The sequence below is a fragment of the Humulus lupulus genome, chromosome 6 (genome assembly GCF_963169125.1).
Source record: "Humulus lupulus chromosome 6, drHumLupu1.1, whole genome shotgun sequence".
In the NCBI taxonomy this organism is placed as follows: Eukaryota; Viridiplantae; Streptophyta; class Magnoliopsida; order Rosales; family Cannabaceae; genus Humulus; species Humulus lupulus.
In genome coordinates, this window is record NC_084798.1 from 126,057,656 (window position 1) to 126,201,834 (window position 144,179).

The 144,179-nt window shown below is 40.9% G+C and overlaps 1 pseudogene; it reads left to right on the plus strand.

Annotated features, from left to right (window-relative positions):
• The first annotated feature begins 91,730 nt into the window (after positions 1-91,730).
• LOC133785443 (multiple organellar RNA editing factor 1, mitochondrial-like) lies at positions 91,731-94,363 on the plus strand (annotated as a pseudogene).
• Positions 94,364-144,179: the final 49,816 nt, after the last annotated feature.

Consider the following 144,179-nt stretch of genomic DNA (forward strand, 5'->3'; position numbering starts at 1 on the left):
TAAATAGAATTTGTGGAGGCATATTTTAATAAAATAGAATTTTGTTTCCAAAATAATATTTTTTTTCAATAATAAAATTTTGACAAATATATTAAGTGATAAATTTAACAATAGTACATAGTATTATATACATTTATTATTTAATATATATTTTAAATATAGTTAATCAATCATGCCTATTCTAAAGTTGCATTTTAAAAATTGATAATAGTACTAATAATATTTATTATTTTTAAAATATAAGAAGTGATTGGTTAAAATTTTGTAGAAATTACTATTAGAATTTTTAAATTAATAATTATTCTTTTGATTCCAAAAGTTGTGTATTTTAAATATAAAGTATAAAAAATAAAATAGATTATTTTATAAATTTAATTATATTGAATAGAATTTGTGGAGACATACTTTAATAAAATAGAATTTTGTTTCCAAAATAATATATTTTTTCAATAATATAACTAAGTGAATTTCCAAAATTTTGTATTTTAAATATAAAATATAAAATATAAAAAATAAAATAAACTATTTTATAAATGTAATTATAATAAATAGAATTTGTGGAGGCAGGCATACTTTAATAAAATAATTTTTTTTGCCAAAATAATGTTTTTTTTCCAATAATAGAACTTTGACAAATATATTATGTTGACACGGCTTTTCGCCAACAGTGAATTATGTAAATAGTTGGGATGGATTAGTGCTTAATGGTAAACCATAATATGAAAATGATATTTAAAAACACTAGAAACGAAATATCAAGAACACTCGTCCCTTTTTACGTGGTTCGGATGTTAAAATCCCCCTAGTCCACGAGTCTGTATTATTACTGTTTATCTCTCTCTCAATTTTGACAGAGTTTTTGCATCACAGAGAAAAACCACTACCCTCCCCCTATCCATGGTCTTAGTATTTATAGAGAAAATCTCTGGATAGGCATTGGGGTCATCACGTGAATCCAAAATCTCTCGTGTGACCTGTCTCACACTAATGATAAATATTACAATTTATATTAAGGTATGGTCTAATCATTAAGTAAAACGGATCATGGGTCATCAGGGATAACCGGACATGTGATGCCTCATCATGCACGATTATATTACGTGTCCGGGATTTCATGGATTTGTGGACATGTAATGTCTGTCAACGCACGTCTATATAACATATCCAGGTTTATAAAGATCCAGGGAAATGACAGATCTTTAGCATACCCCGAGCTGAGTGTAGCGTCAGCTCGTGTCTTGGATGCTATGCTTCATAAGTGTTTCCAACTCGTGCCTATTGCTTTGTATTCATCATCTCGTGCCATTTACCTGGGGAATCGCGTTGACTTTACAAAGGAAATATGAACATGTGGATCATCTATTACAGTTCTTGGCCAGCCAGCTATATCCGAGCTGTCTAAAAGACTCGTGCTGAATTCTAGGACGTACATTTTCCCCCCAAGTCCCTGCTCGTGTTCTATGACGTCATTTTCTGACTTACACGGCGGGGACTTTTAAACTTCTGTCGCGATTATCCAGGTTTGGCAATTACTTGAGTACTGGACACGTGGAACGCCACGATTGGCGTCTGTTCGGGTTTCGAGGATTGCATTAATGGCCTGGCCAACTTTTTGTCATCGTTTCGTCTTTCGAAACACTATCCTCAGATCTTGCACTAGTTTGATCGGACGGTCCACGTCGTTTTATGCCTTTTACATATAAATAAGGTTGGCAATTTCCAGGATTCACCACCTTTCATTTGAAATCTTCCTACATCTTCTCTCTTCTGCATTTCCAAACCCTTCTTCCTTCTCAGAAAAATCCAAAAACCATATGTTGCAAAAACCCTCAGAAATTCAGTTACTTAGTTATCCAGGAGTCTTCCAGGAACTCTCCCCTGCAAAGTCTACTTCTTTTATTGAAGAACATACTGTAAGTCTTTTGGATTTGAAGAAACTTTCCTTTACTGGTTTCAGTGTTTTTTTTTATATCATGCTCATCCGCACTTCACCGTAGTCAATATTAGGTTGTTCTCCAAATTTTTTGGCACATAGGCATCGACTTAGGTTTACTAAGTAGGTCTTAAAATAGCTCTAGAACTGTTATATTCATAAAACTGGGTAATTTCTAGGTAAACCTGGGCAATTTATGGAGAATTTTAGGAAATACCCATTCAGGTGATAGAAGATGAAAAGTTTTTAGGGTTCGAAACCAGGTTGCTTAGGGGTTACGCTTCTTGGGTGGTTTTGCTCTAAACCGCCCCCCAAGGAGAACAGTGGCTTGATTTTCTGACACACGGATCCCTAAACATCAGGGGTCTGTTGGGAAACCTAGGCGTGTAGCGTAGGTAGCGTGTGGCATCACACCGCGAGCTGAGATTACCTCAACTCGTGTATCAAAATCCTCAGCCTTCCTTCGTGCTTTATTGCCTTTATAAAAATTCTAGGTCGTTTATTAAGTGGTCCATCGTTCTTGTTCGCCAGGCGATCTAATGGCGCCCAAGAAGAGTGTACCCAAGAAGAGCGCAGCCGGCTCATTGTCTCAATGAGCCAACAAGGGAAAATAGGTCTCCTCCAAATCCCCCATCCCTCAGTTTGGCCCCGTGGTGGAGGAGGAGGTCATGGTCGGGCCTGACGCATTCTTCGAGGTAGAGAGAATAGTCTCCAAGATCACGACCCAAGGAAGGCTCAACAAGATAATGTTGTCCCACAACATTGAGGTCGGGACTGGCGTCCTCATTGCTCGACCTCCATTTGAAGGGGAACGGAGTTGCGCACCACTCCAGGATGACTTTGTGGCCTAGAGTGATGAGCACCTAAAGGTAGGGGCCTTCCTTCCCCTTGATCAATACTTTGCTAACTTCCTCAATTACGTGAAGTTGGCACCGTTTTAGCTCCCCCCGAACTTGTACCGACTGCTGGCAATGTTGAAGTACCTTTTCCCGAAGCTCGAGTGGGAGGTCCCCACCCCTACTGATATTCTCTACTTTTTCTGCCTCAAGGCCAGCCTGGATCAACGAGGGCGAGGTGATGGGTTTTATTACTTGAACCGATTCCCGAACTCGCTCGCAGTCATCGAGCTGCCCAGCCATCCCAACGACTATAAAGGTCAATTCTTTATGTCGAATGGGTTTCGCAACTACGAACATCGATACTTCAACCGTCCTCGTAAGTCTTCTTTCCTTTCTTAGCTCGTGAAATTATTCTCTTTGTATCTAGAGTCTTCTCGCATGTATACTAACTAAGTAGTATCTTCGTGCAGCCATTTTTGTGAGTACGACCAAATCTGTGACCCTCGGTGGTCAATATGATACTCTATTGAGGCTTCCGCCTAGCGAGAAGGATTACCTCCAGCTCGTGTCCAACGACACGATGTTGGCATGTAAGTTAATTACTGAAGGCTAGACTCTGGCCTTGAGAAGAACACGAGCTAACATCCCGACAGTTTGTGAGCTCCCGCCTATCCCCGAAAGGGGTGCTGAGGCCGATGAAGGCAAGGAGCAAGACGAGGACGAGGTACCCCTAGTGCGGAAGAGGCGAGCTCCCGAGGCTGCTCAGGACCTTGATGTAGAGTGAGCTTCATCGGGGGTATCAGTTGGCCCCTCCGGCCAAGGTAACCCACACCCCTATAGGGACTTAGATAGGGATGTCGCCGACCTTAGGTTAGTTAGGTTTAATCCAAACCAGCTCGTCCATCATCACCCTAATGACCCTGACCGTAACATAACCATGCTTCATTGCGTGGATCATTTAGTGTTACGTCACGACATGGGCCATCCCAGGGACACTATAGTTGTAGACAACACCCTATCCTTTAGGTCAGTCTTTTTTGAAGAGTATGGAACCAACCTTAGGTCGTGGCCCTCCCTGCGCCAGAGTATCCTTGCCCCTGGACTTAGGCGATATGTAGAGGAGTCCAGCCTCGAGATAGAACCTAAGCCTGAACCTCCCCTAATCCAAGAAGTTGTAGACTTAGGCTCCCCTTCTCCTATAGCGGTTCTAAGGCCGGAGGTCGTGGCAATAGACTCCTCCTCTAGCTCGGAGGGTATGACTTTTTGTTATATTGTATACACATACACATTTTATGTAAGCTGATGAATTTGTATGTATATTAACATCCCTCCCATTCTTTTTCAGGCAAGGAGATGGCACAACAAGGGGTTCCTGATATCCGCACGATATTCCAGGAGGGAAAATCCAGCTTGGGGCCACTTGTGAAGAAGCTTCGGCTTACAACAAAGAAGGTGCCTTCAATGGCAGGAACGACCTCCAGATCCCTGACTAAAGGGAAAGGCCAGAGCTCGACAACTCCAGCTGCTCAGGAGAAAAGGGGTCAGCCTCCACCTCCTCCTTGATTTCCACCCGCCTCTGCTCGGGATCAGGCAGCACAAGCTGATCCCCCAGCGCCTATCGTCCCCGCCGCCTCCGTACGTATTTCGGTTAATGCCCAGGACCTGGAGAATATCTTAGAAACCTTTCGGGGGACTCTCTATGAGACGGCTAACCATACGATGGAGCATTTTTACAAGGCCAATCGAGGATAGGAGCCCAGAGAACGTCATGGAGTTCGCGCTGGGGATGAACCTTACAGTAAGCCAACTTTCCTTAGCCAAACATACTCTTTTGATTTTATCCCAATGCATGTCTAACTTGCTTCCTTATTTTTTGCAGGCAGTCTTGCCTCAGCACCGCAGCATAGCTCGGGCCAGGGCCAGGAATGACGAGCTTCGGGCCGAGCTCCAGGCTGCTCAGACGGCCTTGACTGCCGCCCAGATTGCCCTTACAACTGCTCAACAAGGCGAGCTGGATGCCAAGGCTGCTCTTGCAGCATCTCAAGAGGGCGAGCAGGCTGCAAAGGCTGCCTTGGCTGCTCTGGAAAACGAGCTCACAGAGGCCAAAGCCAAGCAATTGGAGGCCGAGACTGCTCCTAAGGAGGAGAAGACGGCCTCGCTAACCTCCATGGAAAGCATGTTGTACCACTGCCGGGCCTTCAACCAGGATGGAAACTTCTCCTTCTGGGCCTCTGAGGTGTGGGATCCCTACCTCGAGAAGTTCAAGGCTCGGATTCAACAAGAGTAGTCCGAGACTGAGGAGGCCTCTACTGCTGGCGAGCAGGAGATCGAGGAGGTGACGTCCTCAGAGCGCCCTGGAGGATCTTAATTTTCTTTTGTCTTTATTCACCTTAGATATTTATATATATATATATATATTGTAAACATTTTCCATTTTGGCCCGGTGCAAGGTTATTTTCCTCGAGACATTTTATTTATAATCGGAATACCTACATTTTTATCCACCTGTCTTTTCCTTGATTTTTCTTATGTTTATGACTTGTGTTGACGGTGAGAACTCGTCAACTAAGTTGAGTTGGAAAAATTATCAAATCAAGATCACTAATCGGAAAGCTGTAAAAATTTGAACAATAACTCAAGAACAATGATAGAACAATAATGGAGAATTCAGTCTTTCATTCACACTTAAGCCTCTGCTACAGTAAAATTCCCAACCCCCTTTCAGGTGGTCTTAGAGTTCATTTTATAGTAGGCTCTAATGGCCTTAGGTACATAGTGGTCCAGGGGACCAAGTGGTACATATGTACTGTGTCAGGGGAGTGGCTTCAGAGGTTGTGGTCGTACATCCCGTACAGGAGCAGGTGTCAGGAGGATGTCTCCAGTACTTGTCTGTACCCATGTCTGATGCGTGGTGGCAGGCGTAGTGGTGCAGGTGGTAGTGGTGTCGACTCTGACTCCTGGCGTTCCCACTACTTGTCTGGTAGGGGTACCATATCCGTACTCTGACTTCTTTAGGTTTGTAGGTACATTCCATATTATATTCATGCGTGTACCTTGCCCCTTATGAGTGTTCTCACCTCCAAGGCCATGGGCATGGGACCATGGGGCCTAGGCCATGGGTGCAAGGCCATGGGGCGCGAGGCCATGGGTGCAAGGCCATGGGGCGCGAGGCCATGGGGCCTAGGCCATGGGTGCAAGGCCATGGGGCGCGAGGCCATGGGGCCGAGGGCATGGGCGAGGCCATGGGTGCAAGGCCATGGGGCGCGAGGCCATGGGGCCGAGGGCATGGGCGAGGCCATGGGGCGAGGGCATGGGGCGAGGCCATGGGGCCGAGGGCATGGGCGAGGCCCTGGGGCGAGGCCATGGGGCGAGGGCATGGGCGAGGCCATGGGGCGAGGCCATGGGGCCGAGGCCATGGGCGAGGCCATGGGGCGAGGCCATGGGGCAAGGCCATGGGGCGGAGGCCATGGGGCGAGGCCGTGGGCGAGGCCATGGGGCGAGGCCGTGGGCGAGGCCATGGGGCGAGGCCGTGGGCGAGGCCATGGGGCGAGGCCGTGGGCGAGGCCATGGGGCGAGGCCATGGGGCCGAGGGCATGGGCGAGGCCCTGGGGCAAGGCCATGGGGCGAGGCCATGGGGCGAGGCCATGGGGCGAGGCCGTGGGCGAGGCCATGGGGCGAGGCCGTGGGCGAGGCCATGGGGCGAGGCCCTGGGGCGAGGCCGTGGGCGAGGCCATGGGGCGAGGCCCTGGGGCGAGGCCATGGGGCCGAGGCCGTGGGCGAGGCCATGGGGCGAGGCCCTGGGGCAAGGCCATGGGGCGAGGCCCTGGGGCAAGGCCATGGGGCCGAGGCCATGGGGCGAGGCCATGGGGCGAGGCCGTGGGCGAGGCCATGGGGCGAGGCCATGGGGCCGAGGCCGTGGGCGAGGCCATGGGCCGAGGCCGTGGGCGAGGCCATGGGGCGAGGCCATGGGGCGAGGCCGTGGGCGAGGCCATGGGGCGAGGCCGTGGGCGAGGCCATGGGGCGAGGCCATGGGGCCGAGGCCATGGGCGAGGCCATGGGGCGAGGCCGTGGGCGAGGCCATGGGGCGAGGCCATGGGGCGAGGCCGTGGGCGAGGCCATGGGGCGAGGCCGTGGGCGAGGCCATGGGGCCGAGGCCGTGGGCGAGGCCATGGGGCGAGGCCGTGGGCGAGGCCATGGGGCGAGGCCGTGGGCGAGGCCATGGGGCGAGGCCGTGGGCGAGGCCATGGGGCGAGGCTGTGGGCGAGGCCATGGGGCGAGGCCATGGGGCCGAGGCCATGGGCGAGGCCGTGGGCGAGGCCGTGGGCGAGGCCATGGGGCGAGGCCATGGGCGAGGCCGTGGGGCGAGGCCGTGGGCCAGGCCATGGGGCGAGGCCGTGGGCCAGGCCATGGGGCGAGGCCGTGGGCGAGGCCATGGGTCGAGGCCGTGGGCGAGGCCATGGGGCCGAGGGCATGGGCGAGGCCATGGAGCGAGGCCATGGGGCGAGGCCATGGGCGAGGGCCATGGGGCCGAGGCCATGGGCGAGGGCGTGGGGCCGAGTGCATGGGCGAGGCCATGGGGCGAGGCCATGGGGCGAGGCCATGGGGCCGAGGCCATGGGCGAGGCCATGGGGCGAGGTCATGGGCGAGGCCATGGGGCGAGGCCGTGGGGCCGAGTGCATGGGCGAGGCCATGGGGCGAGGCCGTGGGGCCGAGTGCATGGGCAAGGCCATGGGGCGAGGCCGTGGGGCCGAGTGCATGGTCGAGATGGGTCTCGCGAGGCTACTGAGCCTTGGCACCTATGCCTTGCCAATGTGGGCCACTTGGCATCGACTCCACGAGAAACGAACCCAGACTCGTGTTGTGATGGCGCGATGGCTTCCCGAGACGACAGTGGCCTAAGGGCCTTGCCTCGGCCTCATACTTTCTCTTGATGAGATTATGAGCATCAACAACTTGTACATTCAAAATCTTAGGAAATGACTTTTAGATCAGGATAGAATTTTTAATTTCGGTCACAACCAAAATTAATGTCTGATTTATATCCTACCTGTTAAGTATCAGGCCTTGGACCCGGTTATATCCGGGATTTTGAATATTTCAAACTTAGTTCTTGTTAGGTTTTATTGTTATCCCAGGCTTCTAAGGAAGCCATTGGATCTTCAATTTTGCTAACTTCTAAGTCGTGGGCCTGGTCATGTCCAGTATTTTTAATTAAAACTTAGTTCGTGCTAGATTTATTGACACCTCGTGTTTTTTAGAAAAAACATTGGTTAATCAATTTTACTAACTTCCAAGTTTTGGACCTTGTTATATCCAGGATTTTTAATGATTTAGAACTTAGTTCATGCTAGATTTATTGACACCTCGTGTTATCCCGAAAGAAAACATCGGTTAATCAATTTCGCTAGCTTCCAAGCTTTAATCCTTTGTCAGGTTGTATGCCCCCCAAGTAATCAGAAAGCGAACTTCTATCACACGAACTAATACATAAATGAAACTATATGAAAGACAAGAAATACACAATGATTCCTTTATTTCTTAAATTAAATGACTTTTATAACTAAGCCTTACATAGACGGGTGGTATCATCATTGATAATACTTCTTTAGGTGCATAGCATTCCAGGTCCGTGGGACTATTTCTCCATTAAGTTGAGCTAATTTGAAGGTTTCCTCATGTACGACCTCCACTATTTGATAGGGCCCTTCCCAGCTCGGACCTAAAGCACCGTCTTTGGGGTCCTTGTTTTCCAAAAAGACCCTTTGGAGTACAAGGTCACCCAAACCAAGGATACGCCTCCTGACCCTGGAGTTAAAATAACGAGTGATTTTTTGCTGGTAATGTGTGAGTTGTAGCTGCGAATCCTCTCTTTTTTCATCTATTAGGTCGAGAGATGCACTGAGCAACTCATCATTCCGCTCCTGGTTGAATGTCTGGAGCCTGTTCGTGGTTCTCTTTGTTTCGATGGGAAGGAAGGTCTCACTTCTAAAAGTCAGGGAGAAAGGGGTGTGCCCCGTATAAGTTCGGTGGGAGGTCCGGTACGCCCACAGTACCTGTGGGAGCTGCTCAGGCCAGACTCCTTTGGCTTCGTCTAACCTTTTCTTAAGGCTTGCTTTTAAGGTCTTATTCAGGGCCTCGGCCTGTCCATTGGCTTGTGGGTACGCAACCGAAGAGAAAATTTTAATTATGTCGTGCCTCTCACAGAACTCGATGAAGAAATCACTATCGAACTAAGTTCCATTATCCGATACAATCTTCTTGGGCAGTCGGAATCGACACACAATACTTTTGACTACAAAGTCGAGGATTCTTTTTGAGGTGATTGTTGCCAGGGGCTTGGCTTCTACCCATTTCGTGAAATAATCAATGGCTACCACCGCATAGCGAACTCCTCCTTTTCCCGTGGGTAAAGCTCCTATTAAATAAATTCCCCATACCACGAATGGCCATGGGGATGAGATCATTTTTAGCTCAACTGGTGGAGCTTAGGCAACTGTGGCGAACCGCTGGCATTTGTCGCACTTTCGGACATAGGAGATGGAATCCTTTGATAAAGTGGGCCAATAATATCCCTGCCTTAATATTTTTAAGGCCAAGTTTTGCCCCCCAGCATGATCTCCACAGAAGCCTTCATGCACCTCCTACAAAATAGTTTTGGCCTCCTCTGGCAGAACACATTGTAGAAGCGGCAAGGAATGGCCACATCAGTACAACGCCCCATCCACGATTGTATACCTTGGAGCTTGATAAAGTATCCTCCTCGCGTCTTTTTGTTCATCAGGAAACTTCCCTATTGTAAGATACTCAACTATGGGGGTCATCCAGGTCAGCCTGGTGTCAATCATCTCGACCTCCATCGTGTTTCCTGCCACGCTTGGGGCTTTCTAAGAATTCCACCGCTACTATGCTCAGAGTCTCGGCCTCTTTGGAGGTAGTGAGTCTTTCCAAAGCATCAGCGTTGGCGTTCTGCTCGCGAGGGATTTGCTCGACGAGGCCATATTCAAATTTTGATAGCTCTTTCTTCACTTTGGCTAGGTAAGCTGCCATCTTGGCGCCCCGCACTTGGTATTCCCCTGACACTTGGTTTAACACGAGCTGAGAATTACTATAGAACTGGACGGCCCTGGCCTTCAATTCCTTTGCCACTCTAAGCCCGACCAATAAAGCTTTGTATTCGGCTTCGTTGTTGGATGCCTCGAACCCGAACCGTAGCACAGAGTGGAATCGATGCCCTTCTAGAGAGATCAAAATGATCCCAGCTCCAGACCCGTTCTCATTAGATGAACCATCCACGAAGATTCTCCATAACACATGTACTGGTTCTCTCAACAACTCCTCCTGAAACCCAGTGCACTCATCCATGAAATCAGCCAAGGCTTGACTTTTGATCGTAGTCCGTGGTATGTACAGTATTTCGAACTGGCTGAGTACGATTGCCCATTTTAAGAGACGTCCCGATGCTTCAGGTTTCTGCAACACCTTCCTTAAAGGTTGGTCGGTCATGACATGGATTGAATGGGATTGGAAGTACGGTCTAAGTTTCCTGGAGGCTAGAATAAGGCAGAATGCCATCTTTTCCATTAAGGGATACCGCAATTCAGCTCTAAGAAGTCTTTTGCTTATATAATATACCAGTTTTTTAACCAGGTCCTCTTCCCGGACCAGCACGGCACTGGCTGCATTTTCCATAACAGCCAAGTAAAGGAGAAGAGGCTCCCCCGCCGCTGGTTTAGACAATACTGGTGGTTCAGCCAAATGTGTTTTTAGATCGAGAAATGCCTGTTTGCACTCCTCAGTCCATTCAAACTTCTTATTTTATTAGAGCAGGTTATAGAATGGCAGGCACTTGTCAGTGGACTTAGAAATGAACCGATTAAGGGCTGCCACTCTTCCTGTTAGACTCTGGACATCTTTACACAACCTGGGCGAAGGAATTTCTAATAACATTCTGATTTTGTCGGGGTTCGCCTCTATCCCTTAGTATTGACTATGAATCCCAGAAATTTCCCTGATGCCACTCCGAAAGTACACTTCTGAGGATTCAACCTCATATTATATCTCCTTAAGATCTCAAAACATTCCTTCAGATCGGGAACATGGTCATCGACAGTCTTAGATTTGACCAGCATATCATCGACATACACTTCCATGTTTTCCCGATCTGGTCAACGAACATTCTGTTGACCAATCACTAGTAGGTGGTCCCAGCGTTCTTCAGCCAGAATGGCATAACTTTATAATAATAAACATTCATTGGAGTCATAAAGCTAGTATGCTCCTGGTCCGCGGGGTTCATCGTGATCTGGTTATATCCAGAATATGCATCCATGAAGGACATGAGCTCGTGCCTCGCAGTGGCATCCACCAACTGATCAATCCTTGGCAATGGGAAGCAATCCATGGGACAAGCTTTGTTTAGGTCGGAGAAATCGATGCAGGTCCGCCACTTTCCATGTAACGACCCAAATTTACTAATAAGTCTTAAGGGCCTTGATTAGTGTGCCGGGAGGGAATAATTGGAATATATGTGATTTAATGATTAAAAGTATGCTATATGACTATTTGAATATTTGAGAAGCATGACCATGTGTATTAGTATGCATGTAGGCCCTGATTAGGTTAGAAAGGGCATAATTGTAATTTTGGCCCATTGAGGGCATAACTGTATATATATGTGATAATTGTTGAGACCACATTATTATGTGAATATATTTGTGATCTGTGATTCGAGACGATCCTAGTGAGCAGGTTAGCGAAAAAGTCACGACGGGATTTATACCCGGCTCGGAGCGAGCCTGGGGGTGTAAATGGGAATTTAGAGGATATATTGGGGTTAATTTTGATATTGAGGAATATAATTGGTGATTAATTAGGTATCGGGAAGTAAGCGGAAAATATTAGAGACACTTGAGTAATTAGCAGAAATTGGGTAAAATGACCAAAATGCCCTTAGGTGGATTAAAGGATTTAGAATTAAAGGGGAGGGTATTGTCGTCATTTGGCATATAAAGATAGGCATAACTGAGGCATTATGCTTAGTGGAGTTTGTAGAATGAAGTAGAAGTCTGAAGAAAGAAAGGCAAGGAAAGAAAGAAAATAAGGGAAAGAAGAGTAGGCCATTTTGTCAAGGTCGGTCTAGGTTTTTCTTCATCAGTTCTTGAGGTATTTTGGAGCAGAAACCCAGGGGAAGCCAGAGTAAGCTTGAGGCAAGAGTTCTTGGTCTGGCTTGAAGATTTGGCAAGGGTTTAGCAAGAATAAGCCATTCAGTTGAGGTAAGACTTTGAAGTTTCTTCAGTTTCTGGTTTGGTATTGAACTAAGGTGTCTAATCTGAATTTGGTGGGAACTCTAGGGAATTCAAGCCAGGGGTTTGAGGAGGAGTAAGCCAAGGAGGTGTAGAAGCTGACTTAAGTTCGAATCCCCATTGAAGGTATGAAACTCTAAGCTTTATATTCTGAGGTTTTGACTGTTGTGCTGAAGTTTCTGAGTTTAAGGTTCAACCATGGTGAATTTTGAGATTAGGGGTGCATGTGATTGGGTTTTGTGTATTTGGTATGCTTGGGATGAATAGAGTGTGTTCATAAGCTTTTTTTTAAGTTTGGTTGAAGATTGGAAAAGTTTTGATAAGGGTTGGCTCGGGGAAATCGCAGGGAGGAAAAATGCAGGGGTGCTGGTTCTGTGACTAGCTACAGCGCTAGCCTTTGGGCGCTGTAGTGCTAGGCTTGGTTGTCTGGGGGATTTTGGTTCTGCTTGTAGCGCTGTAGCGCCCTCCAAAGAGCTATGTGGCGCTACCCTGCTTCCAGAAGAGGTTTTTTGAGTTATTTTCAAGGGTTTTTGCCCGGGGGTTCGGGGTTCGATTCCACCACCCCGTTTGGTGGAATTAGAGCTTCCCGAGGGCTCGGGATTGGTCCTGAGGTTAGGTTTTGTACTTGAGGTTTGGTGATGGTTCTGACCTGTGGTTGTGACTAGGTGCGCGCTAGGGTTCAAGAGGGATCGTGCTCAAGGATCAAAGTGAACGAAGCTAGTAAATTTAAAGGTAAGAAAACTGCACCCGGTTATATGTTTGTGATGGGACTAAGTGCTCCCGATATCTGTATAATGTCAATGATGGTATTATGTCATGGGACATGTGATAAACTGCCTAAGGGTTCCGTATACAATATTTGCGCACAGGGCGCAACTTGGCCACTGGTAGCCAAGGACAGCTTAATATTCACTGAGCTCGGTTTAAGTGGGCCGGAGTCAGTGGGATAAGTAGAGGGTGCGGCCTAAGGGCGCTAACCCTAGTTATCATTTGTGAATTGATTGTTGATATGAGATGATATGTTTGGTATGCTGAATACTTGGTTATCGTGAATGCTTAAACTGTTGAGAACATGTTTATGTGATATGAGATATTGGATTGTCTGTTGATTGTTTATGATCTATTATTGTGTTTTCTTGCTGGGCCTTGGCTCACGGGTGCTACGTGGTGCAGGTAAAGGCAAAGGCAAGCTGAACCAATCCTGAGATGGAGAGCTGCGGGGCTGAATGTACATAGTCAGCTGTTCAGCCGCCATGGCCGAGGAGTGGATCAGGACAAGGGAATGCCTATCAGTTTGTTTTGCCTTAGAGTGGCTAATTACTGTATTTAAATCTTGGATCTTTGTCAATGGTTTTAATCTTATTATTTTTGGGATCCCGTGTAAACAGAAAATGTTTATTTATAAGAAATGCGGCTTTTGAGACCAAAATCTTTTAACCCTAGTTCCATTATAGTTTCGGTAACACGATTTTATTTAAATGACTTGGTTAGCAAGTCTGACACTTTTATAAACACACAGTGTAACGGTCTTGGCTATCCAGGGCGTTACATTCCATTTGGCTTTGGGACCAGGACAGGGTTTGCGACCCAAATTGGATATTTAGCCTCGCGAATAAACCCGCATTTTAATAGCCGAGCTACTTCTTCTTCTAGGGCCTCAGCTCGGGTTGTACCCAGACGCCTCTGTTTCTGGGATTTCGCAGGCACGCTTTTATCCAAGTTCAAGGTATGCATGATCACACTCGGGCTTATCCCTACCATGTCTTCATGAGACCAGGCAAAAACATCTAGATTCCCTTGTAAAACATTTATCAGCTCTGCCTTCCTCTCATCGCCAAGATTTTTCCCGAGTTTAACGACTCTCAAAGCATCTTTGGGATCAATGTTTACTTCTTCGAGCTCTTCAATAGCTCAGAGCTCAGATCTATCTTCGCCTACTCGCAGATCAATATCATCACTCAGGGTAGGATCCTTGCCACTGGCTTGTTGAGGTTCTTCCATTCCAGGAGCAGTCCTTACCCCCTGGGATTCCTCGCCTTCGTCCTGTATGGCCATCGTTTGCTGCCCGGGTTGTGATTTTCCCTTCATGGAAATGTTGTAGCATTCCCTGACAGCATGTTGATCGCCTCGGACAGTACATATTCCTGTAGATGAGGGGAACTTGATCACAAGGTGGCAGACATATGTTATGGCTTCGAATGCCATCAACGTAGGTCGACCCAAGATTTTATTGTACGCGGTCGGACAATCGACGACCACAAACTCGAGAAGCTTGGAAATAGTTCATGGTCCTTCACCCAAGGTTATCACTAACTCGATTGTCCCGATAGTTGTCGATCCCTCACCGGAGAACCCATACAGCGTCATGGAGGTTGCTTTCAGCTCGGTTACGGACAACCCCATTTTTTCTAATGTGGACCTGAATAGTAGGTTCACAGAACTTCCATTATCCACTAGATTCCTCCTAACCCTTCGGTTGGCGAGCTGGATGGTTATGACCAGAGGATTGTTATGCGGGAATTGGACATGGCTAGCATCTTCTTCAGTAAAACTGATTGGTTGTTTCTCCAATCGATGTTGCTTGGATAAACGTTGCTCCGAGACAAACTCAACTCCGTTGTGAGATCTCAGCTCATTGATATACCTCTTCTGGGCACCTCCGCTCGTGCCTGCCAGATGAGGGCCTCCGGAGATGGTTGTTATTTCTCCCCTGCTATAGGAGGAGGGGTATCCTGATTCACCTGAGCTCCGGTCTGATTCGTTGGAGCCTCTGGAGCTGATGGAATATTTTGTCCAGTGAACTGACCGGGAGTTACTCGATTCCGGGCATACTGAGCCAATGGTCCAGACCTGATGAGCGTCTCGATCTCATCCTTCAAGTGCCTATAATCATCAGTGTAGTGACCGATGTCATTGTGGAATCAACAAAATTTTGAGGGATCTCTCTTTGCCCTTTGATTCTTTAACGACTCTGGCTTTTTCCATGAAAGGCGGGCAAAATTCGCCAAGAAGATACGCTCTCTAGTATTCGTGAGGTCGGCATAATTCGTACAGACCGGCTTAAACTTCTCCACGACCTTGTATTTCTTTAAACCGCTCTGGCCGCCCCCACCATTTCCCTTCCTCTTGTTATTTCCCCCTTGGTTATTCTGGGTAACGGTTTGAGCCGTAGCTACAACATCTGTTACCACTCCAACGTGCTGGGTAGGAACTTGGCTGGTTCCTGCGACTGAAGCTCATGCTTCTTCCAAGTTGATCCACCTTTGAGCCTTGTTCAGGAACTCATCCACGATGCTCACCCCCTTTCTTTGGATTTCTTGCCATAGGTCGCCCCCAACAAGAATTCCTGTTCTCATCGCCATGAGCCTAGAACTTTCATCCGCATCTATAGCTCGCGCAGCAACATTGGCAAACCTACTCAGATATGCTTTTAGAGGCTCTCTAGGCTGTTGCTTTACATTTGCGAGGGAGTCCGCCTTAATGCGAGCCGCTTGAGAAGCCCGAAATACCCTCTTGAAATCAGCAGAGAAACTTTTCTACGAGCTAATAGAATGTTTCTTGTATTGTTTGAATCATTGTTTAGCCGGCCCGGCCAGAGTCGAGGGGAATACTAGGCATCTCAGCTCGGGTCCAATATTGTGGGCCATCATCAGGGTGTTGAACATTCCCAAGTGGTCAGATGGATCTCCATTTTCATCGAATTTTGATAGATGGGGCATTCTGAAACTCAGCGGGTATGTTGTTGCTGCGATGTTTGGGGCGAAAAGTTCGAGCTCATCTCCTGAGTCATATTCATCCTTTTCCTTCTTCAATAGGAGTCTTTTCATCAGATCCTCCATCTGGGCCAACCTTTCGAGGGTTTGGTCCTTGGTTCCCTGGTTGTTATGGGGCTGTTCAACAATTTCCTTTTCACAGGATTCGAACCGATACTTTTGAGGGGGCAAAATGTTACACCCAAATTTCGAGCATGGGGAATTATTATCCCGAAATCTAGGCTCGTTAGGTGTAAGCTCGAAACATGCACAGTCCTCATATGATCCTCCAGTCAGACAGTTTCACTGTAAATGACGATCTCATGAGCTCGAACAGTATGTAGCTTCGAAGATGCTTCGAGCTTATGAGGTAAGCTCGCAACAGCAAGGGGTTCAACACTTGTATATATTTCCTGGTGTATCTCTTGCCCTCAGACAAGATGATCCGAGCTCGAGAAGCATAAGCTCGAATATGATGACTCCATCAATGACTTGTTGGGAGCAAAGGCGAAGCAAGAATGACAAGCTCGTGATCGACAAATAATCTCGAAGGCATAATAAGCCCAATATCTAAGCTAGTCGGTTACGTGTGAATGTATTTATTGTTGTAAAATCCCTATGTTTAAGGGATATGATGTAATTAGTTATCAAATCCCACATTCTATGGGATATTATCATACACGTAGAAAATAATGCATTAAGTGACATTATATCATTTGATTCACATGATATCTTCTCGAAATATGTGGGAATGAATTCTGAAACCTTCTCTATAAATAGATAATGAAACTCCCTTTGTAAATGACCGAAATCTTGAGATCTTGAGAGAAAACTCTAAGCAACTATTCTCTGAAAAGTTTCCAGAAGACTCCCAAGCACTTATAACACAGACTCGTGGACTAGTCAGATTTAACTACTGAACCACGTAAAAAGATCCTGTTTTCATCTTCTTATTTCATTTCCTCTGATATATTCTTGCTTAATTGCTCTCCTTTTTAAGTTGACGAAAAATAAAGTCAAGATATCTCTTCTATATAATAAGTGTGTAGATAACATAAATTCTTGGTTTTAACAATTTCTTTTGTTAAATTTAACGAAATATTCTAAATATTTAATAGAATATACCTTTAAAACTAACCAAAATAGATATTTACTCATTATTTTAATATAAATTTAAATATTATAAAATATCATTATAATAATATTTAATATAAAACTACATTTATAATAATTATATTAATATAAATTCAAATTTAAATTCAATTGTTATAAAATATTATTATTATAATAATATATAACACAAGAATAGATATTTAATAAATATATAAATTTAAATTTAAATGTTATAATATATTATTATAATAATATTATATAATCCTAAATTTTTACTAATTATATTAATATGAATTCAAATATTATAAAATATTATTTTTATAATAATATTTAATACAAAATTAGACATTTAATATTTATATTAATATAAATTTAAATATTATAAAATATCATTATAATAATATATAATACCTTAATTTTTATTAAAAAAATTATCATTCATGTTTAAAAAAATTATTATATTATTTATATATTTAAAAAAATCATAAACAACGTTTTTGTTTAATTTTTCATTTAATAGATTTATGTCATTTTTATACATAATATTATTTATTTATTTATAATTTATATAGCAATGATACTGTTATCCAAAAAATAGGCATGGATGACATAGCAAACATTTAATACACGTGGCTGACATCTGCCAGAATTCGTGCTCGACTATCGATCAGAAAGACATCTATTGTCACAACGTTCGATCTCCATATACGACTAGACTGGCCGTACACATGCTATACACGGAGAAAATCTTATGCAGTTATGATAAAATCCGAAATTATCTCCCATGATTTCCTGAGTATCCGATTATTTAGGAAATAATATCTGTAACAAATTAATGTAAATCTTCCTTGAGCCTATAAATAGAGAAAGATAGCTCAAGGGAGGGTGGAATTTTCGCTTTCTGATTATCTGAGATTAGAGTTATTCTATTTGATATATTGTCCTGTTCTTCAAAGGTTGATGAAACTCATTGAACCCTAGTTCTTTGTTTACTCTTTTGAATCCTATATCAATAATAATTCAAGTGGACGTAGGTTGTTACTAGATTTTGGGGCCAAACCACTATAAATTCTTGTGTTCTTTATTATTTCTGTCATCACATTCCTTTCAACGTATTTGTCCACATCAAGCATATTTGACTCCGTGTCAGTTGGCCAAAATCAGGGTCAACAGATACAAATTAAATAAAAATAATTAATGAATTCTATAAATAAAACTAAACAAACGTGTATTGCACGTTGTTTGTATCTAATAAATAAACATATCTTTATAAAGTGTATATTTAACGAATTTTTAATTTAATAATTTCTTTTATATAGACAAGTACTTAGAAATTTGATTATTTTGTAAAATTTTCATTCTAACTAAATTAAGTTATTAGCAAATATTAATAGATAAAATGAAGTATGCAAAATACTAGCATTTCACTGTCATTGATATTGAGTCAACACAAGACGAGTAGCATGATGCATTGTCATCCTAGTTTTTTTTGTTTTAAAAAAAGTGAATCAATTTTTCTTAAAACTATAGATAATATATTGGTTTAATTTTATTTTTTTATATAAACATCTTTTCATTTTATTTTTAAAACTATAGGTAATGTTTTTGTTTAACTTTTTTAATATGTTTATGTCATATATTATATTAAACATATTTTTTTTTATAATATATGACATAAATTATTTACTTAAAATTTATATGATGATTAAAAAATATAATAAAAATAAATTAAAATATTTTCTAAATAAAATAGCACGTTATTGATTTCACCTAATATTAGTAAAAATATATTAAAAAAATCAGTAAAAATAAGGCATCAATTAGGTTGCCGGTGACAACACATATATCATCTTAGAAATGAATTAAAATAACATAATAATATGGTTTTTTTCTTTCTTTTGTCTGTTCTATTATTCCCCTCGTATTAATAATTTGTTACAAATTATATAAAAATGAACGGATTACGGTAAAAATTAATGCCTTACGACTACTATACACTTTATGAATTGTGAAACATCCAAATCCATACTAGTATTCTATACACGAAACATCCTTATCCTTACAATTTAAGTACATCCGGACCATTTCCATTCTAGTGGTGAATTACAAACCATAAATAATTCATTTTAATAATAATAATAAAAAAGTATTTTACGTATCTACTCTACTTAGATTGAATTTTTTTACCGCACTCACAAAAAATAAAGACGTTTTTATAGGGGATTAAAATTATTAGAAAAGTAAATTATTTGTAATGTAATATTGCGACAAATAATATTTTATTATTTGATAAGAGTAATGATACATGCTCACATGTAAATTCTAAAATTTACATATTTTATAGAAATATATTTTTATTAAAAGATCAATTGTTTGTTTCCCTTTATTGTATTTTTTGGAATTAAACTTTTCCTTTCTTGTGATTTGTGGAATATTTACATTCCTCGTTTAACTTTATTTGATTATAAATGGAAGTAATATGTTGCAAATATTCAGTACTTACTCAAAATCATTACTGGAATATTTGACATTATATTGTTAATAATATAAGTTTTATTATTATGTAAGGGTAGTTTAGTCTTTTAACATCTCATTATTTTGGCTATATATTTTGTTGCTCTTGTACTCTTGTTTTAATCTTTTTTGACATAATGAAAACCTAGCCTCCATTTTGATTCTCTCTCAAATCTCCTTTGCCTATTTTGCAAAATTATCATATATTTTCGTGCAGCTCAATAATTGAAATTCAGGAAACTGAATCTTTAATGTCATTAATTGTTCTTTCTATTCTGAGCATGTTTTCAATCCGACACAGGTCTGAGTTGTCCCCACCAAAATTGTATCTGTCGGATCAGCATCTTCTAAAAAAGACAATTCTTCATCAATCAAGAATATCTTCAATTATTCTTGCCTTTATTAGGAGATTCTTTCTCAGCTTTTATGAGCACGAAAATGGACTTTATAAATAGGTGTCTAAGGCTTTGAGAAAAAGTGAACTCTTAGATGCATAATTTGTGAGTGTATTATAATATTTGTGAGAGTTTCTTCTTTGTATTCAAGATCATAGTATTCATGTGATCTTGTAGAAATATGAGAGTTTAGTTTTTGTGGTGAGTTTATACCACGTTCATGAGTGATTACACATTGTAATTTGAACACAACTTTTATAGTGTTCGGGAGAAGATTTTTACAAGCCTTGCGTCGGGAGGAAGCAAGCACTCGCTAGCCATTGAAGGGAGTTCAATTGGTTGAGCGTTTCAATCAAGATCAGATTAGTGAAGAGAAGTACAACAAGTTGTGGAAAATCTCAAGAGGGAGTCTTGTTTTGTTTAAGTCAATATTTTGTACTTGTGATTCCTTATTAATTGGTTGTATTCTCTGGGCGTGGCCCGAAGGAGTAGGTTATCCGAAAGGGTTTCTGAACCTTGTAAAAATTCGTTGTGTTCTTTATTGTTTTGCACTATCCTTTTATTGTGTTCAGTTTCTGTCGTGACAAGTTCGGATTCTGTCCCGACAGAACTGCAATCTGTTTAAACAGTTAATTATCATTCTGCACTTTAATTAATTCACATGGTTTAATTAATCTGGTAATTACTAAAAACAAAATTTCAATTGGTATCAGAGCAGGTCACTCATTTCTGAGTGTGATCTTGGTTTATTCCGTTTGTTGTTCTTGTTCTTGCAATGTCTTTTTTCACAGAAGGAGGCTCCATAACTCGCCCTTCTTTACTCAATGATTCGAACTATCCATAATGGAAAGTTAGAATGAGAGCCTTCATCAAATCTCAAGATGAAAAGGCTTGGAGAGCTGTTTTAAGTTGTTGGACTCCTCCAGCAGAAAGCGATGATGTAACTAAGGTAAAATCTGAACTTGATTGGACTGATGCTGAAGATAAACTGTCAAGTTACAATAATAAAGCATTACATGCTATTTTTAATGGTGTTGGTGAAGGTTACATTAAATTGATTTCTTCATGTGTTTCGGCCAAAGATGCTTGGCAAATCCTTCAAACTCAATTTGAAGGAACTGTTGATGTCAAGCGTTCTAGGCTTGTTATGCTCACAACAAAATTTGAAAATGAATAAAAATGAAACCCTCACTGAATTTTATGAGAAATTGTCAGATATTGCTAACGAATATTTTACTCTTGGTGAAAAACTTAAAGACAATGTTTTCGTTCGAAAAATTGTTAGAGTTCTCCCTGACAGGTTTCAGAAGAAGCTAACTGCAATTGAAGAAGCAAAAGATCTGGACAAAATAAAAGTAGAAGAATTGATGGGTTCACTCCGAACTTTTGAACTAAACCAACAAATTAGACAAAAAGGTAAGACGGAAGAAATCAAGGAGAAATCTATTGCCTTGAAATCTTCTAAAGAAAAGAAGGAAAGTTCGGATGATGTGATGACTCTGTTGACAAAAAAATTTCAAAAATACATAAAGAAATTGGGAAAAAAAATGCCATATCCAAAAACCCAAAAGGTAATTTTTCTAAACCCTTTGAGACTAATAAAAAGGATATTCAGTGCAGGGAATGTGAATGATTTGGACACATTCAATTTGAGTGTGCAAATACCTTAAAGAAAAAGAAAGTCATGACAACCACGTGGAGTGATTAAGACTCTGAACAGAGTGATGAGGAGGAAAATAGTGTTGCCTTAACCTCTGTTCACAAAGGTATGGTTTTCTCTTCAGTTGATTACAAGGATGTGTTATGCCTTAATAATTCTGTTCAGAATAATGAGAATTCTGACATTGATTCTGATGATTCTGACTTAGATGAGGAGTCATTAAAATAGTCTTATAAAATAATATATGATCAATGGCTGAAAGTTTGCTCTAAGAATCGTCTAATGGCTAGCAATAATAAAAAATTTGTTGAAAAAATTGACGAACTTGGGATGATTATTGCTTCCAAAAATGATGAAATTAATTCTTTGAGTAAATAAATTGATCTTTTGCAAAAAGGTGTCAAAATGCTTAATCCTAGATCTGGAATATTGGATGATATTCTCTCTGCAGGAAAAAAGGCTGGTGATTACAGTGGATTAGGATATAATGGATTTGAATCCTCAAGAAAAACAGTTTTTGTAAAATCTATGAATTATTCGACTGTTGTGCCAACTAACCGTTTTGTAGGAACAAGTAAGTCTGCAGAGACCACGAAGTTGTCATCTGTTCCAATAGATCTACAACTAAAGAAAAATTCTCCAAAAAGAAACATTGGACAATTTGTACCATTTTGTCATTGTTGTGGGATGAAAGGACACATAAGACCTAAGTGCTTTTCTCTATTAAATTTGTTTAAAAAGAATTATGTTAAACACTTTGGTAGTATGAATCAATTCTTGACCAAAAGAAATTCAAAATAAAAAACAATATGGGTCAAGAAAGTTAACTCTGTTTGCTTGGCTACCTTTACCTGTCATAAAATGCATGCATCTAGTTCATGGTACTTTGATAGCGGTTGTTCAAGACATATGGCAGGTAATGCCAACATACTTACCAACTTCAAATCCTTGAAGTGTGGAGTAGTAATATTTTGGGATGGAATGACAGGAAATATTTTAGGTAAAGGTACTCTAAACATTGAAGGGTTACCGAAACTGAAAAATATGCTTCTTGTTGATGGGCTGAAAGCCAACTTAATTAGCATAAGTCAAATTTGTGACCAATGTTTTCTTGTTAATTTTTCGCATGATGAGTGTAATGTTATAAATTAAAGTGGTGACATTGTTCTCAAAGGTTCTCGTTCTTTGGATAATTGTTACACACTCACACAAAAATTCACATGTCATGCGTCTTCATCAAGTTTTAATAATACTGACTTGTGGCATGAAAAACTTGGACATATAAATTTCAAAAACTTGAAAAAGATTGCTAATGCAGGTCTCATCCGTGGTATACCCAAACTGGGTAAAGAATTGCTTAGTAAGTGTGAATCATATCAATTGGGAAAACAGTTGAAAATTTCTCATAAAGCATTATCTGATATTATTACTTCAAATGTGTTAGAATTATTGCATATGGATCTCATGGGTCCTATACAAGTTGAAAGTATTAATGGTAAGAGATACATTTTTGTATGTGTGGATGATTTTTCTAGATTTACTTGGGTAGATTTCTTAAGAGAAAAATCAGATACATTTGAAGCTTTTCAAACACTATGTACAAGACTTAGAGTTGAAAAAAATTGTAACATTGGAAAGATTGTAAGAATACGAAGTGATAATGGTAAGGAGTTTGAAAATTCTGTTTATGATGAATATTGTAAACCTTTGGAATTTTGCATGAATTTTCTGCTCCCAAAACCCCTGAACACAATGGGGTAATGGAACGAAAAAATCGTACTTTGCAGGAAATGGCCAGAGTTATGCTAAATAGCAAAAAACTCACAAAGAAATTGTGGGCTGAAGCAATTAATACAGCTCGTTACACAATTAATCATGTTTTACTGCGTCCAGGTACAAATAAAACTCCTTATGAAATCTGGAAAGGTAGAAAATCCAATGTCAATTATTTTCATGTATTTGGCTGTCTGTGTTTTATTCTTAGAGATCGTGAGAATTTGGACAAATTTGATGCCAAAAGCGATGTGGGAGTTTTTCTTGGATATTCCACCAATAGTAGGGCTTATCGCGTTTATAACATGAGAACCCAAACTATTATGGAATAAGCTAATGTGGTTGTAGATGATTTAAAAGATTTTTCTGAGTACTCCCATGAGGAGGAAATTGACAGGCTCATTGATGTTCAACATCATAAAGAAATGGCAGATCTGATAGCACAACCTTCGGAGGCGACAACAACCACTGTTGATGTATCAAATGATGATTATGTTGAAACAACAACTGGACAAACAGAGAAGGAAAATTCAGTTATTTCCTCTGACTCCGTTCAAAAAGAACCATCAACCAGAGTAAAAAAGAATCACCCTTCTGATCTTATTTTGGGAAATCTTGAAGAGAGTGTGGTCACTCGAAAGAGGTATGTAAACTTGGTTCAATTTGTTTGTTTTACTTCTACTTTGGAACCAAAAAATGTGAAGGAAGCCTTAAATGATGAATCATGGATCAATGCTATGCAAGAAAAGCTAGATTAATTCACAAGGAATGAGGTATGGATCCTTGTCCCTAGACCGAGTCATACTAATGTTATAGGTACAAAGTGGATATTTAAAACTAAAACTGATGAATTTGGGACCATAATAAGAAATAAAGCTAGACTAGTTGCACAGGGGTACACTCTAGTTGAAGGAATTGATTTTGATGAGACATTTGCCCATGTTGCAAGACTTGAATCCATAAGATTATTACTAGCTATTTCATGTGTTCTTGGTTTTAAATTGTTCCAAATGGATGTAAAATCCACCTTTTTAAATGGATTTTTGAATGAAGAAGCTTATGTGGAACAACCCAAAGGGTTTGAGGATCCTTACAATTCTAATCATGTTTTTAAATTGCAAAAAGCTTTGTATGGGATGAAACAAGCCCCACGGGCTTGGTATGAGAGACTAACTCATTTTTTGGTCTCAAAGGGGTACAAGAGAGGGGGAGTAGACAAAACACTTTTGATCAAAAATGTTGTTGAAAATATTATGATAGCACAAATCTATGTTAATGATATAGTGTTTGGTTCTATTAATGATTCTCTAGTGCAGGAATTTGTGAAACAAATGCAGGAAGAGTTTGAGATGAGCATGGTAGGAGAACTCAATTTTTTTCTTAGGACTTCAAGTGAAGCAGTCAGATGAGGGAGTTTTCATTTCACAAAGCAAGTATGCAAGAAGTCTAGTGAAAATATTTGGACTCAATGCATCTAAACCTGCTAAAAATCCAATGGGTACTACGGTCAAGTTATCTAAAGATGAGAATAGGAAGAAAGTTGATCCAACTCTTTACAGGAGTATGATTGGGAGTCTCCTATACTTAACTGCCAGTCGCCCTGACATCGGTTACAGTGTTGGAGTGTGCACTCGTTTCCAAGGGAACCCCATGTAGTCTCATGAGACTTCTGTAAAAAGAATTATTTGTTACATCAATAATACTCTTGATTTAGGCATTTGGTAATCCAAAGAAACCAATTCTAACCTTGTGTGTTATAGTGATGCAGATTGGCCAGGAAACACTGATGATCGCAAAAGTACAAGTGGTGGTTGTTTTTACTTAGGAAACAATTTGGTCTCCTGGCATAGTAAAAAACAAAACTCCATCTCCTTGTCAACAACCGAAGTTGAGTACATTGCTACTGGAAGTTGTTGTACTCAACTTTTGTGGATGAAACAAATGTTGGCAGACTATGGGTTTGATATTAAAACTTTAACAATTTTTTGTGATAATACAAGTGCTATTAATATCTCCAAAAATCCTATTCAGCACTCTCACACCAAACATATTGACATTCGTCATCATTTTATTAGGGAACTTGTTGAAAACAAAACATTGATTTTAGAATATGTTGAGACTAACAAACAAATTGCAGATATTTTTACTAAAGCTTTAGACACGGTCAAATTCGATTCCCTCAGGAAATCCTTGGGGGTTTGTTTTATTTGAAATTGTCAATAAATTGATTATCTTACCTTGCATATGTGTTTCTGTAAATCTCTTGTCCTGTTTGGAAAAAATTTGATGAGCATATTTTTTGTATTTTAGAAAATGATCGTTATAAGTCTTATACTTTGTTTGGAATAAAAAACCATATTTGAAAAATTATAGACCATCCAATTTATATTTGATCAAATCATTATGTTTGTATGAGCATTCCTTAATCTAGTTTCTTTTTCAGGCTCCATTTTGGAAAAGAGCTACCTATACTGATGTGTGAAAGCCGACACTGAGTAAGTTGGTACTAGGTAATTAGCAATTATATTGGAGGATACTCTACCAGTGTAAAGGGCTACCATCAGTATAAGAGTTATAGCCTTCATTATGGTTACAATTTGAAAAAGGCTACAATTGCCAAATATGGGCAATGACCCTAGCTTTAAAAGGTAAAAAAGAAACGCCAAATTGATTATACATGCACACACATGCTTGTTGACTAGACTGTGTAAGATGGTTGTAAGACTCATACATATAATGAATTGATTAAAATATGTTTTGTGATTGGTATATTTTTCGAATTATGGTCACTTAGTATTTGAATTATAACTCATTTATCTAATTTGTGAAAAATATGGTTATCTTGTTTCTTTTGAATAGGACTTGACATTTACATGGACACATATGGTATGGCAATTTACATTCTATTTTCTGCAAAATTTTTTAAAAAAAATAATGATAAATTAAAATCTGTTTTGGACCGTGTACATATATAAAAAAAGGTTGAAAAATTATTTGATGCAATTTATTTGTTTTATCTCAATATATTCTAAAATATTAAAAAATGTTCCAATTTTGAGGTGTGAAAGAATTTGTTTTAAAAAGGGAGATATTTTGGCATTTATCACATAAAATCCGGTTACCCATTTTTGAACTTGCCTCATTTGTGCACCGAATACTCTATATATTCGGATTCACTTTGGTTGTTTCATACTCAGTGTTTTCTTGTTTGGCTCTCTCACTTATAACCAAAGTGTTTAGGGTTTTTTCTTTTGTGTGTTTCACTTGTTTCATTCTTAGCAGCCATGAAGACTCGAGGCCGTGGTTCATCTTCTAAATCTGTGAAGTCTCAGGAGGAGACAGTTCCTGAGTCAGTTCCCACTGCCTCTCCTCCCGTCCCAACATCAATCCCTGCTGTCTCGCCTCCTACAGATCGTCGACCTAAAACCATAGCAGGAAAGAAGGTTCTTGCTCTTCTGGGTCCTATAGGATCCACTGTACTAGGAGCTTCAAGTAAAGGAGTTACTTTTCCCAACCTCGATGCTCAGCCAAACCAAGCCTCGGCGGTTCCACTCGCCTCTTCCAAAGGTCAAATAAAAGCCAAACCTGCCTTGACTACAAGTCATTCCCAATCCTTCTCCACTAAAGTTGTGTCTGAGCTGTCTGATCATTACTTTGAATCGTCGTTATCTCCTGATGTTTTGACCCCCAAGGCAAAGGGCAAACGCAAGACCAAAGCTGCTGGAACAAAGAAAGGCAAGAAGACCAAAGTGGCTCCAACAAAAGGTACCAGCTCCATTCATCTCCTTTATCCCGATTCAAATTGATGGCAAAAATCAACCCACCTCCTTGCACCTCATCGGAGGATGTTTCTCCTGAAACGAAAGACTCACTGCCTGAGTTGGACCCTTCGTTGACCGATCCAAATCATAACGTTCCTCTTGACGATTTGGCGGAGGAGACTGAATCTGAAGAAGACCCATCAGAAGCCTCTCCTGTTGCATCTGACCCAAAGGGCACCACACCATTGGAATTTCCCGAATTGTCTTCCAAACTCCCTAAACAAAAAGGTGCTCCTGTCCATACCTCAGGTTCTTTCAAAGCTCATTCTCTTACTTTCTGCTTGAATGATAATGAGAAAAACATGCTATTTTATGAGCATCGTCACTTTATTAGTGAACGTAATTTCCTTTTTGCTCCTCATTGTGTTTTTGGGGTCTAACTTACTTTAGAGGAAAGGGGCTGGTTGCGATCTTTGTTTGGGTTTGATGGGTTTGTGCCTCGGGTTGTTAAAGAATTTTATGCTAATTTGAATGATGAATTGTTAGAGCAGTCTTCTTTTATGTTTCATAAAGTGTATGTTAGTGGACATTGGTATAAGTTTAGTCCTACTGAAATTGCTAAGGCCCTCAATCTCGTTCCTGTTGAGATTGATGATTCTATTGAGTTTGCAAAGGATCAAGTCTTGTCTGAGTTGGTTGGTCAAGCTATGGTGTGGGAACCAAACACCTCTCTACGAGTCTCGGATCTCACTCACTATTATGGTGCTCTTTTCAAATTTGGAATGTTTAATTGGATGCCTACCACTCATTCCTCGACCATCACTCAAGATATGACTTTTCTATTGTTCAAAATTGGGACTGGTGTCACCATCGATCCTGCTGCTGTTATTTTTGATCAAATCATGTCCTTGAGTGGTGCCAAACGCAAGGGCCAACACTTGATGTTTCCGCAAGTCATTTATAAACTTTTGGACTCTCAGCGTCCTTTGAAGAAGTCCCACGAGACCTTGACTTCTCCTTTGGGTGGTCCTACCTACACTATCAAAGATGACCATGCTCCGTCCACAGCTTGAAAGGTCAAAGGCATTAATCTGGCTGGTTCTGGTTCTGGTAATGTTGTGATTGACACTCCTGCTGTCCCGACTGATCTCGCTTCTGTCCAGACATGAATTACAAGTCTCTCTGACCGGTTTGCTCTCATGGAGGATACTCAGCGCCAAATTCTTACTTCGTTGGCCATTATCAATGCATCCATCTCTCCTGCTCCATGACGGTTACCGTTCCTTTTGTTTTCCTTTTATTTGCTTTTGCTAAATGTAAAAGAACACTAGATGTGTCTTTCTTTTGGTTTCGTTTCCTTTGTTCTTTGGCATTTTCTTAGACAATGAGGGGAAGAGAGAGTAACTCTATTTTTGGTACTTCGATTATGTTGTTTGACCTGTTGTTTCTCATTGGTTTTTGTTAACTGTTTTATCTTGTGATTTGTTTATTTTTGGCAGGGGGAGTCATTTTGTGACTCTTGTGATTTTAAGCACTTGTGTTTTGCAGGGATCTTTTAAAAATAGATATGCTTTGTCTATAAAATTGCCAAAGGGGGAGATTGTAAATCCTAAAATTGGCATATTTTATAGAAATATCTTTTTATTAAAAGATCGATTGTTTGTTTCCCTTTATTGTGTTTTCCGGAATTAAACTTTCCCTTTCTTGTGATTTGTGGAATATTTACATTCCTTATTTAACTTTAGTTGATTATAAAGGGAAGTAATATCTTGCAAATATTCCATACTTACTCAAAATAATTACTGGAATATTTGACATTATATTTTCATGCAGCTCAAGAATTGAAATTCAAGAAACTAAATCTTTAATGTCATTAATTGTTCTTTCTATTTTGAGCATGTTTTCGATCCGACACAGGTCTGAGCTGTCCCCACCAAAATCATATCTGTCGGATCAGCATCTTCTAAAAAAGACAATTCTTTATCAATCAAGAATATCTTCAATTATTCTTGCCTTTATTAGGAGATTCTTTCTTAGCCTTTATGAGCACGAAAATGGACTCTATAAATAGGTGTCTAAGGCTTTGAGAAAAAGTGAACTCTTAGATGCATAATTTGTGAGTGTATTATAATATTTGTGAGAGTTTCTTCTTTGTATTCAAGATCATAGTATTCATGTGATCTTGTAGAAATATGAGAGTTTAGTTTTTGTGGTGAGTTTATACCACGTTCATGAGTGATTGCACATTGTAATTTGAACACAACTTTTATAGTCTTCGGGAGAAGATTTTTACAAGCCTTGCGTCGGGAGGATGCAAGCACTCGCTAGCCATTGAAGGGAGTTCAAGTGGTTAAGAGTTTCAATCAAGATCAGATTAGTGAAGAAAAGTACAACAAGTTGCGGCAAATCTCAAGAGGGAGTCTTGTTTTGTTTAAGTTAATATTTTGTACTTGTGATTCTTTATTAATTGATTTTATTCTCTGGGAGTAGCCCGAAGGAGTAGGTTATTCGAAAGGGTTTCTGAACCTTGTAAAAATTCGTTGTGTTATTTATTGTTTTGCACTGTCTTTTTATTGTGTTCAGTTTCTGTCGTGACAAGTTCGGATTTTGTCATGACAAAACTGCAATTTGTTTAAACAGTTAATTACCATTCTGCACTTTAATTAATTCACATGGTTTAATTAATTTGGTAATTACTAAAAACGGAATTTCATCACACAAATTACATACAAAAACTATACACAGTAAATCATTTCAACCAATCATATTTATTTAAGATGAACCCCACTAGTTAAAAGAGATTTGTCACATAAGTATGTATAGTATTTGTGTGTGCGATTAAATAAGTAATGATACATGCACACACAAAAACCACACACACTTAGACCATCTTCAATGCAAGATGTAAATTTTGTACCAAATTTGGCACAAAAATGAGTCAATACTATATTTGGCTCAATATTTGTAATTGTGCTCTAATATATAAAATACAAATTAACAAAAAAAAAAGTCAACAATTCATTTAATATTTATTGATAATATACAAAAATTATTTTATTTATTTTTATTGTAAAGAAGTGAATAAAAAAATTAACATGGTTAATCATTAATTGTTAACTAATAAATGAGTGATAATATAGTAAATAAAAAAATTAATATTTATTGTTGAAAAAAATTTACACTTTTTAAAATACTATTAGAGTGATACTTTTATTAAAATATACTAAATATAACAATGCACCACTTATTTGACACTCTATTAAAAATACTCTTATAATCATATTTTTTTAAGATAATCTCAATAGTTAAAGATAATTTATCATGTATAGTATATGAGTGTAATTTGCGTGTGTCCTTGTCATTACTCATTTATGTACAAAAGACATTAATGTGGTATAGCTAAGCTGTGATTTTCATCCAGGGAAAAGAGAGTAGTACTTTCAGTTTCAGAAATTTGTAAGGAAGGTAAATAATAGTAACTTGAGATTCCAAGACCAGGGTACGTTGGAATTATGACCAATATTATGTTTACACGTGTAATTATAAATACATATAGATATTTTTAATTGGAAATAAACGTAATAATATACAAATTTATATAAAAACATTAATGACTCACGGGATACACAGGAATTTTCACGAGTCTTTTCATGGTTTTAAATTTAATGAGGCAGGGGATACTGATTTTATTTGTTTTTGTCTTGGTAAAAAAATAATAAAAAAAATCAACATTTACTTTTTGTTTTTGTTTTTCTCAAAAAAGCCTAATCTAAGAAAAAAAATAAACAAACCATTTTCCACGTTGAAACAAAACAACAAACTTTTGAAGTTTTTATCTAATCGATTAAAAAATGCGAGTTTCTTTTCTTTTTCTAATTCTTTATTCTTTGTCCTGTTACTTGATTGGAATGAGCTTCGAAAGAAAAATAGATTTAAAAAGACAATCTTTATTCTCATAAAATCACAATTTTTCATCATCTTCTAAAGAATAAGCGTCGCACTCATTATTTAATAACTTAGTCCTCTATCAATCTTATATAAAATGCATACCCTGTGGAGAAATATTTAAAAGACCACTAATCAATTAATTAATATAAGTATTGTTGACTCGCTTTTTCATCAATTTGTAGAAAGTAATAAATGAAGAGTTATTTTGTGTGTAAAATCTCAAAGCGAAACTTATGATGAACAATGAGCCAAAAAAAGAGAGAAATAAATACAGTAATAAATGAATGAGACAAATATTTATAGTGGTTCAATCCAAGAAAGATGATCTATGTTCACTTTAGTGAGTATTATTTATGATGAACTTAGAACCCTCAAGAACAAGTACACTGAGTTTGATTTTGTTCTTGTGGCAGTTATAGTAATGGAGAGTAGGAGCTCTCTCCGAAAAATAAGTGGTTACTAAGTTGTTTTTCGACTCTTGTTACATTTCGATTTGCACTATTTATAGCCTAGGAGATGGGAAGAGCTGATGGTGGCAACTTGTTTCCCGATCAGACTAAATTTCGGTATACTTGGATGGAAGCAAGTTTCTGTCTCACCAAAAATGGTAACTCGACGTGTCCTGTTCAATTAGAGGTTCTAGGCCCACTCTGGTGCGGAAGAAGGCTCGGATAGCGGGGGCCATTGGTGAGCGGCAAGTGCCATCGACGACCACGACTGGCGACCGGCGAGGGTCTTGGGCGACCAGCTATGGCTCCTAGCGACTTAGCCGGGGCTTGTGGTGTGTATTAGTTTGGCTTGTGTGACAGGCGAAGGTGAATGGCTAGGGCCCTTTTCTTCTTACCATTGGTGTCAACGTAGTCATTTGGGGATCATTTTGCTTCACGCGATGGGAGAAGTAGGCCGGCTCTGGCGAGTCATGTCTCTTCCTAAGTGTTGGGAGAGTGGTGAGGGCCACTCCTCACAGAAGCTGGTGGCAAATGTTGTCCCTTGCCACTTTGTCTTGACACGTCATCATCTCGTGGGTCGCCACATGGCAGTGTCGAATTTTGGATATAACATTTGCTCCCCAAGTCAGGCTCCATGAATGTGTGGGGTGACTTTTGTAGGCGAGGGGCGGTCCGCTTGCTGTAGTCCATCACTTTCATTGTCTCTGAGCTCGTTCTGGCTTTGACTCCTTCAATCGGGGAGGTCGCCGAGTGGGACGTGGTGGAATTGGAACTCTGCCCTGAGTTACCAACCTCGCCTGTAGCCGTTAGGAAGCCCTCTTGGCGCGTCCTCTGACTTAGGCTCCTTGTGCTGAGCGAGCCAGCAGGCAGAAAGGTTGAAGTCGGGACTCATGGGGCGGCCAGCAACTTCATCTATTGTTGGGAGGAGATCTTCCAGCCATAGCGAAGTGGTGCTTTTCCTTTCAAGTGACTTGGCTTCAGGTGGGGTGCGACCTTCATCCATGGCTCGTATACGACTGGGCAGTATGGCGAGTTCCTGGGGCAACAGGGACTTCCTACTCTTGCCATTCCCTCATCATGGTGACTCCATTGAGGTTGCGTTGGGGCGGCGCCCTAGTTATGAAGCCACTCAGGGAACAACTTCTTCTAGCCGCATGCTTATACCTGATTAGTCTTCGCCCCAGCCAGCATGTCATTCTCTCGGATTTACTGGGCACGATTGCTCCTCATGGAGGGAGTTGGTTTCTCCTCCACCTTCGCTTTCTAACTCGTACCTGGATTCTGATCATTTTCTTTGAGAAAGATTTGTATTGTAAGTGTAGTGGTGAACATAGAGCGGATATGCTTGATTTCTCGAGCGGATGGTTTTTTCTGGTGATGCATGGGTACCCCAGATTTAAAGGCAACAGATTCCTGATTACTGTGGATTTGTATCGCTGTTACTGTAGAGAGTTTAGAGGTTGACAAGTGATTTAATGTCTAGGACTGGTGATGGGACGACTGCTTAGCCCGTACCCGTGTGGTCTGACCTGGAGTTAGGGAATCTGTTTCCCCACGTCTTTTCACTGTAGCTGAGCGCGGTCGCCATTGGTGAGGTTCCCAACTACGACCGGTGATGGGGGCTCACGTGTCTATTATGGAAGCCCGTGCATTGCCTCTTTTTGGTGCCACTCGCCATTTTCCCATTTTTAGGAGTCGTCTTGAACAATGAGCATTTCCTTTTCTGTCGCGTGCTAGTGGGTCCTGCCTTTGGAATCCATCCACTGGCAGTGGCAAGGAGCCACCTAGGCGCTCCCTTTTTTATAAGGTGGCAACAGGGCCTTGGGTCCTTACTCATTTTATTCCTTGGCTCAAGAGAAGCAAGACAATCCTCTCCTCTTCCTTCTTCGCGTGGAGCACCTTGGTCACCTGAGTATTTGGATTACTCTCCAAGCACAAGCCGAAAAAGTATATAAAGTTGGCCATTCGACCACCACATTGGGGATTTCCTCAAGCTTTCGCCTCTCTCCCTCTTCCCACAAGCTCGTCGCCCCATTGGGATCACATCCCTTGTCGAGCTTGTGCCTTTCGCTCTTGGGTCCACTCCCACAAGCTTCTCCTTCGTCTTGGTAAGCTTTCTTGCCCATTAATTTCGCACATTGTTGAGAATTTTGCTTGAATCTTGTTGAATGCTTGTGCTCTTGGATGTTCTTGGACAATTTATTTATTGTTTGCTTGATCCATGAAATTAGTGCTATAAATTGATTGGGGTAGGTAAATTTAGGATAGATTTTGGCAAGCATCACGCGACATGTGGCTAGTGAGAGGGGCAGTGGCGAATGGGGCGCACTCGCTGGTGATGGGGTAGGCCCGGAGAAAGGGGCGCGCCTGGTGCCGAGGGGCATGCCTAGCCTCGAGGGTTGCACTCGACCAGCAAGTGTTGCACTCAGGCTCTTGGGGCTTAGTTGCTTGACTTGCCACTTCCTCGCGCGGTGTTGTGTGCTCCCAAAATTCGCACTTCGTCAAAAGATGTAGTTTCACCATCCAAAGGCGCCATCGCTTGGTCAAGCCACCGAGGTTCCGAGCCTCCCCGCCAACTTCCATGGATGATGGGCAAGGTACTTTGCATATTTTTGTGAATTTGCTTTTGCAGGTTGTCGCACTTTTCGAAAATGGTGAACGGACCCGTCGTGTGAATTATTTTTTGAGTTGTTGGCATCACTCTTTGCGTGTTGCTTGTTTCAAGTACCCTTTTGAGACAGTAGTCCCTCGGGTAGGCACTGTAGCGCTCCAAATTACCTAATAAGGTTTAAGACCTTGATTAGGGGCCAGATGGCAAATTATGGAAAATTCTTTGTGTTACACCCAAATTTCGAAATCGTCATAAATGAGCCTCGAAATGTAGGCTTGTAAAGTGTAAGCTCAAAAATGTTGAGTAAGGGTTCAACACTTGTATAAATTAACATGTTTCCTGATTTGTTCCCAATCGGCAACCAAGCACCAATTAAGGAGGTTCGAGCTTAGGCATCAGACTCAAAAGGAAGGATCTTCTTCGAAGTCTGAGTGCAATTTGAACCTTCATTGCAAGCTCGAAGAGGTTGATCTCTGATGGTTAGGCTTGATGGAATCACTGGTTAAGGATGAGGCTAACTAGAATGACGAGCTTGTGATGTTGATCGATCTCGAAAGTGTGTAAATTGTATGTTCGAGGTCGATATCCAGTTTGAACGTGGTTGCTGTTAGAGAATCCCTATTCCATGGGGATTTGTTGTAATATGATAATAGATCCTGATAATCATGGGATATTACGTGATTAATATATTTAATTATATGTATTTCAAATTTGAATTATAACTTCTTGAAATAAAATGGAAGAAATTTTGTTAACTAGTCTATAAATAGACTGGAGAATTTCATTAGAGGGGAGAAATTGGATACGAAGAATACTTTGAAAAATTGCTTTATAAAAGCTTTGAGATAATACGACCACTCAATAATATTGACTCATGGACTAGGCAAATTTTAATTGCTGAACCACATAAAATCCCGATTGTTCTGATTTATTTTCTTAATTCTGTGTTTAGTGCTCTTCAGATTTAAGTTGACGAAAAACATCGTCAATAGTTTGGTGCTTTCATTGAGAGCATTAAGAAAGTAGTTAGATTGGTTAATCAGAAACCTCTTGAATAGCCAATGGTCGCCACAAACAACCCCAGTATTGGTGGGCGATCATTGCCCCAAATATCGGAGGAGCAAACTCCTCGCACTGAAGATTACCCACGCCGACCTGGGAAGCAGCCCATGAATGACCATGGCCCAGAGGATGGGAGTGCATCCTCTGATTCCCAAGGATCGCCTGCTCCCAAGCTTGACGAGGACCTATACTATATTCCAGAAAGGTACATTCCTATTGTTGAATTGGAGAATTTCCAACTGCGCCAACAATTGGTAGAAGCTACAAGGCGCAACGAAGAGTTGGCCAGACAGGTTGCTGAGGTCCAAGCACCACCTCGGAGGCCAAGAGGACATCTCCGAGGGAGCACTACTTCCAGGAGAGCTGAGCAAGGGGCTCGACAGGCTCAGTTGAGGCCCAAAAAAAATCATGGCGATGAACGCCCTAGGAGAAATACTCGAGCTGAAGCCATTGATAATCAGACTGCATAAGTGTCTACAGGAACATGGAATAACCGAGCTCCTCCAGTAGCTCGGAGCTCTAACCCTGAAACTGCCAGAAATAACCTAGAACTTGTTTGGGCCAATTTTGGACATCCACCCTATACGACATCCACCCTCTCCAATAAGACGCCCCTCATGAGTCTGAGAGGAACCATGACCAACTCCTTAAAGAATCAGGCAGGAGAGCTTGTACCACAAAGGCCCTCTCGTAGTGGCAATCGAGAAGGGAACTGTTGGGCCAGACCTGGACATGAGGGCGAGAGGGCGAGAGGGAGACGACTCAAGAACACAGGGCTCCCCAACCGATGGGAAGTCATGTGTCGAGATCATAAACGATTGGGGCGAGGAGACCACTGGAAGATCCACCTCGTAACCATCGAGCCTCTCAGCCCAAGAGAGACGTTAGATTTAGAAGTGGGAGCTCAGACTACACTCGGTCCATAAGTATATATAATACCAAGCCCAGGAATACTGGGAATCGAGGCAATCATCCTGACCTTCGAGATCACCTAAACCATAACCGGGGGCAAGCCAATCCCTCAAACCCTGATTTGCGCAACCATTTGAACTGTAAAAAACAACCGACATATGGAAACCAGTATAACCCTATACATGGACAAGGAGGTAGAGTTCTTATAAGCAATAACTAGCTCCCCCAAGTACAAGTTCAGCCTCCAGTAGAATTGGTCCAAGAGAGGATTGACCAGCTTGAAAGAGCATTCAGGCTCCTTCTGGATGAAAGGAACAAAGATAAGGCCGAAGACTTTGATGAGGAGCTCGAGCCTTTTGCCCCACATATCTCCAACACTCCATTTCCACAGGGGTTTAGGATACCCCATGTAGCACCATTTGATGGAAACTCAGAACCATACAGTCATCTGAGCACATTCAATACCATCATTCGAGCTAGCAATGTTGGTTATGAGCTCTAATGTATGTTATTCCCAGCTACTCTGATAGGACCAGCAAAAAAATGGTTCAAAAAGTTTAGAAGACATTTGATCTCATCCAGGGATCAGTTAGCAAGGGAGTTTAAGAAGCAGTTCAAATCCATGGTAGGCGTCAGGCCCGAAGCCTCGGCTTTGACCAATGTCAGACAACAACAAGGAGAGTCATTGAAGAGTTACCTTACAAGGTTTAATATAGAAGTGGCTTGAGCCAGCATTGTCGGCGTCGGTGACCACCTTATGGCTGTGAGAGATGGTATATTACCAGAGAGTCCCCTTTGGGATGATATGCAAAGAAAACCCATAAGGTCATTAAACGAGTTCAACAGGAGGGCCCAAAGATTTTTCAATGTAGAAGAGGCGAGGTCAGCCTTCAATCTGACCTCTTAACCCGTAACTACAGTGACAAATGTTAACTCAGCCTCGACCTCGGCTGCACCATCGATGCCAAGACCCTCTAGGGATAACCCTTCAAAAAGAAAGAAAAATGAAGGGAATAACCTCGAGGTGGACGGAGGGAAAAAGAAGAAGGGAGACAAGTATTTCTCCATTTACATCGTATATACAGAGCTCAATGAAACTCAAGAAAATATCTTCCTTTCCAATGAGAATCAGGTCCCGTTTAGACGACCTGACCCAATGTGGAATCAAAAGGCAAAGAGGGACTTCAATAAGTATTGCAAATTCCACAGGGACGTCGGACATACCACTGATAAGTGCCAAAAACTGAAGGATGAAATCGAAGGCTTGATCTCGAGGGGATATTTAAGATAATATGTGAGAAACTAGAATCCCAATCAAGCCTCGATAGGACAGAGGGCAACATCTGCGTAACTTGCCCAAAAGAACAACTCCCGAGCACACGAGGATGATCGACCTCCCCCTATATATGGGGAGGATGTGGTAACCATCTCTGGGGGACCGCATCTTCTAGGATCGGGCAGAAATGCCCAGAAAAGATACGTAAACGAGCTCAAAACTGGGGATGGTTCTCCCTATGAGCCTGAAACACAAGATCCAAATCAGCCAAGGGTTAAAACTCAACCCATCACTTTTACAGAAGAGGATGCGTCACACGTCCAGTTCCCTTACAACGACCCCTTGGTCATCACACTTCAGCTCGCGAACAGGAGGGTACGCAGGGTCCTGATTGATAACGGGAGCTCTGTTAATATCCTTTACAAAGCAACTCTAGAAAAGATGGGACTCACACTTCGAGATTTGAAAGCCTGTGCAACCATGTTGTATGGATTTTCAAGAGAAAATATTGATTCTTCAGGATCCATTGAACTCCCCGTAACCTTGGGAGATTATCCAGTCTCGGTAACCAAGATGATGGAGTTCGTGGTAGTGGATTCTCCGTTGGCCTACAACGTACTGCTCGGGAGACCAGCCCTGATTGGGTTAGGGGCCGTATCGTCTGTTAGGCACTTCGCCATTAAGTTCCCGACGTTTAGTAGCATCGGGACGCTGAAGGGAGACCAGCTCGTAGGAAGTGAATGCTACAACATTTTCGTGAGAGGGAAAAACTGAACAAGTGCACAGACACTTGTGGTCATTCAGGAGATGGACGGATCCATCTTCAAGATAGAAGAAGAAATGAAGAGAAGGCCTATCTCAAACCATTGGAGGGGATTGAAGAAATAGAGCTCGACGAGAAAGATACCACGAGGGTGGTAAAAGTAGGAAAAATCTTTCTGAAAATACAAGATAACAATTAACTTACTTTTTGAAAGAAAACCAGGATGTATTTGCATGGTCACACTCGGATATGGTAGGGATTAGTCCGAATATTATAAGCCATGCACTCAATATTTATAAAAGCTTCCCCCTGAAGCAACAAAAATGGAGGCTCCTGGACGACGACAGAAAGAAAGCCTTAAAGGAGGAGGTTGAGAGATTAAAAGAAAATCGGTTCATTCGAGATGCTTTTTATCCCGATTGGATAGCCAATCCTGTGTTGGTCCCGAAACCCAATGGAATATGGTGACCCTACATAGACTATTCAGACCTCAACAAGGCATGCCCCAAGGACTGCTTCCCCTTGCCTCGAATAGACTAGCTCGTAGATGCCACTGTAGGTCACGCCATCATGTCATTCATGGATGCTTATACTGGATATAACTAGATTGCCATGCATGCACCTGACCAAGAACATACGAGCTTTGTAACAGACAAAGGATTGTACTGCTACAACGTCATGCCTTTCGGGCTAAAAAATGTTGGAGCCACATACCAAAGACTGGTAAATAGGATGTTTGCTAAGCAGATAGGGAATAACATGGAAGTTTATGTGGATGATATGTTGGTCAAATCCAAACATAACAATAACCATGTAGATGATCTCGCTGAATGTTTTGCCGTACTTTGAAAATACAACATGAAACTTAACCCACAAAAATGCTCATTCAGAGTATCTTCGGGTAAGTTCCTTGGATTCATAGTAAATGCTCGGGGTATAGAGGCTAATCCTGACAAAATCAAGGCTTTAATAGACATGCCCTCACATCGAAAACATAAAGATGTCCAGAGTTTAACTGGACGAATGGCGACCTTAAGTAGGTTTATCTCAAAATCTACAGACCGATGCCTTCCATTCTTTAATCTTTTAAGAGGGGGAAAAAGTTTGAGTGGTCAGATGAGAGTGAAATCGCTTTTCAGAATCTTGATAAACACCTCGTTGAACCACCGATCTTGTCTAAACCAATCACAAGGGAATTTTTGTACTTATATCTTGCCACAACTGAGCACGCTATTAGGGAAGTACTAGTATGAGAGGATAAGAAAGTACAAAAACCTGTGTACTACGTTAGCAAAAGATTACTGGGGGAAAAATCGAGATACCCATTAATGGAGAAACTAGCTCTGTGCCTAGTGCACGCAACTCAAAAGCTCCAACCATATTTCCAGGCACATCCCATTCATGTGTTAACCGACCAGCCACCGAGGCAGGTGTTATCTAAGCTTGAAGCATCCAGAAGACTATGAAATGGGCTGTCAAGCTTGGACATTTTGAGATTACTTATCACCCTAGAACAACAATCAAAGGACAGGCTTTGGCAGATTTCATTGTCGAGTGCAGAGGGATTTCCAACGAGGAAGTCGTAACCCCAGCCTGCGAGCTGTGGAGACTTTATGTCGATAGATCCTCCAATGAAAATGGATCGGGGGCAGGAGTCATTCTAATCACCCCAATGGGAAATCGCTTCCACTCAGCACTAAGGTTTGGCTTCGAGGTGTCAAACAACGAGGCGGAATACGAGGCGTTGTTAGCAAGACTACGAATAGCTGTCGAGCTAAAAGCAAAGGCCATACATTGCTATAGCAACTCAAAATGGTTGTTAACCAAGTCTTGAGGGAATATCAGGCTCGTGGTATAAAAATGGTCGCTTACCTGGAAAAGGTAAAAGTAGCGCTTGGAGGGTTTGAGTTCTACACTATAGAATAAGTCCCGTGAGAGCATAATTCAAATGTAGATGCATTAGCCAGGCTCGCCACAACTAATGAAGCTGATACACTTAACGTGGTTTCGATAGAATTTCTACCAACCTCGAGTATAAACGAGCCTGATGAAGAAGATGTACGTATGATCGACTCACAACCCATCTGGATGGCCCCAATAGTTGACTAACTCGAAACTGGAAGTCTCCCTGTAGACCGGAACGAGGCTAGAAAGCTTATGTACCAAATTCCAAGATATACTATTTTGGAAGGAAAATTGTCTAGAAGGGGGTACTCTATGCCATTACTTCAGTGTGTAACTCCTCCCGAGGCAAAAAAGATTTTGGAAGAAATCCATGAAAGATTTTGTGGAGATCCCACTGGGGGGCATAGCTTGTCAAAAAAGGTGATTAGGTAGGGGTACTTCTGGCCAACAATCAAGGCAGACTCGTTCGAGTACGTAAAACGTTGTGACAAATGTCAACGGTTTGCCTCAATACCACGAGCTCCACCCACCGAACTTACCATGATGAGCTCCCCATGGCCATTCGTGATATGGGGAATTGACCTCATAGACTCGCCAACTGGAAAAGGTGGAGTAAGGTATGTTGTAGTCCCAATGGATTAATTCACAAAATGGATCGAAGCTGAACCCTTGGCCACTATTACCTCGAAGAAAGTCCTAGATTTCATAGTAAAAAACATCATCTACAGATATGGGATGCCCAGGAAAATAGTATCAGATAATGGGACCCAGTTTGACAGTGATTTGTTTACACATTTTTGCAAAAAGAATGGGATAATAAAGAGTTTCCCTCCGTGGTCCATCCCTAGGAAAATGGTCAGGTCGAAGCAGTCAATAAAACCTTGAAGAGCTCCATGAAGAAAAGGTTAGAAGAAGCAAAAGGGAGATGGCCTGGGCTTATAGAACCACGACAAGAACTTCATCAGGGCATACCCCCCTCTCCCTAGCTTATGGATGTGAGGCCATGTTACCTATTGAGATCAAAATCCCAACTATAAGGTGCAATACATATGATCAGGCCTCGAACCAATCCCAGCTCGAAGAAAGTCTGGACTTCATTCAAGAAAGACAAGATGAAGCCCAGTTGAAAAATGCTGCATACCAGCAACAGGCTACGAGATATTTTAACAAGAAGGTCCGAGATAGGAAATTTGGATTAGGAGACTTGGCGCTAAGGCCTGTGTTTTTCGCCACGCGAGACCTGTCTGCTGGGGTACTTGGACCTAATTGGGAGGGACCCTATCAAATCGAGTACATAATTTGACCTGGAGTATATAAGCTGGCGAGGCTAAACAGAGAATTGGTTCCCGAAACTTAGGATGGTGAACATCTACGACCTTATTATAAGTAATATAGGAATGATGTTTTCATTTTAACCAAGCATGTAATTGATTTTTTTGTTTTTTTATCAATAAAGTACTAAATTTCGTTCAAAAGTTTTATTTTTTATTGTTATAATTTTTTGCAGACCCTCAATTTAATAACCTAAGATTGCCATCATAGGATATTAAAGGGGCATAAGTGGTATACAATCATACCACAGGCTCGAAAAAACATAACATAAATAAAAAGTAACTCAAATGGCAATGTCTGGATTATTAACCCGACATGAAAATCAATAAGTCTATGGATCATTACCAAACACACGACCTAAAAATGTCTGGATTATTAACCCAACATGAAAAAGTAATAAGTGTATGGATCATGAACCAAACACGCGAGCTAAACAAGTCTGGAACAAACTAGCAAAACCTAACTGACGGTAAAAAAGTTTGAATTCTAGATAAACCAATTGTAAACTAAGTCGAAATTAGGACTGGAAACTTTTGCAAACAAGTTTCGACCTCGCAACCTCGACGCCATACTCGAGGATGAGGAAAAGTAACTGAAAAAGAAAAATATAACTAGACTAACAAGGTTACATGCCAATTAAGTACTTTCCAAGTACGTGGTAAAAGTAAAGTTCGACCTTGACAAAAACGAAATCGAACATGGATATTTTGAATAAACTGTGCATGAATGCATTGAAATTTGAACTTAAATCCAATATATATGTGTACATATAAACAAGTATAAAAACATGTCCTTAATAATGGCGTGCCTAAAATATTTCGATCCAGAAATGCATTGCATAATATTAAGGCAAAAAGCTGAGGGTTAAATAAAGTGCATAAAGATTTTCGAGCTAGAAAATTGAGAGCATATAAATTACTATTGGTATAAAGTCATTAAATAGCCCTAATTGTCACTACCCCGAGGGCATAAAAATAAAAAAAGTATAATTATAAAAACTATTATAATGGGTCACAGCCCATGATCTTGGCTTCAAGACTTAGATGTCTCTCCAGCTACAACCCCTGAAGCCTTCGCTGCCTCCTCAACCTTGAGCCTGGCCTCTTCTTCCTCAAGTCGAGCCTACCATTTGGCGATGAATTTAGACTCCAGGTTGGCTAGGAAACTAGTGTCAAGGTCGGGATTGTTCACCCAAATTTGATACATCACCATGTCTACGATGTGGTCTTTTTTAGTCTTAAACTCCTCAAGAAGACGAGCCTTCTCACCTTCGATAACTTCGAAGATCATCTTCTTTTCCTCTTCCATCTTGGCATTGAGTCCCGAATCTCCTTGATCTCAGAGTTCCTGGCCTCGACCTCCTTCAAGGTTGACTCCAGTGCCAATTCAATTTTGGGGATCTTCTGGACCTCTTTCAAAGTGGCCTCCAGCCACGACTCAAGCTCAGAAACCTTCTGAATGGTCGCATCCCTTGCTGCCACCTCAAACTTCGCTACTTTAAGTTTGTCCTCGAGCTTCAGCTGGGTGTCTCTTGCCTTCTGCGCAAGCGGCCTGCTCGTAGTAACCTCATTATTCAGAATGAAGTTGTTCTAAACGAAGGATATGAATTCCTACACACAAAAACAACACACAGGTTAGCAAAACACAACATAAGTTAGTACAAAATCACAAGGTTAAAGCAAAAATAACTAACCGAGGAGAGAAGCTCGCCACCCTTGTCAAAAATAGTGTTGGCATCTTGGCGGGAGGTTAGAAAATCCCATTGAGGGGCCCCGAGGCAGCTAAGACTTTGACCCACACGAGTCAAAGCATCAGAGCCTAGGTTAACTCCGTGAGTTCCAGCTGCACTATTGATCATGAACTCGGGTACATGAGTTGAGATCGACAGGAAGCGCTCCCGTACAGGAGCCTGTCCTTTCTCGCTGGGGCTGCAGGGATTCTTTGGATCAGTTGGAGAGAAGGAGAAGGCAGAATAGTGGGAGGCGCCATGGGCTCGGTAGCTTTATTCGGTCCGACCTGAGAGGTGGATTCGGCTGCATGACTTGAATCCAGGAGAGCCAAGGCTGGAGGGACCACCTCAGTCTTTCTGGGCATCTTGGAGGGGCGACCTCCTTTCTGCAAGGCTCTTTAGCGCTTGCTTGCCTTCAAGGCCATAGGCCTGTTAAACACATTGTCCAGATCTAAGTCCATGTCACCTGAAAAACATAAAGATTTTACATGAGTAATTGAACAGGGGTTATTAAAAGAAACAAGTCTCAAGGATAATGGAAACCTAAATGGTACTCTCGACCGAGCTTGAGCTTGGAGACCAAGAAATTCCCCTATCTTCGGACGACTCCAGGGAAGTCCCCTACCTATAGGTGGGGGATAGACTCGAAAGATCCCTATAATCATTGGTCCCATATTGAATGGATACCCCATCCTAGACATCATTTAAACTATACATGGTCTGGTACTGCCCTAATTGGCTATCGAACCTACGGACTCTAAGGTCCACCCTTGCCATGCTAAGAAATTATTTCTAGGGTCTTCGCACATGACGATCATGTCAGGCTTGTATTTAAGCATTGATGGAGACCACATGGAGTGGTCTAGCACAACTTTATCTCCATCAGTCGAGCTCGTTGAGGCCTCGTTATGAGCTTTGTTGCCCAAGATGGCTCGATCATGATGATGGGTGGCAAAGGCACAAAAGCCTGAGGTCCTCCTCCTCGAAGGAAGCTTAGCCATGGGGATTGGCACTTCTTCCCACCTTCGGTATTTTCAAATCCTCGAGTCATCGATGGATTTGCCTTAGCCTAAAAGGCCGCAAGTTCGGAGCTTGTCTTCATGGAAAAGATAGGTTAGGGACCTTCGACCATAAGGAAGCTAGAGAATGGCTGCCTTGTGTTCCATCATAGCTTTTGATGGATTGGGGTGGTGGAAGTTGGCTGCAAACAAGAATAGTGTGAATATTTCGAGCCTGACTGTTGAATGAAAAATGGATAAAAATGTGTTGAAATACTTATGGATGCCTTGGAAGGAATAAAAATGGGAAGGTGCGAGCCCATCCGTCTAGAAGAATGCAGTCTTGAAGTTTGGAGGATGGTTTGGAATATCCTCGAATAGTCGTTTCTCCTTCGGATAGCTCGATAAGTAATAGAAGTCATCTCCTCCACGAGCTCGAGAAGGGTTACTCTTGAGGCAGAAGAGATATAATATCTCTTCTGCCGAAGGACCTTCCCATTTCATCTCAAGGTACAATGACCTAAGGGCTGAAAAGACCCTAAAAGAGTTAGTCTGGAGCTGGAAGGGGGCTAGCCCGGTGAAGTCCAAGAAATCCTGAAGTATGCCTTCAAAGGTAGCAGAGCCTCAGTCCTCATATGCTCGCGGCTCCAGGCGGCAAGCTTGATTTTACGGTTGGGATTGCCATTTCTCGGGGCGTAGCAACTTTGTTCATTCGAGGTCGCCGGACGACACATCAGTGTACCAGAGAGTTTAAGGCCATGATAGGCTTGCAACTCAGATATATGGCTGGTGGACGTGATTTAGCTCCAGTAGTGCTCAGCATCGAAAAATTCCTCCTTCGAGGTGGGGATTGAAATAATTTGGGAGGTGGATGGGAGGTGCATGCTTATATGGTTATTTGGATATATGAGATGCATGATTATGCATATTAGTATGCATGTAGGCCTTGATTAGATTATAAGGGCATGTTCGTAATTTTGGCCCATTGAGGGTATAAACATGATTATTTGTGATAAATTATTGAGACCACATTATTATGTCGACATATTTGCAGCTTGGGACTCGAGAGGATCGTAATGAGCTGTTTAGCATTTTAGTCACGATGGGGATTTATACTCGGCTCGAGGGAGCCTGGGGGTATTTCTGGGAATTTGGGAAATATATTGGAGACTATTTGACATTGAGGGAAATAATTGGTGATTAATTAGGTGATGGGATTTAAGCGGTAATTATTAGGGACACTCAAGGAATTAGCGGGAATTGGGAACAAATGACCAAATTTCCCTTGGAGTGTTTTAGGGTTGGATTTTAATGGGAGGGCAAAATGGTCATTTTGTTGGTTAAGAGGTGATAAGGGTGTTTTCTTGCCTTTATGACTTAGTGGGAAGTGTAGAAACAAGTGGAAGCTGAAAGAAAAGAAAAGAAGAAGGAGAAAGAAGGATGAAAAATAGAGACACTCTTTTCCCTCTCCTATTGATACATTTGTTCTCTTCCTCACCTTGAGGATTTTTGAGGCTGTAACTCAGGGGAAGCTCAGGATGGAGCTTGGGGCTAGGGACCTTGGTGAAGCTAGAGGATTTAGCAGGGATTAGCCACTTAATTGAGGTAAGGTTTCAAGGTTTTGATGAGTTTTCTGAACTGTGTTAGAATTGATTTCTAAAACTTGGTTTTTGATGGAAGTTAAGGGAATTAAGCTTTGGGAACTGAGGAGTTAAAGGCTGGAAAGGCTTGGAGGATAACCTAGGGTCGATTTCCCCATCAAAGGTAAGAAATTCTGAGTTGCTGGGTTATCTCTGGTTTTCTGATGAGTTCTTGAATTTTGAGTTCAATTCTTGTTTTCTTTGTTTGATGGTTCATGTGGCTGAATTTGAGGTTGTTGGGCCATGTGGGGTGAGATGTAGTGATTGGTAGGCTTGTTTTGAAGTGTAGTTGAGGTTTGGAGGGGTTCTAGGGGGTTTTGGCTCAGGGAAATTTGAAGGAGAAAACTCAGGGTATTTTGGTGCTGTAACTAGCGCTGTAGCGCTAGCCTTTGGGCGCTACAGCGCTAGGCCTGACTGTTCTGGGAATTTTTGCTTCTGGTTGTAGCGCTGTAGCGCTACCCTGTTTCTAGAATGGGTTTTTGGGTGTTTTCTTAGGGTTTTTTGCCCAGGGGCTCAGGGTTTGATTCCACCACCCCGTTTGGTGGAATTAGAGCTTCCCGAGGGCTTAGGATTGGTCCTGATGTTAGGTTACATAATTGAAGTTTAGTGATGGTTCAAATTTATGGCTGTGACTAGGTGTACGCTAGGGCTCGGATGGGATCACGCTTGAAGGTCGATTTCACTAATCTAAGCTATAAGAATCAAAGGTAAGAACTGCACCCGGTTATGTGGTTATGTTGGGACTAAGAGTTCCCTTTACTTGTATATGATGTCATAGATGGTATTATGCCATGGGGACATGTGATAAACGACCTAAGAGTGCCAGAATCAATATTTGCACACAGGACGCGGCTCGGCCACTGGTAACTGAGGTTAATCAAATAATCACTGAGCTTGGCCTAAGCGAGCCAGAGTCAGTGAGTTGAACACTACGCTCGGCCTGAGTGAGCCGAAGACAGTGACTTATATAGAGAGTGCGACCTAAGGGCGTCGACCCTAGATATTGTGTGAAATGTTTATTGATGTTAAACTGATTGCTTGCTTGTAAATTGATACCACTGTTTAGATGAGCAATATGATCTGTTTGTATCTGATTGATGATTCATGAAATATCTGGCTGTTGTTTATCATTTATACTCTGTATTATAGTTTTCTTGTTGGGCCTTGGCTCACGGGTGCTACGTGGTGTAGGTAAAGGCAAGGGCAAGGTGGACCAGTCCTGAGTTGGAGAGCTTTGAGGTTGAATGTACATAGTCAGCTGATCGGCCGCCACAGCCGAGGAGTGGTACAGGACGGGAGAAGCCTAAATGTCTGTTTTCCTTAGAGTGGTCAGTAGCTGTACATATATCCTGGAATTTCGTAAACTGTCCTTTAAACTTTATTTCTTTTGGGATCCCATGTATAAAATGTTTATTTAAATGAAATGCATCTTTATGACAAAAATATTTTAACCCTAGTTCAATTATGGTTTAGTAACACATTTCTAACTAAAGAACTTGATTATCAAGTCTTGCACCTTTATAAACACACAGTGTAACGATCTTGGCTACCCATGGTGTTATAATTATGGTAAATAATAGGGCATCAGGTGGAAAGGCGACTGTGACTTTGAGCTTAGGGTCCAAGGGAATGGACCTGATCTCGGGGTCTAGGTCAGGATAAGTTGCCACTTGGAGTCTTTTCTTTTTTTTCTCTTTGACTTCGTCTATCTGACGGCGAAAGCAGTCTCGTATATCTTCTTGCTCACACCTTTCTTTGTGCTCGCGGATCATTCGTTGATTTCAGGTAAAAGGTGATTTAGGACTGGGTGTTGATGGGTGATAAGGGATAGCGAACTCGGGCCCCCACCGATTCTCAGAGTACTACGACATCTAACAAGGAAGAAAAATGTGAGGGCTCATCATATAGAAAATCATAAGGAAAGTATAATTTTGATAACTCGTGCTGGAAAAGCTCGAGATAACAAGGTTGCCTCAATCAAGACTGAAGGCTTGAAAGGGTGAGATTAACTCGGATGTCATCCACGAACTACTGTGAAGTTTGGGCATCGAGGATGCACCCACGCGAGAGTGGAGAGGTTAATACCAGTTTAAAAGAATCCCGGATTTTCAGGGAAAAAGTTAGCAGTTACCCAAAAAGGTGATATTTTTGGGATTCGTGCGTTTAAAACCCCAAACCAAAACCCTATTTCTTAAGCTACACGAAACCACCCATTACCAAAAAAAAAACTCCATTTTTACATGTTTCTACCAGATTTTTTTATGGTCTAAACCATGATTCTAACCACACCGAATCTACTCGGATCAAAAGCTTTCCTAATGCCAAAGTGAAGCCTTAAAAAATTGGTAAAAACCAGTGAATGTATTCTCACAATCAAAAGGAACATGTAAAAAAAGTATATATACCAAAGAAAGAGAATCAAGAATAGAGACTCACAGAAAGTTGTCCGTGCATATGATGAGATCGTCGACTGAAGGAACGGTGGCAGGAACGATTTCATGGAGTCGAAAGTACTGGAGTTACTTTGTTTCTTTGGTTTAGAGAACATGCAAAGGAAAAAAAAGAGGCTCTGGTTCATTTTTCTTTTCTCTGAAAGTTGAAATAAGAGTGATGAAGAAGAAGAGAGGGTATATATATATATATACGTCCAAGTGGGATATCAGAGGTCGGATGGATCTGACCCTTTTGTTTGGGTTGAGAAATGATTTGACGGATGGGGTTTAGTTGTAACATTGGCGACAAAAAGGGGATATATGAAAGGACGTGGGCAAAGATAGGGAGTACTTGAGTACTCTAGGTGTGCAATCCCTGAGTGACGCGTGTCCATACTCGAGAGTGGTAGGTGGCACGTTTTTCAAAAGGAGAAGTTCAAATTTTTCCTTCTCATAGGATTCGAACCAACACTTTTGAGGGGGCAAAATGTTACACCCAAAATTTGAAATCGTCATAAATGAGACTCGAAATGTAGGCTCATAAAGTGTAAGCTCGAAAATATTGAGTAAGGGTTCAAAACTTGAATAACATGTTTCCTGATTTGTTCCCAATCGACGACCGAGCACCAATTAAGGAGGTTTAAGCTTGGGCATCAAGCTCAAAAGGATGGATCTTCTCCTAAGTCTGAGTGCAATTTGAACCTTCATTGCAAGCTCGAAGAGGTTGATCTCTGATGGTTAGGTTCGATGGAATCACTGGTTAAGGATGAGGCTAACTAGAATGACGAGCTCGTGATGTTGGTCGATATCGAAAGTGTGTAAATTGTATGTTCGAGGTTGATATCCAATTTGAACGCGGTTGCTATTAGAGAATCCCTATTCCACGGGGATTTGTTGTAATATGATAATAAATCCTGATTATCAGGATATTAAGTGATTAATATATTTAATTATATGTTTTTCAAATTTGAATTGTAACTTCCCGAAATAAAAGGGAAGATATTTTGTTAACCAGTCTATAAATATACTGGAGAATTTCATTTGAGGGGAGAAATTGGATACAGAGATTACTCTGCAAAATTTCTTTGTAAAAGCTTTAAAAGAATACGACCACTCAATAATATTGACTCGTGGACTATGCAGATTTAACTGCTGAACCACATAAAATCTTGATTGTTCTCATTTATTTTCTTCATTCTGTGTTTAGTGCTCTTTAGATTTAAGTTGACGAAAAACTACGTCAACACTTTGAATATATGTGATTTAATTATGAAATATGTGTGTTGACGCGATTCTTTGCCAACAGGTAATTAAGAAAATAAGAGAAAGGGATTCGTGCTTAGGTTGAACCGAAACAGATAAATGATCTTAGAAAATGAAATGGTGACTCGAAAATACGTTTTTTTAAGTGTGTACGCCCTGATTTTCCCACGGGCTGATTAGGGAGCTAAGGTACGACCTAATCATGATTACCTGGCAGACATCCCCAGGACCGGAGTTGCCATCGTAAGGTCCTACCTCCTTAGCTCGGAGTAACCTAAGGGTTCGCCAAGATTGCCTAAGGATTGAGTCTGGACTTGGAGGGCCGCAGGTCGAGTGAAGATCCAGCTCGTGATACGAGCTGGAGTTAGAGGCTGTGACCCCTTATAAAGTCAACCACACAAGGTAAACATGCATATATCAGACATCACGTGTTGGATATATCCTTGACTTCTCGGACACGCAGCAGGAACGTGCGTATTTAGACTCCCACGACTGGTTTGGTCTGTGCGGCCCATTATCCCCTTACCTATTGATTTGACCACACTCATGTGTCAGGTTTAGGAATTAATCATGAATGTCACAGAGTTGACATGATAGGTTAGAAGGTCACGGGATGACCTTCTTACCAACTCCCAGGTGCCTTTTCCTATAAATATGGAGACCTTGGGAGTTAATAGGGGTTGGATTCTCGATTGTAAGAAATACCCTGTAATTAAATACCCAGTATATAACAATAATACTGACTAGTGGAGTAGAAGGATTTTAACCTTTGAACCACTTAAAAAACGTACTTTGAGTCACCATTTCACTTCCTAAGATCATATATCTGTTTTGGTTCAACCTAAGCACTAATCCCTTTCTCTTCTTTTCTTAATTACCTGTTGGCGAAGAACCGCGTCAACAGTTTGGTGCTTTCATTGAGAGCAAGTTCGATTAGTGCTGTTGCAAACATCCAGCTATGGTGACTACTCGATCCAGGCACGGTAACGAGACAGAACAACATGATGGGCATGAGGCTCATCATACCGCCATCCCTGGTGAACAAGTTCCTGAAGTCCAGCAGCCGCCAGGAAAACAGCCGGCGGGCCAAGATGACACCGGAAGTTCGGCGCCCCGGCCACCTAATCCAAACCCGTGTTATTACACTGCGGTGGAGATGAAGAATGCTCAGCTGAGGAGCCAGCTAGCAATAGCTAACCAGCAGATCAAGGATGTGCTGGCCCGACTACCCCCTCTCACAACCGATGCTAACGTCGGAGAGAGGCAAGGCGAGGCTCCTAAGTCTCGCCGGGGTAACCGGTCCAGGCATAGCCGCTCGGACAGACTTCCGACAGCCAACTCCACTCCTTCATCACACCATCGAGAGGCAAACTTCGAAGAAGTGCCTAGAGCCAAACAACAGTAGTACAATCGTTCGGTCAGAACTTCAACTCCTAGCTCCGAACCAGCCTCGAGCGCGCCCAGGGCAGCTCGAAGAAATTCCAGAAGAAGGTCCGGGGAGGGCTCGCAGCATCAGCTCGTCCCCAAAAACTGTCCTGCGCCTCGTCTAGATCGCCAGATGCGGGACCAGCAGGTTGGCAGGGCCGAAAGGCCCCCACCGAACTTGATCCATCTTGATGGAACCAGGATCGCCTCTCCGGTCAGGCATCCTCCGTCTCTAATCAGATATCCATCTCCTCCTCGGCCCGTCCGAGATATCCCAGCCTATGGGAGTGTATGAGAAACCCGCCATCAGTCGGACCTTCCCGACATAGCAGGGCGCCAAGGGAAAGCCCAGATCCTCAACACGAAAGGCGAGCTCCGAGCCTCTCTAGCAGGAGCTACTGGACCGGCAGTCGCTGGAGTGACCTTTCTGGCGGGGACCTGCGTCAGCGTCTAAGTTCGGCACAAAGCCCACAAGCCACTCGGGGAGGTGATCTGCGAGATCGCCTTAACTCTCATAGAGGGGAACCAGTAGGAGGAGACAGCCATGCTCGCTCAGGGGGGGCCTTGTCCGAAGTATGTAACGGTGGGAATGCCCCGAATAACCTATCTCAAGGTAGGAGGGGAAATAACCCACCAAATATGTACAATGGATCCGGAGCTGTTGAACAGCCCCGGAATAACCAAGGACATCAGGACCAAACCCTCGAGCGCCTGACCCAGATGGAGGAGCTGATGAGGAGGCTCCTGTCAGAAAAAGAAAAAGATGAATATGATTCAGGGGACGAGATGGAGCTCTTCGCCCCCAGCATAGCAGCAACGGCGTACCCACCTGGTTTCTGTATGCCGTACCTGTCTAAGTTCAATGGAGACGGAGATCCATCGGATCATCTGGGGATGTTTAACACCCTGATGATGGCCCACAACATTGGCCCCGAGCTGCGATGTTTAATCTTCCCTTCCACACTGACTGGACCTGCCAGGCAGTGGTTCAAGCAAGGTAAAAGACAGTCAATCAGCTCCTAGAAGACTTTCTCGGCAGATTTCAAAAGGGCATTCCGAGCCTCCTAGGCTGCCCGCGTTCAGGCTGACTCTCTGGCTAACGTGAGGCAGCAGCCCAGCGAACCTCTGAAGGCCTACCTGAGTAGATTTGCGAATTTCGCTGCTCGGGCCAGAGACGCGGATGATATCTCCAAGCTCATGGCCATGAGAACTGGAATCCTCGTTGGAGGGGATCTCTGGAAAGACATACAAAGAAAGGGAGTTAGCTCGGTTACCAAATTCCTTAACAGGGCCCAGGAATGGATCAACTTGGAGGAAGCTGAAGGCTCAGCCGCAGGAACTAGCCAGGTCCCTGATCAGCCCGCTGGAGTGGGGACAGAGGTCGTGGTAGCGACCCAAAATGTCACACAGAACAACCAGCTCGGTGGAGGCAAAAGAAAGGGGAATGGTGAAGGCAGCCAGCACGGCCAAAAGAAGAATAAGTCCGTGGGCAAGTTCAAGCCCGTCTACGCGACTTATACAGAGCTCACCCAGTCTAGGGAGAATATTTTCCTAGGTAATTCTACTCGCCTCCCCTGGAAGAGGCCGGAGCCATTGAGGCACCAAAAGGGGAAGAGAGACACCTCCAAGTTTTGCCGCTTTCACAACGATGTTGGCCACAATACTGATGATTGTAGGCATCTAAAGGATGAGATCAAGACCCTCATCTGAGTCGGCCCCTTGGCTCAATACGCGCGGAATAGAGTCTCAGCAAGTCGACCTGCTCCAGAAGTCCCAGCCAGTCAGCCTGGGTCTCGAATAGATCAGGACGTCCCCCCTCCCGTGGTAGGAGGGGAGATATCCACCATCTCTGGGGGACCGCATATGGCTGGCACGAGCAGGGGTGCCCAGAAGAGGTACGTGAACGAACTTAAGGCGCACAACGGAGTAGAGTTCGTCCCGGAGCAGCGTCAGCCAAAGCTGCAGCGATTGGACAGGCAACCGATCATTTTTACAGAGGAAGATGCGGGCCATGTCCAGTTCCCTCACAATGACCCTTTGGTCATGGCAGTTCAGCTCGCCAATCGGAGAGTCAGGAGGGTGCTAATCGACAATGGGAGCTCTGTGAACCTCCTATTCCGGTCCACATTGGAGAAGATGGGTTTGACCGTCGCCGAACTGAAGGCGACCTCCATGATGCTGTACGATTTTTCGGGAGAAGGATTAGCAGCAATAGGGACGATCGAGCTAGTGATCACCCTGGGAGAAGGATCTCAGACGGTCTCCAAACTCCTCGAGTTTGTGGTCATCGATTGCTCCGCTGCATACAACGCAATTTTGGGACGACCTACGCTCATAGCTTTTGAGGCCGTCACTTCCATTCGCCACCTCGCGATGAAATTCCCTACTTCCACGGGAATATGCACTGTCCAGGGCGATCAGCTCGCTACCAGGGAATGCTACAGTGTTTCCATGAAGGGAAAATCTAAACCCGGGCAGCTAGCAATGGCCATCCAAGGTGGTGAAGAGGAATCTCAGGAACCCTTAGCTGATCCTGAGATTGAAAAACCGCAAAACACCGAAGGGGAAAATATCGTCTTAAGTGAGGATATAGACCCCCGAATAGGCGAGGACAGGTCTGAGCTCCAGGCTATTGAGGAGCTCGAGGAAGTAAACATCGATCCGCAGGATCCATCACGGATGGTCAGGCTCGGAAAAAACCTCTGCAGCGAGAGGAAGACGGAGCTGGTTAGATTTCTGCGGGGTAACCTAGATGTGTTTGCATGGTCACACGAGGACATGGTGGGAATCAGCCCGAGTGTCATCATGCACAGACTTCATCTGGATAAGAGTGTTCCTGCAAAGTCCCAGAAGCAGAGACGCCTAGGAACGACCTGGGCTGAAGCCTTGGAGGAAGAGGTGGCCCGGCTCAAAAAATGCGGCTTTATCCGTGAAGCGAAGTTTCCAATTTGGGTTGCCAACCCCGTGCTGGTCCCGAAGCCCAACGGGAAATGGCGGACCTGCATCGACTTCTCCGACCTGAATAAAGCCTGCCCCAAGGATTGTTTTCCACTGCCAAGGATTGACCAGTTGGTGGATGCCACGGCGGGGCACGAACTCATGTCCTTTATGGACGCGTATTCAGGCTACAATCAGATCGCCATGAATCCGGCGGACCAGGAGCACACCAGTTTCATGACCCCAACTAACGTTTATTGTTACAAGGTCATGCCCTTCGGGCTGAAAAACGCCGGAGCTATGTATCAAATGTTGGTGAATAGAATGTTCGCAGACCAGATCGGAAAAAACATGGAAGTGTACGTCGATGACATGCTAGTTAAGTCAAAGATTGTCGATAACCATGTTTCCGACCTGGAAGAATGCTTCAAGATCCTACGGGAGTATGGCATGAGGCTAAATCCGCAAAAGTGCACTTTCGGAGTCGCATCGGGGAAATTCCTAGGTTTCATAGTCAATACCCGAGGAATCGAGGAAAACCCCGACAAGATCAGATCGTTGCTCGAGCTTCCCTCACCCTGGTCGCGAAAAAATGTCCAAGGCCTGACAGGGAGAGTGGCAGCCCTCAATCGGTTTATTTCCAAGTCCACCGATAAGTGTTTGCCGTTCTACAACCTGCTCCGAGGAAATAAGAAGTTCGAGTGGACAGAAGAATGCGAAAGCGCTTTCCTCTGCCTGAAAGCACATCTGGCCGAGCCACCCGTACTATCCAAACCAAAAGCAGGAGAGCCTCTTTTTCTCTACCTAGCTGTCACAGAGGACGCAGCCAGTGCCGTGTTGGTCCGGGAAGAAGACCGGATTCAGAAGCCAGTCTACTACATCAGTAAAATACTTCTCAGAGCTGAATCCCAGTACCCGTTGATGGAGAAATTGGCGTTCTGCCTTATCACGGCCTCGCGAAAGCTTAGGCCGTACTTCCAGTCCCACTCAATACACGTCATGACCGATCAGCCTTTAAGGCAGGTTTTGCAAAATCCTGAAGCATCAGGACGTTTGTTAAAGTGGGCAATCGAGCTTAGCCAGTTCGAAATTTTGTACACTCCGCGGACTGCTATAAAGAGTCAGACCCTGGCCGATTTTGTAGTCGAGTGCACAGGATTCCGGGAGGATCCTGTAGAAGACTCGCCCCAGGTCACCTCGGCCAAGGCGTCTTGGAGAATATTTGTGGATGGTTCATCCAACGAGAATGGCTCTGGGCTGGAATCATTTTGATATCCCCTGAAGGACATAGATTCCACTCGGCGCTAAGGTTCGGGTTCAAGGCCTCCAACAACGAGGTCGAATACGAAGCTTTGCTGGCCGGGCTAAGGATAGCTCAAGTGCTAAAGGCGAGCTCCGTCCAGTGCTTCAGTGACTCCCAGCTCGTGGTAAACTAGGTTCTAGGTGAGTATGAAGCACGGGGACCTAAGATGGTTGCCTATCTAGCGAGGGTAAAGGTTGAGCTGTCCGCGTTCGGGCGGGGCTCGATCGAGCAGATACCTCGGGAGCAGAACGCTAACGCAGACGCTCTCGCCAAGCTGGCCACCTCTGGGGCGACGGAAACCCTGGGGTTAGTGCCAGTAGAATTCTTGGAGAAACCAAGTATAGAGGAAGCCAGGGCGGAGGTCGAGATGATCGTCGCCAGGCCGACCTGGATGACTCCCATCCTTGAGTATCTCGTCGAAGGAAAGCTACCTGAAGGGCGTAATGATGCGCGGCGAGTTCTGTATCGAGCTCCCAGGTATATGATAGTAGACGGGGTGTTATACCAACGTGGGCACTCCCTACCTCTCCTACGATGTGTTCTTCCAGGCGAAGCAAAGGCCATCCTGCAGGAAGTGCATGAGGGTTTTTGCAGAGGTCACACTGGGGGGCAAAGCTTGGCCTTAAAGGTCCTGAGGCAAGGTTATTACTGGCCAACTCTGTCCAAAGACTCAGTCTCATACGTGAAGAAGTGCGACAAATGCCAGCGGTTCGCCACAGTTGCCCGAGCTCCCCCAGTCGAGCTGAAGATGATCTCTTCCCCATGGCTGTTTGCAGTTTGGGGGATTGACTTGGTTGGCGCCCTCCCTACTGGAAAGGGCGGGGTCTGTTACGCCGTTGTGGCCATCGACTACTTTATGAAGTGGGCTGAAGCAGAACCTTTGGCAACGATAACTTCCAAAAAAGTCCTTGACTTCGTGGTTAAGAGCATCATCTGTCGGTTCGGTCTGCCCAAGAAGATTGTCTCCGACAATGGGACTCAGTTCGACAGCAACCTGTTTATCGAGTTTTGCGAAAGGTACGGAATTGTGAAAAGTTTCTCCTCCGTGGCCTATTCCCAGGCGAACGGCCAGGTCGAGGCTGTCAACAAGACTCTCAAGGCGAGCCTCAAGAAGCGACTAGATGAAGCGAAGGGGGCCTGGCCGGAACAGCTCCCCCAGGTTCTCTGGGCATACCGGACCTCGCATCGGACTCCTACAGGTCATACTCCTTTTTCCTTAACCTTTGGAAGTGAGGCAGTCCTCCCCGTGGAGATTAAGGTGCTTTCGCATAGGGTACAGTCTTATGACCAGGACCGCAACCTCGAGCTACTTTGCGCTTCCCTTGACCTAGTTGATGAAAGGCGAGAAGATTCGCAACTCCAGCTCGCCCATTATCAGTAGAAGATCACTCGCTATTTCAACTCAAAAGTCAAGAGTCGCTCCTTTAGCGTTGGCGACCTGGTCGTCAGGAGAGTTTTCTTGGCCAGTAAGGACCCCAAAGATGGAGTCTTGGGACCAAGTTGGGAAGGACCGTATCAAGTCATCGAGGTCATTAAGGAGGGAACTTATAAGTTAGCTCATCTTGATGGAGGGGCAGTCCTACGGACCTGAAACTCCATCCATTTGAAGAAATATTATCAATGATTCACTTGTAAGACCTGAAAGGCCATTTTTCATGTATTACGTTATGAGAATCAACTTTTTGTTTATGTTTGTACATGTTTTTCAAGTGTAATCTAAAGTAACCACGAAAGACCCTTTCCCAGTTACTTGGGGGGGCATATGGTACCTGGATATAGCCAGGTCGCCTTAATGACTTAGAAGTTGATTCATATCGATTGACCGTTGTTTTTCTTAAAAAACGCGAGATATTGATAAGGACTAACGCGAACTAAGTCCTATCCTGGATATAACCAGGTCATAAAACTTAGAGGTTGATTCGTATCGATTGATCATTGTTCTTCCTAAAGAGCTCGAGATATTGATAAAAATTGACACGAACTAAGTTTTCAAATTAAGTTCCTGGATATAACCATGTCATAAAACTTAGAGGTTGATTCATATCGATTGATCGTTGTTCTTCCTAAAGAGCTCGAGATATTGATAAAAATTAACACGAACTAAGTTTTCAAATTAAGTTCCTGGATATAACCAGGTCATAAAACTTAGAGGTTGATTCATATCGATTGATCGTTGTTCTTCTTAAAGAGCTCGAGATATTGATAAAAATTAACACGAACTAAGTTTTCAAATTAAGTTCCTGGATGTAACCAGGTCATAAAACTTAGAAGTTGATTCATATCGATTGATCGTTGTTCTTCTTAAAGAGCTCGAGATATTGATAAAAATTAACACGGACTAAGTTTTCAAATTAAGTTCCTGGATATAACCAGGTCATAAAACTTAGAAGTTGATTCATATCGATTGATCATTGTTCTTCTTATAGAGCTCGAGATATTGATAAAAATTAACACGGACTAAGTTTTCAAATTAAGTCCCTGGATATAACCAGGTCAAAAAACTTGGAAGTTAATTTAAATCTATCGATCGTTGTTCTTCCTAAAGAGCTCGAGATATAGATAAAAATTAACGCGAACTAAATTTTTCAAAAATAGTAGCTAAAGTGCGTAGAGGCAAAGGGCAGTAAATCAATTAAAAATAAAGTTGATAGTTAAATTGTCTCGAGGTGGAAGCACCTCATGCAAAGGTTACACAAAAAAAATTAAAAAATATTGAAGGAAAGGGCATGAGAGAGGAAGGCCCTAAGCTCTGCCAGGTGGCCCCTTGGAGGTCGCCGTCTCGCCCTGCTCAGCTGCGCCGGAGCCTTCCCCGGCCTTGGAAGGCGCTTCTTTATCGAGGCGAGCTTGGAACTTCACCAACAAGCGCACCCAGATGTTCGCTGCCAGGAAGGAGAAGTCGGTGTCCTGGTTATAGGCCTAGCAATTGTAGAACATGTCTTCCATGGCGGCCCTTGAAGTTGCCCGCTCGGTCGCCAGCTCGGCCTTGGCCTCCGCCTTCGCGGCATCTAGGTCTGCCCGCGCAGTGGCGAGGGCGGTCTCGAGCTCTTGAAGCTTCGGGCGAGTCTCTTCAAGCTCGGCCTGCGACGCCACCAAGACATCCTTAGCCGCATGCTGAGAAGCCTGGTGGGTGGCCATGGCTGTCTGGTGCTCGTTCCTCTTCTCCTCGAGCTGAGTTTTGGTCCTGGCGATGCTCCGATGAAGGGCAACGACGCTCTGTGAAAGCGGAAAGGCAATTGCCTTAGAAACAAGAGAAGAAAGAAAAAAAGGGCAAAGTGTAATAATAAAAAACCACAAAAGGTTAAGGTTAGCTTACCGTCATGGCCATGCCCAGTGAAGACTCCAGCACGCCCACTGGGCTCCTGGTTTCGATGGCCTGGAGCTCATTCTCATTGAACTTGTATATGTGGCTGACGGCGTAGTTCGCCGACTCATACACTGTTCCCCGGAAGGCCTCTGGAGTCTTCTCCAGGTCCTGGGGATTGACTGGGATGCGTACCTCGGAGAGTACAATCGCCGAAGCCTCGAGCTCCGTTCCTGCATCCTGGGCAGCGGCCGGAGCTCGCGAGGGGGGGGGGTGGAGGCATGTTGCTTCCCCCTGCAACAGGAGGAACCGTTCCCACGACCTGGGCAGCCGGGGGTTGCTCCTTCTCCTTCGCAGGAGACTTGGTGGGGGTCCCGGTGGCATGCTTGGACGTCCGGAGCCTCTTCATTCTTGGCCCAGAGGCCCCAGCTGAGGGGTTCCCCCTGGCGAACGCACCTCGCAGACTCTCGTCGGGCTGAGACATCTCTTCTGTCAAAACAAAGAATTGGTTAACACCAAAGTTAGCAGTCATGCAGAAACAAAAACAAAGGGGGAAAAAGAGAAATTCAAGTATATGTATACTAAAAGGGATCCTACCCCCTGAGCTAGAAGAACCTATGGTTACGACCATCGGCTCTGGAGCTCCCGCGGGAGAATCTAAGTCGATTATCTCCCGAGCTGGTGCAAGTTCTGGATCCGACTCTGGTTCCAGGCTAGATTCCCCTACATATTGCCTAAGTCTCGGAGCTATGGAACCTCTCCGGAGTGATGGCTATGACCGAAGATTGGTCCCATACTCCTCAAATAGGATTGACCTAAAGGCTAGGGTGTTGTCTACGACTACGGTACCCCTAGGTCGGCTATCTTGGTAGTCCAGCACGAGCTCGTCGACACAGTGGAGCAGGGTTGTATCCAGGTCCGGATCCCTTCGGTGACGTTGGACGATCTGTCGGGGATTGAACCTAGCTAGCCGGGGGTCGGCAATGGCCCTATCTAAATTCCTAAACATGTAAGGGTTACCTTGGCCAGAAGGACCCGCGACTGCTCCGGACTGGATACTCTCCTCGCCCGTTCTCTGGACGACCTCTAGCGCCCGCTTCCTGTTCCTCACAAGGGGAGCCTCATCCTCCTCGTCCTCCTGTTCTTCATTTCCTGCGACCTCTTCCACGATGGTAGGTCTGGTGTCGCGAGCTGGAGGAAGCCCCCGGGGCCTCCTTAAGTTCAAAGTCTGATTTGGGAAAATCAGCTTGCAGGCCACCATCGTCTCGTCTGTTATGAGCATGCGGTAATCCTTCTCACTAGGGGGCAAGCCCGCCAGTGTCTCGTATTAGGCCCCGAGGGTCACAGATTTCTCTGTCCTTGCGAAGATAGCTGCAGGATTAATCTAAGTCAGAAAGGGATACAGGAGGAGCTAAACAACGCTTAACTTACAAGCTAAGGTTAAAAAGCACTTACGAGGACGATTGAAGTAGTGGAGCTCGCAGTTTCTGAACCCCGTCGACATAAAGAATTGATCTTTAAAGTCGTTGGGGTGGCTGGGCAGCTCGATGACCGCAGCCGTGTTGGGGAATCGGGTTAAGTAATAAAACCCATCGCCTCGCCCCCGCTGCTCCGGGCTGGCCTTGAGGCAGAAAAAGTACAAAATATCCGCAGGAGTGGGGACCTCCCACTCGTGTTTCAAGAATAAATATCGTAACCCCGCCAACAGCCGATAAGAGTTGGGGGGGAGCTGGAATGGGGCCAACCTCATGAAGTTGAGGAAGTCAGCAAAATAGTGGTCCAACGGGAGAAGGCCCCCGCCTTGAAGTGCTCGTCGCTCCAGGCCGCGAATGCCTCGTCGAGCGGCGCGCAGCTCCGCTCACCTTCCGCGGGAGGTCGGGCAACCACTGATGCTCTCCCCAACCCGATGTTGTGGGAGAGGAATATTTTGTTGACCTTCGCCTGGTCGGTAATCTTTGAGACGATCCTCTCCGCCTCAAAGAACGCGTCAGGAGCCACCTTGATCTCCTGTTCCACCGCAGGCCTAAACTTGGGGATCGGGGATTCGGGCATCACCGCTTTTCCTTTGTCTTGCTAGGAGGACGAGCTGCCAGCGGTCTTCTTTGGAGCATTCTTCTTCGGTGCCATCTGGTCACCTAGCGAACAAAAGAAAAGATTTTAGAAAAGGCGACCCAAGCATGAGGAAAAATAAAATGCTCTTTGCACGAGCTGAGGTAAGCCCAGCTCGTGGAGAGTGAGACCACGCGGTTCTATGAACACGCGCCTGTGCTCCCAACAGATCCCCGATTACTCAGAATTCGTGTGTCAGGAGGGTTAGGTTAAAATGTTGCCTTGGAGGGAAAGTTCCAATAGGCATGAAAGGAAAAACCGCCTGTGAAGCGTGTCCCCTAAGCTACCCGGTTTTGCACCCACAATACCAAAAATCCTGCCCAGAAATTTTCCCCAGAAAAGGCATCCTGTAAACCTTACTCCTAAATGATTCCTACTGCAAAAATACCCTAACCTAAAAGGGTTTCATCCTTCGTACCCACAAAAACCAGTAAACCCTTCCATGCGGCTACAGTAAATATTTACCTAAGCAACAGTGAAAAATATTTTCAAAACATGCACAGTCAGGAAACTTACAGAGTGTTTGGCTAGAAAGTGGGTGTAGGAGTCACCTAGGTTGGAGCTTCGTCAGAGTATTTGTTTCCAAAGCTTCGAAGGAGTCCTTACGCCTGAGATTCTTGAACGCTGAGGGTGGCAGATGGAAAGAAGAGGGTTTTTTCTGAGATGAAGAGAGAAGAAGAAGAGAATTTTTGAGAAATTTCAAATGAAAGGGTGGCCAATGCGTAGGGTGGCCACCCCTTTTATATACGTGAAGGGTCGCATAAAGAGGGCCGTTAGATGGCCCTGATGTGGGATCCAAGACCCTCCACTCGATATACGAAACGACGGCTGGGTATAGGCTAGGCCATTAAATGCGGTTCTCGGAAGACGTACCGTCCCCAACCACGATGCTCCACGTATTAGGGGCCTGCGTAAAGGGTGGAATGTAAAGAGCTCATGGGGAAGCCTAAAAGCCCCTACTGTGGCCTTACACGACGTCGTGTACCACGAGCAGGGGCTTGGGGGGGGGGCAGATGTATGCCCTGATTTTCCCATGGGCTGATTAGCGAGCTAAGGTACGACCTAATCATGATTACCAGGCAGACATCCCCAGGACTGGAGCTGCCATCGTAAGGTCCTACCTCCTTAGCTCGGAGTAACCTAAGGGTTTGCCAAGATTGCCTAAGGATTGAGTCTGGACTCGGAGGGCCGCAGGTCGACTGAAGATCCAGCTCGTGATACGAGCTGGAGTTAGAGGCTGTGACCCCTTATAAAGTCAACCACGCAAGGTAAACGTGCATATATCGGACATCACATGTTGGATATATCCCTGACTTCTCGGACACGCAGCAGGAACATGCGTATTCAGACTCCCACGACTGGTTTGGGCCGTGCGGCCCATTATCCCCTTACCTATTGATTTGACCACACTCATGTGTCAGGTTTAGGAATTAATCATGAATGTCATAGAGTTGACATGATAGGTAAGAAGGTCACGGGATGACCTTCTTACCAACTCCCAGGTGCCTTCTCCTATAAATATGGAGACCTTGGGAGTTAATAGGGGTTGGATTCTCGATTGTAAGAAATACCCTATAATCAAATACCCAGTATATAGCAATAATACTGACTAGTGGAGTAGAAGGATTTTAACCTTTGAACCACTTAAAAAACGTACTTTGAGTCACCATTTCACTTCCTAAGATCATATATCTGTTTCGGTTCAACCTAAGCACTAATCCCTTTCTCTTCTTTTCTTAATTACCTATTGGCGAAGAACCGTGTCAAAAAAGTGGTTCAAAGGTTAAAATCCTTCTACTCCACTAGTCAGTATTATTGCTATATACTGGATATTTGATTACAGGGTCTTTCTTACAATTGAGAATCCAACCCCTATCAACTCCCAAGGTCTCCATATTTATAGGAGAAGGCACTTGGGAGTTGGTAAGAAGGTCATCCCGTGACCTTCTTACCTATCATGTCAACTCTGTGACATTCATGATTAATTCCTAAACCTGACACATAAGTGTGGTCAAATCCATAGGTAAGGGGATAATGGGCCGCACGGCCCAACCTAATCGTGGGTGTCTGAATACACACGTTCCTGCTGCGTGTCTGAGAAGTCAGGGGTATATCAGACACTTGATATCTGATATATGCATGTTTACCTTGCGTGGCTGACTTTATAAAAGGTCACAGCCTCCAACCCTAGCTCGTACCACGAGCTGGATGCTTACCTCGACCTACGGCCTTCAGGGTCCAGACTCAGTCCTTAAGCAACCTTGGTGAACCCTTAGGTTACCTCGAGCTTAAAGAGGTAGGACCTTACGATGGTAGCTCCGGTCTTGGGGATGTCCACGTGGTAGTTATGATTAGGCCGTATCTCAGCTCGCTAATCAGCCCGTGGGAAAATCAGGGCGTACAATGTGTTTATGTGATATATATGTATCATTATATGATTACGTGAGTTATATTATAATATGACTATATATTCATGTTTAGGTGTATTAAATATGCATGTGGGCTCGTTTCTTATTAGAAGGGCAATTTTCGTAATTTGGCCCTGTTGATGCAGTTTTTCGCCAATACTGTATTAAGAAATAATAAGGTAGATTAGTGCTTAATAGTAAACCGTAATGAAAAATAATATGAATTCACTCAAGAATACATAATTTTTTACGTGGTTCAGTGGTTAAAATCCACCTAGTCCTGAGTCAATATTATTGTTGTTACACTCTCTAGTTTGGTAGAGTTTTGGTATTACAGAATAATGGTCTCCTTTTTCTGTCCAATATTCCTAGTATTTATAAGGGATTTCCATGGATATGTTTGGGTAACTGCGTGAGTCAATCACACATTTACATAATATCTACATGTAATACAAATAATTCCCATTTATATCGGGATATGATTTGATAATAGAATAAACAGGTTCCTGCTATCTCGGATAATAAATATGACAACTTGGTCATAAATAAACGTATAAAGGGATCCCAAGTCTCTGGGGATCCGCGGGTATGCAATATACTAGAATTACCACGAGCTGGATATCTCCTGCAAGCTCGTACTTTGACAGCTATTTAAAATTATGAGCTTTCGCTTCACAGCCATTGCATCCTTAGTTCAGGATAAACTCAGGACGCCTTACACCACGTATGACTACTATGAATCTCGAGTTGTCCACGTGCATAATAAGCAGATTTCATTCTCCTTGGCTATTTCTCCGTATATTTATCTGCCAACTATACCCGAGCTGAGTGCATGGACTCGTGCTAAAATTAGGGTACAACATTTGCCCCCCAAGCTCCTGCTTGTGTATGATGTCGTCACTTTCTGACCTACACAGTAGGGGCTTTTAGATTTCTGCTACATAAAACCATGCCTGCCTGTAATAGGTGTCTATTCGGGTTTCAAGGACTGCAATAATTTTCTTGTTAACTTTTTGCCGTCGTTTGGTCTATTTAATCTTGGCCCTTGGATCTTGAACTAACCCAATGGATGGCCCATATTAATTTCCACAATTTACGTATAAATAGGATGGCCAAATTTCAAACTTCATCACCTTTGCATTTAAAATTTTCCCTTTTCTGAACTTCCAAACTTCCCTTCTTTCCTAGAATCCCCAAAACCATTCATCGTGCCCAAACATTCAGAAGCTTTCCCGGAGCTTCCCGTTGCCGAGTCTACTCCCTCCAATTTGCGAACGTACTTTCCTGTAATTATCTCATTCTTTGGTTTGAAGAGTTTTTTCCTTTTTTATCCAATGGAATTTCTGTTCTTAACCATGTTCATCCGCAACACTTATTGTAGTTACTGGTAGGCTATTTCTGAATGTTCATAGGGAATAGTTTTTGATTTTAAACTCCATAAGTGAAACCGAATATGAAGGTATACATAAAACTGGGTAATTTTTTGGGTCAATCTAGGGTAGTTCTAATCTCAAATAGGTTTAGGAAATACCTGTTTGGGGCATAACAAATCGTAAGGTTTCTAGGTTTAAAACTAGGTAGCTTAAGGGTTACGATTCCTTAAGCAGTTTTGCATAAAATTGCTTTTCAGAGGAAAGTAGTGGCCTGCTGTTTCTGACACACAAATCCCTAAATATCAAGGGACTGTTAAGAAACCGAGGCGCGCAGCCTAGGACATCGCATGCCATCACACGATGGGGCTCAGGCTAACTTTAGCCCATATAACCATAATGACATGTTTCATTCTTCGTACTATCGCATCATAGTTATAGATCATCTCAGGTCGCCAACTAACTAGGTCGCTTTGTCATCAGGCGATCTGATGGCTCCTCAAAAGAAGAATGCTCAAAAGAAGAACGCCTCTAGCTCATCCTCTCAGTAGAAGAACAAAGGGAAGCAGGTTGCCTCCGAATCTCCCATCCTCCACTTTGGTCCGGTGGTGGAGAAGGAGCTCGTGGTCAATCCCAACGCGTATTTCAAGGCTAAGCGTATCATCTCCAAGATCACAACTCAGGGGAGAGTGAATAAGATTATGTTGAGCCACAACATAGAGGTAAGAGCTGGAACTCTCCTCGCCTGACCTGCGTACTAAGGGGAAAGGAGTTGTTCCCCTCTCCAAGACGACTACGCGGCTTGGAGTGATGAGCACCTGAAGGCTGGGGCCTTCCTTCCCCTAGACCAGTACTTTGCAGATTTCTTGAATTATGTGAAGCTGGCTCCATTCCAGCTTCCCCCAAATTCGTATAGACTTTTGGTGGGTCTGAAGTACATGTTCCTGAAACACGAGTGGGAGGTCCCCACCCCGACAGACATATTGTACTTCTTCTGCCTCAAGGCAAGGCCCGACCAGAGGGGACGCGGTGACAGATTCTACTACCTCACTCAATTTCCTAACTCCATCTCCATCATTGAGCTCCCCAGCAATCCAAACGACTATAAAGATTTATTCTTTATGTCGAATGGATTTAGAAACTGTGAACACCATTACTTCAACCGACCTCGTAAGTCTTCTATCCTTGTAAATTCAGCTCTTGAATTTTTGTTCCTTTTAAGATATATATTTTTTGTACATGTCTTGATTGATTTTGTTTCTTGTGCAGCCATATTTGTGAGGATGAAAAAGTTTGTGACCCTCGGGGGTCAGTACGAAAAATTATCCAGACTTCCCCCTGGCGAAAAGGGTTATCGCCAGGTCATGAACGATGCCACCATGTTGGCATGCAAGCTGATCGGAGAGGGGCAAACATTAGCTCTGAGGACCCAGCTCTGCTCCCAACCATCCCAAAGCTTCCCGCTCCTCAAGAGGCCTTACCGGTCTGTGAGGAAAGCGAGGAAGAAGCTGAGGTGCCTCTTGTGCGAAAAATATGGGCTCCCGAGGCTGTTCGGGAACCTGATCCAGATCGAGTTGCGTCAGGGGCAGCAGCCGACACCTCCGGCCAAGGTAACCCATACCCCTTTAGGGAATTAGATAGAGTTGTTGCCGATATTAGGTTAGTTCGGTATAATCTGAATCAGCTCGTCCACTGTCATCCTTCCAACCCGGATCTAAATGTAACCCTGCTCTAGTGCGTAGACCACCTAGTGGTACGCCATGACAATAGTTATCCTAGGGGCACAGTCGTAGTTGACAACACCCTAAATTTTAGATCCGTCATTTCTGAAGAGCACGGGACATACCGTAAATCTTGGCCTTCTCTGCTCCAGGGTGCATTTGTCCATGGATTCAGACAATATGTAGACGAATCCAGCCCCAAGGAAGAACATGAACCCCTTAGGATCCAAGAAGTATTAACTGTAGACTCCCCTTCTCCTCCATTAGTTCCAAGGCCGGAGGTCATGCCTATCCCGGTCAAAACACCCGAGCTGGTGATAATAGATTCCCCCAGCCCGGAGGGTAGGATCTTTGTTTTATTTCTTTCTTTATGAAAGATTTTTGAAACATTATTTTTGTGAACTAACTCCTTTTTTTATTTTTAGGCGAAGAGATGGAACAAACAGGAGCTCCCAACCTTCGAATTGCTTTCCAGGCTAAGAAAATTGGCTCGGGCCCCGTCGTGAAGAGCCTCAGGGTGGCGAAGAAGACCACCCCTGCAACGGGGAACACTTCAAAGTCCCCTGCCAAGAATAAGGATATGGGCTCGACTCGGGAGTCAGTTCCGGTGGCTAATGTTGCTGCTGGGCTGCTTCCTCCTCCCCCACCTCGATTCATGCCTTCTCCCCAAGTCATTCAAGCCGAGGCCCCCATCGTCCGGATACCAGTAGATCCTCAGGACCCGGAGAAGATCCCTGAAGCCTTTCGGGGTATCATCTATGAGACTACGAGCCATATGGTGGGGCACGCCTACAAAGCCAGCGTGAGGGACCTGAGGACCATTGAGGAACGCAGCCCGGAGAATGTTATGGAATCTGCCATGAGGATGAACCTCACTGTGAGTTCTCTTTCCTTGGTGATTTTTTTTTACTGTGACTAGGTGTATATCTCTGACTTGTTTTGTTATTTTGTAGTCTACCTTGGCTCAGTACCGCATCCATAGCTCGTGCTAGGGCCAAAAATGAGGAGCTCCAGGCTGAGCTGAACGGTGCCAGAACCGCCATGATTGCCGCTCAAGAAGGTGAGCAGGCCGCCAAAGCTACCTTGACAGCTACTCAAAAGAATGAGCATGATGCCAAAGCTGCTCTGGCCTCGTCCCAAGAAAATGAGCAGGCTCCAAAGATTGCACTATCTGCCTCTCAAGCTCAAATTGCTCAACTTTAGGTCGAGATTGATTAGGTCAAAGCAAAAATGCTTGAGGCCGAAGTCACAACCAAAGAAGAAAAGGCGGCGTCATCATCGACCATGGAGGAGATGCTGTACCATTGCTGGGCCTTCAACTCGGATGGGAACTTCTCTTTCATGGAACCCAGGCTGTGGGATTCGTACCTTGCAAAATTCAAGGCTTGGCTCTTGCAAGAACCATTAGAGATTGGTGATGCATCCAGAATGGCGGAGGGAGATGTCGAGGAGGTCACATCTTCGAGGCGAGTTGATGGAGCCCTATGATATCTCCTTTGTATCTGTTTTTTTTAATTGTTTATCAGTTTCTTGGATATTAAACAATTGCCTTCGGGCTCAATTTGAGATTTGTCCTATTTTAATATATATCTAACTTTTGTTCCATTTATCTTTCCTTTATTATCTCTCATTCTTATGAATCCTTAGACTTGTACATTCGAGATTTTAGGAATCAATTTTTAGATCGGGATAAATTTTATCGAGCTTGGTTATATCCAAGTTTTTGTTTGATTATTTTCATCATACCTGTTAAGAATCAGGCCTCGAACCTGGTTATATCTAGGGTTTTTTAATGATTTAAACTTAGTTCGGTTGAGGCTCCTTGAATAATCAATTTTCCCAACTTTCCAAGTTTTTTTACCTAGTTATGTCCAGGGTTTTAAATGATTTAAACTTAGTTCGTGCTAGGTTTATTAAACATTCGAGCTTTAAAAAGCCGTTGAATACTTAATTTTTCCAAGCTTCTAAGTTTCGGACCTGGTTACGTCCAGGGTTCTAAATGACTCAAACTTAGTTCACGCTAGGTTTATTGAACACTCGAGCATTAAAAAGCCGTTGAATACTCAAATTTTCCAAGCTTCTAAGTTTCAGATCTGGTTACGTCCAGGGTTTTCATGCTGGATCCTTAATCTTATCAAGGATCAAGCAGGCTTAATTTTGCCAACCTTGGGTTGTGTGCCCCCCCGAGTAACCAGAAAGTAGAAACTTTCTTGGTTGCTTTTACAAATATTAGAACACGAACTAATACAACCTTAAAAATAAATTATTTAATAATCCATCTATTATCTAATCAAATGGCTTTTATAAGAAAGCCTTACATTGATGGTGGTATTACTGATAATACTTATTCAAATGTAGGGCATTCCAAGTCCGTGGGACTACTTCCCCATTCAGCTGAGTTATCTTGAAAGTTCCTTCACGCAAAACCTCAACGACTTGATATGGTCCCTCCCAATTCGGGCCTAATACACCATCCTTGGGATTCTTATTTGCTAAAAAGACCCTTCAGAGAACCAGATCACCCAGTCCGAGTCTGCGCCTCTTAACTTTAGAATTAAAATAGCGAGTGATTTTTTGTTTATAATGGGCGAGCTGTAACTGTGACTCTTCTCGTTTTTCTTCAATCAGATCGAGAGGTGCGTTAAGTAATCCATCATTCCGTTCTTGACTAAATGACCTTTGGCTATGGGTGGCTACCGTAGCTTCAACCGGAAGCACGACCTCACTTCCAAAATTTAAGGAGAAAGGAATATGCCCTGTGGAGGTTCTGTGAGAAGTTCAGTAAGCCCAAAGTACTTGCGGGAGCTGCTCGGGCCATAATCCTTTGGCTTCGTCTAACCTCTTCTTCAGGCTCGGCCTAAGGTTTTTGTTCACAGCCTCGACCTGCCTGTTGGCTTGTGAATATGATACTGAGGAGAAACTCTTAGTGAAGAGATCACTGTCGAATTGTGTCCCATTGTCTGACACGATCTTTTTAGGAAGCCCAAACTGACATATAATACTCTTCACCATGAATTCTAGGACTATTTTTGAAGTGATGGTTGCTAGAGGTTCGGCTTCCACCCACTTCGTGAAATAGTCAATCGCTACCACCGCGTAACGAACTCATCCCTTTCCCATAGGTAGGGAACCTATTAGGTCGATTCCCCATACCGCAAATGGCCATAGGGATGCCATCGTCGTTAGCTTGACCGAAGTAGCTCAGGAAATCGTAGCAAAACGCTGGCATTTGTCGCACTTCTGAACATACGAGATTGAGTCTTTCGTTAAAGTGGACCAATAATAGCCCTACCTCAATATCTTCAATGCTAGATTTTTCCCCCTAGCATGATCTCCACAAAATCCTTCGTGTATTTCTCTTAAAATGGTTTTGGATTCCTCGGGCAGAACGCATCGTAGGAGAGGCAACGAATGATCATGTCGATACAAAGTTCCATCCACTATTACGTACCACGGAGCTTGACAAAGTATTTTTCTTGCATCCTTTCTGTTGTCAGGTAGCCTTCCTGTTGTGAGGTATTCCATTATGGGAGTCATCCAGGTCGGTCTTTTTTCGATCATTTCGACCTCTATCGTTTCTTCTGTTACACTCGGGCTATCCAAGAACTCCACTAGCACTACATTCAATGTCTCAGTTTCTTTTGTGGTGGCAAGCCGCGCCAAAGTGTCAGCATTAGAATTTTGCTCGCGGGGTATCTGTTCAACAGAACCGTACTCAAATTCAGACAGTTCTTCCTTCACCTTAGCTAGGTAGGCCACCATCTTGGTACCTCGAGCTTGATATTCTCCCAATACCTGATTGACCATGAGCTGAGAATCACTATAGCATTGGATGACTTTCGCCTTGAGCTCCCTTGCCACTCTCAACCCAACTAGTAAGGCCTCGTATTCGACTTCGTTGTTGGATGCTTCGAATCCGAATCTCAGAGTTGTATGAAATCGATGCCCTTCTGTTGAGATTAAGATGATCCCAGCTCCTGATCCATTCTCGTTTGATGATTCATCCACAAAGATTTTCCATAACTCCTGCACCGGCTCCTTCAAGAGCTCTTGAAATCTGGTGCATTCAGCCATCAAATCAGCAAGGGCCTGACTTTTAATTGAGATTTATGGCACGTACAATGTCTCAAGCTAGCTAAGCTTGATAGCACATTTTAAAAGAAGCCCCGATGTTTCAGGATTTTGCAAAACCTACCTTAAAGGTTGGTCGATCATGACGTTGATTGAATGAGACTATAAATTTGGCCGGAGCTTCCTGGAAGCTAATATCAGACAGAATGCTAGTTTCTCTGTATGTGGGTATCGTGACTCAGCTCCGAGAAGTCTCTTGCTTATATAATATACTATTTTTTTTAGCACGGTCTGCTTATCAAACTAACACGACACTGACTACATTTTCTGTCACGGCCAGATAAAGGAATAGAGGTTCTCCAGATACAGGCTTAGATAACACCGGGGGCTCGGCCAGGTGCGTTTTTAGGTCGAGGAATGCCTGTTCGCACTCCTCAGCCCACTCAAATTTTTTGTTTCCTTTGAGAAAGTTGTAGAATGGCAGGCACTTGTCAGTAGATTTCGAAATGAAATAATTTAAAGCTGCTACCCTTCCTGCCATTCTTTGAACTTCTTTATGCGACTTGGGCAAGGGCATTTCCAACAATGATCTGAATTTCTCAGGATTCGCCTCTATCCCCCTCGTGTTGACTATGAGCCCTAGAAATTTTCCAGATGCCACTCCAAAAGTGCACTTCTGAGGATTCAACTTCATGTCATACCTCCTCAATATTCCAAAACACTCTTTTAGATTGGATACATGGTTATCGACAGTCTTTGATTTTACAAGCATGTCATCAACATACACTTCCATACTTCTCCCGATCTGATTAGCGAACATCTTGTTGACCAAGCGCTGATATGTTGCTCTGACATTCTTCAGCCCGAAAGGCATAACTTTATAACAATATACGTAATTTGGGGTCATGAAGCTAGTATGTTCTTGGTTTGCAAGATTCATCGCGATCTAGTTATATCCAGAATGTGCATCCATGAAGGACATGAGCTCGTGACCTGCCGTGGCATCTACCAACTGATCAATCCTTGGCAGTGGGAAACAATCCTTGGGGCAAGCTTTATTCAAATCGGAGAAGTCGATACAGGTCCTCCATTTCCCATTTGGCTTTGGGACCAACACGAGATTGGTGACCAAGATCGAGTATTTTTTCTCGCGGATAAACCCACACTTTAATAGTCGAGCTACTTCTTCCTCAAGAGCTTCGGATTGGACTGTTCCCAAGCGCTTCCATTTTTGGGATTTTGCAGGCACGTTCTTGTCCAAATTTAAGGTGTGCATGATTACACTCGGACTTATTCCCACCATATCCTCATGTGACCAAGTGAAAATTTCCATATTCTCCTGTACAAAATTGACCAGCTTCTTTTTCCTTTTATCGTCAAGATTCTTCCCAATCTTTACGACTCTTGAAGCTTATTTGGGGTCAATTTTTACTTCCTCAAGCTCCTCTATGGCTTGGAGTTCTGACCTGTCTTTGCCTATTTGTGGCTCAATGTCATCGCGTTGGGCAACGTCACTATCTTCCTTTTACTGAGGTTCTTCCATCCCGCAAGTAACTTCTACTTCCTGGGACTCCTCACCTTCGTCATTTATGACCATAGCTTGCTGCCCGGGTTGTGATTTTCCCTTCATAGAAATGCTATAGAATTCTCTGGCAGTGAGCTGATCATCTCTGACGGTGCATATTCCCGCAGCTGAGGGGAACTTTATTGCTAGGTGGTGAATACAGGTTATGCCTTCAAACGACAGCGCAGGTCGGCCCAAAATCACATTGTATGCAGTTGGGCAATCGATTACTACGAACTCGAGTAACTTGGAAATAGTTCGCAAGTCTTCTCCCAATGCCACCACCAATCCAATCGTCCCGATGGTTGCCGACCCTTCACCAGAAAACCCGTACAGAATCATTGAGGTCGCCTTCAAATCAATTACAAATAACCCCATATTTTCCAAGGTGGACCTGAAAAGTAGATTCACAGAACTTCCGTTATCTACCAGTGTCCTCCAGACCCTCCGGTTGGTGAGCTGAACGATTATGACCAAGGGATTATTATGTGGGAATTGGAGGTGGCTAGCATCCTATACTGTGAAAATGATTGGTTGCTTTTCCAATCGTTGTTGTTTCGATAATCGTTGCTTCGGGATGAACTCCACTCCGTTCTGGGCCTTCAATTCGTTAATGTACCTCTTCTGGGCCCCGCTACTCGTGCCTTCCAAATGAGGTCCTCCCAAAATGGTAGTTATATCTCCCCCTTCTATCAGAGGAGGGTCGACCTGATTTGCTTGACCTCCAGTTTGACTTACTAGAGCTTCGGGGACTGATGGAGGATTTGGTTCAGCGGGCTGATTAGGGACCACCCGATTTCAGCCGTATTGGGCCAAAGGTCCTGCTCTAATGAGAGTTTCAATCTCATCCTTCAGCTGTCAACAGTCAACAGTGATATGCCCGATGTCACTATGGAATCGACAGAATTTTGAAGAATCTATCTTCACCCTCTGGTTCTTCAATGGTTGTGGTTTCTTCCATGGAAGGCGAGTAGAATTTGCCAGGAAGATGCCCTCCCTAGTGTCTGTTAGGTCAATATAAGTAGCATAAACATGTTAGAATTTCTCCCCAGATTTGATTTTCTTTGTCTCGCTCTGGTCGCCCTCATCATTTCCCTTCCTCTTGTTATTTCCCCCTTTTTTATTCTGGGTAACAGTTTGAGTCGTAGCTTCAACGTCCGTTACCGCTCCGACGGGCTGGACAGGGGTCTGGCTAGTTCTCGCGATGGAAGCTCGCGCCTCCTTTAGGTTAATCCCCTCTTGAGCTCGGGCCAAGAATTCGTCCACACTCTTAACTCATTTTCTCTGTAATTCTTGCCACAGGTCACCTCCAACAAGGATTCCCGTCCTCATTGCCATGAGCTTGGAGCTGTCATCAGCATCCCTAGCTCATGCAGCAACATTGGCAAACCTACTTAGATATTCCTTCAATGTCTCACTAGGTTGCTGCTTTACGTTGGCCAGTGAATCGGTATCAACCTAAGCTGCCTGTGAAGCTCAGAATGCTTTTTTGAAATCAGAAGAAAACTTCTTCCACGAGCTTATGGAATGCCTCTTATATTGCTTAAACCACTGCCTGGCTAGCCCGACCAGAGTTACAGGGAATAAAATACACCTCAGATTGAGCCCGACATTGTGAGCCATCATCATGGTGTTAAACATTCCAAGGTGATCTGATGGATCTCCATCTCCATCAAAGTTTGACAAGAGTGGCATTCTAAAGCCTGGCGGATATGTGGTCGCTGCAATATTTAGAGCGAAAGGCTCAAGCTCGTCTTCTGAGTCACAATCGTCTTTTTCTTTTCCAAATAAAAGCCTCTTCATTTTATCTTCCATCAAAGCTAGTCTTTCGATATTTTGGTCCCTAGTCCCCAGGTTACTTGGGGGCTGTTCAACAACTCCCATCCTATCGTATGCATTTGATGGGTTATTTTCCCTCCAAGCTCGAGCTTGGTTTTGTGGGATGTTCCCATTATCACGTACTATGGACGTACCTCCCTCTTGTGGATTATAACTAACATCTTCATTCCGAGCTGGATTCCTCGTCTACAAATTCAGAAGATCGCACAAATCGGGCTGTGGATCGTACTGAGGGCTCTGTGCTGAGCTCAACTAATTTCTTATGTCGCCCTTGGACCTACCACTACGATGACTTTTAGTCCAGTAACTCCCATTTGCGAAGCTTACAGCTCGGGGTTGGGGCCGAGGATCTGGATTTTCAACACGTGTCCGTAGGATGTATGTATTGGCAGATGGGGGAGGATTTCTCCTACTGTCTCCATAAGCTGGAATGTCCTGTGTAGGACGAGGTGGCATCGAATGTCTCATAGGTGATGGGGGATGCCTTATTGGTAAGGCAATCCTTGTTCAATATGGGCAGACTAAATTAGCCCGACTATGTTCTACTCCATTGTCTCTAGCTCTATGCGCCTGACGATCCGATCGCGACGTAGGAGGGTTTGTTGGAAATTTTTTTCTTTGTGAGCCTTTCCTAGCCCCTCCTCGTTGATTTCCATGGGCATTTCTAGGGACATGTGAAGGAGGCACCGAACTTGGGGTTGCAGTTCTAACCGATCGACTGACATGCTGATGACCCTATGAGGGCCATTGGGTTAAGCATTCTGGGGATCTCGCTCGGTAGGTATAGAACTTGGGGCGGCAGTTCTGACTGATTGACTTGGTTTGGATCGATTATTCCTGTGGGACTTGTGAGACCCACTTTGCCTCTTTCCGACATTAACGTCGGTTGTAAGTGGGGGTAACTGAGCCAAAACCTCCTCAATCTGCCTGTTTCCTTAGCGAGATGGCTTCTCAATTGCATGTTTTCCAATTCGACAATAGTTAGGTAGTCTGGATTTGGATTCAGTGGCAATGACGTCAAACTCCCAGTGTCGTCATGACCCGCCAGTTGTTTTCTAGGACGTTGCTGAATCTCAGGGCCATGTTCATTCAGAACAGCAGTATGATGGGCCTCTTGCCCACCAGGCTGTTCTATCTCATTATCATGCATTGAGTGAGTGAGCACCTTGATGAGAATCGACTGGGGTTTTGGTGAAGCACTAATTTGCTCTCAATGAAAGCACCAAACTGTTGATGCAATTTTTCGCCAACAGTGTACTAAGAAATAATAAGGCAGATTAGTGCATAATAGTAAACCGTAATAAAAAATAATATGAATTCACTCAAGAATATATACTTTTTTATGTGGTTTAGTGGTTAAAATCCACCTAGTCCACGAGTCAATATTATTGCTGTTTCACTCTCTATTTTGGCAAAGTTTTGGTATTACAGAATAATGGTCTCCTTTTTTCTGTCCAATATGCCCATTATTTATAAGGGAATTCCATTGACAGGTTTGGGTAACCGCATGAGTCAATCACGCATTTACATAATATCTACATTTAATACAAATAATTCCCATTTATATTGGGATATGATTTGATAATAGAATAAACAGGTTCCTGCTATCTCGAATAATAAATATGACAACTTGGTCATAAAAAACGTATAAAGGGATCCCGAGTCTCTGGGGATCTGCGGGTATGCAATATACTAGAATTACCACGAGCTGGATATCTCCTCCAAGCTCGTGCTTTGACAACTATTTAAAATTATGAGCTCGCGCTTCACAGCCATCGCATCCTTAGTTCAGGATAAACTCAGGATGCCTTACACCACGTATGACCACTATGAATCCCGAGTTGTCCACGTGAATAATAAGCAGATATCATTCTCCTTGGCTATTTCTCCGTATATTTATCTGCCAGCTATACCCGAGCTGAGTGCATGGACTCGTGCTAAAATCAGGGTACAACAGGCCCGTTACGGGTATAGTTGGAATATATGTGCATATATGTGATATATGTATGAGACTACATTATTATGTGGATATATTTGGGTTACTTGGCACGAGGTGATCATAGGGAGTGAGTTAGCGGGAGAGTCACAACAGGAACAAATACCCGACTCGGGGTGAGTCAAGGGGTATTTTTGGTATTTGGTGCATTACCAGGATATCAGGTAATGGGAATAAATATTTGAGGATATATTCACAGTTAGTGCGATTAGGAGGGAAGTTAAGAGATTTTGACCATTTTACCCTCGGGGACGTTTTTGGTACCCCGAGCTTCGGGATTTGCTTAAGGTTACTTGAACCCTTAGTAAACCACACAAAACAGAAAAAGAAAAACGCTCAGCAAACTCTCTCAACTCTCTCTCTCTCTCTCTCTCTCTCTCTCTCTCGTGTATACTCCCACTCTCTCTCTCTTTGAATTTCTTGCGATCCAAGGGGAATCGAAGCTAGCTTAGGCTCGGGATTGCTTGGGAAAGGCTTAGCTATTAGATAATAGCTTGGAAATCCCTATATGACTAAATATTAGATATTTTGCCAAGCTTTGGGAATTTTCAAATTTTAAATTCAAAGCATAAAAACCTTTAAATTCAAATACTATTATTTTCTATAATTATATAATAAAACAAAGCTCTTAGTAATCAATTAATTAAATAAATATAATATAATATATCAAAAACAGATTTCGCATATTACGAAATCTCTTTTATTAAAACTTTATATATATATAAAATTATAATTATATTTAAACAATAATTAATTAATTAATTAAATCATTTATTCAAATTAACTAAATATAATTTGAACCTAGATTTATTACCATTTATCAATTTGACACCAATTTGTCACAATTAATAATTTTTCTCAAATTTCTCTTTTTTTTTTCTCTAAATTCCACATCTTAGTAAACTTGTCCAAAATTGACACAAACCAATTTTTACAATCCTAATTGACAATTAAATCAATTAATCGAGACTATCTAGATGATTTAATCAAAGGCATTGTGGGGACCATAGACACATGAATTCAAGCTCCAATAAGTTAACGTAAAATTATTGTTGAATAATTTCACTACCTTATTAATTCCTTGTGACTCCACTAAAGACTCATAATTTCACTCTTGAACTCATTGAACACTTTACTCTTAAATTAAATACGTTATCAATTGTTACAACCATAATTTTTCATTCAATCATCTATATGATCTACAACTTAGTCAGGTACAAATTATAGTTTTAGCCCTCATTGTACTGTTGGGGTTTTATGCCCTAATTAAAACCCAATTTTTTTGTAATCTCATTTTATTATCAATTAAAGAATAGAAATCAATTTTTGACTTGGTCAATCACTTTGCTCATATGTTTTATTTTCATGATTATTTGTTTAATACGAACTTCTATTAAATCCCGAGCATATAGCTAATCATATTTATAGTGACGTAATCACAGTGGAATATAGATATGATTATATTTTCAAACATAAGTTAGTCCTAAGATTAGTCAGTGCACAAGATTTACACTGACTTTCCAATCTATGATATGATCTACTTACACATTGTAGTGTTATGTTCTTTCCAGAGCATTAGAAAAGTAGATAAGATTGAATGTATTTCTTACATTGGACTGCACCGATATTGACAGTAGATAAGATAAGTAAACATACCGTTATTATCTATTCTAGTCATATGATATAGTTGACTATAGGTCAATTCAATCTCAATTCAGAGTGGTTAGTATTTTAACTGATTGTATTATTTGAGTTCTTTGGCTTGTTCGTTAGCAACTTACCTTACAGACTAGCTCATACTTACATCTTGGGAACTCAGTAGTATAATTGAGTAGGAGAGTTAATCATAGATATGAACATCTATAGCTTTAGATGAAGAAGTAAAATGACGGTTTCCTTTTAGTTTGGTTCAAGGTGCTAAATGATAGAGATCTCATTTCAGTAATTAATATTAGTTTACTAAAATATCATTTACAAGGAACTAAGTGTTTTAAGGATAAAATACAATGAGGGATAAAGCGATATTTTTCGTCCCATCTCATTGTAGACCATCTATAGAGGATTGAGTGACAATTATTGTTGTAACAATGGATAATTAATAACGTATCTATATTGGTTATAGAGCGTTCTATGAATTCAAGAGTGCAATTCTATGTCTTTAGTGGAGTCACGAGGAATTAATAAGTTAGTAAATTTATTTGTTAAATTTATAATAACTTATTGGAGCTTTATTTTATAAGCCCATGGTCCCCATTGTACCTTGAATAAAATCATATAGATAGTCTCAATTAATTGATTTAATTATCAATTAGAATTCTCAAAGTTTATACATTTATTAATTAATACAAATTGGTGTCTAAATCATTAAATAAGTTTAAATCAAGGTTTAAATTACAAATAATTAATTTGATAAAGGATTTAAATAATTAATCAATAGAAAATAATACTTGCCTTGATTTTAAGTCCAACGAGCTTATAATTAAAGGGAAAATTTCACGGGCCTAAAGCCCATGAAAATTTTGACCTAATGGCTGATATTACCTATAATTTTATTGATTTTTTAATTAAATAAATGACCTAATTCATACTATAAAAGGAATGCTAAGTGAGAGTTGAAAAAAAAAAGATGAACAGAAGAACATAACATCTAGTTTCGATGCTCTAGGTTTTTAGATTCTCTCTACAACAAAAAGTCATTTTCTAAGCCTCTAAATTCTCTCCTCTTCTTCTATTTGTATCTATCTCATGTGTTGAGAATTTCCCACTTTAGTCTAGGTGATTCTAAGGATACTTTGGAAGGTTGTGAAGAAATTTGAAGATCGGTTCTGTTTCTTGGTGATACCCTGCAACAAAAAGGATTCAAGGGTTAGAGAAACTGAAGGAAGGACTAACACATTCCGCTGCGTATAATGTAAGTGTTCTTATCATTATCTCTCTTTAAATTCAATTATAGAAACATGTTCTAGGTTGTCTTACATTAATTTGTTTAATATAAGATTTACATGAAAATAAACAAGATTATGTATAAGTTTTCCCAACATGTACTTTATCCTTAAATACCACTAAGTTCCTCGTAAATGATATTTCCGTGAACTTTAATCACATAAATGAGTACTTAATCATTTAACACCTTGAACCAAGCTATAAGGTGACCATTATTTCACTTCTTGTTAGAAGCTATAGATGCTCATATCAATGATTAACACTCCCATTCAATTATACTACCAAGTTTCGATGATGTAAGTATGAGTTAGTCCGTAGGGTAAGCTGGTAACAAACAAATCAAAGGACATGAATTATAAAATTAGTTAGAATACTAACCACTCAGAATTGAGATTAAATTGACCTATGGTCAACTTTATGATATGACTATATTAGATAATAACAATACATTTGCCTATCTATCTAAAGTCAATATCGGTCCAGTCCGATGTAATAAATACATCTGATCTTATCTACTTTGCTAATGTTTTAGAAAAAAACATAACACTACAATGTGTATGTAGATCATATCGTAGATTGGCAAGTCAGAGTAAATCCTGTGTATTGACTAATGTTATCCGAAAAACAGGCACGGATGACGTGGCAAGCGATTTCTGAACACGTGGCTGACACCTGGCAGAGTTCTGTTAGAGTATCGACCAGTAAGACATAACAGGCACGGCGGTTGAGTTTTCCTCACGACCAACATGGTCGCACACTCCGCATATTTCAAAATGATCTTGGGTGAATCAAAGTCAATCCCGAGATTATCTCCTATGATTCCTGATTATCTGATTAATTAGGAGAGAATATCTGTAACAAATTCATGTAATCCTCCTTGAGCCTATAAATAGAAAAAGATAGCTGAAGGAAGGGACTTTTGGCTATTAGATTAACGATTGTACTGTTTATCTCTCTCAGGTCTGTGAAACTCGGAGAACCCTACTTATTTGATCACTCCTTTGAGATCTCATATCAATAATAGCTCAAGTGGACGTAGGTTATTACCAGTTTCTGGGGCTGAACCACTATAAATTCTTGTGTGCTTTACTGTTTTTGTCATTATATTCATTCCAACATATCTGTCCACATCAAGCATTTTGACTCTGTGTCACTTGACCAAAACAAGGGTCAACAACTAATCTTAGGACTAACTTATTTTTGAACATATAATTATATTTATATTCCACTGTGATTACGTCACTATACATATCATTAGCTATATGCTTAGGATTTAATAGAAGTTTATATTAAACAAATAATCATGAAAAATAAAACATGTGAGCAAAGTGATTGACCAAGTCAAAAATGATTTCTTATTCTTTTATTGATAATAAAATGTGATTACGAAGAAATTGAGTTTTAATTAGGGCATAAGGACCCCAATAGCTAGGCCCTCACATTCTCTGCAGCTATCCATTGGCGATTACAGGCCCCTCTCTCGACTTGTCCCGCCAATAGATGGAGAACACAATTATAGTAACCACTTTAACTTGTCTCCTTTCCTTTCTGTTATATGTATGTTCTCACAATTTGCTTTGCTTTTCAGGCGGCGCCAACTGTGGTGAAACTTTATTTCCAACTCGAATGGAAGGCCGAGGATTTTCAAAAGACTCGTTCGGACCTCGAGAGTGCCATTTCGGATCTTGAGAGTGCATACTCCGTGCTCGTTGCCACAGAGCAGAAGCTTGCGAATACTCGTTCTGCCTATGAGGACACCACCATAGCTGCAAAGTGTGCCTAACAGGATGCCATTGCATGGAATATTTTGCACAATGCAATTGACATGATCCGCATGGATGAGTGCAGCAAGCTCCGTCGCGTGGTTGAGGTGACTCATAAGGGCGGTAGCGAGAAGACTAACAACATGTTTTCTATCCAGCGATTCAACCGTAGCCTTGACTTCAGCTTCATGGGTGATCTCACTTCAACAAATATCTTCACCTACTGCAAGACTCACCTAGCCAAGGGGACAGGCGGGGGTGAAGTTGATGATGGTGTCACCGAGGGTTTGGAGAACGCTGTTGTTGAAGTCACTGATGAGGATGCCACTGATGAGGATGCTTTGGAGCGAGGTGGTGTTGAGGGAGTTGCTCCTGGTAAGGACCATGTCGGCGAGGTGGCCCCTAGCAAGGATAACAACAACGAGGGGGTCCTTGCGATGGAAACCGCCCCACTGACCCCACATAGGATCTCATCGCTATTTTCCTTTATTTTTTTTTACTTTACATTGAGCTTTGCTCCTGTATTATGAACATTGGGCTTACCTAGGATGCTTTTTGATGTATATTGATGACAAATCTGCTATCTTTTCACATCCATGCTTTATGTTGCTTTGCAAAAGTTTCTTAATTTTGTTTTTTACTATTGTTTGTTTGCATGCTTCATTTTGTATGTGCCTTACACGAACTTTCCATGAACTCTACTTTGTTCCATATGCACTTTACATGATATTTACATTTCTGCTGCTTTGTTCCATACGCGTGATATCCCTTATTCCCCCTAAGTGACTAGGAGAGCGAGGGCGCTTGGTCACTTGTGATGCGACTAGCCCTCTGATTAACGAGGGGACTTGTGAGGGGTCCCTCACACCCCTGTGATGGCTATCGTGAATCTCGAGCAAACTGCTTGTTTTTCTTGGTCGCATGTAGTTGCTACCACATAGGGCAAGTTTCTTGTTTTCACCTGATCACATATGATGGCATTCACATTCCCGCGACCGAACTTGAGATATGGTCACGACCCCTTAGGTCCTTTGTAAATGCCACTTTCTCTTGCTCGATTGGCCCGACTCAACGAGTTTTGCCATTCGATATTAGATCTTATAGGGGACTTAGAGAAATCAAGACTATCCTGAAGATGTCTATTTTGGTTCTCATTAGTTGTGGCCTACAAGCCATTACATAGATGCCACCAAAATGTGATACCAAAAGCTCAAAATAATAATATTTAGAGTGATCACCTGAAGGTTGGTCTCTGATTACAAAAGTTGGGCCCTGACCACGTTACTGATAGTATTTCTTTAGGTGCTCTCCATTCCAATACCTCGGGACTGCCTTGCCATTGAGCCTTGCTAGGTTGTATGTTATTGGTTGCATTACTCCTTCTACCAAGTAACGCCCCTCCCAGTTTGGACCTAGGACCTCGGAAGATGGGTCTCTTGTATTGAGGACCACATGATGAAGGACAAGGTCGCCAATGGAGAACTTCATGTCCTTGACCCACGCATTGAAGTAGCGAGCCACCCTCTACTGGTAGGCTTCTACCCGCAAGTTAGCTTGCTCCCGCCTTTCTTCAACAAGATCTAGGGACTCACCAAGAAGTGTCGCGTTATGTTTCTGATCGTAGTTCATTGTTCTATGTAATAGGACATCTACTTCGACGGGTAGCATGGCCTCACAGCCATAGGTGAGCGTAAAGGGAATGTGGCTAGTAGAAATTTGGGTTGTGGTCATGTAGGACCATAGTACCTCTGAAAGTTTGTCTGTCCATGCTCATTTCGCTTCCTCTATGTGCTTTTTCAAGCCCTCTACTTGTCAATTTTTTTTTTGTATGTGCCACTATTGAAAAGCTCTTCACAATTCCACGGTGAACACAGAAGCTTGTGAAGTATTCACTGTCGAATTGAGTTCCAATATTAGACACAATCTTTTACGGCAACCCATAGCAACAAATGATATTCTTCACAAAAAATTCCAGTACTTTCTTGAAAGCGATGGTCGTCAATGGCTTTGCTTCACACCACTTAGTGAAATAGTCAACGATGATCACTACATACTTGACTCTGCCCTGTCCAGTAGGAAGTTGGCATATCAAGACAATCCCCCAAACTACAAAAGGCCATGGGCTCTACATCTGCTTTAATTCGTTCAGAGGGGCTTTCAAGATTTTGGCAAAACTTTGGCACTTGTCGCATTTTTTCACGTACTCTATGTCCTCGTTTATGGTGGGCAAAAAATAACCTTGCCGGAGTATCTTCTTAGGGAGGCACCACCTCCAACATGATCGCCACAAAATCCTTTGTGGACTGCTTGCAAAAAGGTTCAAGTTTCCTCCTTGGTGACACATATTAGCAGCGACATTGAATGTACTCTTCAGATAGGCGACCATCCTGCATTACATAGCGAGGTGCTTAGTAAAGAATCTTCCTTGACAAGTTGAGATCCAATGGGAAGACACCTTCACTTAGATATTTGATGATGGGGGTCATCCATGTTTCTTATTCGTTGATTAGCATTGAAGTGTTGTGGTTGCCACTAATGATGCTATCGAGGGTGCGATCTCCAATGACACGGTCGCTGATGGTGCAATTGCCAATGTCGTGGTCGCCAATGGCATGGTCGCCAGCCTTGCCATCGTCTGTGGCGGGGCTGATGCTAGGCACCATTAAGAACTCAATTAGAATGACATTGAGGGTCTCTACATCACTTGCACTTGCTAACTTTGCTAATGCAACGGCGTTAGAATTTATCTCTCTAAGGACATGCTCAATTGTGTAGTGATTGAACTGGGTGAGCATGTCTTTGGCTATGATGAAGAAGGTAGTCGTGCACAGTCCGCGGGCCTGGTACTCACCAAGAATTTAGTTGACCACCAGTTGTGATTTTCTTCTATCGTTAGGCACTTATCTTTCAATTCCTTTGCCATACGCAATCCTGCTAATATTGCCTCATACTTGGCTTCATTTTTTGTTGTAGTAAAACCAAACATCAGTGCGCAATGGATATGGTGGCCTCCCAGGGTTACTAAGATTAGGCTTGCCCCGAAGTTGTGTTCATTGGAGGTGCCATCCACATAAACTTGCCAATAGTCTTTCCTCGGTCGCTGGTTGTCATCCACCGCCTCCAATCGCCGGGTGCATTTGACAATGAAGTCAGCAAATGCCTGGCCTTTTATCATCGTCCCTGGTTGTTAGGCAATATCGAACTATCCTAACTCAATGGCCCATTTTAGCATGTGACCTAAGGCATCAGGCCGCTGCAAGACTTATCTAAGGGGTTGGTCTGTCAACACCTTTATTGTAACGCCCTGCTAATTAGGGTCCATTACCATGTGTGTTTAAAATTAGTGCTAAACGAGTCATTTGGACTAAAACATGTGATTAAGCCACTAAGGATTCAGGTAATAAATTTTTTTGTCAAGAAGTAAACATTTCCATTTAAAGAAACTTTACTCTTTACATGGGATCCCAAAATACAAGTTTAAAAGTTGGTTAAAATCCAGGGATTACAAAATAAGCCGGCCTAAGCAGCAAACACAGGGTCCATCACTAGTTCCTCAGTGATATCTCGGTCGTGGAGGTCGAGCGGACTGCATATGTACACATCACTCGCTATCGCTCTCCAATTCATGGCTGGCCAAGCTTCTCCTTACCCTTACCTGCACCACAAAGCACCCGTGAGCCTAAAGACTCAACAAGAAAACATATTAAGACAATTCACAGAATATAACATCGTTCCTAACAGTAATAACTGACACCAAGCATACACACTATACATATAAGTGACCATAGAGTCACACAAGTGCATGTCGCACCCCCGTTTATTCATATGGCATCTGAGCCAGTCAATTGCATAGTGAACTCCCAGGGTGGCCTAGCCATCACGGCCTGCGCTCAATGCACGTAATGCCGACCACGACTCCTAAGCCGAGCCTTAAAGATCCTTCATTTATAAGTCGAGCCTTGGAGACCCTCAACTTATCAGTTGAGCCCCTTTAACTAAGTATACCATCGACTAGTAGGTCGAACTTTAACCAGATGCAAAAAACAGAATCTCAGCTTATAAACCGAGCTTCCTAGTCATAATGAACATTCACATAATACATTCATCGTACACACAGACACAATGTGTTACAGTATACTAAAACAGATATACATAGACATAATCATAATCATGCTCATTAGCTGGGCCTGAGCCCTAATCACATTTACATTTAACAAATGGGCCAAGCCCCAATCATATTACATTAATAGCTGGGCCAAGCCCCAATCATACATTTCACGTATCGGGTGCACTTTTCTTACCTTTGGTCCAAGCACTAGATATAAGCGACCCCCGAGTACGATCCTGTCATGAGCCTTAGCGATAACCTAGTCACAACCCACAGATAATATCTTATCAACATTCGATTCCATAAACGAACCCCAGGACCAATCCCATGCTCTCGAGACCTCCAATTCCCCCAAACGGGGTGGTGGAATCGTCCCCTGAGCCCCTAGGAAAAAAACCCTAAAAATTGGATTTTAGGGATCCTAAAATTTGGCCTAGCACTGTAGCGCAGCCCCCCAAGCATCGCAGCACACAGTCAGGGCTCCCAGCCCTGGAACACCCCTATGTCGCGACATAGAAGAATAACACCGCAACGCTCCTCGCGAACCCAGAGATATTGGGTTTTTCCTGTGTTTTCTCAAAACCCAAATCTTCCAAAACCACCCCAAGGTTTCCCCAAAGTCCCAACTGAGTCGCAAAAGAATTATTACACAACATATGCATCCCAAACATCCCAACAACCAACTCAAATCCAAACCCAAACTCAAAACCCATCAAAGTTTAAACTTCTAAAAAAATTTAAACCACCAGAAATAAACTCACAAACAGAATGAATCCTTACATCCAATAGCTGAATTATGGCCCCAAGTTGCTCCTAGCTTGATCGTAGACACCAAACCTTCAATTCCCAAGCTTTGTTTCCTAAAAAACTTCAAAATTCTCAAGTCACCAAGGAGGGAGGAGAGAGAGAGAGAGAGAGAGAGAGAGAGAGAGAGAGAGAGAGAGAGAGAGAGAGAGAGAGAGAGAGAGAGAGAGAGAGAGCTTTTACTTTTGTTTTTTCCTGAATGTTTCCCTTATATTCCACAACCTTCTAAGTTGGCTAAACCAAGTCAAAGCCTACCAAATACCCAAATGCCCATAAACTCCATTTTTCTTCTCCAATGCCCACAAGGGTACTTTGGTCATTTACCACCATTCCCTCTAATTTCTAATAAATTCCACATATCCAAATAAATCCCAACTATCTCCAAGTAATAAACATTTAATCTCCCAGTACCCAATAAATCCCGCTAATGTGCTATATTACCAAAATATCCCTAGGCTCGCCCCGAGCTGGGTATTTTATCCCGTTGTGACTTTTCCGCTAACTAGCTCCCTAGGATCGCCTTGTGCAGAATAACCAAAATATATCCACATAATAATGTGGTCTCAATAATAAAACACACATATTCAGAATTATACCCTCAATAGGTCAAAATTACAAAAATGCCCTTCTAATAAGAAACAGGCCCACTTGCATATTTAGAACACTTAAACATGCAAGCATAATCATATCATAATGTGATTCAAAAAATTCACATAATAACATTCTCATAAAACATACACACTCAATTAATTCAATTATTGCCTCCCAACCCCCTAATCCAAGCACTATGCCATATTAGGGAATTTGGGGCATTACAATTATCGCCTCCTTACAGGAATTTCATCCTCGAAATTTTACCTGAGCAACTCGGGATACTGATCCTGCATGGCTGATTCCAATTCCCAGGTCTCCTCCTCGACCTTGTTGTTCCTCCATAGTACCTTAACTAAAGGTATGGTTTTATTCCTTAGGACCTTGTCCTTCTTGTCTAATGTATGGATTGGCTTATCCTCAAACGATAAGTCTGCCTGCAGCTTAAGATCTTCATAACTCAATACATGAGTCTCATCAGATACATACTTCCGTAGCATCACAATATGGAACACATTGTGCACGATTGACATTGCCGGAGGTAAGACCAATCTATAGGCCACCTGATCGATCCTCTCCAGGATCTCGAAAGGTCTTACAAACCTAGGGCTCAACTTGCCCTTCTTCCCAAACCTCCTCACCCCCTTTAGTGGTGAGACTCTAAGGAAGACATAGTCTCCCACCTGGAACTCCATGTTCCTGCGCTTCAATTCCGTATAACTCTTCTGTCTAGTCTGTGATGCGAGCATCCGAGCTCTGATCTTCTCGATAGCCTCACTGGTCCTCTGAACTGGCTTGGGACCTAAGTATCTATGCTCACCCATCTCATCCCATTAAACAGGTGATCTGCATTTCATACCATACAACATCTCATAAGGAGCCACTCCTGTGGTCGCTTGGTAGCTGTTGTTGTAGGAAAACTCTATCAGTGACAAATATTTACTCCAGGACCCCTCAAAGTCCAGTACACATGCTCTCATTATGTCCTCCAATATCAGGATAGTCCTCTTAAACTGATCCTCAGTCAGAGGATGATAAGATGTACTAAACTTCAACTGCGTGCCCATCGCCTTCTACAAACTTCCCCAAAACTTGGAAGTAAATGTAGGGTCCCGATCTGACATGATCGACCTTAGTGCTCCATGAAGACGCACTATCTCTTTCACATAGAGATCTGCATACTAGTCAACTATATAAGTCATTCTCACTGGTAGAAAGTGAGGTGATTTGGTTTTAGTCTACAATCACCCACATCGAATCGTGTTGACCCACTGTCTGGGAAATCCCACCACAAAATCCATTGTGATGTCTTTCCACTTCCACTTTGGGATATCCAAGGGCTATTGTAGCCCCACTGGTCTCTGATGTTCAACCTGATCTGCTGACACGTCAAACACTTGGCCATATACTCGGTTACATCTTTCTTCATCCCCAACCACCAGTATAAAGTTCTCAGGTTCTGGTACATCTTCGTGGTGTTAGGATGCAAATAGTACAGGGTAGTATGAGATTCATCTAGAATTTATCGTCTGATACTAGTATCCATCGGAACACAGATCTGACCTTTATATCTTAAGAAACCCATATCTTATATTGTATAGTCCCTAGCCACTCCAGCTAGGATGCCCTCTCTAATCTTTATCAACTGTGGCTCTTGTAACTGACTCTCCTTTATCCTTTCTAGAAGAGTAGACTGCAGGGTAATGTTGGCTAACTAGCCCACTACTAACTCAATCCATGCTCTGGTCATATCTCCTGCCAATTCCTTAGATATTTGCCTCAAACTGTACAATTGCCCCGGACCTCTCCGACTTAGGGCATCTACCACCACGTTGGCTTTCCCTTGATGATAAAGGATATCACAGTCATAGTCCTTTACCAGTTCCAACCAATGCCTCTGCCTCATATTCAAATCCTTCTATGTAAAGAAGTACTTGAGGCTCTTGTGATCAATATATATCTCACACTTCTCTCCATAAAGGTAATGCCTCCATACCTTTAATGCAAAGACCACCGCTGCTAACTCCAGATCATGAGAAGGATACCTCTGCTCATAATCCTTCAACTGGCGTGATGCATAAGAAATCACCTTCTCTGCAGGCATAAGGACACATCCTAACCCTTGTCTTGAAGCATCACAATAAACCATGAACTTCTCCTGATCTGTCGGAAGACTCAAGACTGGGGCGGTAATCAAACATTGCTTCAACTCCTGGAAGCTATTCTCACATCTGTCTGACCATGCAAAATTCTGACTCCTGCGTGTCAGTGGGGTAGCTATCCTTGAGAAACCTTCCACAAACTTTCTATAATAACCTGCCAATCCAAGGAAGCTTCTATTCTTAGAGGCATTCCTTCGCCTCAGCCAATTCATGACAACCTTAATCTTAGCTGGGTCTACCTTAATCCCTTCTTTACTAAAAATATGGCCCAAGAAAGTCACTTGAGGTAACCAGAACTCACACTTCTTAAATTTCACAAATAACATGTGCTCTCTCAGCCTCTGCAAGACCAACCCGAGGTGTTTCTCATGCTCTTCCTCTGATTGCGAATATACTAGGATATCGTCGATAAAGACAATCACAAATTGATCCAGATAGTTTTTGAATACCCTGTTCATCAAATCCATAAAAACTTCCAGGGTGTTAGTCAAACCAAATGACATAATGAGGAACTCATAGTGCCCATTTCTGGTATGGAAAGCTATCTTTGGTATGTCTTCCTCCTTGATCCTCAACTGGTGATAACCAGATCGAAGATCTATCTTTGAAAACAACATTTTACCTTGAAATTGGTCAAATAAGTCATCTATCCTTGGCAGAGGATACATGTTCTTAATGTTTAGCTTATTCAGTTCCCTGTAGTCTATGCACATTCTCAGAGAACCATCCTTCTTCTTCACAAATAGGACTAGCGCACCCTATGGCGAGAAACTGGGTCTGATAAAACCCAAGTCTAACAACTCCTATAATTGTACCTTGAGTTCCCTCAAATCTGCTGGGGCCATTCTATAAGGTGCTCTAGACACTGGCTCTGTCCCTGGTGCCAGCTCAATGATGAATTCTATCTCCCTGTGTGGCAGCAACCCTGGTAACTCTTCTGGTCCCACTAGCACGACCTGAGTGGTATCCACCACACTGGCCAAGAATCCTGTGCAAACTCCTCACAATAGGTCTTTAGCCCTCAATGCTGAAATCATAGGTACTCGGGGTCCGTGGATAGTGTCAACGAATACGAAGGGGTCCTCACCCTCAGGTTCAAAAGTTACCATCTTCTTTTTACAATCAATGGTTGCCCCATATCTAGTTAACCAGTCCATCCCAAAAATCATATCAAAGTCGATCATAACCAACTCTATTAAGTCGATTGAAAACTCCCTGTTGTCAACTAACACTAGCAGGGATCTGACCCATCTCCTGGAAACCACTAACTCCCCATAGGGTAATAACGTCCCAAACCCCACATCATAGTAATCACATGGCCTACATAAGAATGTGTAGCACTAAAGTTAATTAGCACAATATAAGATATGCCAACACTAGAAAGTTGACCTGTGACCACTAAGGGCCCAGCCTCAGCCTCAGCCTGCGTCAGTGCAAACACTCGAGCTGGAGTCGATTTGTCTACCTTTTTTGGTTCCTCTTTCTTCATTCTTGGCAATCCTTATTGAGATGCCCCACAACTTCACATAAAAAGCAGGTCTTTTCCTGACACTCCCCCAGATGACGTCTTCTACATCTGGCACACTCTAGGTATGTCCTCCAGTTCTCATTGTCGCCCTAGCGGCCAATCTGTACACCCTGTGGCCTTTTGTCAAGACTGGGAGCCAAAACAATATCCAGAGTCTTCCTTTTCTGGTCACTAGGGCCTCCGCCCTTACTTGATCCTGTGAAGAGAGGTCCTATCCTCCTCATATCCCTTCTGGGCGCATCTTGCACCAGATCTTGTTCTCAGCACCCTCTGTAGTAAGGGCTCTCTCTACTACCTGAGCGTATGTCATCACTCCAGGTACCGTTGTAATTCTAACATCTCGGGCTATCATAGGCTGTATCCCTTGAAGTAATCTTTCCATTCTTGTCCCATCAGTGAGCACCAAGTCTACACCGAACTTGGCTAACCTGTCAAACTCCAGGGCGTATTCTGTCACTGACATATTTCCTTGCAATAATCTACTGAATTCCTTAGATTTTTGCAGCCTTAATTGCTTCATTGCAGTACTTGTCATTAAATAGAGTTCAAAACTCTTCCAAGTTCATTGTGGTTACGTCCCTAGTCTGGGACACAACCTCCCACCAGATTCGGGCATCCTCTCGAAACATATACATGGCACATGCCACTCTCTCATTGCCCACCACCCTCATAAAGTCTAGGATGGATGTAATCATAGACATCCACTGCTCCGCCTTGAGTGGATCCGCGCTACCCTAAACAATCGGAGGGTGTTGTTTCCTTAACTGTTCATATACTAACTCCCAATGGTTTTCTAATTCAGTCTGTTGCTGTGCGGCCGGTACTAGAGCAGCAGGTAGGCCTCTAATGTAGTGTTCCCTGCTGGAGCCTGTTGTTGCCTCAACTGGCGAATCTCTTCATTTTGTCTATGCAGCCTAGCTTGCATATCAACAAGCATTTGTTGCCAGTTTTCAGGAGCTGGTGGAGGGTTCTGACCCTGGTCATTACTTCCTACCTGATTCTCAGCACCGACTGGCTCATTAGATTTCCCTGGAGGCATAATTCTAAGTCTATCTACAATCAATGACTCGACTTATCAGGCAATAATAACAATATCCCATGACAACCCCTGGTTCAAAACTTATTGAATAAACATTCACATGTATTAACAATGTTAATAAGCATCCCAATAATTCACACCTATACAATCATGCTAATAAGCATGGCGGTTCATGATCATACTCAAATAAGATGCTAATAAGCACGTTCTTAACATTCACAAGCATTAAAAATGAACATAAGCATGTTCCTAGCATTCCCATACATAACATGATGTTATTAAGCATTTCTAGCATTCAAAGGCAAAAAGGATGCTAATAAGCATTTTCTGGCATGCATAGACAACTAGCGATGCTAATAAGCATTCTTTTTAAAATTTTAATGATGCTAATAAGCATCTCCTAGTATACATGCACGTATAGCAGCGCCAATAAGCTTTTCTGACAATCAAAAGCAGTGACAATGCTTATAAGCAATCCCACCACATTTACAAGCAACTATTGTGCTAATAAGCATATCTTTAACATACATACAACAATCAAGGGTCAGGCCCTATCAAAATAGCTCATGATTTCTATTTAAACAAGCAGGTAAGGCATATATATTTCATTTAGGTAATTACACACATAACTATATTAATAGTTACCAAACTGTGAGTCGAGCTTGTCTTTAGCAGCGAGTGTATATGCCCAGTCCATCATCAGGAACCCTTAAGCCTTGGCAGCTCTTATACCAAGTTGTAATGCTTTGCTAATTAGGGTTTGTTACCATGTGTGTTTAAAATTAGTGCTGGACTCGCTAAAAGAGTCATTTGGACTAAAACATGTGATTAAGCCACTAAGGATTCAGGTAATAAAATTTTTGGTCAAGAAGTAAACATTTCCATTAAAAGAAACTTTAGTCTTTACATGGGATCCCAAAATACAAGTTCAAAAGTTTGTTACAATCTAGGGATTACAAAATAAGTTGGCCTAAGTGGCAAAACAAGGTCCAACTTTAGCTCCCCTATGATATCTCAGCCGTGGCGGTCGAGCGGATTGCATATGTACACATTACTGCTATCTCTCTCCAACTCATGGCTGGCCAAGCTTCTCCTTACCCTTACTTGCACAACACACTACACCAAATACCCCTTTCCATAACACATGAATATAATACTAATAAAAAAGTATTATGCTAGAGTATTATATTGGGCATGAAAAAAGGGCGGTAATATATTACCTCCATCCCGCCACTTAGCCTTTTTTTTTCATTTCTGAGACCTGAAAATTTGTGAGACCCGAGAGACTTGAAAATTCCTTTCATTCAATTCCTTCAACATTTCTGAGACCCGAGACCCATTTCCTCTCCTTCAACATATCTCAGGGGGCTATCGATTTACTCCTGACCATCTACATCACCACTGCAAAAAGCAGCCAAGGCGCTAACCTCTCTCCGCCTCCGCCGAACTATCAGCAGCACCATCTCCACACTCGGTCGCTCTCTCGCCGCCACTTCTGCAATTTCTGCACCGTCTTCCTCATCACCTCCACTCCAAGGCTTCATTTCGGTAGATTTCCCTACTTTGGTAGAGCATTCATGGCCTCTGCTCCGTTAATCTCGCCAGTTCAGATCGTCGTCTCTCTTGCTCTTGTCTGCCCGATCAGCATACGACAATATCAACAACTAGAACGACGAAATTGGGCCCGACATGATACTGTTCGAGGGATGTGACTACAACCACTGGCTCATCGTCATGGATTTCCCCAAGGACCACAAACCTTCCCAAAAGAAATGGTTCGTACCTATGAGGAAACCTGTGCCAGGGGCTTAAACATTAGGTCTAATCTCACCCTTTCTCTGTCTATATACATATATATATATATTTATATGGTATATGTTCCCCCCCTTTTTTTTTTCTTTTTTCTTCTATTATTGTATTTTATAAGATTAGAAATGAGTAGAAATTTTCATGAATTCTATTTCTTTGGGTAATGACTTTTGTTGGTTTCTTTCTGTTCATTATGTACCAGGGTAAATGATTATCAAGTGGGATTTTCTTTTCTCTTTTCTTATTCATTTATATATTTATGTTTTGAATTATTTGGATGTATGTGTTTTAACTTTTTCTTCCTGGGGTTGGGGTGGTCTGAATGGGATTACATTTTTTAAAAATGTTTTCATCTTTGTTTCTTTACTACATCACTACATGTCATGAATCTTTTCGTTTTAAACATGTTTTTGTTTTGTACTGAAAGAGCTAGTTAGCAGAATGATTCATATAAATTTTTGGTTTTCAGCGGCCTGGCACCGATTTTTGGAAAAAGATTTTATGTTTCCCTGTTGATGGAGAGAAAATTTGAATAGTTGGATAATAAATTGATTATGATACTGGGTTTGTCTTATGTTTCTTCATTTTTTTTTATATAAAAATAATAATAATTTGCTTTCATTTACGTTAGTTTGAAGGGCCTATGCAAATTCTCTTATGTCTCAAGACATGTAACATGTTATTAGTTTTGTACTCCAGATTAGATTTGTATTCAAAATAATTTAGCATTGCAATAATTGCTTTCTTGGATATAGTATGGAAGAGGCAAAAAAGAAAATTAATGCTTGTAGCACAACAACTTACACAGGCTTTCAAGCTGTAATTACCAAAGAAGAGCCAGAGAAGTTTAATGGTAGTTTAATGTGACACAAAAGTTTACTATCGAAAGTTTATGGAAGTTCAATAGTCATGATCTTAACTTTTTGCCTTGAACAGATCTACCTGGAGTTATCCTTGTACTCCCTGATTCTTACATCAATTCACAAAACAAGGAGTATGGAGGTATTTAACATGAACTTTTGTTTGTTTGTTACAATATCTATTTATTGTGTACTCAATTGCATTTATATCCAATGATCTTTAGAGAACTAGATTATATCATAGACTATAGTTGGACCTGTGTAGCACTTATTTATTTATTCAACTGCTGTAGGATTAAAAAAATAATAAAATTAAAATAGAAAATCCTGAGACTTTCTCTTCAATTATTAGGGGACAAATACATTGATGGAGCAATCATATAAGGCCACCGCCAATTCAGTATGGTAGGCAGACTGGAAGATATGGTGACCGCAATCAGCGTCCAAACCAACCAAGACAAGATCAGCTGGGAGGACCAGTGCCAAATCAGCAGGGAAATCCCTCATACGGTCAACGGGGTCCTATGCTACACAACATTCAATTAAATCAAGGAATGTTTTATGATTTAATTATGTCTTTATTTTAATTGGATAACAATAAGTACTATATATCTTAACAAAATTTACATTTTGTTGTCTATGTAGGTTCGAGATCACCTCATGAGAAATCACATAGCATGGAAGGTGTAAGGTTTTACTACCTCTAATTGTAACTTTGATTGGTAAATAATATTTGCATCTCTAAACTTTGATATAATTGTGCCTATTTATTTCATTGTAAAATGTTAGCTGTACCAGTATATGGTACCCTTTTGCAAATTGGTCATGAAATATCTATTTGCTGTAAATTAAGATTGTGACCCATTAGCAATTTATAGTATTGTCAACTTTATGTGGTCTTTTGAGATGTTGGACCTTACCTTTTTAGTATGATTGATGAAGGGTATTAGCACATATCTTGGAGCAGCTCCCATTGTTGAATGTTTGGAAAAGCACCAACCTAATGTAGTAATAACTTCTCGTGTTACATATGCTGCCTTATTTTTGGTGCCAATGGTATGCATTTTGTTTATTCTCATACAAAACTAATTACTCTTAAGATATTTCCAAGTTTTCTAAGTAAAAATACAGGTTTGCTTTATAAAAATATAAAAAGCAGCAATGTTTCTTCCTTTCTTATCCATCTGTGTAAAACTGTTATTGGAAAGGTTGTAATATTGGGTAGTGAGATCATTGAATGGGTAATTTTACCTAAAAGTTTGATCACATCTCTTGATTGTGAGCAACATAACTAGAATTTTTCTTTACTAATTGTGTCATGGTTTGATCTAGACAGGATAATTTCTAAAGGATTCTTCTGTTGTATGAATAGATACATGAACTGGGTTGGAACTGGGACAATTTAGAACTTCTAGCACAGGGCAGAAACTTCATGTTATGATAAATGGCAGTGTAAGTAACATCTCATTCAATGGAAGTCTTAAAGGCAGTGCTAATATAACAATAAAACTTTTTCTATAAGCCCTGCTAATTTAAAATTGTATTTGTCCTCTGTTTTTGCTAGTCTACTTAGTTTTGTTTCCTCAACTGAAATATATGAGTACTGCCCTGTTTTTGTTTCTCAGGCAAGTAAAAAAGCCTTGGATCTTGTTGCTCCAGTTTATAAGTACTGCCTTGTATCAATATCTAACATATTAACTTCAACATGCCAAAATGAGGTTAGCTGTCTCCATTTTCAGCGTTCAAGTCTAGCGCTAATCCATATTGCATTTTTTTTTCTACTTTTGGGTATAAACTTATATATGGCTCTTTCTTGCATGAAGTTTGGGGTGAATTTTAGTTAGTCATTTTCAATTCAACACCATACGTTTGTTGTTTTAGCGTGTTCGAGTTAATGCATTTTCTTTCCTGATCATTAATTTTTTTATTTGAACAACTAACCCATTGTTTCTCATTTAATATATTTTAATTAATACACCGTCTAGGTTGCTGATTTGAAAGATTCTGCAAGCTTTATTCTAAGAATAAACGAATTGTACTGAAAAGAACCAAATCTTGCACAAAGTCTAGGTTAATTTGAGAAAACCTAGCAAAAACTCCCAGAGTAGAAATTCTAAACTTTAACCAGTAACCAAATTCTTCTATATATCCCTTCCAAGTATTCTCTTATACTATTTATAGACTAACAATAACACTTACTAGCCAACCAATAGAACTTGAGTAAATTTACAAGTCAACACACTAATCCTATATAGCTCTATTCAATATCTGATGCCTAACAAAATGTTTGCAGATCATATAGTTTTAGATGGCTTCTTTGATGTGATTACTGATTATTGGCATTTTAAGTTAATTTATATTGTAAATATATGCAGGTTTCTGCCAGTTTAGTCATGGTGCATTTGATTGAGAAATTAGCTGTTGGTGATACTGGAAGTTTATCTGTATCAATACTTCAGAAGATGAGCACCATGTCTAAAAAGGTTTGCTGCTTCCCTTTTAAGATTGGTATAGTTAGTTTAGATAAATAGTTCAGGCATGTTGTCCTAAATTAATTGTGAAGTATTAAGCTCTTTGAGGGCTCATTTGAACTAAAATCTTAACTAGAACTTGTACACTTTCTTTCAGTTTTTCATAAATTTTAGGTAGCATAATATCTCTGTTTTTTTTTAATTCCATTTGCAGCTTAAAAGTCATCCTGCTTTCTCTAAATTGTTAGCCCAATATTCACAGAGCGGTTATAGGTATTAAATTCATTTTTGTTGTAAATCAAAGCATATTGATTCATGATACCATTATTGAACTTATGAAAAAGCTTTGGAGCTTATTTGTTTAATGGTCATTAACTACATGAGGTGTTCCTCTTATTTAGTATTTTAATTTATATTAGACTGAGCATAAACTTCTTAGTTGCATGAGTGATCTTTTTGAAAGTTTTTTTAAGTTATGATAGGTTTCTTACATTTTGTGGTGTATCTCTCTGTTTAGAGATAGAGTTCATCTCTTAAATTAACAAAATTTTCCTTTAGATTAGATTGTATCAGTGTTGATAATCCAAAAATCTGTTAGTAACAGCTTTGTCTTAATTTGTTATTGCTTTGTTTGTCTTTATTTTGTTAATAAGGTCTCCCACTATAGGTGGTTGTGGACCATTTTATTAAAAATAGTATTTTGTTTGCCTCTATGAAATTATTCCATTTTCAGCATATATATATATAGGGTATTACATATGTCAACAAAATTAATAAATAAACAATTACTTAGTTTCTATGTAAAGTCTTTAATGTAGACGACAAAATTGATGGAAAATAATAATAATAATAATAGTCCAAATTGATCAACACATAATTTTCAATGTCAATGTGATAGAAAATCTTCTGGAACTATTTATAATCAGTATCTTTGAAGGTTTATGCAACTAAATTATTTGGCTACCATAATTTAGTAGAGCAGCATTGTTATTAGTATTGAGTTGCTGAAATAGTGTTTATTTTAGTACCAACACTTGAACTCTGTAATAAAAATACACAAGCATGACATCTTCTACAACATTTACAAAAAAGTACTAATAATGAGAATAGAACAAGACGTTAAAATCAACATTTTGAAAAGAAAAAAAAAAACTAAACAGAAAGAGAAAGATTAGTCAGATTCCTATTTAGTAGGACCTACTGCCTTCTCGTAGGTATACCAATTTGCAATCAATAGATACACAAAGATCGAATTAGATAAATTTTGGATTTCAAAGGCTGTTTTAATATCTATTGACAAATTTTAATTTTGTATTAATCTTTTAAGTATTGATTATATTCTTTAGGTTGGGGATCAAATTGGCAAGGAGCATTGCAAAGTTAATTTGCAAGAGGTACAGAATTTGTTCTTTTAACACTTATTATTAATATCTTAAAAATGTTAGAGGAGTTTGAATATCTTAAATATTCATCCATAGAGAAGTAGGTTATGAGATTAAAATTGTGTGCTGCGGTGATAACGGAAGGTTGAAAACTTGTGTGTATTAGAGAAGTAGGTTCTGGAAAATTTGTTTGTGTGCTGTGGTGATATAAGGAAGAAAACTATTTGTGTGTTGTTTGAATTTTTTGACTTGGTATTGATAGATGGTTAGGTAAGCTTTTATATGTATAGATTAGATGTTTCATTATAGGTATAGATTAAAATTTTCATTTAGTCATATTGTTTTCATTATTTCCATATGTATAGATTAGATTTTTCATTATATGTATAGATTCCTGCATGACAAGTTGAACCCAACAAATACCAGCCTTTAAGAAATTTTCCTACTTCAGTATTCTTGAAATTAAAAAACTTGTTGATGAAGCATCATTGTAGACTTCATAAACATAAGTTAAGTAAAAATATAAGGTACTAGTCAATTAAATTTTGGTAGCAAGAATTGTCAACCCTTCACAAACTTCCTGAACCACAATGATAAATACTTTAGCATTTCACCAATCCTTATCAGCACCAAAGAATTCTCCAGTTAAACATTACTTACCTCCCATATTACCAAAATAGTCCATACCACTTTGAAGGAAATTTTTTCCAAAAATAAGAAAATATCAAGGGAGTGACTAGGAAGCAAAGTTCAATTTTATGATCATAAATTACCAAAAAAAGCTCGGCAATAAATAGCATGTCCTTATTAAGCTAAGTAAAAGCTATTTTATAAAAATTTAACCACATAGACCATGTAACAAATTTATCTTTAAGAAGCTAAGCATGGCCATGTTTAGTATATTTCCAGACTTATACAAATAAATATTCACAGCCACAAAACAGCTACACATGAAACACACAGTGCCTATGTAGGGTGTCAACTTCAGTTCACCTCACTGCCCATACCAATGGATTCAGAATGCAATGCCCATCCACAAAATATCAGTGACCTTGCATAAGACCCCACAGATCCTAAGAGAGCATCAATCTATGAAACCTCAAATGTCTTTGTCACTCAACATTGCTAAGCCCAGTGTCAAGCACTATAGTTTATAATATAGTGACTCCTTGTCATCTCTGATATTACCAGTGTCTTTTCTGACAATGAAGAGTACCACTTAAATCAAGGTGATTGGTGCCTTTGTCAGACCTGGCCAGACTCAGACCACAGACCATTGAAGGAAGCCTCTATAAAACTAATATTTCGATTAGCTCCTTAGGAAGCTCCTTATCTTTATAAAAATACAGAGTAACAGTATATTTTTAGAATTAAATAAATAACACATAAACTAATATTTCTTTCTATCTGTTTCATTTTCCTATTCTCTATATTCTTCCTTAGTCCTATTTGTTCGTTTCAATTCCCTTGTCTTAAATAACTTAAAAAACTTGTCCCTTGGTCAACCATTTATCATAACTGCTTCCTCCACCTCAAACCAAATTCTAATATAAAAATTCCAGACCTGCCTGTCACCCTCACCGAATTTTTCTTTGTACACTTTAAAAGATAATTTTTCAATTTATTATCATTCTTATGCTCAACATTCAATAAAAAAAAAAAACCTTAATCAGTAGCCCATTTGAATTGATGTTTTTCTTGAGTGTTTCTCTAGCTACTCAAGATACCTAATTGTACTCAATACTTTAAAGTTCCAATGTTGATAAAACAATTCCACCCTCCATTCCAATTTACTCTACCCATTCTTCAGACTATGATTTGGAATAGCATTGGCTCATCATTCTAACACCACTTTAAGCCGCGGTACTAAGCCAAACTTAGTGATGAAGGGATTACAAGTTCAACACAACAAAATTTCAAAATGGACTATTTTTCATGATGAATGAGAAGCAATAAAAGTTAGTCATATTTCAGATAATTTATCAAAGTCTAGGCATAGTTTACAGCTAATCCCATTTAATTGATGACAAAATAAACTAGGGAAACAGAATAAAAGTATCAATAAATCCCTTGATTAAATGTTCTACCTTTACAAAATCAGGAACCTAGTAAGTCTCCTTGTTGTTTTCTAACAATTTCTCTTTCAACAATTCCACCCGAATAAACCTAGAAAGATGCACCAAAACTCAATTAGGCGGCAAATAATCTTTAAGTAGGGACAGAAAATATTTCTTACAAAAGCACCATTGAAAAAAAAATACAAGGTTAACACTGTGAATCAAGTTCAGTAGATAAAGCTTTAAACTTCAATAACCCAAATATACTTATATATAAAACTTGTTTGAAGCCTAAATAACCTGTATACTTGTGTATAAAACTAGCTTGAAGCCTAAATGACCTAAATATACACCAGAATGTATTCATCAAAATGATGAATATCGATGTCATTAATCATCAAACTTTGACAAACTAACTGGAGGCCCAGTCATGTTCCTAAATACTATCTCATCTTTTCTTTCTTCTATATTAAAAATTACACCTATCCCTATAAGCTAAATTTTGGAAAAAAAAAAACACTAAATGTACTTACTAGGTTGGAACAGCTCTATAAATTAGAGGAGTTTTAGATCTCCAAGGAACAAGTTCTTAAGAGCACATGATGTAGAGTCTGCTGTCCACTAGACATAATATCCCTTTCTGTCTTAATCAAATTAAAAGGGCCAGTGCCCACTAGGCCTTTTCATTGATATATTTACAACCCACAAAACAATTGAGGTCGAAAATAACAATATGGTCAACTTCTATATTAAACAACATTGACTTAATGACCTTTCTTTTCTTCTTCTTCTTCTTCTTCTTCTGCAACCAACCCCAAAACAATAAAGGAATTCTTCCATTTTTAATCATTCATTGGATAAATAGAAAATATAGGATATTTAACTGAAGAAAAGGATCTTTTTAACTGGTATGACCTGAAATTCTCTTTTAAGATGACCTGAAATTCAACCAAGGCATGTTTTCTTTTAAAAGCATGTGTGTGAGTGACCAAGCGAAGGACAGTCTCGCAATGTACTGCAGTCAAACAATATTCAGTCCCCTAAGGTAAATTATAAAAGTTGTTATTGTTTTAAATTTTCATTTTAGAAGAACAAATACAGAAACTAATATATTGTCTTTAAAATAAATTTGGTAGAGTATTGCACTAGAAAAAAGACATAACTTTACAGAAGGGGAGAATGCTTGCTACTTGCTTGACTGGGCAGATGTAATTGTTGCTGAAGGTCGTTGGGATTCTAGTGATCCAAAGATAACTGTACATGGAAAGCCTCTTGGACCAGACTTTATGCGAGTATGTGTTGATGTTGATATTGTACCAGAATCTTACTTATTTCATCCTAATCATGCGATGCTTACAATACAAGAAGCAGTTGGTTCCACAGTTGCATGGCCTTCTAAAAAAGTTATTCCAAGAGGTACATTTTCATACTAAAAAAATAACCAATGTCTTATAATTTAGTGTTTGGTTTCTTTGTTTGCTTTGGTGTAGTTGTGAATCCATTATTTTGTGTTTGGTGTCCTTTCATGGATATAATTTCCATAGCATTTTTCTTGAAGTAATTTGTGATGCTAGATAATAACAATAAAATATTTCTTTGTTTATTTTGCGGATGTGATAAGTGAAGCAGAAAAGGATACTTAAGACTCCTTGAAAGTATTAACATTGTTTATTTCTTTGTGTTGAAAGTAGTAACTTTTAGACTCCTTGAATACTTAAAGAACATTTTGTTGTTGATGACAGTGTTGAATGTTTTAAACTAATTTGTGGATTGTTAATACAATGTTGAATGTTCTTACTTTTTGTTATTTGACAATCAAGTTCATTTGATGATGCTAGTATATATTAGAAAGCTAATTTTAATTATATAAAAAAAAATTAAAATATAATAGAATAAATTAGTGTTATATAAATAAAATATATAATGAGAATTTAAACATATCTAAATATAACAATAATACGAAAATTGAGCTATAATATCTATTACAATAACACTTTTTATGCAAAGAATTGTGTTATGCAAACCTCATTATATAACACAAATAATGTGTTATACTAAAGTGTAGTATAACAGAAAAAATGTGATATACTAAAGTATAGTATAACAGAAAAAATGTGTTATACTAAAGTGTAGTACAACACAAAAAAAGTGTTATACTAAAGTGTAGTATAACACAAAAAAGTGTTATACTAAAGTGTAGTATACCACAAAAAAAGAGTTATACTAAAGTGTAGTATAACACAAATTTATAAGTATTGAAATGTGTTATATAGTCAACTATAAATAACATAATTAAACACTTATCTATATATTAAAATAACACAGAAAATGTGTTATCGTTGACAGAATAATAACACATCTGTATAACAATGATAAAGTGTTATGTAAAGTACCCTGACCTACGATAACATAGTCGGTCTTAACACATCAGAAAGTGTTATGGTATGTTTTGATAACACATTTTCGGTGTTATTAAAAGCATTTTTTCTTGTAATGACAAAGCACCCGTGAGCCCAAAGACTAAGCAAGAAAACATATTAAGACAATTCACAGAATATAACATCGTGCCTAATAGTAATAACTGACACCAATCATACACACAATACAAATAAGTGACCATAGAGTCACACAAGTGCATGTCGCACCCCCGTTTATTCATAAGGCATCCGAGCCAGTCAAGTGCATAGTGCACTCTCAGTGTGGCCTGGGCATGATGACCTACGCTCAATGCACGTAATGCCGAGAACAGCTCATAAGCCGAGCCTTGCAGATACTCGATTTATAATTCGAGCCTTGGAGACCCTCAACTAATTAGTCGAGCCCCTTTAACTATGTATACCCTCGACTAGTAGGTCGAGCTTTAACCAGATGAAACAAACAGATTCTCAGCTTATAAACCGAGCTTTTTGGTCATAATGAACATTCACATAATACATTCATCATACACACATATACAATGTGTTACAGTATACTAAAACAAATATACACATGCTCAATCATAATCATGCTCATTAGTTGGGCCCGAGCCCTAATCACATTTACATTTAACAAATGGGCCAAGCCCCAATCATATTACATTAATAGCTGGACCAAGCCCCAATCATACATTTCACGTGTCAACTGCAGTTTTGTTACCTTTGGTCCAAGCACTGGATATTAGCGATCCCCGAGTACGATCTTGTCGTGTGCCTTAGCGATAACCTAGTCACAACCCACATATAATATCTTATCAACATTCGATTCCATAAACAAACCTCAGGACCAATCCTTTGCTCTTGGGACCTCCAATTCCACCAAACGGGGTGGTGGAATCGTCCCTTGAGCCCTTGGGAAAAAACCCTAAAAATTGGATTTTGGGGATCCTGAAATTTGGACTAGCGCTGCAGCACAGCCCCCCAAGCGTCGCGACACACAGTCAGGGCTCCTAGCCCTGGAACACCCCTGTGCCGCGACTTAGAAGAACAACGTCGCGATGCTCCTTCACGAACCCAGAAATACTGGGTTTTTCCTGCGTTTTCTCAAAACCCAAATCCTCCAAAATCACCCCAAGGTTTCCCCAAAGTCCCAACTAAGTCACAAAAGAATTATTACACAACATATGCATCCTAAACATCCCAATAACCAACTCAAATCCAAACCCAAACCCAAACTCAAAACCCATCAAAGTTTAAACTTCTAACAAAATTTAAACCACCAAAAATAAACTCACAAACATAACGAATCCTTACCTCTATTAGCTGAATTATGGCCCCAAATTGCTCCTAGCTTGATCCTAGACACCAAACCTTCAATTCCCAAGCTTTGTTTCCTAAAAAACTTCAAAATTCTCAAGTCACCAAGGAGGGAGGGAGAGAGAGGGAGCTTTTACTTTTGTTTTTTTTCCTGAATGTTTCCCTTATTTTCCATAACCTTCTAAGTTGTCTAAACCAAGTCAAAGTCTATCTCTGGGGATCCTCTTCCTAAGCAATGTGACGTTTCAGTCACCTGAGCCTTTTGGCCCTGGCTCTACGTAACTAGCCTTTAGACTAGATAAGCGCTTTAGTTTTCTTCGACCTTGGGGTCGGTCAAGCATTTAATGCTTATGTTGATTAGATCTAATCATTTTAGCTTGCGTTAGACACGATAATACTGTTCTTGACTCATAAGCCAATACCATACGACCAGTGCTCAGTACTACTGCCAATCTTGACTGATAAGGCATAGCTTCACTATCAATATTGACACCATTACCGTTCCCTGACTAATAAGCCAGTGCTTCCTCAATGAGGTAATGCAAACAGACATGTATCATATGTCAAGTATTCAGATATAAGGCATTTAGCATGCTTAATCAATAATCAAGAGCATAATTATAATCATGCACAATTACAGAGACTCAAGCTCTGAAAAATTCCATACTTCACTTTCATGCCATGCCATAATCACATATATTGCATGCATCACATATTGGGTGCAGTTTTCTTACCTTTGGTCCAAGCACAGGTTACCAATAAACGAGCCACAAGCACGATCCTGTTTCCAAGCCCCTAACGATAACCTAGTCACAACCATAATATAAAACCTCATAAAAATGAGTAAATAAATACTTCTAGACCCAAACAAAGCCTCCGGGATGTCGAATCCTATTAACTGGGTTGTAGGATCGATCCTAGACCCTTAGAGTTAAGTTCCCATGATTAAAAACTAAATCTAGGCAAAAATGCACAAGCCGGTCGCGACCTGGCCCTTAGGGTCATGACTTGCCCCAAGTCAGAGAGCATTTGCCTGGGCTTCAGGGTGCGGGCTGTGACTTGGCCTCTCTTGGGTCGCGGCGTCCTCCCAGGCAGAGACCTCTTGGCTCCTGACTTCATCCAAGTCACACCTTGCTAGAACAAGGTTGCGACTTGACCATGAAATCAACCATTTCCTATGATTTTTCCCACTTAAAATCCTCCAATAACCTATCCAAACATATCCAAATCCCAAAATCAAAGTTCCCAAACATCCTAATCTCCCAAAACCATGAAAACCCAAGTCTCAATCCATCCAAAAACTCATCAAAACATAAAATCCAATCAAAGCTTAAAAGCTTTTAAAACTTAGAACTTAAAACTTGGATTACCTCCGATCAAGACATTTCCCAACTAAATCCTCTGGATAATAAGCTTCTAATCTTCCCTAGAATCGTTATGCCTTAATCCTTGCTTGAATCTGAGTCCTAAAACTCAAGTTTCCTTTGAAAATGTGATCAGATGTCGAAAAGGGAACGAGAGGGAGAGAGAACTTTCTTTTATAATTCAAACAGGTTACTTCATGCTTAAGTAACCTCAAGCATATCCTAATGCTCGGGGTCCCAAAAATGCCCCTTGGGGTAAAATAGTCAAAATTCCTAGAATTTCCCCCTGATCTCACTAACTCCCAACATATCATCAAATATTTATTCCCATTACCCAATATCCCGGTAATGTGCTAAATACCCATTGACTGACTCCTAGGATCCCGTTGTGACTTTCCCACTGGCTTGCCTCCTAGGATCGTCTCGTGCTGAGTAACCCAAGCATAACCAAATAATAATGAAATACCACAAATATACCACATATATGCCAAATATACCCATAACAGGCCAAATTATGAAAATTACCCAATCAAACAAAAAATGGGCCCACATGTATATTTAATACACCTAAACATGCATATCAAGTCATATTATAATATAACTCACATAATCACATAATGATACACATAAATATCATATAATCACATAATTCAAAATTTGCCATCCTAGCCCCCTAATAAAGGCCCTAAGCCTTATTAGGAAATTTGGATTGTTACAGATGTCTAACATGTAGCCGTGGGACCACACAAATACGTCTTGGTTTTTTCGCAGGAAATTGATCAAGTCAACCTTCACCTTTCGAGTGGGGTCGCCATTCTTTAACTGTACTTCTTCAAGCTCTTTGACTGGTCCAATGAGTCTTTCTTCGTCCCTAAAGCAAGGATCCAACTCCTTCTCGCTTTAGGACTCATTTCATAAGGTGTGTGGTCGTGGGTCACCGTCGGTGATGACACTGCTCTTATGGTCGCAATTGACAACCATGTCGAGGGTGGCCTCAATCCTAAAGTGAGTAATGTACTCCGTTAAAATATAGAAGTTCAACATTCATTAATTGATGGTTGTTTGAGACTTGACCTCAATCCTCAAGTGAGTAATGTACTCCTATATGTTGTTTTATGACTTTTGACTTATCGGGATGGTTCAATATTCCTACAATCGAATTCTTGATATCTTGGAGTCATAGAACTGCAAGTGGCTAGGAACATACTTCACAGATATGGAATCTTCTCCTCACTTAAATGAAAGCAGATTAGTTGTTCCTTTTAGTGTTGATTCAAGGCTTAAACATAGAGCGCTTAATTTCAGTTAGAGAACTAAAATTTCATTCTATAATTAAATTTATAGAATAATGTTCATTAGAGGATCAATGAAATTAATTGATAAAAACATAATTAGAGAGGTAAGTGCACATTAAGACCTAGCTTTAATTATGAAAAACTAGAAGAAGGTCATAACTCATGCAATGACTAAATCAATGGACGAAAGTCATAGCTTCTACTAATATAAGACTGTAGTTTTTGGAGTTCAACTATAAATTTATAGTGGAATAATTCTTAGCTAATAAATTAATCAATGGAGTTAAGAGCTAGTGAAATTAATTAAATCATTGGAGCTTTGAACTACGGGTCCATACTGTCCCCATACTAGCTCGATAACACAGAGGAATGATTTTGGTATTAAAAGGAAATAATTAAAAATAATAAATTATTTTTAATCTCACATATTAATATTATTTATGAAATAATGTTTAATGGAAAATAAATTATATTACTAATTTTGTTAATTTAATCATATTTAATTTGTGGTATACTACATAAAATAATATGATAAAGGCCCAACAAATAACATTTTATAGAGATAAAATATCACAGGGCCAAAGCCCTATAGTTGGCGCCAACCATAGTCCAAATGAATTTTGGCTCACGCATAGGCCCAATGAGATTAGGGCTAGGTCTTCTTTCGATTGTTATATTAATAGAACATAACATCATGAGAAAAAGACATCAGATGTAATTTCACATTATATTTGCCAAGAGAGAAAAATAGAGAACTTTGTTCTCTCTGAATTGTGAGAAGAACACTCTCTCATGTGTTGAGATTCAAAAGTGTGTTCTTGTATATCCTATCAAATAGCATAGACATCCACCTATCTCCTTCTCTTTGTGCGAGCCATAGTATGGAAGATGGTGGGTTAGAAGGCTAAGACGCTATTTGATCTACACGTGTTCTACATCTAGAAAAGGTATTTGTAATTTTGCATTTTATTCAGATTTATGTTGCATGAGAAAGATCTCATTCTAGTTATGGTTCCTTGAGTGATTCGTTCTTATGCTTTAATAATTGCTATTATCGCATTGACATATTATTCAATGCTTTCGCTGCATTGTCAATCACTTGATCAAAAACCAACTTCCACTTACGCTGCAGATACCCTCACTCGTAGGGAACTTGATGGTGAGGTGCCAAATGGACATTATGGCACACATATCGATGAGCATGGGACGTCTAAGCATGACGTTGTACGCCGATGGGAAATCGATGACCATGAACGTCGCCAGGCAAGTTGATCTCCGAAAGGGATCTCCTAGTGTCGCCAGGAGCTTGATGGATCCAATAGGGGCCAAGCCCTCACTATTGAATCCGTAAATTGTGGTTGAGCACGGCGTGAGGTCGCGAACGGACAATTTCATTTTATCTAGGCATGACTTATACAGGATATTAAAGGATCTGCCATTGTCAACTAGAACTCTTAGCACTTTCAGGTTAGCGATTTGAGCCTGATGAACATGGGGTCGTTATGCGGGTAGTGAACGTGTCTTGAGTCTTCGCTTGTGAAGGTGATGTCATGGTCTTCCATGCATGAGACCTTGCTTGGTCTCTCTTTGTTCATCATCACCTCATCTGTCTGATGTTGTATCTCATGCACATACCTCTCCCGACATTCATTATTGTCTCCTGTAATATGTGGTCCTCCACAAATCGTGATGATGGTAGCTATCACTTATGGCACCTTACCTGCGTAGGGTGGTGATCGCGACCTATTTTGGCGGCGACCGCTGCCTTTGCCTCTCGTCATTTTGGCCATCATTCTGGTTCTGGCCTTGGTGGCGATCAACAAAACGAGTCATATGTCCCTTTATGAACATGAATTTTATCTCACCCTTAAGGTTACGACATTCGTTAGTGTCATGACCATGGTCCTTGTGGTAACGACAGTACTTGGTCTGGTCGCGCCTGCTCAAATCCTTCCTTATTGGAATCGGCTTTCTGTATGACGCCTGGTTTTCGGTTGCTTTGAAGATGTCTTCATGTGTTCAGGCCAGGTAGGTGTAGTTGGTGAAGTGTGGCTCATACGCTGGCTATCCTCCCTCCTGCTTGAGCTTCTTGTAGTCTTTCCCTTGCTCGTGGGACACTTGATGACTACTCGCTCTCTTCTCGTTACCGTTGTTCTTGTTACCCTTCCGATCCTCACAACTCTTTCGACCAGGTTGCCCATCTTCGCCGGGTCCACATTTTTCACCGCCTCATCTAGCTTGATGAACTTTTCTGTGTGGTCCAAGAAATCACGCATCAAACTGGCTGCTTTCTTGGTCAAGCTATTCCACAGAGTGCTCTGGACTCTGATGCCAGATATGATCACCATTAGCTGCCCCTCATTTCCAACCATATTGGCTCGAGCGACTTCCTCTTAGAACTTCATGATATATTCCCTCAAAGTCTCATTCTTTCCTTGCTTCAGGTTGGCGAGGTGGTTAGGCACACGATGGTGGATGCATGCGACATAAGACTACTCGTAAAAGTCTTGAGTGAGTTGTTCCCACAAGACAATGGATCTGGGATGATACTTCTAAAACCATTGCTTCGCAGCTCTGACCAATATGGCTGGGAAAACCTTGCATCATGCATTGTCCGACACCTTGTGAATCTCCATCTAAATCTCGAAGTTGTTGATGTGCTCCAAGGGATCTCCCTTGTCGTCGTGGTCACCATCAACGGCATCCTAAAGTTGTTAGGTAGCTGTGCATTGGCAATGGTGGGAGAGAAGGGGATCGCATTTCTTGGATTCAAAGTAGGCTCGCATTTCTTGAATTCAAAGAGGGCTTGCCATTCTTGTTCCCGCTCATTTCTCTAATCGCTCTTCTTAGCTTCTCGATCTGGGAAAAAATTTGGTCATTGGCGGATGTGACCTCTTGAATGTTGGCAATTGGGGGTCGCCTATTGTGGTCTCCTTGCTCTTCCCTTCAAGCATGAAGATGATCACACAGGTCACCTTGGCTCTCCATGTCCTGACCTCAGGCGCGACCTCGACGATAGTTCAGGTGTTCGCGCAGGTCAGGTTAATTTCTGGGTCTTACTCTTTCTCCAAGACGTGTAAAAACACAATCAGTGTGGGTGCTATTGGCTCCCTCTTCTCGCCTATGTGGTTGGCTACAAAGTGAACGAATAATTGAGCCTTTGTTATGGTCCCGAGCCTGGGGTGGTCGCTTTCCTCCCTGGTTCGGAGGCTGAGGGGGTCATTCCACCAGAAATTGGGATCTCTCAAGATTCGTCGTGCTTCTAGAGTGATGAGCAGTTGATTGCTCCACCCCTTCTCCGTCCGAGACATGGGACTGCCCTAAAAGAAATTGACGATGCCTCATTGCCATGTGTATTGCCATCTCGAAGGGGAGGGTTGCCTCTCGTTGGCGTTGCCCCATGTCCTGTTGTGGGCAGCCATCTCGGCGGCGTTCATGGTGCACAATTGTGCCATCTCTTCTCTCAGGGTGGTGACTTCCTCCTGGGATGCCTCGAGGTGTTGGGGGATGTGGTCACCATTGCCTTCATCCAGGTTCTCATGAGGGTCCTCCTCAACTGTCCTCGGAGGAGGAGGAGGAGGAGGAGGATTTGGTGGGGCTTCATGGTCGTTTCCTTTGGTAGGACCACACCTAGGTGCCATGACTAGTGAGGGGGGTAATGCAACCTTGGGTGGTAGGTGTGAAGATCACACTCTGAGACTCATACTCTCAATGAAAAGCACCAAAATGTTGATTCACTTTTTCGTCAACTTGCACATAGTAATAAATGAAGAGTTGTTTTGCGTATAAAATCTCAAAGCGAAACATAATGATGAACATTGAGCCAAAGAAAAGAGGAATGAATACAATAGTAAATGAATGAGAAAAGGATTTATAGTGATTTAGCCCAGAAAAGGTGACCTAGGTCCACTTTAGTCAGTATAATTGATGATGAACTTTGAGCCCTCAAGAACAAGTACATTGAATTTGATCTTGTTCTTGGGGCATTTGCAGTATTGGAGAGTAGGAGCTCTCTTCGAAAATGAGTAGTTACTAAATTGTTTTTCGACCCTCGTTACATTTCGATTCGCACTATTTATAGTCACGGAGATAGGAAGAGGTGATGGTGGTGGCAATTTATTTCTCGATCGTGCTAAATTTCGGTACACTTGGATGGAAGCAGATTTTTGTCTCACCAAAAATGGTAATCCAATGTGTCCTATTCATTTAAAGGTTGAAGGCACACTCTGATGGTCTAGAACGACCAACTATGGATGATGAAGACTTAGTTGGGACTCATGGTACATGTTAGTTTGGCTTGTGTGACCGGCTAGGGAAATATGCTTGGGTTCTTTTCTTCTTACGATTGGTGCTAGCGTGGCCATCTGGGGATCATTTGGCTTCACGCGATGGGAGAAGTAGACCTGCTCGTGTGAGTTCTGCCTCTTCTTAGGTGTTGGGAGAGTGGCGAGGGCCACTCCTTACGGCAGCTGGTGGCGACTATTGTGTCCTGCCACTTTGTCTTGACACATCATCGCTTCACGGGAAACTACGTGGAACTGCTAAATTTTGGGTATAACATATTAATATTACTACAGGACACCATATGATGCCTAACATCATTTAACGCGATATACAATAATTCCTACAATTTAATATTAGATATTGCCCATTTTAATTTAAAATAGAATATGTAAGACTCAATATTAAATTACAACAATCATCGTATACCGCATAAAAAAAAATTTGAGCACCATTAGTACCCCATAACAATGCTCAATTTTTTTTTACATAGTGCTACAATAATTCTCTAAATATTTTGTTTAATAGAATCTTTCTCCTCTATTATCTCTAATCTTTCTCCTCTATAATCTCTAATCTTTATTATCTCCTCTCTCATCTCTTTTCAATACTCTATATTTAAAATACATTAAAACATTTAAAAATAATAATATTACATAATTTCAAGAAAAAAAATAAAGAAGTAGGGTCATTTGACAAAATGACCTATTTTTTAAAGTCATTTTGTACTCTAGCCTAGTTTTAATATTTTTTTGCAAAATTGTCTCTTATAATTTAGATAGCTAGTTGAAAATTTAGGCAGGTGGTCAAAAAATTCAAACGGTCAGTCGAAAATTTTAGGCAGTTGGTCGAAAAATTTAGACAACTAGTCGAATTTTAGACAGATATCATTTTACAAAAAAATATCAAAAGTAGACTAGAATGCAAAATTACTTTATAAAAGATCATTTTCACTAATTTCTCTTTTATAAATAATAGAGTAAAAAAGTTATTTGGAGTGCTCTAAAAAGTTTATTCTTTTTCTAAAAATATATAAAGCCATTTTTTTTAGATTAACAATTAGTATGTTGTCCAAATTAGAGTGGAGTAGAAGTGTGTAACTATAGTGATCATTTCATGGGCATGATATGATAATATATGATTGAATACATAAAAGAAAAATAAAGTAGTTGCTCGGTAACATTCAAAAAAACAATTTATTTATTGAACTACAATTTTTAAAGCAAAATTGAAAAACTTGTTTTGTTACATTTTTTTTAATTTTAATTAAAAGTGGTCAAACCATGTTCTCATATCAATCACTAGAGAGGCTGAAATGACCCAACTAATTCTAAGACTTTGGACCATTAAAACTGCTACTCTTAAGAAAAACATACATACGAAACATTCATAACTTTATTAAAAAATTATAAAATAAATGTTAAAATACATAAATTCGGGGTATGGGATCCCATTGTTTGAAAAGAAAACATGACTTTAAACTGAAAATGAAATTTGTTTACAAACTAAGTGCGGAAAATACATAGAAACATAATAAGAAAAAAACTGAAAATAACGTCATCCTTGAATCGTTCACGCAGTCCACCGAATCCATTCTGCCTCAATACACAAGCCAACCAACCATGAATCCTTCCGCCGCCGTATCTATTTTCCTGCATACATAAAAAAAATAAAGGCATGAGCCTAATGCCCAGCAAGGAAAGTATACTAATAACATAAAACTATATCATAAACATATACTATAAACATATGTCATATACTACAATGGCCATCATACTTCTTGGGGTTTGTTAACTAAACAAGTCATATGCCCAATAGATTTGTGGGGCTTGCTAGCTAAGCAAGTTATATGCCCATAAATTATTGGGGCTTGTTAGCTAGATAAGTCATATACCCAAGGCTATAAACATACTATACATATAACATTACATAACATAACAGAACATAAGATAACATAACATAACATATAACATATCATATAAACATATAAAATTCTATCCTATTTTCCTTACCAATACCGGGATATGAGAACAAGGATGGGATTTGGAACACTCCTAAAACCAACAATAGGATTGTAAGTATTTCTAAAAGAAAGAGATGAAAAAGAAATGAACTAAACTACTCAGAAGAAGAGCTTACCGAAAGGAAACCTTAAGTTCAAAGAACTTAAATACCTAACCAAGAATTGAAAACAATGAGTTAGGATCTAGATGAAAACTAAAGAATTAAACTGAAATGAACTTAAGATTAGGAATACCTTTGAATGTACTAGAACCGAACTACACCTTGATATAGAAAAACACACTATTTATCTTACTTCCCAAGTGTTTATAAAGCTTATAATGATATAGCTTATAACCCAACCCAAGTGTTTATCACTCTATAGTAAACCTAGTAGCTTGAAGGCTCTGAACACATCTTGAAGAATGAGAGAAATGGCTGGGTACTAGGTCCTATTTATAGAGTTCAAGGAGTGAAAAGATCTTCTTTTAGCTTGAATAAAAATAATGAATATAAGTTGAAAAATATTTGAATATTCGTTCAACAGAGGCTTAAGACTCAGTCAAAACGTTCACAGGCTAGTCAAGAGGTTAAGTGTTAAATTGAGCTCGGTTTAAAAAACATTTGAAAACTTAGCCCAAGGGCTGATATATCACAGAGTTATGTATTTTTTAGAGGAAAAGATTAATTAGGGAAGATTTATTAATTAAGATAAATTGGTATATAAATTAATAAATAAGTTTAAATCAAGGTTCAAATTATAAATAATTAATTTGATAAAGGATTTAAATAATTATTTAATTAATTAAATCAATAGAAAATAATAGAGGCCTTGATTTTAAGTCCAATGGGCTTATAATCCAATGGGAAATTTCACGGGCCTAAAGCCCGTGATAATTTCGACCTAGGGCTTCAAATTGACTATTATTTTATTGATTTTTAATTAAATTAAATGGCCTCATTGAGTCTATAAAATGAGTGCTTAGAGAGAAGTCAAGATAGATGACAGATAAGTTTAATCACTGGTTTTCTAATAGTTTTAGACAATCTCTAAACACAAGTCATTTTCTAAGCCTCTTTGTTATTTTCTCTTCTTCTCTCTGTATCTATCTCATGTGTTAAGAATTGCCCACACTAGTCTAGGTGATTCTAAGGATACATTGGAAGATTGTGAAGAAATTAGAAGAACGGTTCAGTTTCTTGATAATACTCTGCGACAGAAAGGATACAAGAGTTAGAGAAACTGAAGGAATGACTCTTTCATTCCGCTGCGTATACTGTAAGTATTCTTATCTTTGTTTCCCTTTGAATTCAATTTTAGAAACATGTTCTAGGTCATCTCATATTAATTTGTTTAATATTAGATCTATATGAAAATAAATAAAGATCATGTATAAGTTCTCCCAACAACTAGCCTCAGAGCCTTTGGTAATATTTATTTTCATGAATGAACATGTTTAAAATTGGATTGTTTGATATGTTTGAATAATTGGATTGTTTTCATGTTTTTATGAAGCATATTAAATTTTATATGATTATTAGCAATTTTTACGTTATTTTGTTGTGTTTTCTATGCTACGAATTTTTATATATATACTTTATTTTTGTGTAAAATATGTTAAAAATTAATTAGAAAATGGATTTGGTTTGAAAAATTGCTCAAAAAAATTTTTGGAATTTTTTTTGCCCCGCGCGCGCCCCGCCCAGCCGCTCAACCACCTGCACGATGAACAGTACCCATCCAATTATTATTATTTTTTTAAATTAAAGAAAATTAAAAATTGTTGAAATAAATTATTTATAATCAAAGCCAAAAATTATCAGATTTGTTTTTTGTATTTAAAAATTGTTTTTTAAAAATAAGATATTTTTGTTAGTTGAGGTTTAAATAATTAGATATTTTCTACAAAGATTCAAATTCAAATTTAAAAATAAACTAACAACTTAATTTTCAATATTTTAATATATTAAAATATTACAATTAAGATATCAGATATTTAAGATATTTCTTTTAAATTCTTGATATTTTTATTTAATCTTTATTTGAAAATATAAATATCTTTTTATTCTATAGTTTTTAATATTTAAATTATTTGAAATTTGAATATTGTTAGTTAGATATTTTTATCGATATTTGAATTTGATTACCTGTTTTAAGATATTTTAGAATTGTTATAACTATTAATATATTTTTTTAAAATGGTTAAAATATTTGCTTATAGTTGTAACAACACAAGATATTTTTGAAAGAGAGTTTAGATATTGATTTTAAAATTTAAAATTGGTTAAATTTTGAAAAATATCATTTTTCAGCCAATTAATAAATATTTTTTTTTAATAAATGGGATTTAAATTAACTTTGGTTAATTGTTGATAAATCCTATTTAAATTAAATTAATATTTTTTTCAAATTAACCTAAAACCAAGTTGATTGTTGATAAATGAAATTTAAATTAACTATTGTTAATTGTTGATAAATTTCATTTAAATTGACTTATTTTTTGTAAAAAATTAATTAATTTGAATTTTTTTTGATAAATTTTAGATAATTAATTATGATATTTTTGCAAATGAAATAAATTGTGGTATTTTTGCATAAATTCATAGAATTGCTTATACAGTAACATGATTAGGCCCATCCAATTATAACATGTTTGTTTGCACTATATGTGGTATTTTTGCAATTGGGATTAGATGCATATAGTGGCCCATATGTTTGTTAGATATATGGTTTTTGCCAAATAAAATATTAATAAAATGATAGGTTTTATTTGGGCCCATTAGAAAATGTTAAGTTTGAATTCCTCTCCTGTGGGCGATCCCACTTGTGAATGCCCATTTGCTTTGCATGACTATAGTGGACTTAATCAATTAATAAAAAAAAATGTTTAAATTCTTATATTTTGGACCTTGTATGGAAGACAGGGGACCTTTGTAGTGGGAACGACATAATGGACTCAGCCCTCCTTCATACAAGCCCAATTGTTAAGACCCATTTACCTGAGTTGGACTTAATTGTATAGGTTCATTATATTAGTTAAACCTAAATATTGATTAGCAACAAATTAATTCTAAATTAATTGGATTTGTTTCAATGTGACACTTTGGAATCAATAGGAAATTATAGGACTTTGGTTTTAAAAATTTTAATCTTTTAATTTTTTTTTTGGGAAAACCATAGTCATTAATTTTCTGAAAATAAATAATAAAAATACTATTTTTTAATTTAATAATGAGCTTATTTTAAGAATTTTATTCGATCTCCACTGTTGGTTTAACATAGTCAATAGCTTAATGGGGCCTCGAGGCGCTTTGATTCATCCCCCTACGGAAGGTGTTCATTTGCTATTTTGACAAGGATAGATCTCAAAAGATAGATAATTATAGGTCAAATTCTACTAGACTCACCCCTACGGTGACTACTAGGACTAAATCTATGATTATCGAAACCGTGGGTTTAGCTCATAAAATAAGATATTTTGTTTTCTTATTTTGATCGAATAGTAGGTTGTGAATAGTGGTGTCCATTATTAAATGAGTTTACAACTCTATTTAACTAGTGGTATTTTTTTGACTCTCGCCTACCAGGACAAGGATATCATAGATTAGTTAAAAATCTAAAGAAATAGAGATATAATTGTTTTTGGTATTTTTTCTCATATCTTACATATTTTGGTATATGTTGTGCTATTTCTTGAAATTTGTGTGAATAGAAGTTTTATTGAGCAAATGTGATTGGTTTTTATTTGATTGGTAATTTGTAGTTTTAAGTTAAGTAGTGTTTGTGTCTACTCCCATCCTTTCTCAACTTTCGATGGAGAAACTCACTAGAGATTCCTTAAATGGAAGCAAAACATCAACATAGAGTTGATTGGTGACGACTCCGAGTTCGTCATGATTGAGGAATCCCAAGAACGAGCACCGTGTCTGCACGTTCATGATGGCACTGTCAGTGCTCGTGATGTCACCGTAAATGATTGGATAGCACTGTCTCCACGCGTTCGTGATGACACCGTAAATTCTCGGATGACACCGTGTCTGCACGTTCGTGATCAACTAAAATATGGTCTGACGCAGCTCATGAACAAGCTTCATATTATTGAACCTATCATGGGTGAACCTAGTAAAAGAGGAGAAAATAAGACTAATGTTGCTGCTGCTAATCCAGCTAAGGCTGAAGCTAACCAATCTTCGTCTTCGAAAGCTGGAAACAAGAGGAAAGATGGACAAAACAACAACCCCAAGCCTGCAAAGGCTGCAAAGATGAGTGCATAGACCCCTAAGGGGAAGAACAAGAAAAACAAGAAAGGTAAAGGTAAGTGTTTTCACTGCAAAGAGAAGGGGCATTGGAAACAAGATTGCCCCAAGTTTCTAGCAGCGAAAAACAAAGGTAATGATTATAGTTCATTTATCTTAGAAACATGTGTTTTAGAGAATGATAAATCCATTTGGATTGTTGATTCTGGATCTACCAACCATGTTTGCAACTCTTTACAACTTCTTGAATCGTGGGAGGAAGTGGATGAAGGCGGCTTAAAGTTAGAGTTGGGAACGGAGCGTTTGTTGCGGTCCAAGCTAGAGGAAGAGCTCATCTGAAGTTCGGAATAATTTTTTAATTTTAAAAGATGTCTTTTTCAGTTTCCTTGTTGCAATTAGAACAATTTGTTATGACTTTCACAAGTTTTAATATATTTATTTCTTTCAATGGATCACAATTGTGTATTGCATGTTTAGAAACCGGGCTTTATATTCTACGACCTAACGAACCCCTCACTCTTAATAATGATTTATTCAAAGTAGCTAAACCTAGGACCAATAAACGTCAAAAGACCAATAACGATAATATGACGTATTTATGGCACTTGAGACTAGGTCACATTGGCTATGATAGGATTCAAAGACTTACAAAGGACGGAATTTTGAGGGAACTCACCTTAGGTGAATTACCTGTCTGTGAATCTTGTTTAGAAGGCGAACTAACCAAGCTTCCATTCTCTGCAAAGGGTGATAGGGCCAAAGAACCACTTGGTCTTGTTCATTCAAATGTTTGTGGACTTTTGAATGTACAAGCCAGGGGTGGTTTTAAGTATTTCGTCACTTTCATTGACGATTACTCTAGATACTCATGTCTTTACCTAATGCATAGGAAATCAGAAACATTTTCAAAGTTTAAGGAATTCCTAGCAATGGCTCGGAACCAATTAGGTAAAACACTAAAGATCTTGCGATCTAATAGGGGTGGAGAATATTTGGATATGCAGTTCCAAGATCATTTAACTGAACTTGGGATTTTCTCACAACTTACTATCCCAGGTACTCTGCAACAAAATGGTGTAGCGGAACATCAGAACATAACTTTATTGGAAATGGTTAGATGCATGCTTAGTTACTCAACTCTACCAACTTTGTTCTGGGGACATGCAATTGAAATCGTGAACGAAATTCTCAATGTCGTGCCGTCTAAATCAATCCCCAAAACACCTTTAGAACACTGGAATGGTCATGAACCTAGTTTACGCCATTATAGAATCTAGGGGTGTCCTGCTCACGTCTTGAGGAAAAAGGAGGGAAAGCTAGAACCGTGAACTGAAGTTTGCATGTTTGTTGGCTATCCTAAAGGTACTCGGGGTGGACTTTTCTATAGTCATTCAGAAAAGAAAGTGTTTACTTCTACAAATGCTATTTTTCTGAAAAATGAATATGTCAAGAACTCTAAACCTCGCAGTTAAGTAGTTTTAGAGGAGATGGTTAAAGAATTGATTCCAACCAATGTTCCATCGTCATCAACGCAAGTTGATGATGAAATTCCCATTCTTCATGTCCAACCAACGTAAGTCGATTTAAATGAAGAAAGTACCACTCTTACTGAGTAGACAGTCACGGAGCCTCGTCGTAGTGGTAGGGTTTCTAGGAACCCAGTTTGCTATGGTTTGGATGGTGAAACTAATATGGTTGTTGGTGACACTAGTGATGATGATTCATTGTCTTTCAAATAGGCAATGGCTAGCCCTTAAAAGGAACTATGGCTCGAAGCCATGAAACAGGAAATGGAGTCCATGTACTCAAATTCCGTTTGGGGTCTTGTGGAAGCACCTAGTGACTTTTGGGCCATTGGGTGCAAGTGGATCTACAAGAAGAAACGGGGTGTTGGTGGAAATATCGAGACTTATAAAGCTCGATTAGTGGAAAAGGGTTATACCCAAAGAGAACGTGTGGACTATGAGGAAACTTTTAGTCCGGTAGCCATGCTTAAATCCATTCGCATCCTCCTATCCATAGCAGCCGCTCTCGACTATGAGATCTGGAAAATGGACGTCAAGATAGCTTTTCTTAATGGAAAGCTTAACGAAGTCATTTATATGGATCAGCCAGAAGGATTTAAAGTAGCTGGACAAGAAGGAAAAGTTTTCAAGTTGAATAGGTCCATCTATGGACTTAAGCAAGCTTCTCGTTCTTGGAATCTTAGGTTTGATGAAATAATCAAGACCTATGGATTTGAACAACATATTGATGAGCCCTGTGTTTACCAATTGAAGGCAAATCAAATAGTGGTATTCCTGGTTCTTTATGTAGATGATATCTTACTCATTGGAAACAATGTTAAGAAATTATCAGATGTGAAGAATTGGCTGAGCACTCAATTCAAGATGAAGGATTTGGGAGAAGCAAGTTATGTTCTACGTATCCAGATTATCAGGGATAGAAAGAACAAACTCTTAGCTCTATCTCAAGCCTCTTACATAGATAAAGTGCTTCATCGTTTCTCAATGACAAATTCCAAGAAAGGGCGTCAATCGTCCCGCCATAGAATTCCTCTTTCAAAGAAGTAGTCTCCTCAGACTCCTAATGAGGAAGATCCAATGAGAAAAGTTCCTTATGCTTCTGCAGTTGGAAGTCTGATGTATGCCATGTTGTGTACTATTCCAGATATCTGCTATGCAATGGGAGTAGTGAGTAGGTATCAGTCAAACCCAGGACTGGAACATTGGATAGCAGTTAAGCATATCCTGAAGTATTTAAGGCGGACTAGGGATTATATGTTAGTCTACAAAGGTGGTGTTCTGAACCCTGTAGGCTACACTGATTCAGATTTTCAGACTGATGTCGATGACAGGAAGTCTAGTTCTAGAATGGTGTTTACTCTTAGGGGTGGAGCTATGATTTGGAGAAGCGTAAAGCAGTCTACAATCTCAGATTCCACCATGGAGGCTGAGTACATAGCCGCGTCAGAAGCAGCTAAGGAAATAGTCTGGCTAAAGAAGTTCTATTCAGATCTTGGTGTTATTCCAAAAATAGATAAACCGCTTGTGTTGTTTTGTGACAATACAGGAGTGATAGCCAACTCGAAAGAACCTCGAAGTCACAAGAGGAGTAAGCATATAGAAAGGAAGTATCACATTATTCGAGAATATGGCCAAGGGAGATGTGAAGGTTATGAAGATTGCAACTGAAGACAATCTTGCAGATCTGTTTACAAAGACACTACCAGAAGCTACATTTGATAAGCATATCAAGGAAATATGATTAATAGAATTAAGGCATTAGTTTCAATTAGTGCAAGTGGGAGTTTGTTGGGGGTTTTATGCCCTAATTAAAACCGAATTTCTTTGTAATCTCATTTTATTATCAATAAAATAATAGAAATCATTTTTTGACTTGGTCAATCACTTTGCTCACATGTTATATTTTCATGATTATTTGTTTAATATAAACTTCTATTAAATCTTGAGCATATAGCTAATCTTATTTATAGTGACGTAATCAAAGTGGAATATAAATATGATTATATGTTCAAAATAAGTTAGTCCTATGATTAGTCAGTGCACAAGATTTACACTTACTTTCCAATCTACGATATGATCTATTTTAGTCATATCATATAAGATCGGATGTATTTGTTACATAGGATTGGACCGATATTGACAGTTGATAATATAAGATCGGATGTATCTGTTACATCGGACAGGACAGATATTGACAGTTGATAAGATAAGTAAACATATCGTTATATGCTATTCTAGTCATATCATATAGTTGACCCTAGGTCAATTCAATCTAAATTTCGAGTGGTTAGTATTCTAACTGATTGTATTATTTGAGTTCTTTGGCTTGTTCGTTACCAGCTTACTATAATGCCCTGGGTTGCCAAGATCGTTACACTGTGTATTTAAAAAGGTGCAAGACTTGCTAATCAAGTTATTTAGTTGAAAACGTGTTACTAAAACCATAAATGAACAAGGGTTAAAAGGTTTTGGTCATCAAAGGTACCATTCATTTCAATAAACATTTCAGACATGGGATCCCAAAAGGAAATAGAGTTAAAAAGGACAGTTTACAAAATTACAAGGTACATACAACCACTAGCCACTCTAAGGGAAAAACAAACATATAAGGTTCTCCCATTCCTGTCCCAACCCACAACTGTGGTGGCCGGATAGCTGACTATGCACATTCCGCCTCTAGAGCTCTCCAAGTCAGGGCTGATCAAGCTTACTCTTGCCTTTACCTGCACCACGTAGCACCTGTGAGCCAAGGCCCAGCAAGAAAACATAATGACAAACAATGATAGTAATCAAATAATTCCTTAAGCATGTTCTTATACTTAGCAGACCATATTAAGCAGATAATCAATAAACATAACCAGGAAATCCATAAACTAATACTCAAATATTCAGCATGTCAAACTCATCAGTTAACAATGATAACCAAATCACATAACAATCAGGGTCGACGCTCTTAGGTCGCCCCCTCAGTTTACCCCACTGACTCTGGCCCGCTTAAACCGAGCTCAGTGAATATTAAGCTGTCCCCAGCTACCAATGGCTGAGCCACGCCCTCTACACCAAAGTAAACTCTGTCATTCTTAGGCCGTTTGTTTAATATTTACATGGCATAATACCACCTTACATAATGCATACAAGAGTAGGGAACCCTTAGTCCCGTCATAAACTCACAACCGGGTGCAGTTCTCTTACCTTTAATTCTAAGTGCTCTGATTACGAGAGATGACCCTTGAGCACGATCCTTTTCCCGAGCCCTAGCTTACACCTAGTCACAACCAAGATAAGGGATTCCATCAATAATAATTGCATAAAGGTTTCCGGACCAAGTTCTAGCCTCCGGAACATCGAATTCCACCAAACACGGTAGTAGAATCGAACCCGAGCAACCTAGGTTAGGTTCCCGTGCGTAAAACCTCCTTAAGGCCAAGAATGCCTTAAGAGTCGCGTCCCAAGCTCTCTATGCCGTGGCTACCCCTATCCAGAGGCCCAGCCTCACCAAATAATAAACATGGGCCGCGGACCAACACTCCCCATGTTGTGGCCCGCCCCTCTTCCTCCGCTCCCATCTGCTCCAGAGGGCCACGATACACCAAGAACTGAGCCGCGGTTCGACCCCTTCGAACCCATAAAACCCACCATTTTTAACAATCAAACCTCACTCAAATCAACCCAAAATCATCCTAATGATACAATTCAACTATCATAAACATCCTAACATATTTCTAGCAGCATAACCCAATAAAACCTAGCCTAGAAACTCATCAAAATCCCACTTCAATCCTTGAAACCCATAAGCTCATAAACCCCTTAGAACAGCTAGAAATTCCAGAATTCAGATGCTAAACTTTAAATTAAAGCTTACCTTCACTGAAGAACCAATCCACCAATTAGTTGCTGAGGTAATTCCCAAATCCTTAGCCTCAATTCAATCTTCAATTTCAAAACCCAAAAACTCTTAGAACTCAGCCAAAACTATAGAATTTAATGACCAATAATGTGATTGAAGACTTACCTCAACTTCTGATTGGATTCCTTAGCTAAAAATGAGTTAATATCCAAAGCTCCAACTCAAATCTCTGAGTTTCCAGCCAAATTCCCCTTTTGTTTCTGTGGTTTCCTTGATAGGGAGTTGAGTGAGCTAAGAGAAGAGAGAGAGAGAGAGAGAGAGGTTTAGGTGTTTCTAGCTAATTCCTTCTTTGTTTTATCTTACTTAAGTTAATCCTAAAGCTCTGGTACCAAAAACGTCCTCGAGGGGAAAATGGTAAACTTCCCCAGTATTCCCTCCTAAGCTTTCTAACCTCAAATATATCTCCAATTATTTATTTTCATGATAACCCGAATAACCACCTAATACCCAGAACACCCCTGGACTCGCCCTGGGTCAAGTATTGGGTCTCGTTGTGACTTTCCCGCTGAATGGCTCCCTAGGATCGCCTCAAGTCGTATGCTACAGATATTTCCACATAATAATGTAGTCTTCACAATTATAACATATAATCACATTTATGCCCTCAACGGGCTAAAATTGCATATATACCCCTTTAAGCTAAACAGGGCCTACATGCATACTAATACTCTTAGACATGCATTTCATATATCCATATAATCATTTAAGCATGCTTATCACGGAATCATGCGTTAAATTATTTAATTCACACATAAATCAATTACTCATCTCCCGGCATACTAATCAAGGCCCTTAACCCTTATTAGTGATTTTTGGGTCGTTACAACTATCCCCTCCTACTGAGAATTTCGTCCTCGAAATTGACCTGACTAACTCGGGATACTGATCCCGCATCACCGACTCAAGCTCCCAGGCCGCTTCCTCGACCTTGCTATTCTTCCACAACACTTTAACTAGCAGAACTATCTTATTTTGTATAACCTTTTCCTTCCGATCTAAAATCTGAATCAGTCGTTCCTCATAAGACAAATCTGTCTGCAATTCCAAGTCCTCATACTTCAGCACATGTGTCGTATCTGAGATGTACTTCCGCAACATAGAAACATGGAATATGTCATGAACTCCTGACAACAACGGTGGCAAAGCCAACCTGTAAGCCATCTGTCCAACCCTTTCTAGAATCTCGAAAGGTCCAACGAATCGAGGGCTCAGCTTGCCCTTCATCCCAAATCTCCTTGCCCCACGCAGTGGTGAAACTCGCAGAAACACGTGGTCCCCAACCTGATACTCCACATCTCTACGCTTGGGATCAGCGTAGCTTTTCTGTCTGCTCTGTGAGGCGAGCATCCTAGCTCGAATCTTCTCAATAACTTCATTAGTCTTCTGAACCATGCCCAACCCCAAGTACTTTCTCTCACCCATCTCTTCCCAATGAATGGGCGACCTACACTTCCTCCCATATAACATCTCATATGGAGCCACTCCAATCGTGGAATGATAACTGTTGTTATATGAAAACTCAATCAATGGGAGATACTTACTCCAAGATCCCTCGAAGTCTATCACACATGCTCTAAGCATGTCTTCTAACACCTAAATCTTCCTCTCAGACTGTCCATCAGTCTCAGGATGAAAGGTTGTGCTAAACTTTAACTGAGTTCCCATGGCTTTTTGTAGAGCACCCCAAAATTTGGAGGTAAAGATAGGGTCCCGATCATACACAATAGACTTAGGAACCCCATGGAGACGAACGATCTCCCTCACATACAACTTTTCATACTGTTCCACTATGTAAGTCGACTTCGCTGGCAGAAAATGAGCTGACTTGGTGTATCTGTCCACTATCACCCACACCGAGTCATAAAGTCCCACTGTCCTGGGTAGACCTCCCACAAAGTCCATTGTAACATCCTCCCACTTCCACTCAGGAATTCCCAAAGGCTGAAGCAACCTCGCTGGTCGCTGATGCTCAACTTTCACCTGCTGACAAATCAAACACCTAGCCACGTATTCCACTACGTCCTTCTTCATCCTGGGCCACCAATACAATGTCTGTAGATCCTTATACATCTTTGTGGTACCCGGATGAAGCGAGTACAGCGTAGTATGGGACTCATCTAGTATCTCTTGTCTAATCCCTACGTCCGCTGGAACTCAAATCCGCCCCTAATACCGAAGCATACCAACCTCAAAAATAGAATAGTCCTTAGATACCCCCGCTAAGACATTCTCTCTAACCTCCTGTAACTGCGCATCCACCAATTGAACTTCCTTGATCCGCTCTAGTAGGGTTGACTGCAGTGTAACATTGGCCAATCGACCCACCACCAGTTCTATCCTTGCCCTGGTCATCTAATCAGCCAACTCTCTGGAAATCTGAAATTAACTGAATAACTGCCCCGAGCCTCTCCGGCTCAATGCATCTGCCACTACATTGGCTTTCATAGTCATAGTCCTTTACCAACTCCAACCAATGCCTCTGCCTTATGTTTAGATCCTTCTGGGTGAAGAAATACTTCAAACTCTTGTGGTCAGTGTATATCTTGCACTTTTCCCCATACAGATAATGTCACCACACCTTCAGTGCGAATACCACTGCCGCCAGTTCCAGATCATGAGTAGGATATCCCTGCTCATACTCCTTTAACTATCATGATGCATAAGCTATGCCTTTCTCATTCTTCATCAACACACATCCTAAACCCATCCTTGATGCATCATAGTATACCACAAACTTTCCTTCCTTCGAAGGAAGACTCAGCATAGGTGCAGTAATAAGTCATCACTTCAATTCTTGGAAACTGTTCTCACACTTCTCTGACCAAACGTACTTCTGATTCTTCCTTGTCAACTCTGTCATCAGTGAAGCAATCTTTGAGAATCCTTCTACAAACCGTGTATAATAACCTGCTAACCCGAGGAAACTCTGAACCTCCGAGGCGTTCCTTGGCCTCGGCCAATTTCTCACTGCCTTCACCTTAGATGGATCCACCTTAATCCCCTCTGCGCCAACTATATGTCCAAGAAAAGTCACCTCTGGCAACCAAAACTCACACTTCTTAAACTGGGCATATAACTGATGTTCCCTTAACCTCTGCAAGACTTGTCAAAGATGTTGCTCAGGCTCTGCCTCTAAATTAGAGTACACTAAGATGTCGTCGATGAAGACAATGACGAACTGTTCTAAGAAATCCTTGAACACTCTGTTCATTAAGTCCATAAAGGCTGTCGGGGCATTGGTCAAACCAAATGACATGACCAAAAACTCATAGTGTCCATACCTCGTTCGGAAGGCTGTCTTCAGTATGTCCTCATCCTTGATCCTTAGCGGGTGATAACCAGATCAAAGATCAATCTTTCAGAAAACCGTCTTTCCCTGCAACTGATCAAACAAGTCATCGATCCTTGGTAGAGGGTACTTATTCTTGATGGTCAACTTGTTTAATTCTTTGTAGTCTATACACATCCTCAAAGTCCCATCCTTCTTCTTTACAAACAAAACCAGAGCGCCCCATGGAGAGTAGCTAGGCTTGATGAATCCCAAATCCAGAAGTTCCTGTAGTTGTATCTTCAATTCCTTCAACTTTGCTGGTTCCATCCTATATGGTGCTCTTGATACTAGTTCTGTCCCCAGTGCTAACTCAATAACAAATTGAATCTCTCTGTACGGCGGCAGTTCGGGTAGATCCTCAGGAAATACATCCAAGAACTCATAAACCAATTTGGTCTCTCCCGGCTCTGCTGGCAAAACCCTAGTAGTATCCACTACACTAGTCAGAAAACCTATACACCCTCCTTGTAACAAGTCTCTTGCTCTCAGTGCTGATATCATGGGTACGCGGGGTCCACATATCGCACCCACGAAAATGAAGGGATCCTCGCCCTCCGGCTCAAAAGTGACCATATTCTTCCTACAATCAATGGTAGCCCCATATCTGACCAGCAAATCTGTAACGCCCTGGATAGCCAAGATCGTTACATTGTGTGTTTCTAAAGGTGCAAGACTTGCTAATTAAGTCATTTAGTTAGAAACATGTTGCTGGATCTATAATTGAACTAGGGTTAAAAGATTTTGGTTACAAAAGTTACATTTCATATAATTTAGCATTTTGTACATGGGATCCCAAAAGAAATAGAGTTTGAAAGACAGTTTACAAAAATGCCAGGTTATATACATGTACTGGCCACTCTAAGGGCAAAACAGATATTTAGGCTTCTCTTGTCTTGTACCACTCCTCGGCCATGGCGGCCAATCAGCTAACTATGTACATTCAGCCCTCGAAGCTCTCCATCTCAGGACTAGTCCACCTTACCCTTGCCTTTACCTGCACCACGTAGCACCCATGAGCCAAGGCCCAGCAAGAAACCATAACACAGTGTATAAACAATAAGCATCAATCAGATATACAACAAGTCATACAGCTCACATAAACAGTGGCATCAATCTTCAAACCAACAATCAGTTATTCAGTTAACAAACTCATCACAATTAATAATTAATCAACATTAAACATATGATGCCAAAATACAGGATCGACGCCCTTAGGCCGCACCCTCTGATTATCCCACTGACTCTGGTTCGCTTAGGCCGAGCTCAGTGATTATATATTTAACCTTAGCTACCAGTGGCCGAGCTGCGTCCTGTGCGCATATATTGATTCAGACACACTTAGGTCGTTTATCACATGTCCCATGGCATAATACCATCTCATGACATCACATATGAATATAGGGAGCTCTTAGTCCCACACAAACACATAACCGGGTGCAGTTTCTTACCTTTATATTTCGATAGCTTGATTAGTGAAACCGACCCTCAAACACGATCTCGTCTTAGCCCTAGCGTACACTTAGTCACAGCCATAAATTAAAACCATCACTAAACTTCAATTCCATAACCTAACCTCGGGACCAATTCCAAGCCCTCGGGAAGGCCTAATTCCACCAAAAGGGGTGGAGGAATCAAACCCTGAGTCCCCGGGAAAAAACCCTAAGAATTAACCCAAAAATCCACTTCTGAAGGCAGGGTAGTGCTACAATGCCACAGAATGGGCGCTATAGCGCTACAAGCAGAGCCAAAAGCCCTCAGAAAACCCAAGCCTAGCGCTGTAGCGCCCTAAGGCTAGCGCTACAGCGCTAGTCACAGAACCTTCAGCACTCTGATTTTCTTCCTTCGATTTTCCCCGAGCCAAAACTCACCAAAACTCCTCCAAACCTCAACCATACACCAAAATGAGCCTACCATCCCCTTCATCTCATCCCACATAATCCATCAACATAAAACCTAGCCACATGCACCATCAGACAAAGAAAACAAGGTTTGAACTCAAAAACTCAAGAACTCAACCAGAAACTCAGAACTAACCCAACAACTTAGTTGATCAAGCTCAGTATTTTCTTACCTTTGATGGGGAATTCGACTCTAGGTTATCCTCCAAACCTTCCCAGCTTTCAACTCCTTAATTCTTCAAGCTTAGTTCCCTCAACTTGCACCAAAAACCAAGTTTCAGAAATCCATTCCAACAAAACTCAAAAACTCAAGAACAACCTTAAAATCTTACCTTAATTAGGTGAGTAACTCCTGCTAAATCCTCAAGTTTTATCAAGGACCCTAGTCCCAAGCTCCAGCCCAAGTTTTCCCTGAGTTACAGCTCCAAAACTCCTCAAAAAATGGAGAAGAATGGCCTGAACCGAGAGAGAGAAAAGACCCTTGTTTTCCTTCTTTCTTTCCTTCCTTCTTTCACTTTTCTTTCAGCTTCTACTTGTTTCTAAACATTTCACTAAGTCTATAAAGGCTGAATATCACTTATCCCTTAAAGTCAAATGACCATTTTTCCCTCCCAAGCATAACCAAGCCTATAATCCTTCCAAGGAAATTTTGGTCATTTGTTCCCAATTCCCGCTAATTCCTTAAGTGTCTCTAATATTTACCGCTTAAATCCCGACACCTAACTAATCACCAATTACTTTCCTCAATGTCAAGAAATCTTCAATATATTTCCCAGATTCCCATAAATACCTCCGGACTCCCCCAAGCCAGGTATAAATCCCCACCGTGACTTTTCCGCTAAACCGCTCACCAGGGTCGCCTCGAGTCACAAGCTACAAATATATCCACATAATAATGTGGTCTCAACAATCTATCACAAATATTTACATTTATGCCCTCAACGGGCCAAAATTACGATTATGCCCTTTATAACCTAATCAGGGCCTACATGCATACTAATACACATAATCATGCATCTCATATATCAAAGTAATCATATAGGCATGCTTATCACATAATTATGCATTTAATCACTTAATTCACACATAGTCCAGTTATGCCCTCCCGACACACTAATCAAGGCCCTTAAGCCTTATTAGTAGTTTTGGGTCGTCACACAATCCATCCCTAGAATCATATCAAAGTACTCCATGTCTAGCTCAATCAAATCTATTGAAAGCTCCCTACTATCAACCATCATAGGCAGTGCTCTAATCCACCTCCTAGAAACTACCAATTCCCCAGTAGGCAATATAGTCCCAAACCCCGTGGTATGGTACTCACTAGGTCTACACAATCTATCAATCACCTTACTAGAAACAAATGAATGTGTAGCATCAGAGTCAATCAATATAGTAAAAGGAGAGCCCGCACTAGAAAGATGACCTGTCACCATCAAGGGACTAGCCTCGGCCTCTGCTTGTGTCAAGGTGAACACTCGAGCTGGAGTCAAGCTATCCACCTTCCCTGCTTCCTATTTCTTCACTGTTGGGCAATCCTTCTTGAGATGTCCCATTGTTCCGCACACAAAGCAGGCCTTGGACTGACACTCGCCCTGATGGTGTCTTCTGCACCTTATGCACTCCGGGTAACTCCTCCATTCCTCACCGCATCCCTGACGGCCACCCTGAGCACCCCGACCCCTCCTATCAAGACCAGCAGCAGTCGAAGTGTCAGGGGTCTTCCTCTTCTAATCCCTAGGGCCTCCGCCCTTACCAGACCCAGAGTATGGAGGCACTGCTCTACCCTCTCGCCTCGCAACACTTTCCTTACAAATCTTGTTCTCCGCTTCTTCAACGGTAAGAGGCTTCTTAACAGCCTGGGCATAAGTCGTTCCCCCACGTATTGTCAAAATTCTTAGATCATGGGCTATCATAGCGTTAAGCCCTCTAATAAATCTGTCTTGCCTAGCTGCATCTGTAGGCACAAGATCTGGTGCAAATTTTGCAAGTCTGTCAAACTTCAGGGCATACTCAGTAATAGTCATGTTGCCCAACACCAATCCCATGAACTCATTAACCTTCGCTGCCCTGATGGCAACATTATAATACTTCTGATTGAACAAGTCCTTGAATCCATCCTAACTCAGAGTAGTGACATCTCTGGTCTGTGATGCCACTTCCCACCAAATGCGAGCATCCTCTCTCACCATATATATGGGACAGGCCACTCTGTCATGACCTTTTACCCTCATGAAATCCAAGATAGAAGTAGACATAGTCATCCATTGTTCGGCCTTCAGTGGATCAAGTCCTCCCTCAAAAGTTGGGGGATGCTGCTTCTGGAACCGCTCATACAACGGCTCCAACCTGTTTCCAACTTCCACTGGCTGAAAAACTGGCGTCACTACAGGTGGCACAATAAGTGCAGCACTCCCTGACGGAGCCTGCTATCGCAGAAGACGGATCTATTCATCTTGGCTCTAAATTCGTGATTGCATATCTGCCATAATCTGTTGCCAGTTCTCAGGGATTGGCGGAGGGATCTAGCCCTGGTCATCACCTCCAGTCTCAGACTTAGTGTCGGCTAGTCGTGTAGATTTCCTTGGACGCATAGATGTCAAAGTTAATCTGTAATCAACGACTCGGCAATCAGACCATGATGACAGGGTAAAAGCCTTTCCAAAATCCACCAATGGAACACAATCAATCACAAACAATCAAAATATGAAAGTTCATCCAAATACTCTTTCACAGGCACCAGCAATGCTAATAAGCATGCCCCAACATCACCACACAACAATCAAGATATAGACAGCCATCCATATATAAGCAATATACAGAAAATCATTCAGATATTCATTTACATGCATAGCAATGCTAATAAGCACACCTCAATATTGTCACACAATAATCAAGGGCCAGGCCCTATCAGTATCTCATGCTTCCTATTAGTAATACAGATAACAATAATTAGGATTCTCTCCAACCACTTAAGCATATAAACACATATACACATTTATCAAGCACTGAACCGAGCTTGTCTTTAGCGGCGAATGTACATGTCCAACCAGTCTTCAGGTTCCCTTAAACCTAGGACGCTCTGATACCAAGTTGTAACGCCCTGGGTAGCCAAGACCTTTACACTGTGTATTTATAAAGGTGCAAGACTTGCTAATCAAGTTATTTCGTTGAAAATGTGTTACTAAAACCATAAATTAACTAGGCTTAAAAGGTTTTGGTCATAATAGTTACCATTCATTTCAATAAACATTTAAGACATGGGATCCCAAAAGGAAATATAGTTAAAAAGGAAAGTTTACAAAATTCCACGGTATATAAAACCACTAGCCACTCTAAGGGCAAAACAGACATATAAGGTTCTCTCGTTCTTGTCCCAACCCACGACTATGGCGGCCGAGCAGCTAACTATGTACATTCTGCCTCTAGAGCTCTCCAAGTCAGGGCTGATCAAGCTTACCCTTGCCTTTACCTACACCACGTAGCACCCGTGAGCCAAGGCCCAACAAGAAAACATAACATCATAGGACAAACAATGATAGTAATCAAATAATTCCTTAAGCATGTTCTTATACTTAGCAGACCATATTAAGCACATAATCAATAAACATAACCAGGAATTCCATAAACTAATACTCAAGCATTCAGCATGTCATACTCATTAGTTAACAATGATAACCAAATAACATAACAATCAGGGTCAACGCTCTTAGGTCGCCCCCTCAATTTACCCCACTGACTTCGGTTCACTTAAACCGAGCTCAGTGAATATTAAGTTGTCCTCAGCTACCAGTGGCTGAGCTGCGCCCTGTGCGCCAAAGTAAACTTCGACACTCTTAGACCATTTGTTTAATATTCACATAGCATAATACCACCTTACATAATGCATACAAGAGTAGGGAACCCTTAGTCCCGTCATAAACTCACAACTAAGTGCATTTCTCTTACCTTTAATTCCAAGTGTTCTGATTACGAGAGATGACCCTTGAGCACGATCCGTTTCCCGAGCCCTAGCTTACACCTAGTCACAACCAAGATAAGGGATTCCATCAATAATAATTGCATAAAGGTTCCCGGACCAAGTTCTAGCCTACGGAACATCGAATTCCACCAAACACGGTAGTGGAATCGATCCCGAGCACCCTAGGTTAGGTTCCTGCGCCTAAAACCTCCTTAAGGCAAAAAATGCCCTTAAGAGTCGCGTCCCAAGCTCTCTATGCCGTGGCTGCCCCTATCCAGAGGCCCAGCCTCACCAAATAACAGACACGGGTCGCGGCCCAACATTCCCCATGCCGCGACCCGCCCCTCTTCCTCAGCTCCCATCTGATCCAGAGGGTCGCGACACTCCAAGAACTGAGCCGCAGCTCGACCCCTTCGAACCCAGAAAACCCACCATTTTTAACAATAAAACCTCACTCAAATAAACCCAAAATCATCCTAATGATACATTTCAACTATCATAAACATCCTAACATATTTCCAGCACCATAACCCAACAAAAACCTAGCCTAGAAACTCATCAAAATCCCACTTCAACCCTTGAAACCCATAAGCTCATAAACCCCTTAGAACAACCAGAAATTCCAGAATTCAGATGCTAAACTTTTAATTAAAGCTTACCTTCACTGAAGAACCAATCCACCAATTAGTTGCTGAGGTAATTCCCAAATCCTTAGCCTTAATTCAATCTTCAATTTCAAAAACCAAAAACTCTTAGAACTCAGCCAAAACTATAGAATTTAATGACCAAGAATGTGATTCAAGACTTACCTCAACTTCTGATGGATTCCTTAGCTAATACTGAGTTAATCTCCAAAGCTCCAACTCAAATCTCTGAGTTTCCAGCCAAATTCCCCTTTTGTTTCTGTGGTTTCCTTGGGAGGGAGTTGAGTGAGCTAAGAGAAGAGAGAGAGAGGTCGGTTTAGGTGTTTCTAGCTAATTCCTTCTTTGTTTTATCTTACTTAAGTTAATCCTAAAGCGCGGGGTACCAAAAACGTCCCCGAGGGAAAAATGGTAAACTTCCCCATTATTCCCTCATAAGTTTTCTAACCTCAAATATATCTCCAATTATTTATTTCCATAAACCGATAACCCGATTAACCACCTAATACCCAGAACTCCCCTAGACTCGCCCTGAGTCAAGTATTGGGTCCTGTTGTGACTTTCCCGCTGATTGGCTCCCTAGGATCGCCTCAAGTCGCATGCTACAGATATATCCACATAATAATGTCGTCTTCACAATTATAACATATAATCACATTTATGCCCTCAACGGGCTAAAATTGAAAATATACCCCTTTATGCTAAACAGGGCCTACATGCATACTAATACTCTTAGACATGCATTTCATATATCCATATAATCATATAAGCATGCTTATCACGGAATCATGCGTTAAATTATTTAATTCACACATAAACTAATTATGCCATCCCGGCATACTAATCAATGCCTTTAAGCCTTATTAGTGATTTTTGGGTCATTACACTTACCCTACGGACTAGCCCATACTTACATCTTGGGAACTCGGTAGTATAATTGAGTGGGAGTGTTAATCATAGATATGAACATCTATAGCTTCTGATGAAGAAGTGAAATGATGGTTTCCTTTTAGTTTGGTTCAAGGTGTTAAATGATAGAGTTCTAATTTTAGTAATTAAATTAGTTTACTTAAATGTCATTTACAAGGAACTAAGTATTTTAAGGATAAAATACAATCAGAGGTAAAACTATATTTTATTCCTATCTCATTGTAGACCGTCTATAGAGGATTGAGTGACAATTATGGTTGTAACAATAAATAATTAATAGCGTATCTATATTTGTTATAGAACGTTCTATGAATTCAAGAGTGAAATTCCGAGTCTATAGTGGAGTCATGAGGAATTAATAAGTTAGTAAATTTATTTGTTAGATTTATGATAACTTATTGGAGCTTGATTTCATAGGCCCATGGTCCCCATTGTACCTTGGATAAAACCATCTAGATAGTCTCAATTAATTGATTTAATTATCAATTAGAAATATCAAAGTTGATCAGGTTAATTTTGGATAGTTTCACAGAGTTATGTATTTTTTAGAAGAAAAGATAAATTAGGGTAGATTTATTAATTAAGATAAATTGGTATCTAAATTAATAAATAAGTTTAAATCAAGGTTCAAATTATAAATAATTAATTTGATAAATGATTTAAATAATTATTTAATTAATTAAATCAATGGAAAATAATACATGCCTTGATTTTAAGTCCAATGGGCTTATAATCAAATGGGAAATTTCACGGGCCTAAAGCCCATTATAATTTCGACCTAGGGCTTCAAATTGGCTATTATTTTATTGATTTTTTAATTAAATTAAATGGCCTAATTGAATCTATAAAAGGAGTTCTTAGAGAGAAGTTAAGATAGACGACAGATAAGTTTAATCACTGATTTTCTGATAGTTTTAGATTCTCTCTAAACACAAGTCATTTTCTAAGCCTCTTTGTTATTTTCTCTTCTTCTCTTTGTATCTATCTCATGTGTTGAGAATTGCCCACACTAGTCTACGTAATTCTAAGGATACATTGGAAGACTGTGAAGAAGTTAGAAGAACGGTTCAGTTTCTTGATAATACTCTATGACAGAAAGGATACAAGAGTTAGAGAAACTGAAGGAAGGACTCTTTCATTCCGCTGCGTATACTGTAAGTATTTTTATCTTTGTTTCTCTTTGAATTCAATTTTAGAATCATATTCTAGGTTATCTCATATTAATTTGTTTAATATTAGATCTACATGAAAATAAATAAAGATCATGTATAAGTTTTCCCAACAAGAACATCTTTACCAATCATAGATAAAATCTTATACCTATTAGAATTATCCTTCCACCAAAGTAGGATATAAATTGAGGAAGTCATTGAATAAACTAGTTCTTCAGCCAAGTATCTGTCAACATCATTCATTTTCTAAGTCTCAAACATTTGTTGTTGTTGCAAATAATTTTCCAATAATCTCCTCCTATGAGTTTCATTCCCGTCACTCCTTGGTGGTGAGTCACTTTTGCTAACCAGAAAAAGAAATACAAACAACAACTCAACAAACAATAACATATTAAAACCAAGGAAAATAAATAAAAAAAAATTACAAACAACAACCTTATCACCATCACTATCACCCTCAACATTATAACAACTGTACAATCGTTGAAGGATTTGTTCCACCTTGACAACAATCTTAGCAACAGTTTCAGCATCATAAACAGTCTCAAAACAATACTTCAAATACTTCAACTTATACCTTGGATCAAGCACAACATCCAGAAACAACAAAGGATTGATGCTCTCTGAATTGCCCCAATATTTGTCATATTTCTTTTTCATACTAGACGCCATGTTCGATAACAAAGGATCACTACTAGTAGTCAAATCACTCAATTGAGTGTGAATCTCACAAATCTCATGGTAGAAGTTGTTGGAAGTTACATGCAAGGTGCCACTAAATTTTTGAGTAACTTCATAAAAAGTGGAAAGAAATTTAACAAAAATCATAGCATTCTCTCAATCACTAGAACTAGGTGGTTCAATCTTTTTCTTCCCATTTTCATTTTCCATGAAAAAACTTAAAAATTTATCATCTTCCTCCTCATACCTTGGAAAAGCTTTTTCAAATTTAAGAGCCACATTTAACATCTTAAAAGTGGAATTCCACCTTGTAGGGACATCTAAAACCTGCCACCCCTTGTAATTAATTCTTTCCGTTTCCACACAAGCTTTAAATTTTTGCAATCTTGCAGGAGATGACCGAATATATCTCACACAATTGTGAATGGCAGCAATTGAATCATGCATGTCTTTCAACCCCTCATTCACAATTATATTTATTATTATGTGAGCACCACACCTCAAATGCAGAAACTCACCATCAAGAACAGACCCATTCCATGCATTAACCCTCCTCTTTACATAACCAACAGCTACATCATTAGTGAACAACTCCAAAATGGATTGATATTTTATCGATAATAATTATCTATATTTATAGATGAGAGCATCATGAAGATGATGATATACTCTAAAAAAAAGTTTCAAACCACTCTATTTATTTTCTCTTTTAATTTAATTTTTTATTCATTTTATAGATTATAATAATAATAAATGTAATTTTTTTAATTTAAATAAGATATTATTATTTAAATATAGATAAATATATATGTGTGAATCTATATATATTCTAAATATTCTCTATTAATATAATATTTTTTGTACTCAATTTTTTTTTTCTTTCTTCTCTCTAAACTCTTTCAAGTTCAATTTTCAATGAATTTCAATTCATATCTCCAAATTTGATGGATTTACGTGTTAATGATAATACAATCCTCTCGGGTATTTATTCATTTCATTTGCAGTCGGTTAGGGATGCGACCTTTACTAATTGACATTTTTTTTGGTTTGATTGAATTAATCTTATTCTAAGTTTCTGATAATTTATTTTTCTATAGTTGCAGATTGGGCATAGATTATGTTGACGCGGTTCTTCGCCAACAGGTAATTAAGAAAAGAAGAGAAAGGGATTAGTGCTTAGGTTGAATCGAAACAAATATATGATCTTAGGAAATGAAATGGTGACTCAAAGTACGTTTTTTAAGTGGTTCAAAGGTTAAAATCCTTCTACTCCACTAGTCAGTATTATTGCTATATACTGGGTATTTGACTACAGGGTATTTCTTACAATCGAGAATCCAACCCCCATTAACTCCCAAGGTCTCCATATTTATAGGAGAAGGCACCTGGGAGTTGGTAAGAAGGTCATCCCGTGACCTTCTTACCTATCATGTCGACTCTGTGACATTCATGATTAATTCCTAAACCTGACACATAAGTGTGGTCAAATCAATAGGTAAGGGGATAATGGGCCGCACGGCCCAAACCAGTCGTGGGAGTTTGAATACGCACGTTCCTGCTGCGTGTCCGAGAAGTCAGGGATATATCCAACACGTGATGTCTGATATATGCACGTTTACCTTGCGTGGTTGAATTTATAAGGGGTCACAGCCTCCAACCCCAACTCGTATCACGAGCTGGATCTTCACTCGACCTGCGGCCTTCCGAGTCTAGACTCAATCCCTAGGCAATCTTGGTGAACCCTTAGGTTACCCTGAGCTAAGGAGGTAGGACCTTACAATGGCAGCTCCGGTCCTGGGGATGTCTGCCTGGTAATCATGACTAGGCCGTACCTCAGCTCGCTAATCAGCCCGTGGGAAAATCAGGGCGTACAGATTCTAACACATATCTTACAGTCTATATATATATATAAATGAGAGCATTCAGGAGATGATGTGGCACTCTAAAAAATCTTCAAACCACTCCATTTATTTTCACATTTAATCTAATTTTTTATTCATTTTATAGATTATAATAATAATAAATGTAATTTTTTAAATTTAAATAAGATATTTTTAAGATATTATTATTTAAATATAGATGAGTATATCATTGTGAATCTATATATATACTAAACATTCACTATTAATATCATAATTTCCTCAACTCTATTTTTTTTTTCTCTTCTTCTCTCTATACTCTTTCAATTTCAATTTTCAATGAATTCCAATTCATATCTCTAAATTTGATTGATTTACGTGTTAATGATAACACAATCCTCTCGGGTATATATTCATTTCATTTGCAGTCGGTTAGGGACACGACCTTTACTAATTGACATTTTTTTGGTTTGATTGAATTAATCTTATTCTAAGTTTCTCATAATTTGTTTTTCTATAGTTGCAGATTGGGCATAGATTCTAACACATATCTTAGAGTTTATTTTGGAAAAAATAGAACTAGCAGTTGATTTTATACGATTTGGTGTTGTTTGTCGTGAATGGCGTTGTGTGATAAAGAATAATCTACAACAAAGACTCAAAACGTTATATAATCGATATAGATATTTCCAAGTCCTAATGCTTCTAACTCCTACTAGTGAAGATGACAACACATGGAATATGTATAATGTTATGAACAATAAGTTCTTAGAGTCAAAACTTGTATTTATATAAAGTAGAGCATCAAGGAGATAGTGTGACACTCTAAAATTACTCTAAATAACTCTTTCTATTTTCCAATTATTAGTTAATTATTAGAAAAGAGAAAACTATAATATCTAAAATTAAATATTCTTTGCAAGTTATTTTTTTTACATATGTTTTCTTCTTTTTTTGAGAAAAAATTGTTGACCCTGATTTTGGCCAACTGACACGGAGTCAAATATGCTTGATGTGGACAAACACGTTGAAATGAATGTGATGACAAAAAACAATAAAGAACACAAGAGTTTATAGTGGTTCGGCCCCAGAATCTGGTAACAACCTACGTCCACTTGAATTGTTATTGATATAGGATTCAAATGAGTGATCAAAGAACTAGGGTTCAATGAGTTTCACCAACCTCTGAAGAACAAGACAATATATCAAATAGAATCACTCTAGTCTCAAATAATTCGAAAGCCAAAAGTCCCTTCCTTGAGCAATCTTTCTCTATTTATAGGCTCAAGGGGGATTACATTAATTTGTTACAGATATTCTTTCCTAAATAATCGGGTACTCAGGAAATTATGGGAGTCAATCTCGGGATTGACTAAGATCTTTATAAAATTATCATGAGACACGCGGAACCTGCGACCATACTGGTCACAAGTAAACTTCAACTGCCTTTTGCTTGCAATATCTTTACTGGTCGATACCTTAGCAGAACTCCGCCAGGTGTCAGCCACGTGTCCAGAAATCACTTGCCACGTCATCCGTGCCGGTTTTTTGGATAACATTTGCCCCCCAAGTTTATTTATTACGAGCAATAAATAAACTTTTGAGGAAACGACCCTTCGATTACCCCACCATACCTGTCAGAACACTTCGTGCAATCTTGGAAAAAACAACCTACCCTTGTCTAATCACGGATTTTCGCTTCCCAAGTAACCTTTCGACGGCTATCACCCTTCCCCATGCTTTGAAAAAGGGGAAGCTGATGATTACTTCCTTTTAACGCTTACGGACAAATATATATATATAGCCTCTTCAAAGTCTCATTTTTCTTTTTACGCAAGCCATCACTCTTTCAAGAAACCCTAACACCAGAGCCCCTGTCTTCCTCTGAAGACCATCCTTCGGCATTTCAAGATTCAGTCCGTGAGCCCTTTTACGCCCGAAAAATTTGTCAAACCTCCACGATCTTCATCTTGGTAAGTTTCTGGACTCTTACGCTTTATATTTTTGCCGTGCATGCTTTTGTAGACCGACTGTTGGGTTCATTCGTTTCTGGGTTGAGATGCATGTCAGTAGGGGGTTTAATAGGTGATACTGTATTGAATGATATTTTTCTGTTACTAAGGAGTTACGAGTTAGTTTGATAATTAAGATCATGACATTAGGACGTAAAACCGAAGTAAAAATTCGATTTTTATGCTAGCTGAAAAACCAGGTTTTTCCCGCCCTCAAAGGAATTGAAAAAGCTTTTTTTTAAAAAAAACTTTTTACTTTCACTTTTGATCTGCTTCTCAAACTGTTCGTGTGAAATTTTTTAGTTTTTTGTTAGAATGGTGTTGTATAAAAGCTTAACTTTTATACTCGACCAGCGTTATTCTAAAAAACTTTCAAAATTCTTCATCCTCACCTCCCCATTCTTCTGTTTGCAGACTTTAATGCCAGATTTGTGGGGAGGTTGACGACGATCTTCTTGCCCAGCTGCTCGAAGGCGAAGAACAACCAATCGACCGAGTTCACGATATTCCATTTTCACGATCTTCCTCTAGACCTCATCCATCGCCACCTCAAATGGCCCACTCTAAATCTCTAGGCAAGAAAAGACCTGACTCTGAAAACAGTCCAAATTTTCCTGCCCAGCCTGATTCACAGGCTAGGGTTCCCTTGACCAGTGGTCGAGAAAATGTCGCCCCAGACCCTCGTATCCAAGTCAGGGCCCGCCCTCGGCATCAAAACCTTCCTGATGTCGAGTGGTATCTCTCCCCCACCAGCTAAGTGACTCCTCAGATGCTAGCCAATTATTTCAGGAAGTATTCTCTTATAGGAGTCAATCTCACAATCCCGGTTGCTGACCAAAGAGCTAACCTTCCCGGGGGTGTCTATAGTGCTTGGTCCAGATATCACATAGAGGCGGGGACTATCCTCCCTCTACATCCTTTCTATCAGGGGGTGGCCAACTATTTCGGTGTCGCCCCCTTTCAAATTACTCCAAACGAATATAGAATGCTGGTCGCACTCTATATCATGTATAAGCTTAAAAAATGGCCAGAACCCACTCCTCATGAGGTCAATTTCCTCTTCGACCTTAAGTCCAACCCTCAACAATACGGGACGGGCTTCTTCCATCTCTGTCACTAGGAAACTAGCCGAACGTTCCTGAGTGACACTACCCACATTTCCAACGTGGGGCAGTATAATAGGGAGTACTTTCTCACGCCGGACATGACTACGAACACCCTGGCCTTTGCTCGCGGAGGTAAATGCTTTTTTCACTGGTCGCTACTTTTCCTTAATAAATTCTCCTGAACCTTTCTAAAGTATGCTATGCCTTTCAGGACCATGGTTACATCCAAACCCAACACCAGACATGGTGTTGAGGTCCAACGCACTGGCCAGGATGGCAGACGCAGAAAAAAGCGTCAAGTCCCTGGTCACCGATGAAAATCTAAGGCTATCTGGCCTCCTGGATCCTCGCCATGAAACAAGAGGACCTGTGGTAGCAGATGCCACGGCCGAAGGGGATCCCGAGCAGCAACCCCTGGCGTCTCCTCCCTAAAGGAGGCCAACGGGGGTTACGATCAGGGAACCCACTGGCGTCCCTTCAGCAGAGAGGCCTTCTGTGCCCCAAGGCAAGGGGAAACAAAATGTAACCGAGTCTTTCATAGACCTGGATGAATCCTCAGATGAAAACAGTATTGTTATCTTGCTTTTAAATAGCTTGCCAATTCCCTGTCACTTGTTTGACGGGGACGAAAATTTTACGTATACTCCAAATCTAGGGCCAGACTTCTTCATGCCAGATAGTGAGTGTATTACTAATAGAGTCAGTAGTATAGCGACCAGTTGTTGTAGCTCGGTTATTAAACTTTGTGACCTCTTTTCTGTTTTACCAATTCATCCGCCTTTGTCTTACCATCTGCATATTTTTCTTTGTACGTAGAGATGGCTACTCCCAACGTTTTCGATCTGTACCAGGCTCAAGAGGAGGCAGAAGTGCCCTTGGTTCGACGAAAGACATCCAGGAGGCATAATGGCGAATCAAGCCAAGGACCTGTGGCCAAGAAGGGTCGGACAGAAGATCCTTCCAAGGATGCGCCAACTGGACAAGCTTCTACTCAGCCTTCTGCTCCTGCTGAGAAGGAGGCTGCCCCTGCTGCCAACCCTCCGCCTGCGTCCCGAAGGGAGCACACCCCGCAAGCAGAGCTTCCTGGGACCAAGCTCTCGAACCACTCCCTGCGATCAGCCAAAGATCGCCTTGCCCATATCTTGAAGCACGACCGTTGCAGGGAGGCAATGGCTGAAGCTGAGAACATGGGGGTTGACCAGATCCTCAACAGGGCTCTTAACGAAGTGGCCAGTGTAAGTATTTTTCCTCTTGAATTTTACTTCTCCTTTTTATAGTATAGTCTAACTTTTATTTCCCTGACTACAGGCCATGATGACAATAACTGCCGCCCGCACCCGTGCCCTGGCTACCATCGACCAGGCTCGGGCAAAGGCCATCGAGGAGTTCCAGGTGAGAGCCATCGAGGAACTTCAGGCTGCAAAAGCCAGGCACGCTGGGGAGTTGGAGGTGGTTAATCAGCAGAAGGATGCTGTGGTGGCAAAGCAAGTGGAGGCTGAAGCTTCTCAGGCAGCTATGAAGAAGCAAAGGGATGAATACCAGGATTCCAGTCGAACCCAATATCATGAAGTCAAGAGGCTCAAGGAGGAGCTCCTTGCTAAGGACAAGGCCATAGTTGTTTTTGAGAGCCAGGTGGAGCAGCTGAAGCTTACCAATGCCAATAATCTAGAGAGGTAAAAGAATGCGACACTTCGGTGTTTCTACGACTTTTGGAAACACAACCGGGGTGCCAATTTTAACTACCTTCCAGAAGATACCAGGAACGCTGAGTTGGCCCGCTTCACTGCTCGATTGGCTGAAGAAGAAGAAAGAGCAAGGGTTCCTGCTTCCCCAAGCATCCAACCGGCCGTTGACGCAAAGGAGGGAGGAGTTGTTGAGAATGCGGCCAATTAGACTGCTAAGCAAGACCCTCCTGCTCCTTAAACTTATTTCTCTCTTTTTTATTTTTCTTCAATTACACGACCCACGGGTCGTGTTGTAAAGACAATTTTTACTTTTAAATTTGCTGCACGGGCAGCAAACTTTTCCTTTTACTTTAAACAATTACGTCCAACCAGTGATGCTTGCGGTGTAAAAGAATGCCTTATGATATTATAATATTTTCTTTTTATTATAACATCTGTTCGCATGACCGAACTTAGCATAGTACTTTGGCTTGACTTAACAAAATATAAAATTTGAAAAATACTCTAAGTACCGTAGCATGCTTTCACTTATTTTGTTCATGTGTTTACATACCTTTTGGTATGCTTTGCTATCGATGTACCTTATATGTTGTAACGCCCTACTACCTTAGAGCCGTTACTAAGTGAGTTTAAAAACAGAAATTGTGCATTTAGTTGACTCTAAGTGGTTTCTAAAACCAAAAGTGTGAATAAATCAAAGTTTAAGGTTGTACTCTTCGAAAATGATTAGTTCCATTGAAAATGTTAAATGTAAAACATCTGGGATCCCAAAATAAGGTTTACAAAATATTTACAACTCAAAAATAGATTTACACTTGATCAGTTATCAAAAGAATGATTTAATACAGCCATATACAAAATGCCCCCAACCAAAGCAGTCGGGCAGGCCAAACATGTACGCGCCGCCCCCACGCTCTCCATACTCATGGCCGGTTGACTGACTCCTTGCTTTTACCTGCCACACGGAGCACCCGTGAGCCGAAGCCCAGCAAGAAAACCCAAATAGTACATAACATATGCAAATCATATAGCTGGCATAATTCACTGATAAATAGGAAAACCATCATAATAAACAAGTACGGCCATGCCGCCCCCGAGGCCTTACCAAAGCCTGGGGTTTCGGTTCTCACCGCGAGGATAACTCATGTATCCCTTGGGTCCCACCCTGAATATAAGCATCCCATGTGCTGTGTGTTACTTTCGGCCCCACGGCCGTACCCGGCCTACGCTGCACTCGGCCCTTGCCGTTCATTTCATCATAATCACACATATAGTACATTCGAAATAATCATTCACACACATCATGATTCATTTAAGGTTAAACATTTGCACATAATACAATCTGGGCCATGCCCTACAATCACACAGTGGGGCCATGCCCTATTCTCGGGTGTTACGATTTTCTTACCTTTAGATTCAGTAGCCTTGATCAACCTGACTCCTTGAGCACGATCTTACCCTAGCCCTAGCGCTTACCTAAGAAAAATCCACAAGTCAAAGTCATCACCAATCCTCAAGTCCGAAACCTAGCCTCGGGACTAATCCCGAGCCCCCGGGAAGTCCTAGATCCCCAAAACAACGTGGCGGAATCGAGCCCCGAACCCTAGGTCAAAATCCCTTCACAAAAGCCCAAAAATCCCCTCTGTGAACAGTGCAGCGCTACAGCTCTTAAAAGAGGGTGCTGTAGCGCTACAAGCAGAACCACCCTCACCAGACAGGGGCTAGCGCTACAGCGCCCCCTGCCTAGCGCTGTAGCTCTAGTTGCAGCAGGCCAAAACCAAAAATCGCATCTTGCGATTTTCTTCCCCCATTTCGACCCCAAACTTGCCCAACTCTTTCTCAAGCCCAAAAACAAACTTATACACACCACACACTCATCCCAAGCACCCCATGAACTCAATCCCAAGCTCAATCAACCCACAATTCAAAATCTAACCCAATGAACCCAAAAACCAGAAAATCACTCAAACAACAAGGATAGGGTCTTAGAAATCATACCGTGGGTGGAATTTCGACCTTGAACTGAACCCTAGACCTCCTTGGCTTGCACCTTCACAACCTTGACCTATTTTCCCCAAAAACCCCATCCATTTAGTTCAAAAACACAGCTCAAAACCAGCAAAACCCTAAAACCGAAAACCTCAAGAACTTACCTCAAATCTCTGATGTGATCTTGCTAATCCCTTGCCAATCCTCAAGCCTAGCTTAGGATCCTTGATGCTCAGCTAACCCTAGCTTCCCACTGAGCTTAAGCTCAAGAAAAATCAAGGGAAATGGTTGGGGGAGCCACAAACCGAATCTTCAAAGCCAAACCCTTCAGCTTTCCCTCTCTTTTCCTTTCTCTTCTTTCTTTCTTTCTTTTCAGCCTATAGCTTCTCTCTACAAAATCCACTAAGTATAAAGACCTTCTTTATTTTATCTCTTACAAGTCTAATGACCAAAATGCCCTCCCTTACTAATTCTAAACCTTTATGTCCATAAAGGGGCATTTTAGTCATATTACCCAAATTCCCACTAATTCCTCAAGTGTTCCTAATAATTCCCGCTCGCTACCCAATACCGGATTAATCATCAAATATAATCCCAGATTCTCAATTAAACTCCCCAGGCTTAACCCAAGCCTGGCACAGGTTCCCGCTTTGACTTTCCGCTAACCCGCTCATTCTAAGATCGTCTCGAGTCATAGATCACAGGTATCAACATAGTCATGCCCAACATGGCCAAATTACAAATATGCTCAATCAGGTCTACATGCATACTAATTCACGTAGTCATGCATCACAATTAATCACATAATCACATAACGTGCATTAAATCATAATCATGCATAAAACTCATTAAAGACACACACAGAATTCCTTTATGCCCTCCAGGCACACTATCCCAGGTCGTAAGCCTTAATATCGAATTTGGGGTCGTTACATATGCCCTCCAAGTGATCGAGGAGATTTAGGTCCTTGGTCACTTGCCTTGACCACGACCTGTGCGAACATTACTGCTCGATAGTAAACATAACACGTATAATACAGCAAAACAATACACGTAATGAACAAATACTTGTAAAAATAAATTTACAAAGGTTGGCTAGAATGACTGGCTGCGCACAGTCCCTTATAATCTCGTATTAAAAATGGACTAAACATGTCTTTACGAGTGATCTTAAAAGATCTTACACTTATAAGCGATTAGCCATACATGTGGCTAACCCTTTTTCGAAACTTGTAAAAAGTGAAAATTAATACAAGCCAGTTCTTTAAAAAGGACTGTTTATTGGTAGTACTTGCGCAGGTGTTCACCGTTCCAATAGTGTGGAACGAGATCTCTGTTCAAGTGTGCAAGTTTGTAAGTGCCCGGATGAAGGACTTCTTCAATCTGGTATGGTCCTTCCCAGTTTGGTCCGAGCACTCCAGCAGTGGGGTCGCGGGTATTCAAGAAAACTCGTCGTAGCACTAGGTCGCCGACGTTGAATTTCCTTTCTTTCACCTTTGAGTTAAAATACCGGGCGACCTTTTGCTGGTACGCAGCAACTCGGAGTTGGGCTCTTTCTCGTATCTCCTCAATTGAGTCTAGGGACTCCATCATCAGTTCACTATTCTGGCTCTGGTCGTATGTAATGCG